This window comes from Lepidochelys kempii, chromosome 1 (genome assembly GCF_965140265.1).
Source record: "Lepidochelys kempii isolate rLepKem1 chromosome 1, rLepKem1.hap2, whole genome shotgun sequence".
Taxonomy (NCBI): Eukaryota; Metazoa; Chordata; order Testudines; family Cheloniidae; genus Lepidochelys; species Lepidochelys kempii.
In genome coordinates, this window is record NC_133256.1 from 32,075,303 (window position 1) to 32,219,481 (window position 144,179).

Consider the following 144,179-nt stretch of genomic DNA (forward strand, 5'->3'; position numbering starts at 1 on the left):
TGGGCTGTACCTGGGCTTTGAGGCGCCTTACAAGAGGCCCCGTGGTCCTACTACACCCTGCCCCAGGAAAAGAGCCACAAAGGTGGGTCCTCCAGGTCTGTCTAGAGAGGCCTCGTGAAAGCAGCCAATTAGAGCCCATCAGGCTCAGATAAAAGGAGCTGCAGGGTCTTAGCAGGTCAGTTCCTGGCAGGAACTGGAGGGGCAAGAAGGGGTGCTGCTCGCTGGCCACAGAAATTCAGGGGATAGCCGGAGTTTGATTCTGGCAACATTTGCTTAAGCTTGGTTTGCAGGAAAAGAGTCCCTAAGAACTTTAACCCTGAGGTGAAAGTGGCTGGTAGGAAGAAGCCTGGAGAAGAAGCAACAGTGAACTGAAATCAAGAAGTGCCTAGCTACTGTTTATAGGTCCATGGGTTGGAACCCATAGTAATGGGCAGGCCCAGGTTCCCCTACCATCCACCATGGCAAAAGCCCCACGAAGGGGACAATTCGTATGGAGAGCTTGAACAAAGGGCAAGATTTAAAGGGCCAGAGTTGGGGCTGAAGACCCTAGTGAGGGAAATGGGACTATTCTTTACTTCCCCAGAAGGGGTTCATTTGGACTTTGGGACTCGGACAGAGGGCTGACCCACAGAAGACTCACTGAGGTCGACTGGCAGGGTGCACCAGGGGTGAGAAAAGGACTGTGGTACTATACCCAGCCACTAAGAGGCTCTCAGAAGGTGAGTGGACCCCTAGTACAGTGCCCAAAAGGAAAGCTCCATGTTTTTAAGACATTTCTCATTTGTGTGGAATAATAAAGTTACAATGTATTATGTGCCAAGTATCAGAGGGGTAGCCATGTTAGTCTGTATCCACAAGACTGTGGCTGTAGGAGGGCTCCTTGTTGTTTTAGTATATTACATGTCTGCTCAAATTATATTCCCAGTCTTAATGAACATATTGGGGTTAACGGACATGTTGATTTTATTTCAGCTAATGAGTGATCCAATGCTCAGGGAGAAGAAGTTCCTTAAGTCTGTCTTACACATCTTGGAAGAAAGGTCACATGATAGAAACAGCATTGTCCATCAGCATTGTCCATTTGGGAAATTTAGTCTATGGGGTGCTTGAGGCGGTAAGAGAGAATACTGAATAGAATGCAGCATAACTAGAGAAACCAAGGAAAACAGTTGTTCAGAGTTTACAGAGGCTGCACACAATGCACTAGGCCAAAATCTGCTCTCTCACCCTAGTAACCTCTTTGCAGTCAATACAGAGCAAGCTGGATCCTTTGGTAAACTGGGCATAAGTCAACAATGTGCACTTTAATATGACCGTATGTAGATGTATACATCTAGGAACAAAGAGTGCAGGCCATACTTACAGGATGGGAGACTCTATCCCAGGAAGCAATGATGCTGAAAAAAACTTGAGTCATGGTAGATAATCAGTTGAACATAATCTCCCAGTATGAAGTTGTGGCCAAAAGGGCTGAGATGATCCTTGGAGGCATAAACAGAGGGATCTTGAATAAGAGTAAGGAAGTTATTTTCCCTCTGAATATGGCACTCATATGAGCACTGCTGGAATACTGTGACCAGATCAGGTGTCCACAATTCAAGAAGGATGCTGATAAATTAGAGAGGATTCAGAGAAGAGTCACAAGAATTATCAAAGGATTGGAAAATATGCCTTTAGTGATAGACTCAAGGAGCTCAATCTACTTAGCTTTACAAAGAGAAGGTTAAGGGGTGCTTGAGGACAGTCTATAACTACTCACATGGGGAATAAATTTTGATAATGGGCTCTTCACATTAACAAACAAAGATATAACAAGATTCAATGGGGAAAGATGAAGCTAGACTAATCCAGACTGGTAATAAAGCTTACATTTTTAATGGTAATTTTAATTAACCATTGGAACAGTTTACCAAGGGTTATGGTGAATTCTGTCACTAGCAATTTTAAAATCAAGTTTGGAAGTTTTTCTAAAAGATACACTCTAGCTCAAATAGAGACTATTTCGGGGAAGTTCTGTGTTATGCAGGAGGTCAGACTGGATCATCACACTGGTCCCTTTTGGCCTTGGAATCTAAGTAGCTAGGAATCTAATAGGATTACACAGGTGTAATATGGCACCGAGTTTGGCTCATTGTAGCTAGCACCCGGTCTGAAATATAGCTATAGGTCTCAGGGGTATAGATGAAATTCCCACAGCTTCATAATTGCTAAAGAAAACTTATTAGAAGTGTGATCAGTGATAAGTGGTTTTTAATGTCATATATTTGTACAGGTGAAAAAGCACAAGAAGTTTCTTCTGGACATACTGATCAGGACCTTAAATGACACTTTCAGTTCTGAAGTCATTGGTGAGAGCATGAAGGCACTGGCCAAAGTCCTGAAGGAGCTGACGGAGAAGGACATAGCTTCTTCCTTCAGAGACCTCACCCCACAGATTTGGACTTGCTTTGACAATGTATGTGAACAGAACTGGTAACTGGATTGGTAACTGGTTAAAAAGAACTGGATTGGTAACTGGTTAAAAGATAGGAAACAGAGGGTAGGAATAAATGGTCAGTTTTCAGAATGGAGAGAGGTAAATAGTCGTGTCCCCCAGGGGTCTGTACTGGGCCCAGTCCTATTTAACATATTCATAAATGATCTGGAAAAAGGGGTAAACAGTGAGGTGGCAAAATTTGCAGATGATACAAAACTACTCAAGATAGTTAAGTCCCAGGCAGACTACGAAGAGCTACAAAAGGATCTCACAAAACTAGGTGACTGGGCAACAAAATGGCAGATGAAATTTAATGTTGATAAATGCAAAGTAACACACATTGGAAAAAATAATCCTAACTATACATATACAATGATAGGGTCTAAATGAGCTGTTACCACTCAAGAAAGAGATGTTTGAGACATTGCGGATAGTTCTCTGAAATCATCCACTCAATGTGCAGCAGCAGTCAAAAAAGCGAACAGAATGTTGGGAATCATCAAGAAAGGGATAGATAATAAGACAGAAAATATCATATTGCCTCTATATAAATCCACGATACGCCCACACCTTGAATACTGCGTGCAGATGTGGTTGCCCCATCTCAAAAAAGATAATTGGAATTGGAAAAGGTTCAGAAAAGGGCAACAAAAATGATTAGGGGTATAGAACGGCTTCCATATGAGGAGTGATTAATAAGACTGGGACTTTTCAGCTTGGAAAAGAGGCAACTAGGGGGGATATGATAGAGGTCTATAAAATCATGAGTGGTATAGAGAAAGTAAATAAGGAAATGTTGTTATTTACTCCTTCTCATAATACAAGAACAAGGGGCCACCAAATGAAATTAATAGGTAGCAGGTTTAAAACAAACTCAAGAAAGTATTTTTTCACGCAACACACTGTCAACCTCTGGAACTCCTTGTGAGAGGGTGTTGTGAAGGCCAATACTATAACGGGGTTCAAAAGGGAGCTAGATAGATTCATGGAAGATAGGTCCATCAATGGCTATTAGCCAAGATGGGCAGGAATGGTGTCCCTAGCCTCTGTTTGCTGGGATTGGGTGACAGGACATGGATCACTTGATGATAACCTGTCTGTTCATTCTCTTTGGGGCACCTGCCATTGGCCACTGTCAGAGGACAGGATACTGGGCTTGATGGACCTTTGGTCTGACCCAGTATAGCCGTTCTTATGAACTCTCCAACCCCGTTCAACTGATCTTGATTAGACTCCATTTACAATGTGTGATGTGGACTCCCTGGGCATTGCTCATGTCAGAGTGAAGAGATTTTAGGCCTCAGGGGAGAGAAGTGTTTTACGGAGGAGGAGAGCATTAGGAGGATGGGGATGACATCCCTGCTCCCACAGTCTCACCCTTCTGTTCATCTTTATTTCCACAGAGAATGGCAAAGAAAGTCTGAATACTGGATTAGGTAGCTAGATAACCATGAAGAGGGGGTTACAGAGAACAATAGAGTGCTGGGCCTGCTCTATACCATTTTTACTTGAGAGGGTGGGAATGATAATTCCATTTTGCAGAGAATTTTGAGATTTCAAATTTTGGTTTTGTTCCTATTTGGGGGAACCTCCCTCCCCAAATTTCAAAACTCTTTGTGAAATGGAATTACTACTCCCAACCCAGCTCCTCTGGAAGCCTTGGCCCAGGGCAGTCTGCTGCCAGACTATCCCAGAGCTGGGGACCCGGGAAACTCTGGGAGCTGGAGGTGCCAGGGAGTTGCAAATTTGAGAGCCAGGACTCCCAGAGTTCCTGGCTCCCTGTCAGCCTGCCAGATAGGCTGTTCAGAAGCCGGGGGCCTAGAAGCCCATGATCTGCCAAGGAGCTGGGTGGGTGCACTGGCAGGACAACAAACAGGTTTCTAAGGATCCCTGCCTGGCTTCTGGAGAAATTTCATCAAAATTGAACTGTCTCTAAAATATTTTGACGAATCAGCAAATTTGGACGAAAAATTGGTTAATTCAAGTTCTTCCAACCAGCTGTAGTTGGAATCACTCTGCTTTAGCATAGAAGAGATGGCTGTGCTAGGTGCATGATGTGATTGTCCCTTAGTTACCAACTTGCGGGGCTTTCTTGGCTGTAGGAGGATGATGGCCTCTTCGTTCATTGGCTTTTGTCCTATTTGGCATCCTGGCCCACTTGACAAAGAGAAAATGGAAGGCCTATTTCACTGATCAGGTTAGACAGAGCTGGGTCACACTTCTGCTGCACCTGCAAGACCCAAACCCCGAGGTTTCAATGGTAAGACCGACAGTGACGTATTTACTAAGGAAAAGGAATCTTCCTCCCAATGCCAGGGAAGCTCTGCTATTCCTGCCTGCTGTGGAGGCCCAAATTCTCCCCTCAGTTTATTACCTGCCCACTGAGTCAATTCCAGCCAGACTGGTCTATGGCTGCCTCACCAGAGTCCAGGATAGGTCATGGGTCTGACCCCGACAGGTCTCTGTTCCTGTCTCTCTGCACCCTGCCTCTCTAGAACAGAGGAGAGACCACAGCTATGCCTGGTGAAGCAGCTTTCATAGATATATCTGTTCCAAAAAGACATTGATGCTACTTCCAGGTTTCAGTGGAAGCTCTCCCCCATATTAGACATTCCTGCATGTTTTCTGCCAATTACATCCAGGTGAATCCCTTTTTATCCTGGACTAGATGAGCAGTCAAGGAGATTAGTTCCATTTGAATGAACATAGCACTCGATAGGGAACAATTAAATGGTGCGACACTCTTTTTCAGGAATGCAGAGCTACGTTTCACCTCTGTGCCCCGTTTTTGGGACTGAAGAGGCTCCAAGCTGCAGTTAATGAGCACCTTGGTGGCACAGCCGAGCTGAAGCCTGAAGGGCTCCAGGTGGACATTTGCAGACACCTCGTGAGTGAGCTGTAGAACTGTATGCGATATTGACTGCAGTGGCTTGTTGTGGTGTAGAGGTGTGGGGGGATGTGTGATCAGTAATGTAAGTAACATAAGAGTAGGATATATGACTGAGGGTGATGGGAAATGTAAATCTGCCACAGATTCCCACTTTTCCCACTTCTACCCAGCCACCCGTTCTTTTTCTTATTTACCTGTGGTTCATAAAAGCATGTGTTGGCCGTCAAAGCACACTTCTAGCTGGAGAGAGCTCATGTGTCCCTGATTTCCTCTAAGCCAAAGAGAATGCAGAGCTGCTGGAGAACTTGTACAAAACCACCATCACGTACTTCTATAGCAGCTGGGAAGAGATCCGGGCAGTTGTAGCCAAGTTAGCTGGTGAGAGATGATGCCCAGTGTCCCTTTTGGTATTCCTATTGAAGGAGACAGAAAAAATCCCACTGTGCATCACTGAGCTGCCATTAATCTCTCTGTGCCTCAGCTTCCCACGCATAAATGGAGATATTAATATCCCTACCTCTCCAGCGTGGTGGTAGGAGGAATTCATTGGTTGCTATAAAGTGCTTCGGGATTGTTGCAGAGAAAGCATGGTGCAATCATTTAGTAGTAGAGGCTGAGAAACTGTCACATAGGGTATGTTTACACTTTGAGCTGCGGGTATAATTCCCAGCTTGATGAGACATACCCGCACTAGCCCTGAGTGCTAAAAATAGAGAGTAGCCACGATGGCGGGAGCAGCAGGAGGGGCTAACCGCCCCAAGTATGATCCCATCCAAACCCCAAAGTCTATTCTCAAGGTGGTTAGCTCCTCCCACTGCTCGTGCTGCCTTAGCTACATTCTATTTTTAGCATGCTAGCTCAGTCAGAGCTAGTGTGGGCGTGTCCCATTGAGCTGGGAATGATACCCCTACCTCAAAGTGCAGACCTACCGACAGCATTGTTCAGTGCTCCTTACTGCTACTTCATCATTCATGCAGCCCGCCTCCCCATAGTGCCTGCTGTTTCAGGTTCCTGGCCACACCACCTTGTCAAGGAAGCATTAGGTTCCTCCTCTTTGGCCCTGTGCCCTCTTCTCCGTAGCACACCCATGTGAGACAGGCAGGCATTGTGACCTAAGTCATCTATCAGTCACCTTGTGAGATCCCCGCTTAGAACTCACTTATTCCTGGCCCCAGTCCTTTGCTCAGACCACTAGACCAGGACACTGTCCTAGTATGTCTCCAATAACTGACAGCAGTGGCAAGAGGAACACAGACTGTTTAAATCAAATGGGTTTTATGTAAACATTCTTTTTAAAAAGTGTCTCTTTTATTCTCTTCAGTGTGGACTCTAAACTGCTCTAGCATCCTCTTGTCCGCAGCTCATCCTTAGGCCCACAGTAGGAGAAGCCAAAGACCTGTCTAGGAGCTGCTATTATCACCGTGCACTCAGCAAGGGAAGGTGTTGTTGTTGTTTGTTTTACATTGTGTATTTAGGCATCATCCTGGAACACACGGACACCCAGCATATGAAATGGCTGGACCTAGAACAACTGTTGATCTGTAAGTAATAAATACAGCTGAAGTCCTGTTCATTAGTGAGTTATAAAGGAATTTAGCTGACAAGCAGCAGTAACCGATACCACTGGTGCAAAGTGCATCAGCCACACATTAAAGGACAGATTCACTCTTGCCCAGGAGAAGTCAGCTTTAGTTTTCCCTGAAGGAGGAAGCTGCAGCAGGTGTGATATGAGTCAGTGGATCTCCTGGCTGTCCTGGCAATGCCCCCTCCCCAACCAATGCTATCCACTCTTTGGGCTTCATTGGCTCCCTGTGGACTCCCCAGGTGAGAAGAAGTTGTAGCCACTTTCTGCTACCCCAAATTTCCCACCAGCAAATTTTCTTCCAGTAGGTGCCCTGTATCACGCATAAACCAACTTGGACCTGGCCTCTGTTTAATTCCAGGTTTATTTGAGCTCAAGCAGTGGCTCCTGAATAGAGATGGAAAATAACTTAAAAGTGGAAGCTATTGAAACAATGGATCTTCTTCCATTTACAGCAAAGTGGATGAGTTTCTGGTAGAGTCAGGGTCTCCCCACAGTTTGGAGCATGGAAGAAGGGTCCCAGTGGAGGAACCTAAAGCTTTGTTTGTCTTGGAGAGGTTCTGTAGCGTGGTATTCAGAGGTAATAAGACTCCAGCTATTTCAGGCACAGGTGACTATGAAAAGTGAGCCATATTCATCTCTCATCTATTTTCCATCCCAATATGAGGACTGAGACCAGTTTCACATTTTTGCATGTGATCATTCTGCTCAGGTACTTCAAGGTTCTGTGATTACTCTTAGCTGTGATTTGACAGTCTATTCACTAACACGTTGTCCTCTGTAATTTCAGCTCTCCAGGTCCTACAGAAAGACCCGAGTCCCACTGTCCAGCTGGTGGCAACTCCGGTCCTAAGTGACATCTGTCCTGGAAGAATGCTTGGGGAATGAAGTGGAAAGGAAACAAAGAGAACAAGGCTTTCCCGCTACCCAAAATTGGAACAAGAGAGAGGGAGAGAGAGGCAACTATAATACTGGCCAGTATTTGCCATTGTCATACTGCTCAGATGCTGTAAGTGAGAGAAGAATCAGGCCCTGTAAAGTAAAAATTTGATTTTATTACTCAAATTATTAGACATCAGAACATCTAGTCATTCTGATGGACATGCAGCCTCTGGACAAGCTCAGTGATAAGCATGTAGTATTATATTGCTTGCTCAAGGGTTATTACTATAGTAACAGCCAAGTACTGGCCCAGATCCTCAAATACACCTGAGCTGTAGACTCTGGGGTGTTCTAAATTATGCTGTCTTGTTACAGACATTGCTGCACTGTAGCTTGCTGGAGCACACTGCACTCTCTCTGTGCCATCTTCTGTTTCCAGCTCACACCCCATATACTCGGGAGGGAAGCTAGGAGTTGGTGACATACAGCCAGCTTCACTGGCTGCACACTATGTATGCTAGCTCTCCATGTGTTAGGGATTTGCACATGCTGGGGGAATTCCTAGCTGCCCTCTTAGGACAGCTTCATGGCTACTTTGCCCTGCTCCACTGCAACATAGGGCAGCATGGCCCACTATATGCAAAAAGGTGACTTTACAACTAACCCCTCCCCTATTTATGCACCTACACGTGATTGTTAGGAGTCTAAGTTTAGGTATTCAGGTTTGGAAGTTTCAGTCACTTGGCATAAAGTTGTCTCATGTCAACCAAAGGACAAATATGCCTTTAAACATCATTCCCCTTGTTTTTAAACCCTGCACCTCATTTTTATTCAGTCGGGGCTGGTCATGGGGATAAATATGACTAACTCAAGCTCAGTTTTCAAACTTGAGTGCCTAAAGTTAGACACTGGAAGCCATAATTGGGAATTCAAATATCTATTTTAGGCACCTCAGTGCTGATAGAGATTTAAGTGCCTTAATCAACACTTCTGCAGGTGGCTATAATGGGTATTTAGGCATCTAACTGCAGATTTCGGTGCTTAACTTTAGTCACCCAGGGCCTTTGTACTTGTATTGCCCAATCCTACGAGTTGCTGAGTGTCCTCAAACTCCCACTGATGTTATAAGGATGCTCTGCCCTTCAGAGAAGGTGCTCAGCAGATATAACTCATCCTCCAAAGTTAGCTACTATGAACCTCCACCTCATATAAAAAGGTCACTGAATGGTCAGGTTTCTAGTCTCCATCACCACGTCATTCTCCAGTTTATTGTCCCCCTGAGTTCAGGGCCTGTGAGGATTCACCAGGCAGCAGTTAGCAGAGGAGGGCGAAAGGCAGAGGGCGTCTGGGATGTCATTGCTCATAATTCTCAATAGGGAGACAATGTTCCTGTAACAGTTGAATATTGGAAGGAGATCAATAGAGACCCCTGTTGAATTGACACATTCTGCTAATTCAAAAGCAACTATATTAAGTAATATGGGTTCTTGTAGGGTTTCCTGTTTTGGTGATTGCAGCTTATTCCCAGTCCATGTGATCATATTGTTGTTCCCTAGTATTCTCCATTCTGTTTATGTGTATTAAGGGGCACTGTACAATACTGATGACTCTTCACATTTCTTTTTCAGGTGCTGGCCGTGTATCTCACAAACAAGGTGCTATGCAGATAACCCAGCCCCAGCTTTTGTATTTACTGTGCACACATTTCCTACTAAACTGTTTGAAGTATCTGTTTCAATTGCTCAGAGGCCTGATTTCTTCTTCCATTGTGGGGCTTCCTGCATGTCCACTGTAACCATGATGTAGGTGCTTCCTCCCTTGCCCTTTCTCCATGGAGATGGACGAAGACTTCAGCCCAGTGCCTCTTTGGGGTCGCTAACCACTCTTCCGTGATCCACACAAAGCTAGATCTAATCCCTATAGTTAGTGATCTGGGGTCTGGTTCTTAATCATATCCTCTTCTTTGTCTTTCTGGGAATTCAGTATTGCTGATGAATTCTGGGTTGTAAGTGGAATAGACTGTGTTCTGGTGAGTTACCCTCCCCCCTGTCTAGCCTATTTCTGGGTCAGAAGGCTATCTGTGAACATTTGTCTGTTTACTTACAGACTTAGGATAGGTTTCAGAGTGGTAGCCATGTTAGTCTATATCAGCAAAAAGAACAAGGAGTACTTGTGGCACCTTAGAGACTAACAAATTTATTTGAGCATAAGCTTTTGTGGGCTAAAACCCACTTCATTGGATGCATGCAGTGGAAAATACAGTAGGAAGATGTGTATATACACAGAGAACATGAAAAAATGGGTGTTGCCATACCAACTGTAACAAGACTAATTAATTAAGGTGGGCTATTATCAGCAGGAGGAAAAAAAACTTTTGTAGTGATAATCAGGATGGCCCATTTCAAACAGTTCACAAGAAGGTGTGAGTAACAATAGGGGAAAAGATAGGTTTCAGAGTAACAGCCGTGTTAGTCTGTATTCGCAAAAAGAAAAGGAGTACTTGTGGCACCTTAGAGACTAACCAATTTATTTGAGCATAAGCTGTAGCTCACGAAAGCTTATGCTCAAATAAATTGGTTAGTCTCTAAGGTGCCACAAGTACTCCTTTTCTTTTTGCGAATAGGGGAAAAATTAGCATGGGGAAATAGTTTTACTTTGTGTAATGTCCCATCCACTCCCAGTCTTTATTCAAGCCTAATTTAATGGGATAGGTGCCTGTAATAGTGTGTGAGGGAAGGCATCTCTGCTTTTCTAAGCTAAGTCCCTGTTTGTGCACTGCAAGACTTTATCAGAGAGGAACCATTGGATTTCCTAGCTTCCCACACTGCACTACAAGAGAATGACTGTCATTGGATATCTCTGATAGGGTATGTCCTGCTGTGCTCACTGGTCTTGTGACTTCTCCGTATCAAGGACCAGCTCATTTTGTTCATAATTCACATTGGACTAGACCTGGGTGAAGGCTGGAGGGTCAATTCATTGTGAGGCTCACCAGTTAAACTCCACAGTTTAGAGAATCATAGAAATGTAGGGCTGGAAGGGACCTAGAACGATCATCTAGTCCAGCACTATATTGAGACCATCTATGGCAGCTGTTTGTCTAATGGGTTCTTAAAAAAAACCTCCAATGATGGGGATTCCACAACCTCCATTTGAAGCCTATTCCAGAGCTTAACAATCTTTATAGTTAGTTAGAAAGTTTTTCCTAATATCTAACCTAAATCTCCCTTCCTGCAGATTAAGCTGATTCCTACTTCTCCTACTTTCAGTGCACATGGAGAACAGTTGATCAGGGTCCTCTTTATAACAGTCCTTAACATATTTGAACATATTTGATGATTTGGCCATATGAGGGTTTGGCTAAGATAAAGAGGCACCTGGAGGAGGGAAAGGAGATTACAGAGGTATGTGTGTAGCTTTCTTGGGGTGCCAGGGCTCTGAGTCACCTTTTTACCCATCCAGCAAGAGGAAGATTTTCTCATGCTTGGCTAGATATCTGCTCCCTAACACCACCAGTCTGTTAGCCATCCTACCAGTTTCCTTAGGGCTCTGCTAGCCCTTGCTTTGCCTTGTATGGTAACAGTAGGTGCACCACAGCCCCCAAGTCCCGCTGAAAGTGTCCCCCTGTAGCAGCAGGTTCCTGTCACAGGACACTCACAGAAATTACCAGGTTAGCTGTCCCCAAGGGAACAGAATCCAAACAGCTTGATTGGTACAGCTTGGGATCAGATCTTTTATAACATCACAGCACTGAGAATCATAGAATCATAGAATATCAGGGTTGGAAGGGACCCCTGAAGGTCATTTAGTCCAACCCCCTGCTCGAAGCAGGACCAATTCCCAGTTAAATCATCCCAGCCAGGGCTTTGTCAAGCCTGACCTTAAAAACCTCTAAGGAAGGAGATTCTACCACCTCCCTAGGTAACGCATTCCAGTGTTTCACCACCCTCTTAGTGAAAAAGTTTTTCCTAATATCCAATCTAAACCTCCCCCACTGCAACTTGAGACCATTACTCCTCGTTCTGTCATCTGCTACCATTGAGAACAGTCTAGAGCCATCCTCTTTGGAACCCCCTTTCAGGTAGTTGAAAGCAGCTATCAAATCCCCCCTCATTCTTCTCTTCTGCAGGCTAAACAATCCCAGCTCCCTCAGCCTCTCCTCATAAGTCATGTGTTCTAGACCCCTAATCATTTTTGTTGCCCTTCGCTGGACTCTCTCCAATTTATCCAGATCCTTCTTGTAGTGTGGGGCCCAAAACTGGACACAGTACTCCAGATGAGGCCTCACCAATGTCGAATAGAGGGGAACGATCACGTCCCTCCATCTGCTCGCTATGCCCCTACTTATACATCCCAAAATGCCATTGGCCTTCTTGGCAACAAGGGCACACTGCTGACTCCTATCCAGCTTCTCGTCCACTGTCACCCCTAGGTCCTTTTCCGCAGAACTGCTGCCTAGCCATTCGGTCCCTAGTCTGTAGCGGTGCATTGGATTCTTCCATCCTAAGTGCAGGACCCTGCACTTATCCTTATTGAACCTCATCAGATTTCTTTTGGCCCAATCCTCCAATTTGTCTAGGTCCTTCTGTATCCTATCCCTCCCCTCCAGCGTATCTACCACTCCTCCCAGTTTAGTATCATCCGCAAATTTGCTGAGAGTGCAATCCACACCATCCTCCAGATCATTTATGAAGATATTGAACAAAACCGGCCCCAGGACCGACCCTTGGGGCACTCCACTTGATACCGGCTGCCAACTAGACATGGAGCCATTGATCACTACCTGTTGAGCCCGACAATCTAGCCAGCTTTCTACCCACCTTATAGTGCATTCATCCAGCCCATACTTCTTTAACTTGCTGACAAGAATACTGTGGGAGACCGTGTCAAAAGCTTTGCTAAAGTCAAGAAACAATACATCCACTGCTTTCCCTTCATCCACAGAACCAGTAATCTCATCATAAAAGGCGATTAGATTAGTCAGGCATGACCTTCTGTCAAGGTTCCTCCCCCACTCTGAACTCTAGGGTACAGATGTGGGGACCTGCATGAAAAAACCTCCTAAGCTTATCTTTACCAGCTTAGGTCAAAACTTCCCCAAGGTACAAAATATTCCACCCGTTGTCCTTGGACTGGCCACTACCACCACCAAACTAATACTGGTTACTGGGGAAGAGCTGTTTGGACGCGTCCTTCCCCCCAAAATACTTCCCAAAACCTTGCACCCCACTTCCTGGACAAGGTTTGGTAAAAAGCCTCACCAATTTGCCTAGGTGACTACAGACCCAGACCCTTGGATCTTAAGAACAATGAACAATCCTCCCAACACTTGTACCCCCCCTTTCCTGGGAAATGTTGGATAAAAAGCCTCACCAATTTGCATAGGTGACCACAGACCCAAAGTCTTGGATCTGAGAACAATGAAAAAGCATTCAGTTTCTTACAAGAAGACTTTTAATAAAAATAGAAGTAAATAGAAATGAAGAAATCCCCCCTGTAAAATCAGGATGGTAGATATCTTACAGGGTAATTAGATTCAAAAACATAGAGAACCCCTCTAGGCAAAACCTTAAGTTACAAAAAAGATACACAGACAGAAATAGTTATTCTATTCAGCACAATTCTTTTCTCAGCCATTTAAAGAAATCATAATCTAACACATACCTAGCTAGATTACTTACTAAAAGTTCTAAGACTCCATTCCTGGTCTATCCCCGGCAGAAACCAGCATATAGATAGACCCACAGACCCTTTGTTTCTCTCCCTCCTCCCAGCTTTTGAAAGTATCTTGTCTCCTCATTGGTCATTTTGGTCAGGTGCCAGCGAGGTTACCTTTAGCTTCTTAACCCTTTACAGGTGAGAGGAGCTTTCCCCTGGCCAGGAGGGATTTCAAAGGGGTTTACCCTTCCCTTTATATTTATGACACCTTCCCTTGGTGAATCCATGCTGGCTGTTCCTGATCACTTTCCTCTCATGCAAGTGCATCAGGATTGATTCTTTGAGGACCTGCTCCATGATTTTTCCAGGGACTGAGGTGAGGCTGACTGGCCTGTAGTTCCCAGGATCCTCCTTCTTCCCTTTTTTGAGATATATGTATAGTGAAATAATCCTAAATTTGTTATCAAAGGTTAAGATTTAAGAGATACTGAGTCAGGATAATGGAAACAGAACTGGTTACATATAAAATGAAAATCATAACATGCTTCTTAGAGTCTAAATTTAACAACAGGCTAAAATCCATGATTACAGCAGTTTCTCATCTAAAGCAATCTCCCAGCATCATTAACCAACATGCCTGGAATCCAACTTTCATGAGGAAGGAAAAAGGCTTTTTGCATGCAGGGGAGGATAAACAAGGTGATTTTTGCCTCCATTGATTTTGTCCTCAGAGTCAGGGTGACCCTTGTGGAGTCTTTCCTTGAGTGCTGGCTCCAAACTATCTTCACTTACTCCTGTTGTCTGTTTTGCATGTGGAGTCTTCCATTGTGTGGGCTTACAAAGCTTCTTTTACATGTGAACTTAAGCAGATAGGTGAATCCACATCCCTTTGTGTGGCAACACCTGTTTGACAACCCTGCCTGGGCCACAGTCTCTAAGACATATTTTCAGTACATATATGTAACGCCTTAAATTTCATCCGTACATACATCTCACAAGAATTAGGAGGATCGGTATGACGTAAGCTTTTACTAGACATGTCACATGTCCCTTGTGGGACATGAAAGCAGCATCTTAGTTGTAGTGAGCTTGTCAGGCCTGATAGGAGTTGACAACATACAGTAGTGAAACCGTTGCCAGCTGGCACCAATGGGCCTGTTAGAAGTCAGGACCTGCAGCTGTGCCTGCCCAGTCACCAGGCAGCCAATGAGCACAGCAGAACCACCTGATTGGCTAAAGCAGTCAGGTGGCTTGCTTTTAAGTCCAGCAGCTGCAGAGGATCAATGTACATGCCCACAAATTCTGTTCCTTCCTATGCTCACCTCACTCCAAGCCATGCTCCTGACTTGCTTTGGAACTGCTCCAACCTAGACCCTATCCTGCACCCAGCCTCACTCCAGGCTAGACCCTGCCCTGCGCCTTGTTCCTGTCTTGTCCCAATCTTGCTCCTGCCTTGATACCTGCCTTGGTACCCTGCTCCTGCCTTCCCTGACTCCATTGAATCTGGTTCTGATGCTCAGTCCTGGTTCTGGTTCTGACTCAACCCTTGGCAATGGCATTTGGACTCTACCTTCAGTTCTGACCTTTGGCTCTGATCCCTGGCTCTGACTCCGCCGTGGGCTCTGGCATTTGGACTCTTAACTAGGACTGACTCCTGCTCTGACCACTAGGCCTGACTGCCTATGACCCAGTCTCTGTGTCACAATGTGTGATTACTTTCCTTTTCCTGAAGGGTGACTCAGCTTTCAAACATTTGGGATTGCTGCCATAGGCTATTTCCTGAGGCCTTTACTCTTTTTTTATCTTGTCCTGACTTCCACAGGAGTCTGACTGAGTAAGGAGGAGATAAAAATGGAGTGGGTGGGGTACCATAATTTTGATCTCCATATTTAAATACTTGAGAAGCATTCAAGTTCTGCAGTGAGTGAGGCCATATCCCCTAAGTGCCTAAACAGAACTTGCCTCTCAGATCTCCATGGGATTTGGGGGTGGAGGGAGAGACCCTCTGTGTGGGGATCCAACCCTTCTGGTGCTGAAGCGGGGATTGATTGTGTACACTGCATCATCTTACATCCTTCTGCGGGACCCTTTGGAGGGTACTCTGAGTCTGGGTATGTACAGGGCAGGGAGCGGAAGAAGGGAGTGGGCTGGGAACAAGGAGCCTAAACTATGGAGTTAGATGCACTTCAAGCACCCAACTGAGAATTTTGTCCTGTGTATATGTATTGTACATACAGGAGTCACTGAACCCATCAGTGAAATGCAGCCCACCTGAGTTTAGGACAGAATGTAGGATGGCAGAATAGTGCTGAGAGAATTTTTATTTTCACAGAAACTACTGAATAAATTTAATGAGGTTTTCAAATCTCAGGAAATGTAACGGAGCAGAAATTGCCCTTCAAACATTTGCCATTTTAATTCACGGAAGAAATAAAACGAAACATTTCTGGTGTGAGTTCTTCATTCTTTTTAAACACACCAGGGTTCTTTAGAAGTTTTCACGTTTGCGGCCTGTGGAATAGAAATATGGAAACATTAAGGTATTTGTTTAAGAGACAAAATACAGAGAAATATGTACCACGATCGGTGTCCCTTTGTGAAGTATTCCATAAAAGGGAATGTCCACATACAGGTGCTGCAGGCAAGATTTGCTCATTGGTTTAGGGCACAGTTTTGCCACTGTAACACACAGTGAGTAGTACCTGACTCCATGAGCAGTGAAGTGAGGGCCAGATTCTGCCATACTTACATTGAGCAATCTTTCATTCAGCAAGTAGTCCTACTGACTTCAATGGCCTGTTTGGCAAAGCAAGGTACTACTCAGTAGTAGAAGGTTAGCAGAATGTCATCATTGATTTCTGCAAGGCACTGGTGTGTAGGGAACCTATAGTCTGCCAGGATCTCCAACTCCATTAGCTTTTGTTGCAATATGGAGACTCCATTGCTCTCAGACTCCAGAAAGGGTAGGTGGGAGGTATAAAGTGAATTATGTTGTCTTGGTCTAAATTTTGATACCCTTACATTGAATAGTACCTTACGCTGAGAGTAGGCCCTTCAAATCAGTGGGCTGTTTGCTGAGTAAGGTATTTCTCCTCAGTGTAAAGTGTGGCAAAATCTGTTCCTTTGTTGGTAATTTTTTATATCAAAATTAACATCTCACACTGAAATTACCATATAATTTCTGAATTCCTTGTCTGTCATCAGCTGGAAGGCTGAAGGTGTTTGGGTCCCAGTAGCGATAGATAGGATACATCAGAGCACCTTGAACATTTGAATGACCCAGTCCCAAAGAATGACCAAATTCATGTGCAGCAACAAGGAACAAATTTGTTCCTAAAATATAGAAAAAAGGAAAAAATAGTTAACATATAATGGAATAGAGCATCACAAGCAGGGCAATTCGCATCTTTCTTTCCACTGTGATGAAATCCAATAAGTTTAATTTATTTTTACCTGCTCTCCCATTTAATTACAATATGTATGTCCACATGTTTTAGGAAGAATATTGCAGAGCCCAGGAAAGGGAGTCAGGAAACCTGAAATCTGTTTCCGACTCACCTTTTGGCAATTGTTTTGGGCTCACCTTTTGATCATGAGCAAATCACTTAAACCTTCTGTGCCTCATCTACAAAAAGAGGATAATATTGCTTGCACACCTTTGTAAAGTGCTTTGAGCTCCTCAGGCCCTATATGCCTATTATGGTAGGTAAATATAAGTATGTTGCAAAGATCAGCGTTTTGTTTAGAAGGAGCTGAAATTGTTGTGATGGTACATGGAATACTTTACCTATATGATCTTGTGACCACTTCTCACTCTCATCAAAGTGAGCATCTCCTCCTAACCCTGAGCCAGGTGCAAATGCATGGGCCAGTATTCCCCCTCTTCCATCAAAGGGGAATGAGTCGCCATGTGCTGCGTGTGAAAAGAAATGAATATGTCGTCAATTGGCAGAATGATGCATTTTAAACATTGAATTCTACATCTTGAAGTTTAGAGTTTGCTTTTATTAATTGTAGATTACATTACATTATAAATTACTCTAAAACAATGTTAAGGTTGCAAAGTCAAGCACTCAAAAGGTAGGAAATGCCATACTTAAGATTGCCTGTGCAATGAATTCAGCTCCTGTGTGTACATTATGGTACCGTTTTTAATTACATGATTGTATACTAGTTTTGCCCCACAGGACCTCTGTGTTATTGAGGACATGTCCTCAGAAATGGCTGAATCAGCTTATCAAAACTTCACAAAAAAGTTCAGCCTGAGGCTGACACCCAGCAAGAAAATGTCTGAATGGTTTAAGTTTAGCAAAGTTATAAGCATCTGAAGGTCCTATAATGGACAGTTTCGGGCAATGATAATTATAGATAATGCCATCTGCACCACTTGTAATACATGAAGTGAATGATATCAGTAACCACAGCTTTGAAAAACTGAGCATCTCACTTGGTACACTGGTTTGGTGTATCTTTTGTTAGATTCTCCTGTAACAGTGTGTGGGATGTCCAGACCCTTATCCAGAGGTTGGCTGGAAAAGGTTGACTCTCCTCCTCTGCCTATAAGAAGGGCTACAATTTCTTGCTGGAGTGCAAGGATTTTCAGGATAGTTGTGAAAAATTCATCACCCGGAAGACACTGTAAGATTACTGTGTTATTGGATGTTTGGGGATGAATCTCTAAGGGGTTGGCTACACTTAGAATGCTGCAGCTGTGCCACTGTAGAGCTTCAGTGGAGACGCGACCGATGCCGATGGAAAAGGTTCTCCCATCAGCGTAGGTACTCTGCCTCCCCAAGAGGCAGTAGCAAGAGCTCTGCATGGTACAAATTTATATCTGCTGATGCGGCTATTTGCGGATACAAATCGGTATCCGCGGAAGGGCAGGGCTCTCCCAGGAATTGCAGTGGCGAAAGGAGCAGAACATGGGGCCTCTGGCATGGCTCTACTGCCCCTGCCTCGCCCACTGGGGTGGACACCAGCAGCTGGTTGCACTCTTGTGTTCAAGTGGCACCTTCCCCTCCTCCCCGAGACAGGAGACGCAGAGAGCGGCGTGGAAGGGACAGAGGCAGGGCTGGGGATGGTACAGCCACGCTGGAGGAGCTGCCGGTGTGGGGCGCTGGCTCCTGGGAACAGCAGCCCCACATTCTGCTCCTTTCACCGCTGCGGTTCCCGGGAGAGCCATGCGGTTCCGCAGATGCCCGATTTATATCCACAGATATAAATTTGTATCCACACAGGGCTCTAGCGGTAGCTAGGTCAATCGGAGAATTCTCCTGTTAACCTAACACTGGTCTACAATGGTCAGAATAGCTGTGTCTCACACCACTGAGGGACATAGCTATACCAAAGCAAGTACCTAGCGTAGACAAGGCCTAAGAGGAGAATTAGCACTGAGATGGGAACCAGGGTGCGTGTGTGTTTGTGTGGGTGTGCATTCGTTCTTCCTCTTTCAGACTTCTTGGAAGTGAGACACTCTTTAGACCTGTGCCTTGGGCGTGGCTAAAACACACCACACCCTGTGCCTTTGCTTTGGACTACAGTGGAAAGAAGCCTTGCTGTATTTGTGTTTGGCTCTAAAATGGCAAAAAATCTATGTTTCTGTTTTACAATGAGGCATGTGACCAAGATGTCTAAACCCCACACAGGCATGCAGAATCCTTGCTTGCTCACAAATAGGAGTAATGTTCATGGCAGAGGAGTATGTTTACAATCAAATAAGAAGATATTATTTTCCTCATTTTACAGTTCAAATTCCCAAGGGATTTTTGTGATGGTTGGTCAGTTAACATTGATACCAATATAATATAAAATAATATTGATAGCAAATATAATATAAATATTTATATTTGTTATCAATGTTATATATAAAATCAATGCCTCCCTTGAGAGGCTGCTATACTGACCATATATTTTATCTCACAGAACAAGATAAAAATTGGATAAACTGAGAATGAAAATGTTCACTCTTCAATCTTTGGCTACGAAAACGTGTAAGCTTTCAAAGCATAGCTTTAAATAAAATGTAATTCATGGATTCTTAAAAATCCAGCAGCAGCCTCACCACCATGTGCAAAACGAATCAGGATATCTGCTTCTCTCCCGGCAACTTTTTGAAACTTCAGTGGAGTCACATCACTCCACACCTTAAAAGCCTTTTGTATTGCTTTCTCCACCATAAAACGAGGCAGATCAGGTGTATAGTTAAGGATCCTTTTGGCAACACAAGAAAATAAAATATTGTCATTTTAAAGTATGGAATAATATGGCATCATTAAAAGAAAACAAAATACACAAAAAGTGAAATATAACCAGCCTGTAAGTCAACAAATTCTTCCTCCATCTTGGATTTCCTGGAAATGTGCTGTAATCTAATACATCGGGGATGCCACACCTTGGCTGATCCATCATTTCCTCCGTTTCTGAATTAAATTTTCCTGTTACAGTCAGGTGGAAAAATTTCTGCATCTCTTTAATTTTCTCTTCTAAGGTACGGCCACCTGCTTTATTAATGGATGGAAAGAACCTGTCAAGGTAATTCTGAAAATAAAAAGAAACATTAGACTCAGGGTGTATCTCCAGTTGTGTTTTTCTTATACCTTTAAGAATCAACTTGTCAACCAGTATAAGACCCAGATGATCCTTGGGTATACTTATACTACTGCACCCAGAGAAACCCACTGTGATCTGTCATAACAGGGAAACAATTTAGACGGATCTGAGGGCACTTTTCCAATATATGTGAACAAAATAAAAATGTAGATTGATGTTAAAATATTCACTACCTTTCTCCTTTGAGAATTGTGTGCTTACTTCATCTTACTTCACATCCGTATGCTTCAGGGCTCTATTCTGGTTTCTCTTATGAAATACACGAAGGGGTTCTGTGCGGCTATCGGTTATGGTATTACTTGTAAATGTCCAGGGGGTCTGATTCTCATTTACACTAAGGACCTTTCATAATACCAGACTGGCAGTGTAAAGGGACATTAAAATGAGTGTAAATTTATACCCATTTTCAGATCCCTTTACATTACAAAGTGGTGTAAAAAGGCATGGGTGTAAAAAGGTGTAAATGAGAAATGCATGCCTAGGTTCTTATGCCTGGAAAGGTTCATGCACAAGCAGTTACTCAAATGCAGGGCTTATGATTCCTTACAAATGAACATCATAAGATGTCACTTGCAACTAGGTTCTCAATGAACTTCTTAAAAAGGAACAATTAGATGATCAATCACTAATGTGCAAAGAGGGAGAGTTTTAATTAAAAAAAAAAGCACTATACACTTGACCTGGGATATATGGACTTCCCAGAAAATTATCGGGAACCAAGCAGTATTTTTGGCTTGAAAATAGATAAGAGTAACAGGAGGTGGATGGTAGGATCAAAGGATCATATTGTTTGTACTTAATAAAAAATAATAATAAATCATCATTCATTGTGACAATTTTTAATAAACATTACTGTGAAATCATCCTGTACCTTTTTATATGATGGGTCTTACCAGAAGGAGAGGGTTTGTGAGAACTGTGGACTCCTCAAGGATATTTTTTAGCATAAATTTTACTCCACAATAAATTGAAATCACCTATCCTAAAACTCCCCCAACATTTTATTTGTGGTGGTGGTGTTACTTTATACTCTAATCATGGATAATTATAACATCTTTTTTTCACACTTCAGTCTACCACTTTCAAGTGCTTTGAAACAGCCTTTCATCTCTCCATAATACAGATTAAATACACAGAGGAAGCCTTGCCCAATAATAGCAAGACACTGAAGCAAGTGGTCCTGTTTATTTTAATGGGAGTTCACTGGGCATTAGAATCTAGAGAATAATCCAACCAGTGTGGTGTATATAATTAGTCTTGCCTCTTCTCAAAGAAATGTGAGCACTGGATACAACTACGGTAAGATGCATCTAAAATAGTTTAGTCCATTATTATTAAAATATTTTTATCTTTCTGAAATATTATATATATGTATAATACACACCCACACGTACATCAAATTAATCCTTAATTTGGCCCATTGGTTTTAGAGACTTCATTTTCTTAGAATTTATATATATATAATTATTGTAAGCTCCTTTGAAAGTCCCACTAGATGACTGTCCGTATCTTTAGATACCTAAATATCTTTAATACTTGGCCCTAATTCACTTTTGCAATTTCACTTAGGGGCTTTCAAAATTTTTACTTTATGCCTTCTAGTTTTTGTGAACTGACTTGTAACAACTACATAACACCAAGGTAAAAATAAAATGATGTCACATGCTCTCTGGAAAGAAATATTATAATTAGGATTCAGAGTAGCAGCCGTGTTAGTCTGTATTCGCAAAAAGAAAAGGAGTACTTGTGGCACCTTAGAGACTAACAAATTTATTTGAGCATAAGTTTTCATGAGCTACAGCTCACTTCATCGGATGCATTCAGCTGTAGCTCACGAAAGTTTATGTTCAAATAAATTTGTTAGTCTCTAAGGTGCCACAAGTACTCCTTTTCTTTTTGCGAATAATTAGGATGTAAACTTAAAATGGAAATGCAGCATATTCACAGTTCACCCTTACAGCCCCACTCACGACATACCTGTAAATGCTTCAGGTCTTTGGAGCTCGGTGGCGCTGTCTTAAGCAGAACCGGGAGAGCAAGACTTCCAGGCAGGAACAGTGCAGCACAGAGTAGGATGTATCTCATAGTGTTATCAAATGATCTCTGCTAAAAAGAGAAAATCTTAGGTCTTCTGTGTCTAATGATCACAGCTATAATGCTTATATATAGGCCCTTACTGCCACGTGTGGTAATAGATTGCTTGAGTCATTTTTAGGCTTCCTCTGTGGTTTTGTTATTTTTGGTAACAATTCTAGGGTGTCTTTATTCCAAAATGTAAATGAAGAAACATTAACTAAATCTTTTTGTTGACAGCACAGCTGATGTCACACTGACAGAGCAGGCAGCCAACTTTCTTTATCTCCCCGTTCATGGGATTCAGGTGCTAAAACCACAGGGGCACAGGGAAGTTAGCTTTCTTAACGTCAGTCAATAAATATGCTTAGTGTATAATCTCAGCTTCCCAAAATTTCCTTCGTGCCATTAACACACATTGCAACACTCTTCTGGCTTGATACTCTGCATGTATTGATGGACTGTGGAGGACGTGACTAAATGAGTGTTAGTGCCATGTGAGTGAAATCACTTAAAACTACATACTTTGTGATACCCGCCACTGTAAAAGTTTCTGTTTAAGTTTTCTGGCCCAAATTCTGATGTCAGTTACCTTGAAGTTATTGAAAATCCAGAATAAATTTACTGAAGTTAGTGAGGTGTTTCCAGATTTGAGATCAGAATCTGGCCCCTTCTATACGTAGGAAGGTTATGGGGCATCTCAATGTTTTTTTTACTTCAAATCTGGTGGGCTCTGATGAGCCAATCTCTATAATGGATTATAAAATAAAGGGGCTAGAACTATCCTCTGGTATGCATGTGAAAAAACCAGATGCTTATATGAAAGAGTAAGGATCCATACTCAGTTACGCAGGTGCAGCCTTGTGGATTTCAGTGAGGTAGCAGTAATGTAAATGAGAGCAGAGCTGGGCAAAAGCCGTTTTATCTGGTCTACGGAGCCACATTCTAGCCTCATTTGCACTCCATGGAATTCTACAGAAAACAATGGATTTATTGCACAGGGTACTTCTGTGTTTCACAGTGGGACTACTCACATGCATAAAGTTAAGTATGTATAACTGTAGGAGGGAGACCTTAGGGCCCAGTTCTACTCTGACTGAAGTTAATAGAAAGACTCCTGGGCCTGAGCTGTGCTTTGGCACAATTGAGAAAGGGATGATAGGTAAAAGATGGAAGTCCACCGCTTTGTGTTCTGCCAATCTTGGACTATCAGGGGCATGATCTGGTTCCTCATATAAATCAGAGAAATTCCAAGGTCATTATCAGCTAACACTAGATAGAGCAGCCCCCAGGCTGCTCTAACCTGGGCAAGGGACAAAGCTGAACCAGAGAATCAGGGAACCATAACCAGCTCACTAACACCCCCTCACTCTGCTGCGCTCAACAGAAACTGGGCACAGCAGAAAGTCTGGCCCCAAATCAGGAAATTTCAACCTCAGAGGAGAAAGTTATTGAAATATTGAAAACTATAGGATGTTAGACTAAAAGTTCTTGTGTAATATTAATTATCGTGGCTTCTCCCTCTACACAATGAAGCAGCATAATACTATATAAAGAAAGTCTCACGATCTTACCATCTAAAGGTTCATACCTAGGACCTTTACTCAGGTAAGTAATCGTTCTGTGAAAAACAATGCTTAGTTAGCTCTTGTAGAATAATCCCATGGACTGAGAGGGGTATTTTTGTGCTGTGGGCAAAAGTGCCTCTCAGTAAAACTAGGAACTATGTATCATATCTGATATGACGACTTCTGTATTTTGCCTTTCAGTGTTTTTAACATTCAGTCGGGTGAAAAAGTGAAGTAGAACCAAGTGATTCATTGTTGAATGGTCACTGGTCATTGCTCTTGTAAGGGAAGATTGAGCTAGTTTCTGAATAAATTTATTTTAGGCAACACTTGAGCCTGTCCTTAAATGCAGAGTTCAAGATTCACTTAAGTGTGTTGGCTGATGCCCAGAAGAGAGAATTACCATATAAAGTCATGAAATCATGAGAAAAGTTTTCTTTGGCCCACTTATGAACTTTATTATACTGTACATCTGCTATTACAACAAGACTCTTTTAGTTTCTTTTGATAGATAAGACATTCAATCCCTTTTGCTGAGTATTTAGCCTGATTTAAATATTTTTTCATATCTGTGTTTATTAAGTTCACCAGGAAAAGCTACTGTTCAAATTTTTATTTATGAAAAGAATGGCAATTTATGAAGGATATATGCAGAATCTGCTCCTACATTCTGATGCTTCAGGAAGTTTTGCATCGTCCCCCCAAACAGCCTTGTGTGGCCCTGCCCACGCTCCACCCCCAGACTCCTTCCTGCTTCCCGGGCTGTGCTGCGGTGGGGGGGCTCTTCCCCGCCAGGGCTCCAGCCTGCTCTCTGGAGGTGGGGGAGGGAGGCCGCGCCACTCGCCCAGTGCGCTAGGGTAGGGCCATGCTGCCTTCCCTCTTGGTGCTCTGGGGATGGGGGGAGGCTGTGCCAGCCGCTCACCCATCCGGTGCTCTGAGGCTGATGGTGCTTGCTCACCTGCTTGGCGCTCCAGGTCTGGGGGTGCTCGGGAGGCCTGGGGTGTGTGCAGGGGGGATGGCTGCTGCACCGGGAGAGGGGGGACTCTGGGCTCTGGCAGGAGGGGTGGGCCCTCAGGCAGAAAGGGTGGTCTAAACCGGGCACTAGCCTCTCTGAGCCTGGGGTTCACCCGCCGCCCAAGTGCACCACCTCAGAGGAAGCTCTGACAACACTAATGTACTTCTCCCTGTTAAGAGGTGCAGCATCTTTGCCCTGCAGTGCTGGCTCTACTTGCTGGTTCATGCAGGGAGTAGGGAAGCATGGCTCCACTTTCTCCCTATCCCAGCTCTGCTGAGTTTCTCCCTGAGGTTTGTGGGGAAATTGTCTTTGCAATAGCCCTTGCACTTCCCTCAGCACAGGGGCTGCAATTCTGGGTAGCCCTTTCATTGGCCATTTGAGAGTAGACAAGTCTTACTTTCTCTTGTATGTTCACATAAGGGCAGGGCAAAAACTAGCCTTAAATTGGACCCTGTATGGTTTCCAGAACAGGTTCATTGTGAGAGGCAAGCCAGAATGTGAAGCCAGATCCCAGAAGGATTGCCAGTGGGTCCCTTTCTCCCCCAGCACCCACACAGAAAGTCCTAGGTAACATTTGAAGAACTTGCCCCTCAACCCAGAGGGGCAAAGTACATGTAGTCCTCCCACTGCCAGGAGAGTGCTTTCCCTGTGCTGTGCAGACTGAAGTGGAAGAGATCACATCTGCACCATCAAGAGGGGGCCATTTCTCTGGTGAGTACTCAGGCAGGAGCAAAGAGGAAGTTACATACAGGCCCCAGGAAGAGACTTCCTCTAACCCGTACACCAGCCCTGGTGAGGACAGAAGCTGCTGTTAGTTCCAAGACAATATTTTATTTCAGAAGCAGAAGAAAGCTACTAGGGGAGAGGCTGTTCTAGATTTGTTTTTGACACATAGGGAGGAACTGGTTGAGAATTTGAAAGTGGAAGGCAGCTTAGGCGAAAGTGATCATGAAATGATAAGAGTTCATGATTCTAAGGAATGGCAGGAGGGAGAACAGCAAAATAAAGACAATGGATTTCAAGAAGGCAGACTTTAGCAAACTCAGGGAGTTGATAGGTAAGATCCCCTGGGAAGCAAGTCTAAGGAGAAAAACAACTGAAGTCAGTTGGCAGTTTTTCAAAGAGACATTATTAAGGGCACAAGAGCAAACAATCCCACTGCATAGGAAAGATAGGAAGTATGGCAAGAGACCACCCTGGCTTAACCAGTTCTTAATGATCTAAAAATAAAAAAGAGTCCAACCAAAATTACAAAGGATGAATATAAACAAATAACACAAGTATGTAGGAGAAAATTAGAAAGGCCAAGACACAAAACAAGATCAAACTAGTTAGAGACCTCTTAAAGGGTAACAAGAAAACATTCTACAAATACATTAGAAGCAAGAGGCAGACCAAGGACAGGGTAGGCCCATTACTCAATGAGGGGGAAAAATAATAACAGAAAATGTGGAAATGGCAGAGGTGTTTAGTGATATCTTTGTTTTGGTTTTCACCAAGAAGGGTGGTAGTGGTTGGATGTCTAATATAGTGAATGTCAGTGAAAATGAGGTAGGCTCAGAGGCTAAAGTAGGAAAAGAACAAGTTAAACATTACTTAGACAAGTTAGATGTGGTCAAGTCACCAGGGCCTGATGAACTGCATCCTAGAATACACAAGGAGCTGACTGAGGAGATATCTGAGCCATTAGCAATTATCTTTGAAAAGTCATGGAAGATGGGAGAGATTCCGGAAGACTGGAAAAGGGCAAATATAGTGCCCATCTATAAAAAGGGAAATAAGGACAACCCAGGGAATTACAGACCAGTCAGCTTAACTTCTGTACCCAGAAAAATAATGGAGCAAATAATTAAGCAATCAATTTGCAAACATTTAGAAGATAGTAAGTTGATAAGTAACAGTCAGCATGGTTTTGTCAAGAACAAACTGTGTCAAACCAACCTGATAGCTTTCTTTGACAGGGTAACAAGCTTTGTGGATGTGGGGAAGTGGTAGACATGATATACCTTGACTTTAGTAAAGCTTTTGATACTGTCTCACATGACCTTCTCATAAATAAACTAGGAAAATGCAACCTAGATGGAGCATCCAAGGTGGGTTCAAAACTGGTTGGAAAAACGTTCCCAGAGAGTAGTTATCAGTGATTCACAGTCATGCTGGAAGGGCATAATGAGTGGGGTCCCACAGGGATCATTTCTGGGTCCAGTTCTGTTCAATATCTTCATCAGTGATTTAGATAATGGCATACAGAGTACACTTATAAATTCTGTGGTGATACCAAGCTGGGAGGTGTTGCAAGTGCTTTGGAAGTTAGGATTAAAATTCAAAATGCTCTGGACAAACTGGAGAAATGATCTGAAGCAAATACGATAAAATTCAGTAAGGACAAATGCAAAGTACTCCACTTAGGAAGGAACATTCAGTTGCACACATACAAAATGGGAAATAACTGTCTAGGAATGAGTACTGTGGAAAGGGATCTGGGGGCCATAGTGGACTATAAGCTAAATATGAGTCAACAGTGTAACATTGTTGCAAAAAAAGCGAAAATCATTCTGGGATGTATTAGCAGGAGTGTTGTAAGCAAGACACGAGAAGTAATTCTTCCGCTCTAATTCGTGCGGATTAGTCCTCAACTGGAATATTGTGTCCCATTCTGGGCGTCATATTTCAGGAAAGATGTAGACAAACTGGGGAAAATCCAGAGAAGAGCAACAAAATTGATTACAGGTCAAGAAAACATGACCTATGAGGGAAGATTGAAAAAAATGGGTTTGTTTAATTTGGAAAAGAGAAGACTGAGAGGTGACATGATAACAGTTTTCAAGTACATAAAAGGTTGTTACAAGGAAGAGGGAGAAAAATTGTTCTTGGACAATGGGAGCGGTGGGAAGCAGCGTGGGCTGAGGGACATGCTAGTCACCACTTCCTGCAGCTCCCATTGTCCAGGAATGGCGAACCACAGCCAGTGGGAGCTGCGGGACTCCGTGCCTGCAGACGCTCCAGATAAACAAACCAACCCGGCCCACCAGCATCTTTACCCTGACAGGCCGGGTGCCAAAGGTTGCCAACTCCTGGTCTAGATAATACTTGGTCCTGTCGTGACTGCAGGGGACTGGACTAGATGACCTCTCAAGGTCCCTTCCAGTCCTATGATTCTACTTGCTACCTTACTGCACCTTTTACACCTGTCAGTGTAGAGGTTAGTTAGAAAGACCCTGGTGTTGGAGCTTTATCTGAACACCTACAATAGGCTCAAGTGTCTGCTATTTATTTGACACAGAGGCAGAAGTACAGTTTAACTCAAGAGTCCTCTAAGACTGCTTAGTTAAAGTGCCGTATTTTCAGAACTTCCTCCACAGGTTGAAATGAAAAACTCATTCTGTTAATTTTTGACTTACTCTCTCTTTTGTGCTCTATAAATATGCTTAACCAAGTTTATTTCAGCAGATGCAACCCCCACATGATTTCCCATGCATTAACTTAACACTGTGTACCACTTATCCACCTCTCTGGCTGCTTACATAATCCTTATCACTGCAGTATCTGAGAGCCTTCCAAGTATTTAAAATGAAGTGTTACAATGTTTCTCTCTCTTCCTTTTCAGGTGAAAAGGTTTGGTTGGCTTATCAGTTGTTTGTGCCTATTGTGTCTCTGGGGAACAGCTCAGTCAAATAAATGAGTTTGCATTTCTTTCTGCAAGTGGAGAAGTCTGTGGTCAAACTTATGTCTTGCAAGAATGAATTCCATAATTTAGGTTTAGCGTCTATGGAAACTGCCTCCCTTAGTTGCAAACATCCCCACTACACTGAACTGCTACAGCAGCCCTGCCGCAGAGGCACCACTATAGTGTTTAAGTGTAGACAAGCTCTATGTAAAAATGCTCTAACTAAATAAGGCTCAAGACTGATTTTAATCCTTTACTTAAGACATAGTGCAATGCTGGTATCTCACAGCCATTATTTACTACATTAGATGCCTTATCTTCTAGAAAGGAGTTTGGTAGCCACCTTCCCTCCAGAAGCCTTGGAGACAGTGGCCATCCTCATCTAAGATATTTAGGTGCCAAACTCCCATTGACTTCAATGGGAATTAGGTGCCTAAATACTTTGAGGATCTGGGCCAGTGTGCTTCTCCCTCCCTCTCCAGTTTGGGGACTAGCCAGCAGACCACCTCCTCTGCTAAATCTTCCAGCCTGCACATTCTATAACAACGAGACCCTAAAGTCTCCTCTGGTTCCACTCCTGCTTCTATGACAATGGAGAAATACTTGAGCCCCCATTAATTAAGCAACAGGGCAGAATATGTCTCATCCTATGGGTTCATGACCTTCTTATCATATTTGCAGTCATTGGGTATTAATGGACATAGATCCGTGCAAGCGAGTATGTTTTTGCAATAATCAAATTAAGCAATAACCCACAACAGGATGTGCATTCCTGAAAACATTACCTACCTTATACCTAGATCTGACATCTTATACATTTTATTTTTCACTTCCTTGATAATCTACTTAGACATCTAGTCTCTTTATTTCGTGGTGACACACACACCTGGGTTATATGAGAATTTCTTTTTGATATGCAATTTTTGCTTTATTAAATTTGAATTGGACAGAAAGAATAACCACATGAAAAAGGAAGTTTAGGAGGAATGATCAGCCCCCCAACCTGAAGCAAATACTCATCAGCAACCACATACCACACAACAGAACCACTAACCCAGGAACCTATGCTTGCAACAAAGCCCATTGCCAACTGTGCCCACATATCTATTCAGGGGACACCATCACAGGGCCTAATAACATCAGCCACACTATCAGAGGCTTGTTCACCTGCACATCCACCAATGTGATATATGCCATCATGTGCCAGCAATGTCCCTCTGCCATGTACATTGGTCAAACTGGACAGTCTCTACGTAAAAGAGTAAATGGACACAAATCAGATGTCAAGAATTATAACATTCACAAACCAGTCGGAGAACACTTCAATCTCTCTGGTCACGCGATTACAGACATGAAAGTTGCTATTTTACAACAAAAAAACTTCAAATCCAGACTCCAACGAGAAACTGCTGAATTGGAATTCATTTGCAAATTGGATACAATTAACTTAGGCTTGAATAGAGACTGGGAGTGGCTTAGTCATTATGCAAGGTAGCCTATTTCCCCTTGTTTTTTCCTACCCCCCCCCCCCCAGACGTTCTTGTTAAACCCTGGATTTGTGCTGGAAATGGCCCACCTTGATTATCATACACAATGTAAGGAGAGTGGTCACTTTGGATAAGCTATTACCAGCAGGAGAGTGATTTTGTGTGTGTGTGGGGTGGGGGGTGGGGTTTGAGAAAACCTGGATTTGTGTTGGAAATGGCCCAACTTGATTATCATACACATTGTAAGGAGAGTCGTCACTTTAGATAAGCTATTACCAGCAGGAGAGTGAGTTTGTGTGTGTGTGTGTGGGGGGGGTGAGAAAATCTGGATTTGTGCTGGAAATGGCCCAACTTGATTATCATACACATTGTAAGGAGAGTGATCACTTTAGATAAGCTATTACCAGCAGGAGAGTGGGGTGGGAGGAGGTATTTTTTCATGCTTTGTGTGTATATAATAAGATCTTCTACACTTTCCACAGTATGCATCCGATGAAGTGAGCTGTAGCTCACGAAAGCTTATGCTCAAATAAATTGGTTAGTCTCTAAGGTGCCACAAGTGCTCCTTTTCTTTTTGCCATCAAGAATGTATAATTCTATGTTTATTTGTCTGTTAACCTATTCTTAGATTGTATATATCTACCGTGCAGTAGCCTGCCATGCACTAAGTGCCTATGTGGATGCTGCTGCCATGCACGAAAAGTTCTGTAATGTACATTGATCCACTGCTGTTTAGTGTGCAGCAGCAGGATCCATGTGGCCACTTCGCATGTACTAAGCTGGTGCACTGTCTATTCATGCCCTGCCTACTCACGCACTAAAGCCTTGTCTACACTACAGAGTTTCGTCAAAAAAAAAGTTATGCCGCTTTAATTAAAACCACTGTTGCATGTCCACACTATGCTCCTTGTGTTGGCAGAGCACGTTCACACTAGCAGTTCTTACGTCGACACAGAGAGCAGTGCACCATGGGTAGCTATCCCACTGTGCAACTGGCCACAGGGTGCTTTGGGGAGGGTTTGCAGTGCCTCATGGGGCAGGTACAGCATCACATGATGCAGATTTCTCAATCCAATTACTCCATGGGCATCCCACTAGATTGTCAGCTGCTTTTCAACTGAAGTGTATGTGTGGGGGAGGGAGACAAAGTGTGTGATAGGGAGTGTGTGTGTGGGAGAAAGACAGAAAGAAAGTGTGTGTTGGGAAGTGTGTGTGTTGAGGGAGATTGTGTCAGCATGCTGTCGCTTTAAGTGCAGACAGCAGCCTGAGCAACTAATCCTGGGGGAGGGGGACACCCCCCCTTTTCATCAGCCCCCAGATCTGCACAGCACAGCACAGCACAGCAGTCTGTCCCCCTTCTCCCTACCTGCGGCAGCCCATTCTGTCTGGCTGCTAGTTCCACATTAATGGTTGTGTGATTCCCTCCAAATTCTGCCCCAGCCTCAGCTACCAGGAGCGGCATCCTTAGCAGCTCTGCGAGCTCTCCACGCTGAGGAATGTCAAAGCTTCTCAGAGGAAAGGGGAGAGGAGCATGCCTGCAGGGCAGCTGAGTTCAAAACAGTGAGCAGAGCGGTCACGGTGGGCATTGTGGGATACTGGGGGAGGCCAGTTATGTCGACATAAGGAATGGCAGTGTCTACACTGATGCTTTGTCACTTTAACTTTGCCACAAAAAGTGTTATGCCTCTCATTGAGGTGATTTTGCGGCAGAGGTTTGCCACCAAAAGTAACTTTGTAGCCTGTACATATCCCCTGTTTTGTCAGCAAATGCAGCCTTTTGCTGACAAAACTGTGCGGTGTAGACAAGGCCTAAGTTTCTGTATAGACAAGTCCAGTCTTGATCTTCTTATCCTTTTTGATCAAACTGATGTATATGCTTAGGTGGTTGTATAAAGTTTTGGGAATATAGACACAGTAAACCAAATAGTTTAGAAGTTTTCATGATTTACAAAATTCTGTTTCTATCAAAAAGGACTCAGAGATAATAAGTTTGAGCCTGATCTGCATTATGGTAGTGTAAATCCAGAGGAACTCCACAAATACAATGGGGTTACACCATCATAAAACTGGTGTCAAATCAGATTTGGTGTTGAGGTTTCAAAATTTGTTCCATCCTAATGCAGAACGAAAGCAAGACCTTTGCTCTGGGACTGGTGGGGGGTTGGAGACACACACCTCACTCTCCCTCTGGAATAGACAATAGTCCAGTGGTTGGGGCACTCAGCTAAGATGTAGGAGATCCACACCCAAATCTTTGGTCTGCCTAATATGGACCAGGACTTGAAGCTGAGTCTCCGACCTCCTAGGCCTGTGTCCTAATGACTGGGTTATTGGCTGTTCTGGAGCCTCTCACTCTCTCTGGTTTTGACCAGAAATTTCATCCTGGTCTTGAGAAACCTTCCTGACAAAATTTTAATCAAAACAAATATATTTCTTCAAAAAGTTTTGTTTTTGCTGAATCAGCATTTTCTGATTTTGGGGGAGGGATGGGGGGCGGAGGTTTGTGGAAAAATCCAAGCCAGCTCTACCCAGAATCTTTACATTTCTAGTTTTTCTGTTGTTTTCCATTAATTAATTTACTGGACAGGGACATCCTTTTAATTCATTCTTTTCCTATTATCCTGATTGGCAACAATGTTTTGAAATTTATTCTGAAAAATTCTATCAGGCCTTTGCTTTCAGAAATTTTAAGAGCTAAAATGAGTTTGGCTTCATTAATTTTAATAGCATCCAATACTAGATTCCTAGATATTCCCATCTCACTTTTCCCAGTCCCTAGAGAGAGCAGAACAGCATGAAGGAGAAGAAGAAAACCCGCACGATGAACATGACTCAGAGGTTCTTTTCTCATAACAGAAGTTGTGGCTAGCACATGGTACTCTAGGAGTCTATGCTGGAGAATTCTACCATATTTTTAAAAAAGGTGTGTGTGTGTGTGTGTGTGTGTGTGTGTGTAAAACAGTGATTCACATGAATAGTCTGACTAACTTCAATGGGTTATCCATGTGAGTACCTGCTCACTAGCGTGGCCAAGGGCCACACAATCAGGCCCTAAAGAAATCATATGGTCACACACACACACAGACACTAAAAGGAAAAAAAGGAAGAGATGACATTTCAGAAAATCCAAGCAGAAGTGTCCTTTAACCACATGGTGACAAACAAAGTGGCTACCTGCCATGGCAATGAGAGAGAAAACTCTATCTTATACAACTCTCTTTTTAGAGTGTAAGGCCTTTGGGGCAAGCACCATCTTTGTGTGTTGTGTTTGTACAGCTCATAGCAGAGTGGGGTCCTGCCACATGACTAGGGCTCCTTGGCATTATAGTAACATGTATAATAAATTTCATATAGAACCTGTCCTGAATGCTGTTTTCATATTTCTAAAGAATCTACTTAGGCAGAGGTGGAAGTGAGCTGGGAATAAGCCTGAGAGTTTCACTGGATGCTATCAGAATTAATAAATATATACACAAGAATACAGGTCTTGTCTACACTTGCAGTTAAATGACTTCCAATACCACTTCAGCAATAAGTATGTTTCCTTGAGTGGATAACAGTGGCTATAATTCACAATTGTAAGGCTTACTTTCTGTGAACAGTTATAAGTTCAATGGAAAACAAGTCAGAGAGAGACAGGGATGTTTCAATAGCTGGTCTTTCTTTAGAATTGCTAACCCATTTGGGTCACATTGTAATGTCAATTATGTCAGTGAACTGTAAACCTGAAGTCATGCCACTGATTTCACAAAAGCTACTCTGGATTAACACTAGTATAACAGTGATCAAAATTTGGGTCTTTATATTGGCTGTAGGTGGTTTTGCTTTCCTCATATCTGTCCCAGGCAAATGAGCGATGGTATCTTGTGTCTCATATGGTAAGGTTCTTTATCTTCAACATGAATGGAATGTGGGTTCTTATTTGCTGGGATGAGGTGTACATTCTAATTTCCTTTGTGGCTTCTGTTTCCGCGAGCCTGACAAGCAAAATCACATACAGTAGAAGGCATCAGGCAAGATATGGCATGTTGCTATGATATGTTCTAATGCATTTCTGTCCCTGTACTGTCCCTATGAGGAAAATAAATGTTATATTAACTCTAGTGTTTTGATTCAACACCCAAAAGTTGAAGACTAAAAGAACAACTTTATGTGGTTTATTGGTTCTGAAGGTGATTCACCATTATTATCCCCTGAGCACAATCCAGGAACAATGTGTTTGTCTTTTATGCATTTTAGTCCTGCATAGATCTCTGCATTAATGTTTAATAAAGGAAATAGGACATTCTCCAACCATCCCAAGCCTCTCCTCAATCCTTGGTACGTGGCCCATTTTACTTCCCTAATGCGTCATAATTTGCATTCTTATATAACCTCACTGGAGAACAAACCTTGACTAAGTAGCAAGACCAATGAATGGCAAAATACCAGGGAACTTCCAACACTCATGTTTTCCTATACATTAATTTTCCTTTACATTTATAACAAATATATTGTCATGACTATGTGTATGAATGTGATCTACGACAGACTGTCATCCTGATGTCACTGTGCCATGTATTTTATGTAGTCATTTACACCTGTGCACAGTGTGAGTGTAATTCTGATTTGGTAGTGCTCTACATCTATTTTGCACTCACTTTGCACAGGTATAAATGACCACAAGGTTCAAAGGGCCGATGTATTTCAAATATTTTAATTCTATTGTAATTATGTTGTTAAAATATGGTTCTAATTTCACCCGGGTGCAACTCCATGAAATTCAGTGGTGTTATGCCATGCACAGCTTTGGGCCTGTGTGTATAATATTTGTGCAATAGAGGCCAGTGGACTGCAGAGTATGTTAAGTTGTGGGTCAAGAACACACTCTGACTACTTAGACTGAGAAAAAACAATCACCTTTCTAATCTAAAATGTTATCCTTCAGCAAGATTGGTGCTGCCCATAAATTAAACAAAAAACAAAAAAACTTCAAAAACAGACTCCAAGGAGAGACTGCTGAATTGGAATTAATTTGCAAACTGGATACAATTAAATTAGGCTTGAATAAAGACTGGGAGTGGATGTGTCATTACACAAAGTAAAACTATTTCCCCATGTTTATTCCCCCCCACTGTTCCTCAGACGTTCTTGTCAACTGCTGGAAATGGCCCACCTTGATTATCACTACAAAAGTTTCTCCCCCCTTGTCATAAATATAAAGGGAAGGGTAAACCCCTTTGAAATCCCTCCTGGCCAGGGGAAAGCTCCTCTCACCTGTAAAGGGTTAAGAAGCTAAAGGTAACCTCGCTGGCACCTGACCAAAATGACCAATGAGGAGACGAGATACTTTCAAAAGCTGGGAGGAGGGAGAGAAACAAAGGGTCTGTGTGTCTGTCTATATTCTGTCTTGGCCGGGGATAGACCAGGAATGGAGTCTTAGAACTTTTAGTAAGTAATCTAGCTAGGTACGTGTTAGATTATGATTTCTTTAAATGGCTGAGAAAAGAACTGTGCTGAATAGAATAACTATTTCTGTCTGTGTATCTTTTTTGTAACTTAAGGTTTTGCCTAGAGGGGTTCTCTATGTTTTTGAATCTAATTACCCTGTAAGGTATCTACCATCCTGATTTTACAGGGGGGATTTCTTTATTTCTATTTACTTCTATTTTTATTAAAAGTCTTCTTGTAAGAAAACTGAATGCTTTTTCATTGTTCTCAGATCCAAGGGTTTGGGTCTGTGGTCACCTATGCAAATTGGTGAGGCTTTTTATCCAACATTTCCCAGGAAAGGGGGGGTGCTAGTGTTGGGAGGATTGTTCATTGTTCTTAAGATCCAAGGGTCTGGTTCTGTAGTCACCTAGGCAAATTGGTGAGGCTTTTTACCAAACCTTGTCCAGGAAGTGGGGTGCAAGGTTTTGGGAAGTATTTTTGGGGGAAAGACGTGTCCAAACAGCTCTTCCGCAGTAACCAGTATTAGTTTGGTGGTGGTAGCGGCCAATCCAAGGACAAAGGGTGGAATATTTTGTACCTTGGGGAAGTTTTGACCTAAGCTGGTAAAGAGAAGCTTAGGAGGTTTTTCATGCAGGTCCCCACATCTGTACCCTAGAGTTCAGAGTGGGGGAGGAACCTTGACACCCCTCCTCCCCGCTCTCCTGCTGGTAATAGCTCACCTTACCTGATCACTCTTGTTACAGTGTGTATGGTAACACCCCTTGTTTCATGTTCTCTGTGTATATAAATCTTCCCACTGTATTTTCCACTGAATGCATCTGATGAAATGAGCTGTAGCTCACGAAAGCTTATGCTCAAATACATTTGTTAGTCTCTAAGGTGCCACAAGTCCTCCTTTTTTTTTTATCCTCAGTGTGGCTCCATTGATTTCACAAGGGATAATATGACCCTTGGATGTCAGTGACATTAGTTACATGAATAATGTGGCCACAATTCAGCCCCAAGGGAAAACATTTCCTAGAACTCTGACCAGGAGTTCTATCACACCTGTTTGGTGAAGTGGTGATCTACTGAGGATCTTTTTCTTGAACAAGAACATTTTTTCAGAATCAAGCTAAGCAGAAAACAGCTTCAGAGGAGCTCCATAGCTACATATTGAATTTGCTACTGGGGAGCTGATTGAGCTAGGTTTTTGCGTGTTATTGTATGAGAGTACAACCCAGAGTCAAATATTTAACTTTTGTAAAAGTCAAGTAGTCAGAATTGTCCTTGGAATACCAGCCTGCACAAGTTGGAAGCTTTACATATCAGGGAGCCATGATTTGTCCCAATGTATAATTTACACCACCATTGACATGACTGCAGAATTTGGACCCTAATGTTGTGAGAGATTTCCTACAATATTTCCGTCTCTAAGATCTTCCTATAGAGATAATAAAATAATCTTGTCTTTCATAGATTCATAGATATTTAGGTCAGAAGGGACCATTATGATCATCTAGTCTGACCTCCTGCACAATGCAGGCCACAGAATTTCACCCACCACTCCTAAAAAAAACCTCACACCTATATCTGTGCTATTGAAGTCCTCAAATTGTAGTTTGAAGACCTCAAGGAGCAGAGAATCCTCCAGCAAGTGACCCGTGCCCCATGCTACAGAGGAAGGCGAAAAACCTCCAGGGCCTTCCAATCTGCCCTGGAGGAAAATTCCTTCCCGACCCCAAATATGGCGATCAGCTAAACCCTGAGCATATGGGCAAGATTCATCAGCCAGATACTACAGAAAATTCTTTCCCGGGTAACTTGGATCTTACCCCATCTAAAAACCCATCACAGGCCATTGGGCCTATTTACCATGAATATTTAATTACCAAAACCATGTTATCCCATCATACCATCTCCTCCATAAACTTATCGAGTTTAATCTTAAAGCAAGATAGATCTTTTGCCCCCACTACTTCCCTCGGAAGGCTATTCCAAAACTTTATGCATTTCATCTTGATATTTTAATGTCTTCTACATAGACTTACACTGATTTAAATCAAGTATAATGTGGGAGAAACATATATTTTTGATTTTTTTGAAATAAAAATCTGCAGTACATGGGCAGCATATTATGCTACATTATAGGTTTTTCTACAGCTTACAGTACAATATTTATTTTAATTTCTGAAAAAATGGACATACAAGAAAAATATGTGGAAAGAAACATTTTTTCAAGCCAGTAACAATAGAGCACAGGTAGCTAAATGGACAGAGAAAAAGATTAGGAATATCAATAGTATGATTTAAATATACCACACAATGGGAATTTCAGGCCCCTTGTCCCTGAGATTTGCGAAGGAGAAAATCAATCCATTAGGTAGTAAAATAGAATAATACTTTTCAAGAATAGCAAAACACATGGTTGAAATGACATAAGGAGCAGATAGGGCTTCATAATAAGGTATGATGATAGCCGAAATATGTGAAGTGTCTGGCAACCAATGAATCTTAGTAGACCAAATTAATCTCCTGAGTAACTCTAGTGACTTGAGTGGTGTGACCCCAGGGATGGGCTTGGCCCAGTGTGTCATTTCTCTCAGTGTTTAATCACCTTTTTAATTGTTCTTGGCTGTCATGAGGCTTAACTCTCCTTGCAGAGATCAGCAAAATGTCCTAACTTGCTCAACAAGCTGGGAAGGGAATCAGACAAATTTTAAGGGGATCCTCATTCAAACACATTGTTGCTCTTCCAGCAATCAACCAGCCAATATTATTACACAAGTGAGGAAGGCCCAGCTTTTACAAGCAATGGGATTTTTTGCAAAAAACACAGAGCAACCATCTGAATGTGAATTGAAGTCTCTGAGGGAGTATAAGATCTAGATCTTTGGTTTGTACTCTATACACTACATATATTAGCTAAATTTGTATCTCAGCCCTCAGAACCTATTAATGCATAACCTGAGAAACAAAGTGCAGCTTTCATTTAATCACGACAGTTATTGTTATTATAACAAGTGGATTAAATTTCTATAATTTTAAAAAGCAAGACAGTTGCTATGCACAGTATATTTAAACTTAAATATGGGTCTCTTCAGAGACAACGCATGGGTCACTAATGTAGCTCCTAGCTGCCACATGGAGGCTAGGAGGAATGAACCAGTTTGGTGATATGATTTACCTTAAGGATTAGCTGGATGATAACAGAACACACATATTTATTTCTATAAAATATGACTAGAAGTGTTTTTCTGCATACCAATTCTAGGCTATATCTGACAACACTGATGGAAATTCTGTCTTGGGAAAAACAGCCAGAGCACATAAGCATGAGTGATTAAACCCAAAGTAACTCTACAGAACTGCAAATTGACTGTCCTCTGGCAAATTCTAGAATAATTGCGATAGGGTAAGACTGGTAGAGAAAGGGGAACGTTTTTCATGAAAATTCATAATTCTGACGAACAATGGAATTTCGAGCAGCACCATTCAGGAGACTATAGCTCCATGGCCAACAACTCATTGCTTTCAAAGGATGCTGAGCACTTTTGAAAGTCTGGCACCAAATATGGGTGATGAGCAAATCTGAAAATCTGGCTCTTCATTCTCTAATGGTGCAGTCTCTAAACCAGCTCAGGAGTGGCAGATGATGGTTATCAATGGAGTACAATCTGGGTATCAAATAAGCACCTCAGTAACCTCCTTTTATGAAAAAATGTGATAGTTTGTTGAACATCTCTACTGTTCAGAAGTCAGCTGCACAGGATAATGACCCATGGGGCTCCAGTATTAAAACGGCACCATTTTGCTTCAGTATACTGTGGTTCTCACTCCCAATATCCAGTATGTGGCATTCATGTAGATAATTGTAATTTACTTCAACCTGTTAATAAACAGTTCTCTTTTCATCATTGGAGAATCTCTGAACTGATGGTGGATGCTGGTTCCGCTGCATCAATTCTGCCTAGATCTACATACCTGTAATGTAATGTGTTCAGAGCACAGAGCTTACAGGACCTAAAATACATGGAATGACTTAGCGAATGTAGTCTCTGTTCTTGGTTGTATGACACCAGTGTGCCTTTAGGTTCTTTATTGTGGAAAACTGGCACAACAGTAAAATGGACTGTTTTACTCCCTAAAGCTTATGCACAGTTGACTGTGTTTCTTCTACCCTGCACAGAAAGACCCATTTTTAACTTTTTAAATTAATTTTTAACAGAAGTACAATATTTTAAGTAGGGCAGACAGAAAAGAGATGGCAGTTTATATAATAAATGGGTTCAGTGTTATCAGACTTTCCAGTATGGCGACACTTGGCATCAGTAAAGTTATAAAATAACTTAAGATATAAAATGGAAACGCTGTGATTATTAGTCAGAGATGACACCCACTTCCCTCATAGAACTGTTCACAAAAGGGAGGTACAATGTGTAACAGATGTGAGACCTGGGAGGTGTAGGGAGTTCAAATGACTATATTGAAATGTGCCAGACCGACATGGCCTTTTGGGACAAAGAGTGTGAAATGGGTTTCCTGGAGAATCCTTGGGGCATGCTTCATGCAAATTACACCACCCCAGTTATGCAGAATCCCAGCCTTTTGAAACTATGCCCTGAGCAGAGGGTAAGTGACTAGTGATTACCGGGTTCTGAAGAGTGGAGCTCAAAGGCCCAAGGTGTATAAAGAAACAGCTGAACGGTCCAGCTGTGGTCATGGTTCCTGATTTAAAAACTAATGTGAACTTGTAACCAAGGAGGCAAAATGAGTTGTGGGCTTTGAAAGACTGACCCCTAACAGAGTGCTGTGTTGAATTTGGGGGTGACTTCTGGTAAGCTTTTAGCATGTGTGTAGGTTCTTTTATTGTTCTTTATGTGTTTTGTCCGTAATGCTTTTGCCCTAAGAATAATTGCAGTTTCCTTTGTGAAGGCTGAATGGTAAGTGGTCCCTGGAGAAAGAGTTAACCACGGGTGCTGGAACCTTGAGAGACCTCCTGGAAAATCATAGCAAGGTGTAGAGGGATTGCAAGTCTAAACTCCCAGCCTGAAGGGAGAGAGATGTAGGTATCTGCCCCATGATAGGTGACAGCTGGGAAGCCTAAAACCTTGAGTAGGTGCCTTCAAGGAAGGAGGGGAGTCAAAGGTGCAGTTAATCCTGGTACTGTGACATAATGATGAGGGAGTGGCAGAGTACAGTAAGAAGCTGGAAAGAAACATGGTGTGGGGGAAGGAGCATTAAGTTAGGAGTCAAGAGTTCTAATCTGCCACTGTATGGACTTGGGTAAATCACTTCATCTTTCCCCCCATTTGTAAAATGAGGATTGCAATACCTCCCTACCTAACACAAAGGGGGAAATGTGATAATTAACTAGTCAGTATCTGTACAGTGCTTTGAGCACATACATGGTTATTAAAATGCAAAGTATTATTATCGTAACCGTAATGAATGTAACTTAGAGAAATAGAGGAAAAGTTCTTAATCAAGAAGCAGAGCAACCATCCTTTGCATCTGTTTTTCCCTGAGAAAGAAGAAGTTACTGAAAACATGTGAATAATAAGGAAGTCTGGTATCAGTGATCATGAGCAACTTGAGCTCAGCATAATGAGGGATGAGTCCACAAAACACAGCAGTGTTTATTAGAGTTAAAGAAATTGAGAAATCTAGTGAACATGGTGCAATGTGTAAGAGGAAAGAGTTGGTGGATCCCAAAATACATTGTAATGAAAGTAATTTTCGTTCACTTCCTCTGCTGTAAACACATCAGATCTTACAAACTAAACAAGGGTAAGTACCTGGCTGAAAGATGTCCATGAGATACCAAAGTACTGCAGGAATGGTGGTCCTAACTGAGTAGGTGACTCACTCATTTATGTTTGATACAGTCCTAAATGAAAGTCCACAATGCTATCAGGGATGGTGTGAGGCTTGGGATGAGATAGAAAACTGAGGGACATTTTGAAATCCCCTGGCTCTGTCACAAGAGAATATGAGGGGTGTTAATTAACAGCTGTTTGCAACACATTGGTTTTGGTTCACATGAGTTTCCAGCACATTGTTTTGGCTTTGTACAAATCCAAACTCAGACAAAATTTGCAAATTGCAATACTTTTGCTAAGAGTCTACAAGTTTTGCTGGTTATATAACTCAGTCCCAGAGAAAAAACTTACTGATTTCAGGCAGTGCTCACATTTAATGGCTAGGCCAGTAGTGGGCTGAGACCTCTGCTTGTTGTATGACAACCTGTTCACTTTACTGTTACTGTCCTCCCCATAACTCCCCTTTGTCTTATCTACCTGCTGTCTTTTCATGACCTAGATTGTGAGCTCTTTGGGCAGGGATTATCCTCTTTATGGTGTGTCTGTATAGTGCCCAGCATAAGGGAGCCCCAAACCTTGATTGATGCCCCTAGGTGCTACTGCAGGGCAAATACTAAATAATTAAATAAATAAAATCCATCCTTTACCTTGTGTCTGGCACCCAGGGATGGCTGCAGCAGTAGGCGAAAGCCACAGATATAGCACATATTAGCTACAATCCCTCTCTGGTTTTGTTGATGGGCTCGCTCAGAAGGGACCATTGTGGTCATCTGGTATGACATCCTGTATGACACAGGGCTGAGAATTTGCCCCCCCAATCCCAAAGATATCATTTATAAAAACATCTGAGCTTGATCTTTAAATTGCCAGCAATGGAGAATCCACCACAACATTGAGTAAGTTGTTTCAATGGTTAATTACTCTCACTGTTAAATATCTATGCCTGATTTCCAGTCTGAATTTGTCTTACTTCAACTTCCCGCCATTGGACTGTGTTATACCTTTTTCTGGTAGGCTGAAGATCCCACTGTCAAATATTTGTTCCCCACATAGATACTTATAGGCTATGATCAAGTCACCCATTAACATTCTCTTTGTTGAGCTAAATAGAATCATAGAATATTAAGGTTGGAAGAGACCTCAGGAGGTCATCTAGTCCAATCCCCTGCTCAAAGCAGGACCAACACCAACTAAATCATCCCAGCCAGGACTTTGTTAAGCCAGGCCTTAAAAACCTCTAAGGACGGAGATTCCACCACCTCCCTAGGTAACCCATTCCCGTGCTTCACCACCCTCCTAGTGAAATAGTGTTTCCTAATATCCAACCTAGACCTCCCCCACTGCAACTGGAAGCCATTGCTCCTTGTTCTGTCATCTGCCACCACTGAGAACAGCCTAGCTCCATCCTCTTTGGAACCCCACTTCAGGTAGTTGAAGGCTGCTATCAAATCGCCCTTCACTCTTTGCTTCTGCAGACTAAACAAGCCCAGTTCTCTCAGCCTCTCCTCATAAGTCATGTGCCCCAGCCCCCTAATAATTTTCATTGACCTCCGCTGGACTCTCTCCAATTTGTCCACATCCCTTCTGTAGTGGGGGAACCAAAACTGGACACAATACTCCAGGTGTGGCCTCAACAGTGCCGAATAGGGGGAATAATCACTTCCCTCGACCTGCTGGCAATGCTCCTACTAATACAGCCCAATATGCCTTTGGCCTTCTTGGCAACAAGGGCACACTGCTGATTTATATCCAGCTTCTCATCCATTGTAATCCCCAGGTCCTTTTCTGCGAACTGCTGTTTAGCCAGTCAGTCCCCAGCCTGTAGCGGTGCATGGGATTCTTCCGTCCTAAGTGCAGGACTCTGCACTTGTCCTTGTTGAACCTCATCAGATTTCTTTTGGCCCAATCCTCCAATTTGTGTAGGGCCCTCTGGACCCTATCCCTACCCTCCAGTGTGTCGACCTCTCCCCCCAGCTTACTGTCATTTGCAAACTTCCTGAGGGTGCAATTCATCCCATCATCCAGATCATTAATAAAAATGTTGAATAAAACCAGCCCTAGGAATGACCCCTGGTGCACTCCGCTTGATACTGGCTGCCAACTAGACATTGAGCCGTTGATCACTACCCACTGAGCATGACAATCTAGCCAGCTTTCTATCCACCTTATAGTCCATTCATCCAATCCATACTTCTTTAACTTGCTGGCAAAAATACTGTGGGTGACATGCATCTGACAAAGTGGGTATTGACCCACAAAAGCTTATGCTCCAGTACGTCTGTTAGTCTCTAAGGTGCCACAGGACCCTTTGCTGCTTTTGTGGGAGACCATATCAAAAGCTTTGCTAAAGTTAAGATATATCACATCCACCGCTTTCCCCATATCCACAGAGCCAGTTATCTCATCATGGAAGGCAGTCAGGTTGGTCAGGCATGACTTGCCCTTTGTGAATCCATGTTGACTGTTCCTGATCATCTTCCTCTCCTCCAAGTGCTTCAAAATGGATTCCTTGAGGATCTGCTTCATGATTTTGCCAGGGACTGAAGTGAGGCTGACTGGTCTGAAGTTCCCCAGGTTCTCTTTGTTCTCTTTTTAAAATCTGGGCACTGTATTTGCCTTTTTCCAATCATCTGGGACCTCCACCGATTGTCATAAATTTTCAAAGATAATGGCCAATGGCTCTGCAATCACATCTGCCAACTCCCTCTGCGCCCTTGGATGCATTAGATCTGGACCCATGGACTTATGCATGCCCAGCTTTTCTAAATAGTCCTTAACCTGTTCTTTCACAACTGTGGGCTGCTCACCTCCTCCTCATACTGTGTTGCCCAGTGCAGCAGTCTGGGAGCTGACCCTGTCTGTGAAGACTGAGGCAAAAAAAACATTGAGTACTTCAGCTTTTTCCACATCATCTGTCACTAGGTTGTCTCCCCCATTCAGTAAGGGTCCCACACTTACCCTGACCTTCTTCTTGTTGCTAACATACCTGTAGAAACCCTCCTTGTTACCCTTCACATCTCCTGCTATCTGCAACTCCAAGTGTGCCTTGGTCTTCCTGATTACACCCCTGCATGCTCGAGCAATATTTTTATACTCCTCCCTGGTCATCTGTCCAAATTTCCACTTCTTGTAAGCTTCCTTTTTGAATTTAAGCTCACTGAAAATTTCACTGTTAAGCCAAGCTGGTCGCCTGCCATATTTGCCATTCTTTCTACACATCGGGATGGTTTGTTCCTGCACCCTCAATAAGGCTTCTTTAAAATACAGCCAGCTCTCCTGGACTCCTTTCCCCCTCATATTAGCCTCCCAGGGGATCCTGCCCATAGATTGAGCTACTGGAGTCTGTCACTATAAGGCAGTTTTCTAATTATCTAATCATTCTCATGGCTCTTCTCTGAACACTTTTCAATTTATTAACATCCTTCTTGAATTGTGTGCACCAGAACTGGATGCAGTATTCCAGCAGTGGCCACACCAGTGTCAAATAGAGGTAAAATAACCTCTCTGCTCCTACTCCAGATTCCCCTGAATTTTTTTGTGAGGACAAAGCTGCTAAACCTTAATCTAATACTGGGCTTATTTCAAAGGAATATATTAGCCACAGATGGGAGAGCCATGGGGATAAATATTCTGCCTAAAAGCATGGGGCTGAGCTATGAGTTGGAATTGAGAACAGCTCTGTCACACTCGGGTCCCTAGAGAGTGCTCATGAAGGGTCACTCCAAGCATAAGGGGCAGCATGGAAGAACGCACAGAGACAGTTGTGGGAGAAGTGGATAAACAGGTCACCCAGGCTGGCGCCATGGTTAGGGTAATGGGGTGACACACTAAGAGAAAAGGGTGGATAAGTTGGGAATGGCAGAACTTGATGCAGTTAGGAAAGGAGGGATTCAAAGAGGGTTGAGAGTGACAGACGAGGGAGATGGACTTAGCAGCAGCATTCTGCATGGGCTGTGCGGGGAGACCTGGGTTTTGTGGGGCTCAGGGAGCAGGAGGTTGCAGCGATCAGGATGGGAGATGAGTTTTAGCTGTTTTTAAATGGCACACATTTTTCCCCAAGTCACTCGTTGGGTTTAATAAATAAAGACCCTTGTAAGAGCTTTGTGGTTTAAGATCCATAAGGCTGTGTAGTCTCAAACTCTAACAACCTGTGTGAACCCGCCCTATCAGTAGATGTTCATCCTGTGGGAAGATGGTAAGTGAGTGCTGCTGATTTACTGTTGCACATGATTTGTTAAATCCACCCTAGATATAAGGAAGGTGAAAATAGCTCTCTCTAGAAATATGAAGGGGTCCTGTGGCTGAGACTGACCACTCCTAAGGCTGGAGTTAGTGGTTGATTTTGCAATAACTTATTGTTAAGACAAACCCCAGGAAGGGGGTGAGTGAGTTTGGACCCTAAGCAACATGTAGGAACTACGTTTTGGAGTAGGCAAGGATGCTACCTGCACACACTGCAGCTTGATGGATTTGTATAAATAAGCAACATTCTATATCAGCAATGGAAAAGACATGTTAAGTCTTCCTATGTTGATCAGGAAATATACCTGGGTCAAATGCAAGGAAGGCAGTTTATGTGAACCATGGTGCCCTCACTGGGTACTTTAATATGAATCTGTGCTATTGTACATTAACAAAATGGGGCTGATCAATCTCCTTGCTATAAAGTTGGAATGATTTTCATTTTTGCTTTATTCAAAGTGATGAGTTTTGTTTCCCTGTTAGTGTAATTGAACTATTCTGTCTTATTCTTCTCTGTGGGTGTGAAAACCACAGGGTTTACATTTCAGCATCCTGCTTAGGCATGCCTGAACCCCAAAGAAGCATGAAAAACCGTGAGGTCAGTAGATGTTTTTCTGAGGTTCCACCTGGTAAATTACGACTTAACAGTGCCCTGGGGCTGTGTAAATGATTAACATTTGAGATAAGAATTCACTGACGTAAACATTCATAAAGATTTTCCAGAACTGGCGTTGAGAGATCAAACCAAGCAGGACCATTACTGGTTAGCCAAACATATAATGTCAAACACAAGTACTTGTGTGGGAGAGCTGTGAACCCTTCTGGAGTTTGCACACACACATTAAAGCAGCATATTATACACATTTAAGTTAGAAACCTATAATTTATCCTCTAAACCCAACAGATCACATTTTAAAAAGCAATTGCAATCATATGCTAGGTTTGTGGTTAAGTGTTTCACATTACCATGGGGAAGGCAGTTACAGTCATGAGCCAGGCTTTTCTTTAAGTGTCACCATACGGGAAAAGCCTCTTGTATAATTGTGTGGAACACTTAACCGAAAGCCTAGCTCATGGTTTTAACTGCTCTTTCTTATCTATTCTTCCCAAGTTTAAATGCCATACCGATAGTCATGGTGTCTCAGCAGTGTTTCTGAGTGACTTATCTATGCTGCAAGCAATCAGAGGTCAAGAGCAGGAATACTAAGTGCATGATTTTCACACGTGGCACATATGGATGTGAGAGATTTTATTTTGTGCACAAATCTCATTTCTCCAAATATGTTTTGCATGTATAAATTCCACCGTCTTTCAGCTAAACCCACAGGTGCTCGTGCACCAAGAAAGATGCACAAATACATGCATGCACAAAGTTGCATGCACACAAGTGGAGGCTGTTTCAAACACTTCAAACTGATAGCATCCTTTTGGTGCTTATGAGAGCACTGTCTTTGGGTATTAACATCCAAACCAAGCATTCATCTTGATGGAAAACACAATCTTTCTCTCTTCATAGCTAAATGCATGTACTTGAGAGCCACCAAAAATGTACGAGACCTATGAGAGAAAAAGAACATTAATGTAGTTTCACTTGCCCATAATTTTCTTAGAATGTTTGCAAGGCTAAGAAGTTTCTGACTGAGGCAAAGGGAATAACAGGTGTACTGGGTCATGGTCAGTGGAGCTGTGTATACTGTAGTAGAAAAAGCCTGAGACATAAGCCCTTGTCTGAGCAGGACTTGCTCACAGAATTTGGCAAGAACAAGGCTGATATTGCAAAAATACACATTCCTAAGGAGTGCTAGGTACACAGTACTCATGCAAATACATCCTGTTATCAAGTGGTACCCAAACATCCCAATATCAAGGACAGCACAAAAGCATTCCCCCAGGATAACAGGAACACACTGACCCCTCCTAAAAAATAAGGTCAGAATGTAATAAATATGTTTTAATCAAACCAACATGTACAAATTAATAGGTAATAACTAGCGGGGGAATAAACCTGGCTGGGTGCCTTCATCCTGTAACGGATCTTGTGGTCATTGGGTGGTTCGCTCAAGGTCTGCCACGCCAGCTGTCTGTGCAGGGCTGGGGCGGCACACACACACAAGTAGCCAAACATCTATCAACATTTAACCATACGTGGCAGATTTACTGGACCACAAACCTATTGAAAGGCAGCATAAGCAATGGGGTATGTCAGTTATTCCTACCTATGCTGTGTAGTAATGGTTATAGCTTATCTGTGTGGGTTCCCTGGGCCCTATATGCAGGTTAGGTGAAGGATTTTGACCCTCAACTGCTGTATCAGACCATAGAATCATAGAATATCAGGGTTGGAAGGGACCTCAGGAGGTCATCTAATCTAACCCCCTGCTCAAAGCAGGACCAATCCCTAATTAAATCATCCCAGCCAGGGCTTTGTCAAGCCTGACCTTAAAAACTTCTAAGGAAGGAGATTCCACCACCTCCCTAGGTAACGCATTCCAGTGTTTCACCACCCTCCTAGTGAAAAAGTTTTTCCTAATATCCAACCTAAATCTCCCGCACTGCAACTTGAGACCATTACTCCTCATTCTGTCATCTGCTACCACTGAGAACAGTCTAGATCCATCCTCTTTGGAACCCCCTTTCAGGTAGTTGAAAGCAGCTATCAGATCCCCCCTCACTCTTCTCTTCTGCAGACTAAACAATCCCAGTTCCCTCAGCCTCTCCTCATAAGTCATGTGTACCAGTCCCCTAATCCCTTTTTGTTGCCCTCCGCTGGACGTTTTCCAATTTTTCCACATCCTTCTTGTAGTGTGGGGCCCAAAACCATGATTTGTTCCAACAGTAATAATACTAATTTACAAAACCAACCCATGTATGAATACTTGCTATATGGAGTTATTTAAATTATCCTGCAAAGTAGAATTTTATATTTGAACAAATAGTACATTTAAACATTTTCTTCTGGCTCAGCATCATATTTGCCATTCTCCTTCCCATTCAAAGGCTGCATTTAGACTATTAATTGCTAAGAAACCATATTTTTAGGGTACCTGTGTTCCATCATGTTTAGAACTTCATCAAAACATCAAATCTATGAAAACTGAGAGACAGTACTTATTTCCAAGTGTTTTTTTAAGAACTAAGCCAACTCCTTTTGGAAACTGCAAATTCTAACGAGATATATGGTGGAGCAGTTTGCGGGACGGCGAGCAGAGCGGCTGGTGGAGCAGAGCAGTTTGTCGGATGCCTAGAGCAGCTCATGAGGCGGCTGGCAGAGCGGAGCCCCATGGAGAGGCGGGGCCATCAGCTTTGGACCATGTAAGGTGCCCCTTAAACCACCCCCCCCGAATCTCCACCCAGGTTGGGAGGTAAAACTCTGCAGATAAACTTTCGAACTCTGGGGCTGCCTTGACCAGGGACAAAGACTTTTGGGTCATTGGACTTTTGGGACTTGAGTGATTTTGGGTTGCTGGACTCAAGAACCAAAGGGAAAGGACACGCCCCAGTTTGCTTGGGGTGGGTTTTTGCTCATGGGTTGTGTTATGAATCCTGTTGGTGGTGTTTCCCCAACATAATGCCACATTGTTTCTCCCTGTTATTAAAAGGCTTTTTGCTACATTCAGACTATGTGCTTGCGAGAGGGGAAGTATTGCCTCTTGGAGGCACCCAGCGGGGGTGGTATATATTTGTCCCAGGTCACTGGGTGGGGGCTCTAGCCGGTTTTGCATTGTGTTATTGGAATGGAACCCCTAGATACTGAACCTGGCCCTTGTTGCTGCCAACTCTGACAGGCAGAAGGGTATCCATTACTACAATCGATTTGCAGATAAACAAAGGAATCTCAACTCCAGGGGCATGCATGTAAGTCAAACATAGATCTTGCTCTAAATACCCTTGAACTACAGAGAAGTATGGATTTTGTAGCTCAAACTCATCTCTAGTCCATGCAGAAAACCAGTGTCAGGAAACAGATTTATCTTCTTCCTCCTCATTTCCTTTGCTACATTTACCTCCAACAGTACTTGGAATTATTTATTGGTAACCTTTCAGCTTCTGAAGGCTGGGACAACAGCTACTATAAGATGAAAGATATGCTATTTAGTTAGTGTTCTTGATTCTTACATTGGAGGGAACAATCCTGCAGTAGTAAAGGATTGATTTTACTACTAGTCAAGCCCACTGCATGGAGAACTCCTTCTGGCTTCAGTGGGAGCTCTGTGTGCAGAGGGTTTGCAGAATCAGATCCAAAAGCTGTGGACAAAGTCTTTTGAAACAAGGTCTGAAACTAGGTTACAAACAAAACACAACCTACGTTTGACATAAGGTTCCCCTAGGTTCACATACCTGTGATGTGTTTTGAGAAAACTCTGGCAAAATTCTTGATTTTTTTGTTTATTCCAGACCCTGAATTCATTTTCAGACTTTCAGTCCCCTGGGGTTGACCTGGCTCCTATCACTGCCTTTACCAAAGTACCCCCTCCCAACACCATACACTATTTACCAAACATTCACAACCAATAGTCTGTAAAGGAAGGAATTTGGTAAAGAGGTGTGCAGCAAGAAGGTCAGGTGTGAGGAGCAGATTAAGGTTGTAGTTCCTGGTAATGGGAAGGTGTGTGGAGGAGAAAAGATATGTACTGTTAGGTAGCTTAGCCTTTCAATGCCTTGCTTTTTGTTTGTGCTAGGCACATTACATATGTTTAGCAACACTAATTGCTTCACAGCCAAGTGTTTTGAATATTATTAATATTAGCTTCGATCCTGCACTTGCTCCATGCATGGAGCTCCTGTTGTAATCGATGGGAGTAGAAAGTGCTGATTTGCTCAACTGTTTCAGTAAAACTATAATTTTACTATAAGAGAAAATACAGAAACCAGTGAGATTAACACCTCCAGTATTCATCGCCAACAAAGAACAAGGTCTTTGTGTTTCTCTTTATGAATACTGCAGCATCAACATGAAACACAGTGGGAAGAAATCCTAGCTCATATATAGAGTGTACTGTCAGTTCCATGGTCAAAGTATTTATTATCCAGTATTTAGTATCTGAAAACCAAGCCATTGGAGAGACCACTTTTGTAATCTAGGTATTACAAGGTGACTAGCATTTTTATGGTCTTTCCTCTTACCTATCAGATTTTCAAAAGTGCTCAATATTGGTCAAATTCTTCTCTCATCTATGTCAATGAGAATTTTATCATCAACTTTAATGGGAACAAAGTTAGGCCAATACTAAGTGCTTGTGAAAATCCTTTCAATATCACTTGACTTTGTGTAACTCAGCTTTGAAACCCTGACATGTCAGATGATTAAGAAATAACCCATAGAAAAATAAAGCAAACATGTTAGTTGGTTTTGAATGTTATTTTTGCATTTGTAATTCAAACTCATCTTTTTAATACTTTGTAATTAGAAGAAAAAAATCCTCCTGAATTTTGTGAAAATCTGATCTTGGGTTGTATGCACATCTGGAAAGCACTAGGGTGTGTGTATGTGTGAAATTTCTGGCTGCAATTCTAAATTCTTGAGAATGTAGTGAAAGAAACACTTAAGTATCAGTTGTGGCACACTATATATGCATCTCTAGTTATGGGTAGGTTGGGGTATGATATCTACCTGTCAAAAGATAAACTTTCCTTCTTCCTGGAATTTCATAAGCACATCAGTTTTTGTCTGAATCTTTGGGAAATAACTTGGAAGGAGTCCTTCCATATTATCAGTCACCCAATGCTTACTGGTTTCAGAGTGGTAGCCGTGTTACTCTGTATCAGCAAAAAGAACGAGGAGTAAATACATTTGTTAGTCTCTAAGGTGCCACAACTACTCCTCATTCCCAATGCTTACTGAGTCACATGTACCTAAAAAGAAAAGATGGTTTTAAAAAAAGACACCTTTTACATTTCTTATACTTTACCATGCTTGATAAAAGTTGGGCAGTGTATTCTGACATGCTGGTGGAAATGAGACATTTTTTATTCTTTCTGTCTTCCCTAGATAAAATCACAGTGTTTTTCCCTGGGGACCATCAGTCTTCACTGAGCATTGCAATGCATTTAAATATTATACCTGTTCTGTAGCTTTGAATCTTGGCTCATTGAGGTTCAGGGATTCATATTTCAAAGGAAAACATTCAGCATTTCCCCCCCAAATTTCAGAATAAACAAGGCTTGCACACCATTAGAAATTATTAGCAAACTAAAATATAAAACTTATTACTTGGTAGCTGCAGTTTTCAGGTAACCAGGAAGGAAATAAATGCATTTCCTATTGATTTCTGTGCAAACTGAGTTTTACTTCCCTTCCTAATTTCTCCTGCTTCCTGCCTGTTAACAGGAAGAAAGGTAGCTTTCAGGAGAAAAGCTCAGAGACCTCCACAACCATCTACAGAAATGTTGAGATTTCAAGAGGCATTTCTCAAATACTGTGTCTTCCAGTTTTATTTTATTATTATTATTTGTATATATCTCTACCTCTAGAACATTTAGCAGGAAAGCACTGGATTTTTCCTTTAATTTTTTTTCAAATGCAATTAGGTATATGAAGAACCAGTCTAATGTGATAGTTCTCAAGCCTGTACTCATTAAGTCTGTGATTCAGCAAAGCACTCACATGCTTAACTTTAAGCCCACGAGTAGCCCCACTGAAGTCATATGCTTAAAGTTATGCATCTAAGTGTTTTGCTGGATTGGGGCCCAAGATCCTGATTCAGCAAAGCACATAAGCATGTGCTTAAGTACTGTGGAAGCAAATGAGACTTAAATCTTTCGTTGAATAGGAATGGGACTATTCACATACTTAAATGCTTTGTGGAATTGGGGCCTCGTTTGGTCAAATAAGCTTTTTAAAAGTGCTGAATATTAAAGAGAATCTCATAAAAATAAATCCTTTAATAAAGGTGTAACCATACCTCCGTGGGTCACAATGGAGAATACCAAATTCAGGACAAACTGGTGAGAAATAGGGCAGAAAAACTGGTGGTTATTCTTTCATAAGATATACCAAACGAGCAACAAAAGTAAACTTCTGTTTCACTGCACTGGCTAACAAGAAGTTAGAAAAGCAGTTTCCTTAGGTATTCCAGTTCTTGTATCACCACCAAAAACACTAGACTTCAAGATGAGTGGATCTTTAAAACCAATTTCATCAAATAGAAAGTTCTTCTGATCCCAAAGGACCAGCCACATATTCAGGTCAATATACAACTCAGATCTTACCCAATAATCATGCTGTTGCCAATCCTTTAGTATCTAAAATCTAAAGGTTTATAGAAAGAAAGAAAGTTAAAATTGGTTAAAGAAATCAAATACATACAACAGTTGCAAAGTTCTTGGTTCAGGCTTGTAGCAGAGATGGAATAAATTTCTGTCATGTTAAATCTCTGGTTGCTTCTAAATCATTGGATGGTCCTCCATCCTTTGGTTAGAGTGCTCTCATTAGTATAAGTTCATAGTTCAGAGGTTTGAGCAGGAAAGAGGCAAAATGGATATGTTTCCAGGGCCTTTGATAGCTTCTGCCATGTGGAGTGAAATCCATTGTTTCAAACAGCCTTCAGCACAGCTACTGAAAAATTACAGGTAGCAAGATGGTGTTTGGAGTCACACGAGCAAGTCACATGTCCATGCATGACTTCCCTTAGTTACAGCAGGAAAGTCCATTAAGTGTCTGATAGGCATCTTCCATTGTGAGTGAAGTGTTCATTAATGGGCCACTTAACTTGGATAGTCCAGTCAAGATGCGCAGGCTAAATACCTCGTAGGTGTTACCACAAGAGCAAACATATTTGAAATACAGGTATAGAGCCAGGACTCATAACTTCAAATACAAAAATAATACATGCATATGTAATGCCGACAGACCCCAGTCGTTGGCAAGCAGGATCGAACCAGGGACCTCTGCAGCTTAGTGCATGAGCCTCTACCGCATGAGCTAAAAGTCATCTTGCTGTTAGCTAAGGCTGTAGAGCAGACTCATTAAGCTCTCTCTGTAAGTGGTCTCAGTGCCACTAGATGGGACAGAACACCACACCAAGGAGGTGTGTGGGTTACACATACAAATAGCATAATCACATTCAGCAAACCATGAACTTTCCATAGACACCTTACTTGACATACTTTGTACAAAATTTGTTGCAATTATATAACAGTAAAAAGAAAAGGAGTACTTGTGGCACCTTAGAGACTAACCAATTTATTTGAGCATGAGCTTTCGTGAGCTACAGCTCACTTCATCAGATGTTTACCGTGGAAACTGCAGCAGACTTTATATACACACAGAAATCATGAAACAATACCTCCTCCCACCCCACTGTCCTGCTGGTAATAGCTTATCTAAAGTGATCAACAGGTGGGCCATTTATATAAACCTGTCATTATATAACAGTAGTAGCAACAATGATCTACCTATATTTTATCAGATAATGTCACACAAGGTCAATCAGTTCACCACTTGACACTGGTAAAAGGAGATGGACCCTGTCAGGTTGGGAATTAACTAGATAAGAGAAAGAGTGATTTTCTAGAGTCTGTGATTCTTTTCTTTTTGCGAATACAGACTAACACGGCTGTTACTCTGAAACCTGTGATTCTATGAAATGGAACCGTCAGGAAGGAATGTGCTCTTCAAACATTTATGTAGAACTGTGACTACCTCTACTGTGATAAACTAGTCAATAAAGTACTGCATATAATGAGAGTGGATGTTTACCTATCCTAGCACGGCATTTCCAATACTAGTCATTGCATCGAAAGTTAGGAAATCACCACATTTCAGCATTTATGCAGTTTGAGATTAATTGAGATTAATGGGAGAAGTTGCAGCTGCAGCAGTCAATAACAAAACAATGTCACAAGTTCAAGTAGCATGTCCAACTGAAGCCTGCATTAAGTGTCATCATTATCAGTTTTGCCATAGCAGAGCTATAAAGAACTTTGGCAAGGTGATTGAAGCCCAACAAAATAAGAACTGTATTGGGCCTGTGGCTGTAGTAATGAAAGAGCAACTCCTAACTAGCTTCTAAAAGTAGTAACCCCTGCCTCTCCCCACACAGTATTTTGTGGTTAAAATATTACATTATGCAAAGCACTCTCTATTAGTCTGAATAAAATTCCTAGAGAACACATGTTTTGCAGCATTAAGCATACTTTATACTCTTCATGTAAATAAGGACAAATTAATTTAAAGGATACTAAAATAATCTAAGTACAAGTAATTCAGTTATACTTGTATTGCACCTTCCCTCAATCAAATAGATGTTTAGCAACAGATTCTCCACTAATGTTTCACCAGTTTGATGCCAGTGTGCATATGGTTACCTCAGTGTAAATCTGGTGTAATGGAGTGGAGTATCAGGCCCTTATTGTTCACACAGTAACCATTTCAGCACTGACCGTACAATCACTGGATTGCCCTCAGATTGTCATGTGAAAGTTGGAATCCTTTTGGTTAAAAAAAAAAGTATACTTTGGGTGCATAAATGCATTTGGGTCTTTGGAATGTGCCAGTCCCAGAGAATGGCCAAGCTCATGATCCACAACATGGAACAAATCATAGCCTGACAATAAAACACTGATTAGGTTTAACATCAGAATTGAAAATATTGATTTCAGGTTACAGGAGAAGTTCCTGGTTTACTGCTTTAACAATAGATCTGTTAGCCATGTCTCCTGTGATATGCCGTAATAAGCACCACATGTGGATGCATAAAATAATGAGGAGTCTTTGTGATTATGGATGCATGTGATTCATAGATTTTTAAGGCCAGAATTCTGACCTGCAGAACACAGGCCTTAGAGTTTCATCCAGTAATTGCTGCAGCAAATCTATAACTTCTGTGTAAACTCAAACATCTCTTTTAGAAATATTTCCAGTCTTGATTTAAAGATGTCAAGGGATGGAGAATCCACCACATCTCTAAGTAAATTGTTCCAATGATTAATTAACCTCAGTTAAAAATGTGCACCTTATTTCAAGTCTGAATTTGTCTAAGTTAATCTTCTACTCTTTGGATGCTGTTGTACCTTTGTATCTTACAGAGTTTCCTGGGCCACCTGCCAGCCTCCTGCAGGTATTTCCTGGGGAAAAGTCAAATTTGGTTGTAAATCAAGTATACTCTTGGAAAACAGGTTTTCAGGAGGGATGTGTGGCAGAGGTGACTACTGCAAAGAAAGTGCATATTCTTACTATGCAAATGAAGATGGACATGGAAAGAAATAATAAAAATGACTTCTCATTAAAAGGCTGTGGATTGACTATTCTTCAGAAGTCTGGCACGTGCCATAATACAAAACCCTGAAGATTCTTTTGACAAACAGAATACACTTTAGCTGGAGCTCACGAGTGAATAGAGAAAAAATGTGCACACAAAGGTGAAGATTATTTGCTACAATGCCTTCATGGTTTTGGTTTTCACCATTTATTATTTGTAGCATAATTATTTTGGGCTTGATCTCAAACCCACTGAAGTTCTGAAACGATTCCAATAGTTTTCACTAGTCTTTGGATCTTTCTGAGGTAATAAGCCTAAACTTATTTTTCTTGCAAAGTCTTTTCATCCTGTCATGCTCCAATAGTGATTACAGCGGAAAGATAATTGAAAGCAGCCTGTTTGCTGGAGCATGCTACTCTTTCTATATAGCAAAACTGCTTCACATTCCCAGTGGACTGTGCCCAATGTTGTTTTTAAAAATGAGTACTTATTGGGAATTTCTTAGCGCTCAGTGCTTTTACAAATCAAGCCATTTATTTGGGGCCCTAGACGTAAACTCAATAGCCTAACCTGAGGCAATCATTTTTTTTGTTTATCAAACTTGGCTTGTATTCATGTGTTACCTATTTCCATGGTGGCAGCAGCAAGAGGGACATATGCAATGAAATTCACTGTACATAAAGTTTCCAAAAGAGTCTGAAGCTAATGCCTCTTCGGGGGAGAGCTGATCAGTTAAACAAAACAGCTGCCTTTCCAGACATACTCCATTGTCCAAAATTCCTCTTCATCCAAATGAATGTCACCTCCTATTTCTTCTCCAGGTCCATATACATGACCCAGCACACCACAAGAGCCATCAAATGGGAAAAAGTCTCCGTGCTCTGGCAAAGTACACATAAAGGTTTTAGCTGCCAGTTGATGGAACCAAGTAATCAACTCAGCTAATTTGAGCAAAGATAAAAACATGGCCCTCAAACTTTCCATCTAATTAACTTGACTTTGCTGCTAGTGTTTCAAACCATACAGGCACGTGTTAGGTCAACAACTCATAGAGCTAGACCCCCAGATTTTCCAGAGCACTGCTTCATGTTCTGGGGAAATAGAGGATCACAGGTAGGTTCAAACCATCTTTCTACTGACCCAACCAATCTCTTAAGCTGCCAGGGGCCAAGTTCTAACTTTCTGTGACAGGTAGCTACTCCCAAGATGCTGCTGGCCAAGATTGCAAGAGCGCATCATGCTCCAGTCCCACCTCTCGTACCTTTCCCATGCCCCTTCCTGGTCCTTAGCCTGCCCCAGAATGCCTCCTAGTATTTACAGGGGAATCTTCAGCTGTTGCTTTAAAGCAATGTTTAGTTACCTTTTTGCCTCTGAGCCAATGCAGTGGCTCAAAGGGGACATACAAGGAAGTAAGGATCTGGGCCATCCAATTTAAACATTGTGAATATTTCTTTCACATCTGTCCTGCACACATGTATTTTTAAATATTAAAAACTGTTTCCATGTGAGTTCCCAGATTTTTCTTAACAAATTTAAATGATCTCTATTAAACTCATCAATTTTCTGAAGAGACTGATATCTTCCTTACACAGCAGATTTACACCATGGCCGCAATCCTGAAATCTTTTGAGTAGTAATTCATTTTAAAGCCTATATTCTGCCCTCAGTTACACCATGCTATTCCCATTGCATTCAATGGAAGTTTAACATATGTATCTGAGGGCAGAATCAGGCCTTAAACTCAGAGTCTCCAATCTGCTAAACTGCACTCTGTGCAGGACATGACAGGAAAGGAGAAAAGTATCTATACACCACCTTTATACTCTTCCCATCCCCTGGGCTGCCATAAAGTAGAGCAGCCTTAAGACAGCTCAGCTTACACTGGCTTGTAATAGTCATCAACTACGAAGGACGGTCTAGTGGCTGATGCACTAGACTGAGACTCAGTTGTGCTCCAATACTACAGTGATAGTCAGCTGTACAAAACCCTAGGATAGATGGGACCTGGGATCAATTCCTGGCTTAACTACAGACTTCCAGTGTGTGACCTTGAATAAATCATTTAATCAACCCTGTGCCTCAGTTCCCACGTTGTAAAATAGGAAAATGTTTTCTCTACCTCATGGGGCCCTGTGAGGACAAAGTCCATTTCTGACTGTAAGCTACTCAGATATTATGTGGATGAGGGCCAGATACTGTACATCAAGAGGAGGAGTTGCCTGACTGGAAATGAGAAGATAGGCAGCACTGAAATTCATGTTGTTTACTTTCCTCAAAAGGAAACCTTAGCACTTCAAAATGTCTTTTGGAAATACTCTTTAAGGAAGCACCACCAAAGAAATCAGGCTCCTTTAGAAGCAAATGTAATCATGATATTAACATTGCCATTGTCTACTGTCACAAAATATAGTGGTGTGACATCACTCCAGCCATTTACAGACATCTCTACTGCTTGGTACACTTCCTCATGCCTCAGTTTGTTGGTAAATTCACTATCCTACATGCAAGGCAAGTGCAGGACACATAAATGCTAATATGCAGTGTTGTCATAACCATGTTGGTCCCAGGATATTAGAAAGATAAGGTGCGTAAGGTAATATTTTTTATTGGACTAACTTTCAAGTTGCTTCCAACTTCCCACTTCCAAGCTGATCCACCCACCTTGTCTCTTTAATAAATGTTAATAGACAGTTATTCAGAGTTGTGACTTGTGAGCTCAGAGGGCTGTATTCTCTGGCCCACCGAGTTCATTTTGCACCATGTAATTAGCACTAAGTGAACTTAAACCAGCTGCAGCTTGATGTTAGAGAATTCCTCCTGTACAAGGGAATCACCGCGGGTATATGGCTGGTGATGGTAGGATAGCTACCTCCCATGCCAGTGTAGATCCTGGAGCACTGTTGTAATCTACATTGTTTTATATGTAAATTGCAGCTAAAGTCACACCTACGTTCAAACAAACTGTCTCTCTCTTTGGATTAATCGCTCTCTCTCATTATTTTAGTGCTGTGTTGTAAACCAGCGATTCTCAACTGCAGGTCCACGGCCCACTGGGGGGCTGTGAGACGTTTCAGGGGGTCTGCCAAGCAGGGCTGAGGCATGAGCCCCAGCACCCTGCGAGGCATGGTTCAGAAGCTTGGTGCCCCCCTGACCTCTAGTGCTGAAGCTCAAACCCCAGTGCCCCAAGCCCCAGCAGAAGCTGCCCTGCAGGACAGAAGCCTGGAGCCCCCCTGCCCAGCAGGCCTCAAGCCCTGAGCTGTCCCCTGCCCCAAGGGGCAGAACCCCCGAGCCCCCTGCTCTGTGGGGCGAGTCTTGAGCCTCCCCCTCCCCCCCGTGGAGCTTCCAAGCCTCCCACTCCCAGCCTCATAGGGCAGAATCCTGCCCATGGCTGAAGCCCAGAGCTGCTCCCCACCCCCCATCTGAATCCTGGAGGGCCCTCCCTTGCTGGGCTATGGAGTTTCTATAACATGTTGTGGGGTGGCTTCGAAAGAAAAAGATTGAGACCCCTCATTGTCAATCACACTCTAAGAAGTCCATTTGGGCACCACAAAATAGTTATTAGCACTTCTGTGACGTGCAGCAGCCAATCTGAAGCTGTAACATCAATCAACATCTTGCCCCAGTGAGGTTAGATTTGGGATTTAATTTAATAGCATCTCTGATGAAATCTGGCATTTCATAATCATGCCAGTAGACATTGTCAAGTGCATGCCACCCCCACCATAAGATAAGCTCTCAGAGATTTATTACTACTGTGACTTACTCTCCTTTTTCTTCACATAGCCACACACTGCAGATCTCTCGCTGTGCTCAGTCTGTATTCTGACACAACAAAATGCCAACTGGAGCCAGAGCAAGTTTTGAGGATACCAAGGGGTGCATGGAATTCAGGACAGGCCCTTCAATCCACATTCAGGTAAATTCCTTCTGACTTCTATTTTGCTTAACTAAGGACTGCAGATATTAGTCCATAGGACTGGGTCCCTCTGTCCATACTCACATTGAACAATAATTTACTGCATGAGTAGTCCCATTGACATGATTGGGACTAAAGTTCGGTGCTGCTCAGTGAGAGTAATGGTATCAGAATCTGGCCCATAGGGTGAGATTTTCAGAAGCACTCAGGATTGGCCTAACAAAAACTTACCCATAGTGTTTAGAGATCATGGTGCAATTCATTTGAGCACCTGATATACTGCAAAGGGATTTGTCCCTAGCTTTGCAAATGTGAAATCACGCTAAATTAATCCTTCAGGCTCATTTTGCAAGGGTAAACAAAAATAAAATTCACAGTTTGACAAAATGAAGAAAACTATTCAAGTGGACTTCAAGTCTTTTAACAGCACTTCCATCTAACAATGAAACTTTCCCGCTATTCCTCATGGACTTTATGGGGGTTGAATGACCCTGTTTGAAAGTGATTCATGTTTTTCAGTTATGCTGAAATCTATTAGTGAACCCCTGGGTGTTATGGGAATGACAGAGAGACAATAAATGGACCAAATACTTTAGATTTTAGAATGAATATTGTTGTGACTATGTTTTAAGATTAATGAAACTATCTGATGAAGAAAGCACTTACAAATGAAAGAGGACGATTAACATCAAACAATTATTCTTCTCTGATCCTTTTCTTCCTGTTGTTTTTACACCTTACTAATGAGCCCTGGTTTCCTGTGAGTACACATTATATAATGATAAATTTAGTGTAGTCATAGAGTAGAGTGTGTTTTGCTAATGCATTTTAAGATAAATATTTATAGTTGTAATCCAGAAGTGATAGTAATTTATGATGAATGAAAGGATACATTTAGGGCCTAATTCTGCAAGCACCTTAGCTCAGATCCTCAAAAGTATTGAGAATCTTAACGCCCAAAGAAAGCAATAGAAGTTAGGTAAATATCTTTGAGAATCTGGGCTCTAATGCTTACTCCCCTGAGTAATAGCTTAGGCATTAATGGAACTGCTCTTGCTAGTTAATATTTGCAGGATAGGACCCTTCAGTGTTGGGTTTTTTTCATGGAGTTCAGAGCGAATGCATACGCTCTTTAAGACGTTCCAGGCTGGCATATATAATGGTATTTCTGGGAGTGCTTAACAGTGCAGGGAGGATGGCAGATGCAGGACCAACAGTATACAAAGGTCAACTTTAAGTCACCTCTGGATACTGGCCCCTTACTGGCAGCCTTGCATTTTGACCAGACTCCAAAGATTTGGCCTGCTGTCTGTGGTGGAGCAATTTATGGAAACCTATTTGCATTTACATGCATTATATTGGCTGTGCTTTTGAATCCCATGAAATGTAGCATTCAGCCGCCTAAGTGCTTTTGTTCTAATGTCACCCCTAATAGAATCAGAACCATGTGACTCTGGAATGTCTCCAGAAAAAAATAATTCAAAGAAAATAGGACACACTAGTTTGGTGGTTTTTAATTGAAAAATTAGATTAGAGCAGAGCACACAATGGCAGCCCTCCACAGGCACAAACCATGGAAGAGACAAAAGATTGGACTGGAAATTCCATGCAAATGAATTCTTTTCAATGTAATTAAATTCCAGTCCTCAATTTTCAATGAGTGTACAACTGCGTTATACCAAATTGGCCAACAGCCATTTCCCCAATTAGAAACCAATTGTAAAAGGCACCTGAACTGCTCCTGGGAGCTGTTGTGGCCCTTAGACTGTGCCTTTCCCACAATAAATCTTAGCCGCATTCTCAAATTGAATTTTCCAGTCCAGATATGCCTAGGGTTACAAAAATACACACAGGCCAGGGAGTCTTAAGTGACCTTGTAATGGAAGTGTTCAGCTTACAGAGTCTCATACTTCACCAATAGACTTTGATTTCTTATAAATATCTTTGCATAGAGCTAATGTGAACACTTCAACCCACTTCAACCCATGTTCCCAAACTCATCACTTTGACTAGTCTTTATTTGTGTCGTGTGGTTGGCCGGTGTGGGCATGTGGTACTGTCTCCGCTCCTTCACTGGGTGACAGAAACTTTTAAATGGTAAAATTGTCAATTTGTGTTAAGAAGTGCATGTGTAAAGGGCTCCACTCACGGCAGGTATGCCTCCTTCTGCTTAGTTCCGGGAATTAGCTTTCACCCTGTATGGCACCCCCGGTCTTCTGTTGTTCGCACTGTGGTCCCACTCTCATTTTGCAAAGTGAAGTGCTCCAACATTTTGACTTGGCCCTCTTGCCAGGTCACTGTACAGTTCCCACTTCTGGAGCACCAAAGTCCTACCAGCCAAGCTGTCCAAATGTTGCCTCAGACTGTCTTCCTTTCCACCTCCAGGTCCTGTGTCATGTCCAAGTGGCTGGTAGGGGAACCCGGGCCCGCCTGCAATTCTGGCTTCCAGCCCAGGGATCCTATGTAATCCAGGTCTGCTCAGGTTCAGTCCCAGTTACTGGTTCCCTCGGCTCCTTCCTATCTCACCTCTCTAACTCTTAATCTATCTCTGGGTTTAATACCAGAGCTTCCTCTGCTCCCTGTAGCCATTTCACCCTTCTTGGCCTCTTGCTGGACTCCCAAGTCCAGGGCAGGATCCTAGGGCTTACTTTCCCCTGCGCCTTCCTCCTTGACCAACTCCCTTTCCATCTAGAGAGTGACTTGCAGGCCCCTTCCCTGAAACATCCTCTTTTCTTTCGTTTCTTTTTCATGGTGAAGCAGATTTGTTTGATACTCTATAGCTGCCACCAGCTATTATTCCTAAATATCTAGCAGTTTATATTATCTCATTCTGCCCTGTGGCTTTTAGGTAATGTAAGAATGTCTTTCTAATACTACCCCATTTCCCTTATACTTTTAATAAATAATGTAATGTGACTTTTGTTACCTTATACTGCTTAAAATCCTCAAAAAGCCTTTCCATTCTGTATCAAAGCCCTGACATACCCGTAAAAGGTGATCATGTGTTTCTTCTACCTTGTGCACCTAGTGTATCTTTGTGTCCATTTATTCAAAAAAGATTTTTGTTTTGACAACAATGGCCAATTAGTACTCTAAACAAAATCACTTCGTTTTTCCTATCTGGGCTCTGAAGTTTATCAATAACTTCAACTCTAGGGCATAGTTCAAAAAATTTTCTTCTTCCTTTTTCGTTGATCCAAATTTTTTGCCATTCCTCTTTTCAATTGTTTTGTACTAGACTTTTGAATTCCTGTTTACTCAAGGGTATTTCTTTGTCAACCTTTCCAGTTCTCATAGTATTTTTAGCTACTTTGTTCACCATTTCATTCCTTGTTATCCCAATAGGCACTGAGATCCAGGCTAATGCTACATGTATCCCTAGCTGTACTAACTGTTATTAGAAATATAATTTCATTGTTTAAATCACTTCTACATATGGACACACCCCTTTTTATTTTCATAAAGTCGGATATTGAGTCCTAAAAAAATGATTGCCAATGCTGGGCATATATCCCAGATCCAGTTTAAAGTTAACATTATTGCTACTAGTTTGGCTGTCATGACAGCTACAAAATCAGATGTTCTTTTAGATGTACCAATTCCTAATTTTGGTATATAATATGCTGTCCCTACTCCTGCTGTTTTTTTCATTTTTGAACCTATCTGCTTATATTTGACAAAAACAACTCCACTTGTCATCTATATGCTGGTACACTTCATTTTTTTGTACCTATTGTCTCCTTTTTACTCTTAAATTTATAAAACGCATCTAAATCAACATTTGGATGTGTGACTTTCCATCCATAACTAATTTCTCTCTGACTAAAAGTTTAGACTTTGTTTAGCTTTTCCTTGTCTTTATATTCTTGCATACACATTTTAAATTGAACAGCATGTGGAATTCTAACATTGTGAGCTATCGTTCACCTAGTGCATTCCCAACATGTCTCATATATTTGTTTAGTACTTTCATCATTGCAATTCCCAATTATCTTTGGTGCAGAAAGGCAGGTCCACTAGTTTTATTCATAGTGTAACTGGCAGCCTCCTCCTTCTCTCACTTCCTGGCTTTAGAATCCTATTCCAACACCTCCCCCAGCTGGGCTTCCTCTGCAATCAGGCCTTATCAATGCCTGGCTTCCCTCTCGATGCAGCATATAAAGTTAATTGGACCCTTCTGGCACACATTAACTGTCTCAGTGGCTTATGTTGGCTGAACATCCCATCACATGTTAAAGAGATGAACACAGGAAGCTGCTTGCAGTGTACAACAACTTTAACGATGCTCAAATAAATTGGTTAGTCTCTAAGGTGCCACAAGTACTCCTTTTCTTTTTGAGAATACAGACTAACACGGCTGCTACTCTGAAACCTTTAATGAACCTATTACCTTATAGAGAACGCTATATATTATTCTTATATGATAATAGATGTGCCCTTATAGAGCACTTTCATAACCCTTTGTGTATGACCAGTTCTGTTCCATAGATCAACAGCCTTGTTTACATGCAGATACAGGTATTCTTTTGTACAATGAACAGGAATTCTTCAGTCATGGGAAACAAATGATTTGCATATGAATAGCAACAACTATGGTTGAATCAAACAGCCATTCAGAACTTAAAAAACAAAAAAGAAGAAGTAAAATTCTGTGGTATTTGACCAGCTGTTTTCTATAATACTGACTGTTTCTTCCTCTCTCATTCCCCCTTGAAAGTGTAAGTATTTTAGTGCAATTACTGTAGAATTCTGTAATATATTTTTATAAAGGTAAATCTGCTCCTGCCAGTAGCATCATGTGATTCACACCCTAGATTACATTTATCAGCTAGTTTGGGCAGTGTATTGAAACCGTCCTAACTACAGTTCAGACTCACAGAAAATGTGATGAATGCTTCCATAATCTCCTCATCCTCTTCCCTGTTGTCCAGTGCAGTGTCACAATTCTGTGGACAAGACTCTTTCCCCTGTCTTCACAACATACACAGAAACAAACAGCTCTGAGAATAATCACACAGTTTGACCCTTTGCAACTGAAATGTGTACAATGCCATCACTAGTAGCTCTCTATGACAATTATAATCCCCTCTATTAGTGACTCCGATATACAGATTCTGGTTCTCTAGTCAGAAGACAGTTTGCAGTTCAGACTTTTCCTAGAACTGTAGATTATCCTAGTGATCCTAACACTTCTCTTGGCTATTACAGTATTATAGCTTCCATCATTTCTTCACTAAATAGCCCTTCCAGTAACTAGAGTGACATCTTATAGAAGACAGCAGCAATGTGCTCAGCGACATCTTTGCTTTCTTCTTATCCCCATTTTCTAATTGCTGCAGCCAGTAGTCACAGACCTACTACCATTCCACTATAGCATCAATATTGCTCAATGTATTAGCTGCATATAGCAGCTTCCATCAGGAGATGTCAAAACTCAAAATAAACATCAAATGATTGATCTTTTGAACACCCCTGGGTGAAGCAGGTGTTGTTACCACCATTTTACAGATGGGTAAACTGAGGTACAGAGTGGTTAAGTGACTTGCCCAAGGTCATAGACAGTGAAACTGACAACCAGAAATAAATCTCAGGATCTGTGACTCCTAGACCCCTGTTCTAGTTACTAATTGACACCGCTCATACACTAAACTGGGCATGGGGATCTGGAAGAGATTCAATAGGTCGAGGGGGATAGCTTCATATACCACATGCTGAGCAATAACATGAGAGGACTCCAGGTTTCTATAACTAAACCATCTCTTTATTAAGAGAACTATTTACAGAGGTGCTGCAACTGCAGGTGGCATTCTAGTTATGTGCACACACTGGTTCCTGATGCCTCCTCCAAACTCTTTCCTCCTGCAACTCATGATCCTCCCTCCAAATTCCATGCAGCTTGCTGTGTGTATGTGTGTGTGTCGGAGTCTGTATGGAGCTCTGGTTAAGGATGCAAGGCTGGATTAAAGCAATTCAGCATCCTAAGCACACAATGACAGGGGATCTTCTGTAGCCCCACCCCTTGCACTGTGGTCTCAACCCCACTTGGAGTGACAGTGGAAGCTGCACTGGCTGCCTTTTCCTCCCCAGGAGCATCGGTAGGTGCCCTCTCACCTCCTGAGGTGGGGGTGGCAGCAGAAAGGCCGCCCACTACTTACCAACTAGGTAACTAGGGCCTATTTACTGGTATGGGTGAACTAGCCTGCAACACTCTTCTTCTCCTACTGCAGACACAGTCCTTTCCTATGATAGAGTTGGCAGGGATCCCACAGAGCAGTGCGTCTTGGAGCTAAAACCCTATTGAGATGCATGGGGCAGTTCACTCATCTAAGACCTGTTGTTTCAGGCTGTCTGCAGACTCAGGTAGAGGTCTGCATTGGTTACACTCAGGTTATGTTTTCAAGTTTCTCTTTGGAAATATGAAGACTAGAAACTTCTTTGTTTGGATGAAGGCTGAGAGCATAATCACCTGACTCCAGGAGCCTGGGCCCTAGGCAAAGGCCGATAGTGCCTGTTTGACCCTATAAACTTCATCATTAGTTGAGGGAAATCCAAGGATGGTTTGGCAATAGAGCATGTGAATGTCTCCATTGTGTTTGAATGAGTGGGCCTCAAGAGAGAGCTACTTAATGTTCTGTTAAAAAAAAAGAATCTGGATAGAATAGAAATGTATTCTGGATACCTGTTTAAAAATCTTTGATCTAAGTTTTGAAAATAAATATTTTACTTATATGTAATCAGTAATATTCTTCTGTTTCTCACTTTTTGCTCTATCTGCAGTGATCAAGCCCCAATTCACCAAAGTGCCCACATCAGTCTGTCCCTATTGGAGAAACCACTGTCACACATGCTTAACATTTAAGTACTTGCTTAGTCGCACTGAAGAAAAAAAGTTTAAGTAAAGTTAAGCTGGGTGGGGGCTGGATTAATGAATCGGGGTTTACTGTTTTCTCACGTTTGTCAATCAGTTATGCAGCCATGGCAATAATAAAGAAATCATCAATGATCACTGTTTAAAGCAATGTAGGACAATACTTATAACGTCACTTTAGCAGTTGATTTTTTTCTACAACACTATCTGTTCTCTGATTTTTCTGGTGTGTGTGTGTGTGAGAGAGAGAGAGAGAGATATTTTTCCAGTATTGACTAGCAGCTTATAAATTTTACAGGAAAAATCCTGCATGACAAAAGCTGATGTTTAATAGTTCAACTAAATTATTGATTCCAAAAATCACACTCTTACCAGTCATTTCAAATGCTGCATCTAATTTGCCACTTGCTCCTGGGAAAGTAAGTATATGTAATATTCTTGGAATAGTCTCTATCCAAGACTGATCATAACTAATGTACAACTATATAAACTAACAAGGTTTCTTAGACAATACAGACAATGAAATAAATCCACAGGGTATCATTCAATTGATAAACAATTTCAGTAAATCAAGGATTGCACTGGCTAATGCCATGACTATTAGAGGTGACTTCACTGGAGTTAAAACTAGGGATGAATCTGGTCCCATATGTTTTAAGTGAATGTCTATTTCAACACTTATATATTTCAATAAATATTTCAGTTAATGATTCTTGAGCACAGTGAAGGGGCGTGAGCCCCACACTCTCCCTGGAGGGGTTAACATAGGCCAGATAGGCCAATTCACCTATTAGGCTGCAAGGGGGAGGGGTATTTAGGCTGAGAGGAAAACCCTAATTAAAGGAAGCTCATCTGTGCAGGAACAGGTGGGGCATTTATAAAACCAGGGAGCTGGCAGTAGAAACAATACTACAAGGAGGAGAGTTGCAGTCATGCTCCCTGGGATGAAGAAGAGAAAGGGGTTTGTCTAGCAGACCCAGGTTACAGGGGTTTAGCTAGAACAGTGGAGAATGCAAGCCTGGGACAGGCACGGTAGGAAGTAGTTCAGGGGAGTTTCAGGAAGCTTCTTGGAGATAGGGCCCTGGGGTTGGGACCCAGTTTAGGGTGTGGGCCTAGGTTCCCCTACCAGCCACTGAATGAGTGGCACAATTTGGAAAGTGAACCTGAAGACTGTCTGGGACCGTTCATTCTAGTCACTGGGGGAGCGGCTCAGACAAGGCAGTGGATTTAAGAAGGGCCAGAGATGGTGTGGAAGACTTTGATAGATACGAGAGCACTTCAGGAATGGGGGAGGGTGCTGCAGAGCAAGAGAATGAGATGATGGGCCCAGGAACAGTGACAAGAGGAAGTTGGGCTGGCAAAGCTAATCCGCAGAAGTGGCCTGAAGGAAGTGCTCCAATGGTGGGTAGAGGTCCCTGTGCTGCACTTTTGTGACATCTCTACTGGCAAGCTTCCATGACAGGAAAGAGCAGCCATGTACGTATGCCTTTCATGCCCTTGGGTGATGTATTACGACCTACCTACTGGTTGGTGACTGTGCAGAGTAGGAAACTGGTATCGATTGAAACTGGAACTGATCTTTCATGGGGAGGACAGGAGCTTCTAGTAACTGAAGGCCAGGGCCTGGCATCAGTAGTTCTAGATTCTATTTCTGCCCCTGCCACTGACTCACTGATGCCATAAATGAGGAACCAGTTCCAATGCGAGTGAATGGGTCAGTGAGTGGGCAGGCAAGGCAAAACTGTGTGATTTGCACCAGTTTGGCATTCAGTGGGTTTACAAAGTAAGTGTAACATGGTATGTATGGGAGCCAGATTCAGCTCTCACACAAGTTGGTAGCGCTATCTTTGAAGTCAGCAGGCCCAGTTTCGCTCTTGCAGCGGTATGCCGTGGGGCAGAGAGTGGGGTGGAAGCCCTAATGTCAGCAGTGGCGCAATAGCTGCATGGATTCCCCCAGGGCTTGCTGCCCCCAGTCAATCTCAGATAAGAGTTTAAAGTTGATCGTAAGTAAAATATTGCTGACCGTGCCAGCCTTAACTTCCCCATCTCCCAAAGGTCTGGGAATGGTCAATGAAATAGAGAGCCTGAGCCATCATGGCTTTACCCAGTTTTATAGAACTCCATGGAAGTCCACAGTAGCCATTCTCCCAGCCCGCTGCTCACCAGTGAGGGAGCACAATCTCTGCAGAAAAGGTGTTAAGAACAACAGGGTGACAGTGGATGCCATAGGACAGTGGTTCTCAACCCAGGGTAAGCGTACCCCTGGGGCTACGCAGAGGTCTTCCAGGGAACACATCAACTCAGCTAGATATTTGCCTAGTTTTCTAACAAGCTACATAAAAAGCACTAGCAAAGCCAGTGCAAACTAAAATTTCATACAGACAATGACTTGTTTATACTGATCTATTGTATGTAATTTACATTGAAATGTAAGTACAATATTTGTATTCAAATTGATTAATTTTATATTATACGATTAAAAATAAGAAAGTAAGCAATTTTTTTCAGTAACACGGTGCTGTGACACTATTGTATTTTTATGTCTGATTTTCTAAGCAAGTAGCTTTTAAGTGAGGTGTAGCTTGGGGGTAATGCAGGAAAAGCGGTAAAGTAGTCTGGAAAGGTTGAGAGCCACTGCCATAGAATTAACGTTTCCTCAAATGGATCATCCAGATCCGAATCCCCTCCGCTTGCAGAAACTTCAATCATAGAAATATAGGACTGGAAGAGACCTCAATGGGTCATCTAGACCAGTCCTCTGCACTGAGGCAGGACTAAATATTATCTATCCCGTCCCTGACATGTGCTTTGTCTAACCTGTTCTTAAAAACCTCCAGTGACGGAGATTACACAACCTCCCAAGGTAACTTGTTCCAGTGCTTATCTACCATAATAATTAGGACTTTTCCCAATGCCTAACCTAAATATCCGTTGCTGCAATTTAAGCCCATTCCTCCTTCTCATGTCCTCAGTAGATAAGGAGAACAATTACCACAGTTATCACAAACTTTTACTTACTTGAAGACTGTTATCTTGTGTCCCCTCACTCTTCTCTTCTCCTGACTAAACAAACCCAATTTTTCCAACCTTCTCTCAGAGGTCATGTTTTCTAGATCTTTAATAATTTTTGTTGCTCTCCTCTGGACTCTCTAATTTTTCCATATCTTTCCAGAAATATGGTGCCCAGAACTGGACACAATACTCCTTTTCTGCAGTACTTCTTCCTAGGCTGTTGTTTTTCCATTTTGTAGCTCTGCAATAGATTATTCCTTCCTAAGTAGAGTACTTTTCATTTGGTTTTCATTTCAATGGCCTGAATTTCATCCTATTTATTTCAGGCCATTTCTCCAGTTTGTCCACAGCATTTTGAATTCTAATCCAGTTCTCCAAAGAACTTGCAACCCCTCCCAGCTTGGTATCGTTTGCAAATTTTATAAGTGTACTTTATATGCCATTATCCAAATCATTTATGAAGCTATTGAATAGAACCATATCCAGGACAGATCCCTGTGGGACCCCATTTGATATGCCTCTCCAGCTTGACTGCATATTGTTAATAACTACTCTCTGAGCATGGTTTTCCAACCAGTTGTGCACCCACTATATAGTAGGTTCATCTAGCCTATATTTCCCTAGTTTGCTTATGACATGATTGTGTGAGACAGTATCAAAAGCCTTACTAAAGTTGAGATATATCACATCTGCTGCTTTTTCATCCCTATCCATAAGGTTTGTTACCCTGTCAAAGAAGGGCATTAGGTTGGCTTGATGTGACGTAAGGAGGAAATTACCTTGAGAAATGTACATAGTTCTCTGTGAAGATACCTCATAAGCAACATAGGTATTTGATTTAATTTGTGATAAGTTACTGATAAATCCTGTCTTAACATCCTGTCAACGATTGCCTAATCCACATACTTCCTGACAGTTTTTAAAAAATAGAAAGGTTAGTACTTAAATTAGATTTTCAGCTTTGCAATCATCCTTAAAAGTATGTTAGTAAAAGTAACATTTTTTCTAAACGCAAGTGGGACGTATCCTACGTATTTTCCACACGTCCTCTGCTTCTTTGGCCACCAATGAAGCAGAGACTATATTTGCATTATTTGGGTCCCACGATGCCCCCTTTAGCAGGCTTAAGATTTGGTTCAAAGGAAAAAAATATTCTGGGCATTAATGGCATTTCTGTCAGTCAGAATGCCCCACTTCTTGTGAAATTACAAAGAAACCACTGAAGGATGAAAATGTTGGAGTTTTACTGTTCCTGTTTTTGAAGAAAACGGTGATTTCTCCCAACCTAGGAACAGTGTCAAAGGTTAGATTAGTGTCATCTATTGGTGATTATCTTGGGAAACATAATGTAAGTCATGGTAAAGGTATGGATAGTACATCCCTTCAGAACTGGACTTTGATCCTAAATTAAAATATAACAAAGAAACAAACTTGAGGTTCGGTAAGCATGACCTGGCTCAGAGTCTCAGCAGGTGTAAATCAGTTTGGCTCCATTGAATTGAGTGGAGTTACACTGATTTCCATCAGCTGAGAATCCTGTCTGTTATTTCTAGTCAATATTAAAATGAGTGAAATTGTGACTCCTATTGAAATCAACACAAGTGTTGCCATTAAAATCAATGGCACTGGGATTTCACCCAAGATGCAGACTATTCTTTATCGCAGTTCCTTAAGCAAAAAGACCAGGTTTTCCTGTTTTCTATAGCAATATTTGGGTGCTCAGTCTGGGGAGAAGGAGTAAGAAGCTTTCCCCTGTGTTATAGTCAGGCTGATTCCCAGACCTTTTGTGCAGCTATACATTTTTCTAATTTCAGTTGCCTGTGAAGAGCTCTGCAGGCCAATGGAAGTATAAACAATTATAATGGTCAAATCTTGTATTTTCATCCTTTCCCGCTACTTCCTATCACATGGTGTCTGATTCTTCTATCACCTATACAAGTTTTACCCCAGTGTAACTCCATTGATTTCAATGGAATTACTCCAGATTTACATCGTTGTAAGTGAAAGAAGATGCCAGTCCTGTAAACTCTTCTGTACATGTGCGGAAGTAATCCCACTGAAATCAGTGGGACTGTCCCCAGGTTGAAGACTAACTATGTGTGCAAGTGTTTGCAGAATCAGGGCTCAAGTGAGGACACCCTCTTTAGTGGCAGAGATGCAGTGGCAGAGAGACCCATACAAAGAATAGTTTGCTTGATCTGCTATTCATTTTGTTGTCATTCTCCAATTTATCAAGATCCCTCTGAATTTTAGTTCTATCCTCCAAAGTGTTGGCAACCCCCCTAGCTTTGCGTCATCTGCAAATTTGATCAGTATGTTCTCTATTGCTATATCTAGGTCATTTAATAAAGATATTGAACAACGCTGGACTCCAATCCCTGTGGAACCCCACGAGAGACCTCCCTCCAATCTGACATCATTCCCATAATAGTTACTCTTTGAGGTTGTTTAATCAATTTTGTATCCACTTTAATGGTAGTTCTGCCAAGCCCGCGTTTCTCCAGCTTTTTATCAGAATGTAACGTGGGACTGTGTCAAAAGCCTTGCTGAAGTTCAGGTATATTATGTCCACTACATTCCTCCTACCCACCAAACCAGTTACCCTGTCAAAGAACCGAAATCAATCTAGTTTTCAAGATTTGTACTTGGTAAATCCATGCTGGCTGCTAGTGATTACTCCTTCATCCTCCAGTTATTTGCAAATTGAATGTTTTATATATTGCTTGAGTAGCTTCCCAGGTATCGAGGTCAGGCTGACTGGTCTATAGTTCCCCATCTCCTCATTTCCCCCCCCTTTTTAAAGCTTTGTGGTAATGGAGATTTTTTTTTAAAAGTTCAGTCTATTTAGTTTATTTTTCAGTATATTTCTGTGTAAAATACAAAAATGGCCAGTGCTGTTGGCTGTGATCCCTGTGGGATAACCCCCAACATTTCCTGTAATCTTGCCTTAATAAGTTATTAAAAAAATATATACAGCAACCAAGAATATAGTGCAGACCATAGGGGTTCTGAATCATTTGTACATCTTCACGGGATAGCGGAGACATCTAGGGCTGCGTTTTTGGTATGTGGGATACATCACAGATGCCGGGTTTTTTTGAATGAGAGCCCTAACAAGCGGCCAAACTCATGATCAGGAACAGTTTAAAATGGGTAAAAGGGGGAAACATACTTAAACTAAATGATAGTAGCTACAGTTGCAGGAGTAATGGCCCTGTAGGAAAACTAGGGATGTTCCTACAATTAGGAGAGCAACATGTAACGATGGCACTGAAGTTGTGTGGTTTTTTGTTTTGTTTTAAAAAGAATGTAACAAATTGAATCTTAAGCTCCCCATTTGGACAGAATGTATTCACCTCTTGTCCTAAACCAGGCTGTAATGTTGCTATGCGCTGCATTGAGGTCCACCCCTTCTGTCATATGTTTTCAAACTAGTCACCATTATGTTCTGCTGATCACTTTTCATTTGTCAGAATGAGTGTCCCATCCAATTCCTTCTCTAGGTCCAAGTGCACGAGCCAGAGTGCCTCCTTGACCATCAAATGGATGCGAGTCTCCACAAGTTAAAAAGATAATATACAGTGACACGTAGACTTTTCATGTAAATCAAGTGCAGATTATGGCCTTGATTCAGCAAAGGATGTAAACCCAGATCCTCAAAGGTATTTAGAAGCCTAATTTCCATTAGATCAATGGGAGTTAGGTGCCCAAATACCTCTGAAGATCTGGCTCTTACTTAACTATAGTATGTGTATACGTCCATTGATTTAAAGTTAAGTACATGCCTCACTGCCACAGTTGCCAATTTTCACGTGGTAAATAAGCACCCCAACTTTCACAAGAAGCCAAAAATCAAGCTAACCCCATTTCAAAACAAGCCAATTCTTAAGAACCCCAACACTCTGAGACTCTCCCCCCCCCCCCCCCCCCGGTGTGCAGTCTGGGACTATGGTGAGCCCACTGTGCATCCCTGACTCTCTCCCCCTTTGCCCCTGCTTGCCACTCCTTGCCCCTGCTTGCTGGAAGCTGATCAAAAAGAAGAAGCAACAAGCTACAAGCCCAACATGCTACAAGCCAAAAACTAGCCAACAAGCAACTCACAAGCCAATTAAGCCAAAAATCAGCCCAATTTCTGCATTTTTTCCACAGGTTCGGCCTGTCTGCTCACTACTTTGCAGATCTGAGGCCTAAGCCAGTTTAAAGAAAATGCAAATCCTGCCATTCCCTTGAACACTTTTTATGACCACTCTATCAACATTTTTAGCACTCGATGGGAAAAACATCAGCTGACTAACATCACTCCAAACTTTTAAAGCTGAAGAAATAAGGGATGATTGCAGTCATGAAGTATCTGATATGCTGTGAAAAGTAAGAACAGAAACTCTTCGTTTATCTTAGCAGTTTTGTTTTAGAAATTATGAGGGTCAAATCTGTGCTGGGTTTCTGTCTTAGGTTGATATTTTTCTTGAAAGTTTCAGCCAAAACTGTCACCATTTCTGAGGATGAGCTGGGGGGAAATGTATTGGTTTTGTTTTCCAATGAAAACTTGACGATAGTTTCACTGAGAAATCCAATGCCTCAGTGCTTTGCAATGGAGACTTGAAATTTGGGCTGGGGCCAGAAAGTTGCCTCTTGCTGTATCCATACCGGGCCAATTTCAGCATCTGAAAACCCCTGTTTGCAGGTGCTCAGTAGAAGGTCATTAGACCTAAGCAGAAAAATTCTGAAGCCCCACAGTTCTGTGTAAACATGCATGCTCCACCGTACAGGCCTCACTGAGCACACTCCAAAGTTTTCATGGCTGAGCAGGACTTTTCTGCAATTGCTCCCAGCAGCTGGGGACTGTAATGCTGAGCAGGGAGACTGTCTCCCCTGTGATTTCAATGCTCTTCAGCACAACATTATATATGAGCCAAATTCTGATGCAAATGCTGGGTAGACAGATTAGGCAGATGCACAAAGAGGTGGAGGAATCCTCCCTCAGCCTCCTCAACAGCTGTGCTGCTGGGAGGTGGAGGAGTGGATGATTATTTATTTACGACTTAACAGTGCACTCGATTCTGTTCCACACAAAATCCTGTCGCCCTGCCCCACCTCGGTCTGCATTTCCACTGCCCACCGTACTGCACAAGACACCCCCTGTAGGTCTGCACCATAAAGGAGGTACGCTTACTTCTACCAATTCCTGCCTCCTTCATTGTCATAAAGGCATAAGCAGGATTTGCTCCTCAATTATACCCCTCTTCCTCATACAGTAAAATAAGTTGAGATGTTTTTTCCATGAGTTCATTCTCTAATTGTGCACTGATTTCTATTTTCCATCACTTAAAGAGGAAAGTGCTTTGGCTGAAGCACTTAACATTATGCAGCTGAGTGCAGATGATTTTAAAACTAGATCTTTAACCACAGAATAATACATATGTGCCATGGGCTCTTCACATGTATGGTAATACTTTCTTGAGCCAGTGACCCTTCTGCCGTACAGGTCTGAAATGTTTTTTATATCAGGTACTCCAGACCGAGGAGGTTTTCATTACTGGCCCCCAAAGAAGGATGGGTTTTTTTTAAAAAAAATACAAACAGTTCATCAACAGTACCAGAGTCTGGCCCATAGGTTGGAGATATAATCCAACCAAGACTTTAGATTTGAACACTGTCACTTAGTGGACAAAGAGGAAGGTTCAGAATCCAAACCTGGACATGGATCTGAATATAGCAATTTTCTATCAATGTACAATAGAACCTCAGAGTTACGGACACCTCGGGAATGGAGGTTGTTCGTAACTCTGAAATGTTCCATAACTCTGAACAAAACATTATGGTTGTTCTTTCAAAAGTTTGCAACTGAACATTGACTTAATACAGCTTTGAAACTTTACTATGCAGAAGAAAAATACGGTTTTTAACCATCTCAATTTAAATGAAACAAACACAGAAACAGTTTCTTACCTTGCCAAATCTGTTTTTAAAGTTTCCCTTTATTTTTTTAGTATTTATGCTTAACACAGTACTGTACTGTATTTGTTTTTGTTTTGTCTCTGCTGCTGCCTGATTGCCCGAGGTGTGTGTTTGACTGGTCAGTTCATAACTCTGGGGTTCGTAACTCTGAGATTCCATTGTAATGGCAAACAACATCCACAACCCAAGCATCCCAAAATGCATCCAGGTACCAATTATCTGGTCAAGACCCCTCTTTAGTTTAGTATTTCCCCCTTTCAATTATTTCCCTATTGAAGGAAGAACAAATATGAAGAGAAAATAATGCGTAAGTGCCTAAACTGTGGGCTTTTCAAAGGAGCAAAAGGGAGTTAGGTGCCCAACATCCATTGGAATTCACCCAATTCCCAAAGTGAATTTCAATGCATAACTTAAACCAGGCTACTGTCCCAGCGCTAGAGGATGATGGCATTGACTCAGAGCTATTAGTCTCATTAATGACCAGGGTTGAGCCCGGTTACTGTGTATAGTCTGACAAGCTACCAGATGTGGCTGCAGAAAAAAGCACTGTGGTTTTTCTCAGAGAGCTCCTCATGATATATTTCATTTCTTTATTAAACAGCCTCATGTTCAATACCAACAACAACCTGTGACTATGAAGAACACCTTCGAAAAGCCAGGCTTTCATTCTATGATTGGTGTTATTTTAAAAGCATAGTGCTCTGTGTATTTATTTAGCACAAACCAGCCATGTGGGCCCTATAGAATTAAATAATAATGGTAGTAGTACTAATATAAACTATACAAACCCTTGCAAATGTCAGGTTATTCTCTTTGAACCCATCAGCCATTTCAACCTGATCTCATTGCCAGAGACAAAGGGGAAAGCGCAAAAAACCCCAGAGGGGATGCTGTAAAGCAACCATGATTCTGATATTAATGGCAGTGTTAAAAATATATCTCCCTGTTTAAAAAATGTAGAGCGCCAGTGTCTCTATAACCCTGAGTTTATGTCGCAGTTGAGGATGATTCACCTGTGGTACATTAATGCCTTTGTGTTTTTAAATACTCAAGTTCCAGATTCTGCAAATCCTTTTTATGCTGAGGTTGTACTTGTATGAGAAATCACGTTGTATCTGCTGCTCCTGTCACTTACAGTGTGGTCACTTAGGGCTAACTCCATTGAAGTTAACGTGATTCTCCACTTGTCCTCTTTGCAATCATTTATACCTGCGCAATAAAGAAGCGAAACACTACAGGCCAGAGTCTGATCTCAATTACACCAATAAATCTTCAGAGTAACTCCACTGACTGAGGTCAATGGATTTGGCAGCATTTTACCCCTGCTTTGCTGGCATTGTGCACAAATGACTATGCACAGTGCAAGGAGGTGGAGAACAGAGCCCAGTAATTTTAGAGCAGTGGGAGAGCCAAGCCCATAGAATTCTGCTGGGACCAGCTGGGCAATAAGGAATATGGCCCTCAGAGAGAAGGTAGACTGGCAAAGAAGAGATGACATCATGAATATTCCTCTATTTCATCTACAATTAGTGAGCAGTAAAATATTACTATGAATTGAAATACTAATTACCTCAAGAGTTGGGTCATCTGTCTGGTGCATAATTCTTTATACACTACAAGTCTTTAGAAATAGACTTTTCAAACCTGTTAAAAATCATTTTTGTCACAATTTGCTTCCTTGTGCCACTGGGCTTGATGGCCCCGTCCAGTGAAAATAACTACAGGAGGTGCTGTGGAAGGGGAAGAAAAAGAAATGATGTCAGATTGGAAGAAGGTCTCAAGTGGGGTTCCACAGGGGTCTGTTCTGGGCCCAGTGTTTAAAATCTTATTAATTAACTGGAGATAGGAATAAAGAATATACCGATCAAATTTGCAGATGACACAAAGCTAGGGGGGGTTGGCAACATTTTTTTAGAATAGAGCTAAAATTCAGAGGGATCTTGATAAATTGGAGAAGTGGGCTATTGATGACAAAATTAAACTCAGCAAAGACAAATGTAAGGTGCTACACTCAGGGAAGAAAAACCAAATAAACAAATACAGATTGGGAGATAATTGGCTTGTCAGCGGCACTGCTGAGAAGGATCTGGGAGTTGCGGTGGATCACAACCTCAACTTGAGTCAGCAGTGCGATGCTGTTGCAAAAAAAGCAAATACGATTTTAGGTTGCATTAACAGAGACATAGCATGCAAGTCACAGGAGATGATAGCACCACTCTATTTGGTGCTGGTTGGGCCTCAGCTGGAATTCTGTGTCCGATTTTGCTCACCAATGTACAGAAAGGGATGTAGAGAAACTGGAAGGGATACAGAGGCGAGCAACAAAGATGATCAAAGGGACAGAATGCAGGCTATCTGAGCAAAGGCTGAAGGAACTGGGTATGTTTAATTTTGAAAAGAGGAGATGAAGTGGGGAACGCGATAGCGGTGTTCAAATATTTGGAAAGGCTGCCATAAGAGAGAGGGAGAAAAGTTGTTCTCTCTTACGACAGAGGGGAGGACAAGAGGCAATGGGTTCAAACTACAGCACAGCAGATTAAGATTAAGGCTTTGTCTACACTACAGCCTATGCTGGCAAAATTTGTCGCTCAGGGTTGTAAATATTCCACCCCCTGAGAGACATAAGTTACACAGATCGAAGCGCTTGTGTGCACAGTGCTATGCGGGCAGGAGAGTGTCTTCCGCCTACAGAGGTTATGCTGCTCATGGAAGCGGGTGTTTTTATGCTGATGGGAGAGCTCTCTCCCATCGGCAAAGAGCATCTTCGCCAGACTCACTGCAGTGGTGCAGCTGTGTTGGTCTAGCTGCACTGGTGCAGTGCTGTACGTGTAGACATGGCCTTAATCTCGGGAAAAACGTCCTAGCTGTAAGAACGGTAGGACAATGGAACAGACAGCCTCAGGAGGTTGTGGAAGCTCTTGCACAGGAGGTTTTCACACAGAGGCTGGATTGCCACCTGTCTTGGGTGGTTTAGTCACAACAAATCCTGCATCTCTGCAGGGGGTTAGACTAGATGACCCTTGCGGTCCTTTCTAACTCTATGGTTCTATGAAAATTCCATGATCCTAGCTGCTCTGCAGGAGGCTTGATGACTGGTGCTCCCAAAGACCTCTATTCCCATTGTCCTGGCTTCGCAACAGCATGGATCCTCTGGAGCTGTGCTGCCAGGGCTTTGCTTAGCTGCTGCTGACTCTGCTCCCTAACCTCCCATCATCGTTCATAGGCTTCCCTAGCACAGAACAATTAACACAGCTTCAGTCACTTGCAGCTCTGATGCTGGCAGACCAGATACCAGCTTATACCAAGGTCCCTAGTCCTCCCTGAACACTTACAAATGCACAGCTGGAAAGCTGTCTGGCTCACCCATGTGTTAGCATTGTCAAAATAGATATTGGAGTTATAACAATCTGTTCAGACTTTATGGAATTCTTATGGGATGCTGCATGTATTAATCTACTTCAAAAAATCTGTATCCTTCCACAGCCTCAGAAACAACTCTGACATCATAATCAAAAAGGCTGACAAAGGAGGTGCTGTTGTCGTCATGAATAGGTCGGAATATGAACAAGAGGCTGCTCGGCAGCTCTCCAACACGAGTTTCTACAAGCCATTACCCTCTGATCCCACTGAGAGTTACCAAAAGCAACTACAGCATTTGCTCAAGAAACTTCCTGAAAAAGCACAAGATCAAATCCGCACAGACACACCCCTGGAACCCCGACCTGGGATATTCTATCTACTACCCAAGATCCATAAACCTGGAAATCCTGGGCGCCCCATCATCTCAGGCATTGGCACCCTGACAGCAGGATTGTCTGGCTATGTAGACTCCCTCCTCAGGCCCTATGCTACCAGCACTCCCAGCTACCTTCGAGACACCACTGACTTCCTGAGGAAACTACAATCCATCGGTGATCTTCCTGATAACACCATCCTGGCCACTATGGATGTAGAAGCCCTCTACACCAACATTCCACACAAAGATGGACTACAAGCCGTCAAGAACACTATCCCCAATAATGTCACGGCTAACCTGGTGGCTGAACTTTGTGACTTTGTCCTTACCCATAACTACTTCACATTTGGGGACAATGTATACCTTCAAATCAGCGGCACTGCTATGGGTACCTGCATGGCCCCACAGTATGCCAACATTTTTATGGCTGATTTAGAACAACGCTTCCTCAGCTCTCGTCCCCTAAAGCCCCTACTCTACTTGCGCTATATTGATGACATCTTCATCATCTGGACCCATGGAAAAGAAGCCCTTGAGGAATTCCACCATGATTTCAACAATTTCCATCCCACCACCAACCTCAGCCTGGTCCAGTCCACACAAGAGATCCACTTCCTGGACACTACAGTGCTAATAAACAATGGTCACATAAACACCACCCTATACCGGAAACCTACTGACCACTATTCCTACCTGCATGCCTCCAGCTTTCACCCTGACCACACCACACGATCCATTGTCTACAGCCAAGCTCTGCGATACAACCGCATTTGCTCCAACCCCTCAGACAGAGACAAACACCTACAAGATCTCTGTCAAGCTTTCTTACAACTACAATACCCACCTGCAGAAGTAAAGAAACAGATTGATAGAGCCAGAAGAGTTCCCAGAAGTTACCTACTACAGGACAGGCCTAACAAAGAAAATAACAGAACGCCACTAGCCGTCACCTTCAGCCCCCAACTAAAACCCCTCCAACGCATTATTAAGGATCTACAACCTATCCTAAAGGATGACCCAACACTCTCACAAATCTTGGGAGACAGGCCAGTCCTTGCCTACAGACAGCCCCGCAACCTGAAGCAAATACTCACCAACAACCACATACCACACAACAGAACCACTAACCCAGGAACTTATCCTTGCAACAAAGCCCGTTGCCAACTGTGCCCACATATCTATTCAGGGGACACCATCACAGGGCCTAATAACATCAGCCACACTGTCAGAGGCTCGTTCACCTGCACATCCACCAATGTGATCTATGCCATCATGTGCCAGCAATGCCCCTCTGCCATGTACATTGGTCAAACTGGACAGTCTCTACGTAAAAGAATAAATGGACACAAATCAGATGTCAAGAATTATAACATTCATAAACCAGTCGGAGAACACTTCAATCTCTCTGGTCACGCGATCACAGACATGAAGGTCGCTATCTTAAAACAAAAAAACTTCAAATCCAGACTCCAGCGAGAAACTGCTGAATTGGAATTCATTTGCAAATTGGATACTATTAATTTAGGCTTAAATAGAGACTTGGAGTGGCTAAGTCATTATGCAAGGTAGCCTGTTTCCTCTTGTTTTTTCCTACCCCCCCCCCGCAGATGTTCTGGTTTAACTTGGATTTTAACTTGAAGAGTGGTCAGTTTGGATGAGCTATTACCAGCAGGAGAGTGAGTTTGTGTGTGTATGGGGGTGGGGGGGATGTGAGAACCTGGATTTATGCAGGAAATAGCCCAGCTTGATTGTCATGCACATTGTGTAAAGAGTTGTCACTTTGGATGGGCTGTCACCAGCAGGAGAGTGAATTTGTGTGGCGGGGTGGAGGGTGAGAAAACCTGGATTTGTGCTGGAAATCACTTTAGATAAGCTATTACCAGCAGGACAGTGGGGTGGGAATAGGTATTGTTTCATATTCTCTGTGTATATATAAAGCCTGCTGCAGTTTCCACGATATGCATCTGAGGAAGTGAGCTGTAGCTCACGAAAGCTTATGCTCTAATAAATTGGTTAGTCTCTAAGGTGCCACAAGTCCTCCTTTTCTTTTTGTGTTTATACGGTAATGTTTAAATATTTGCTCTTAATCATAAAAATATTTGACTGTAAATTCCCCACAATCAGGGGAGAAGCATTATCAAGTGTGAAATATTGATTTACCCCAGGAAATGTTATCTCCTGCCCATCAGGAAGGACTATTGAATCCAAATGGGCCATTGGGGAACAAAAACGTTGTCAGTTGCTCCCCTCCACCCATGAAGAGGTTACATGCTGGAGCACTTGTCTCATCAGCTTGGATTCTGGGGAGAAGAGGATAAAAGTCCCTGGACACAGGATCTTTTATGCTGTCTGGACTCTGAGGGGCAACGATTCCTAAACATAAACAAAAGGTCTCCAAGCTGCTTGGCCTGGGCTAGCCCTAAAGGACATGTAAACTGCTTATTATAGAATCTTTATTGCCTTTTTAAATGCAAGACTGTAACTCATTTGTGTTTCCTGTTTTAACCCTGTAAATAATTCATTTCTTTTCTTAGTTAATAAATCTTTAGTTAGTTTGTTAGAGGATTAGCTACAAGTGTTGTCTTTGGGTTAAGATAGGAGAATAATTGACCTGGGGTAAGTGACTGGTCCTCTGGGACTAGGAGTAAACTGAATATTATTGTGATTTTTGGTGTAAAGTGACCATCTATTACATAGTCTAGCTTCCCTGGGATGTTAAGATAGACTGCAGTGCCCAAGGAGACTGTCTGTGACTCCATGGCAAGACTGTTATAGTGCTTTAGGAGTTCACACTTTTTACTGGGTTGGGGAAACATAATTATAGACCATACAGCCAGTGCGAGGTGTCTGCCCTGCTTCTTGCCAGCCTGCTCTGAGGATGGCACCCGTGGTCATGAGCCATTCCAGACAGTGTGACAGCTGCTTTTTTTTTCTTTTGACATTGTTTTACAGGGATGTAGGGGAATGACGCATGTGCTCCCTGTCCCAGCTGACCTTCCTGGGTTTTCTCTTCTCAACCCTATGGCGATCTCTTTGACTTTCTGCTGGACACACTCCATTCCCACACAGCCAAGTATAAATCTGTAATGTTAATCACTTGCTTTTAGTACCAAAACACCCATGAGTGTCATCCCCCAAACCATAGCTTATAGTAAGGATGGAATGCATTCATAACACTTCAGTCTTCTTCAAAGCCAGGGGATCCAGTGTATTTTAGCTTTTTGATTAGACTGATTTACTCAAACTAGAGCTGTTTGAAATTTTTCTTGCTAAACATTTTTTCATTGAAAAAATGGCATTATTGCAAAGATGATTTTTGTTGCAAAAAATGGATGACATTACCAATATTTTTCACAAATTATTTTGATTAAAACATTGCTAAAAATTGATTTAAGAAAATTTCACCAAACACAGGTCCATTTTGAACCCTCCAAAATGGAAATGTCTTGAAATTTTTTATGAAATCATTTCTGTTTTTTTTTATCTGCTCTAACCCAAAACTTGAATGAAGGATGCAGAATCCACAAATCTTATGGATACTAGGACTGTTGAAGAGAGCCAGTTGGGAGAGGGAAATGAATGCCCCATCATCACCACTTCTTTGTCATTGTGTAACTATAGCATAACCTTTTAATTCTTTCATTCTGTCCTGCTCAATCTGTCCAGCTCTTTCATTATTGTAGCTTTCATTTGGACTTTTTCCTGTTGGTTTGCATCTTCTTGGGATTGAGGAACCACAGCATGCCAGGTGCTATCCTCTCCTTCATTAGTAGTGCCTTTACTAATGAAGATGTTTGCCATTGCCCTTTGCAGTGCTTGACCAGTTTTGAATCCATATGATGGTGTTTATACAACAAAGCAATTTGAATTAATGTGTGAGTAAGGAGATGCTTTAGTGTCATTAGATGGATTACATTTACTGTGTCCCTATCATCCATTCTCCCCCAAAATAATCATTTGGGGTCACATAACTACATCCCTCCCCCATGTGTGGATCACCTTCCTGCTCTGAGAGGAAAGGGCCCCCAGCTACCTCCTTGTCACTGTTTTCCCACTCTGGGCCCCTTCCCAGTGTCTGTGGAAAGCCTCATCATGTGTTTTGGGGATGAGTTGAAGACTGGCTAGTCTAGGGGTGGGGGCATGTCTATTGAAATGTACCAGGAATAAAGTAATACAACTCCAGGCTGTACTGCCTTTTCTACAGAGCTCCCCGCCTGTTCCCAGGGACAGTCACTGTCCGCACAGCTCTGTTGGAGACACACAGCCTGAGAGCTAAGGGGCAAGAGACCATGTGGAGTTACAGAGCCTCCATGTGGAAGTCCTCAGGATGCAACCCTCCCCTGATGGGATGCTATGGGGGATCTCTGTGAGGGAATCTTTGGGAAGGTTTCCATGCAACTATGGGTTCCCCCTCCCATAGTTTTCCATGCAGGCGGGGCTCTTTACTTCTTGTTCATGTTGCATTACGCTCAGGATTATTAAATGGTAGTTGTTACAGAGCGCAATACATCTGTTTCAAATTATGAACTCTGTTGTATTATCCGTGGGAATGTTACAGTACATGTCAGGGTTTACCTTAGGGAAGGGGCATCTCAAGATATTTATTTTTAAAGATCTCTCAACTGCTTTCCCAGTAAACTCACTGGTTAAGAGGTCCCTTTGTTAAGCTTGTGTTCCTTGCTTTCCTGCCACCTTGTAGAAATTCAGGGTGTCCATTGCCTAGGTAGAGCTCTGGGCAGCAGGGGATGGGGATTTGAGAGGTCAAACACTGATTTTCAGAGTAGAGGGCAACTGGGTGGCAGTACCCCATGTCCCAAGGGAGGGCAGCAGACAAGACGTCTGAGCCTGGGAGCGTGTCCTAGAGCTAAAAATGGTGAGTAGACTCTACCCAGACCAAACTGACTTGGAAGCACATGGGATCCAGTGATTAGATTCCCTCTCAACAGGTGGGTGACCATACGGAGGGGTACTTGCCAAGGCTGTAATACAGGAGTTGGCAATCGACGGCATGCGATTTTTGATGGCACGCTGTTGCCTGCCAGGTCCCAGCCCGCTGCCGAACCCAGGCCGGGACCCCAGCAGGCAGCAGTATGTCATTAAAAATCCTGCTCACCCCGGCCCACTTTTCTCCGCCCCCCCGCGGGGGCAAGGTGAAGAAGCTTGGTCCTGCCGGCTGCTGCTGCAGGGCAGGCAAGTTTCCCCCTCCCCTGCCTCTTCCCCCAGCATGCTGGGTTCCTGCCCCTCCTCCTCTCCCTCCCTGCTGTCGATCAGCTGATGGCCCTTGCAGGGGAGGGGGAGAAGTGGAGCCGCAGTGCACTCGCTGCTCCAGGAAGGAGGCGGAGAAGAAGTGGGGACAGGGCCTTGTGGAAGGAAGGTGGAATCAGGGCATATCCCCTCCAGCCCCCTGCCGTGAGCTGCTCTGGGCAGGGGACTGGGAGCATCCCCACAACCCTAGCCCACACCCCAGCCCTCTGCCCTGACCCCTGCACCCCCCATCATAGAATCATAGAATATCAGGGTTGGAAGGGACCTCAGGAGGTCATCTAGTCCAACCCCCTGCTCAAAGCAGGACCAATCCCCAACTAAATCATCCCAGCCAGGGCTTTGTCAAGGGACCTCAGGAGATCATCTAGTCCAAACCCCTGCTCAAAGCAGGACCAATCCCCAACTAAATCATCCCAGCCAGGGCTTTGTCAAGGGACCTCAGGAGATCATCTAGTCCAAACCCCTGCTCAAAGCAGGACCAATCCCCAACTAAATCATCCCAGCCAGGGCTTTGTCAAGCCTGACCTTAAAAACTTCTATGGAAGGAGATTCCATCACCTCCCTAGGTAACGCATTCCAGTGTTTCACCACCCTCCTAGTGAAAAAGTTTTTCCTAATATCCAATCTAAACCTCCCCCACTGCAACTTGAGACCATTACTCCTCGTTCTGTCATCTGCTACCACTGAGAACAGTCTAGATCCATCCTCTTTGGATCCCCCTTTCAGGTAGTTGAAAGAGGCTATCAAATCCCCCTTCATTCTTCTCTTCCGCAGACTAAACAATCCCAGTTCCCTCAGCCTCTCCTCTTAAGTCATGTGTTCCAGTCCCCTAATCATTTTTGTTCCCCTTCGCTGTATGTTTTCCAATTTTTCCACATCCTTCTTGTAGTGTGGGGCCCAAAACTAGACACAGTACTCCAGATGAGGCCTCACCAATGTCAAATAGAGGGGAACGATCACGTCCCTTGATCTGCTGGCAATCCTCCTACTTATACATCCCAAAATGCCATTGGCTTTCTTGGCAACAAGGGCACACTGTTGACTCATATCCAGCTTCTCGTCCACTGTAACCCCTAGGTCCTTTTCTGCAGAATTCGGTCCCTAGTCTGTAGCGGTGCATGGGATTCTTCCGTCCTAAGTGCAGGACTCTGCACTTGTCCTTGTTGAACCTCATCAGATTTCTTTTGGCCCAATCCTCTAATTTGTCTAGGGCCCTCTGTATCCTATCCCTACCCTCCAGTGTATCTACCACTCCTCCCAGTTTAGTGTCATCTGCAAACTTGCTGAGGGTGCAGTCCACACCTCCTTCCACGGGGAGGATGGACGAGAACACCACTTGCACCTCAAACTCCTTTATCCTTCTTCCCAGAGCCACGTAGTTCGCAGTGATCCGCTCAAGGTCATTCTTGGCAGTATCATTGGTGCCCACGTGGAGAAGCAGGAAGGGGTAGCTATCTGAGGGCTTGATGAGTCTCAGCAGTCTCTCCATCACATCATGAACCCTAGCTCCTGGCAAGCAGCAGACTTCTCGGTTTTCCTGGTCGGGGCGGCAGATAGATGACTTAGTCCCCTGAGGAGAGAGTCCCAGACCACCACCACCCGCCTCCTTCTCTTGGGAGCGGTGGTCGTGGAACCCCCATCCCTAGCACAATGCATCTCATGCCTTCCAATCGGCGGAGTCTCCTTCTGTTCCCTTCCCTCAGATGTATCATCTCGTCCGCTCTCCGCATTAGTACCTGTGGAGAGAACATGAAAACGGTTGCTTACCTGTATCTGCATTGCTGGTACATGGATGCTCCCTTTTCTTCTTCTGGAGGTCACATGCTGCCAAATTTCTTCATCGTCCTTCTGTCCCCGCTGTGCAGTCTGCTCTGAATCTTCAGAATGTTGTGTTCGTAGAAGCATATCCTGACGTCTGTCCAGGAAATCTTCAGTTTCTCTTATGCAACGCAGGGTCATACCTGTTGCTCCAGACCTTGAACCTTCTTCCAATATGAAGACCAGCTTGCACTTTGTACAGACAAAGTCACTTCTGTCCTGTGGAAGAAAGACAAACATGCCACAACCAGTGCAGGTCACAACAGCTGAGCACTCCCCATCCATATTACCTTCCTTCTACGAGCTTCCTCAGGAGTTGTAGTAACTACTCAGAGAAGCCGGCAAGATGTAAGCCTCAGTGGGCTCTCCCCAGGTGAACTCACAGCTGACTGGATTTTTATAACAGTCAGGCCCACTCAAGGCTCTCCTGGAACAAAGCACTCCCTATTCACACTTTTCAAACCACCAATCAAGCACACGGTCAAACTGTCAAACTGTCCCTGCAACAGACACTGAGATACTCACCAACACAGCCCCCCTAATGCAGCACTTAGCATACCTCCTCTCAGACAGATACCAGGCAAACTCCCTCTGTTAGCTTCTCTGCTGTTCGCCGCTCAGCTGGTTCACAGCTGACTGGCTTTTTATAACAGTCACACACCCCAGCCCTCTGGCCTGACCCCTGCACTCCCCCATGACCCGAGCCCTCTGCCATGACTTCTGCATCGCTCACACCCCATCCTCCTGCCCTGACCCCTGCACCCCCTCACACACACCCAGCCCTCTGCCCTGACCCCTACACCCCCCACGACCCGAGCCCTGACTCCAGCAACCCCCACACACCCCAGCCCTCTGCCCTGACCCCTGCACCCCCCACACACCCCAGCCTCCTGCCCTGACCCCTGCACCCACCCATGAACCTAGCCCTGACTCCAGCACCCCAACACATGCCCCCAGCCCTCTTCCCTGACTCCTGCACCCTCCTCACACCCCCCACCCCCACCACACCCCATGCCCTGACTCTTGCACCCCCCATTCCCACCCCCACACTGAGCACCAAATGGGAGCTCCTGCACCCCCCCCCCCACCTGCACCCCTCACACCAAATGGGAGCTACCCAGGTAAGCATTCCACACCCAAATGTCCTGCCCCAATCCTGAGCCCCCTCCCTTATTCTAGCTCCTGGCCAGACCCTACACCTCAACCCCCAGCCTGCTCCTTCACCCCCAGCCCTGTGCTCAGTGCACTCCCACCCTCAGCTCAGTGCAGAGAGAGAGGAAGAGAATGGACTAGAACCAGGGAGAAGGTAGGTACCCACTCTGTGTGGGCAGCGCTGGGATCCCAGACAGGCAGTGGGCTGAGAGGGGCCAGCAGCCGGGACCCTGGCTGGCAGGAGCTGGCAGATGGAACCCCAAACTGGCAGTGGGCTGAGTGGCAGTGGGCTGAGCCACTCAGCCCACTGCTGGTCTGGGGTCCCAGCTGCTGGCTCCGCTCAGCCCGCTGCCAGTCTGGGGTTCTGGCTGCCAGCCCCTTGCCAGCCGGGGTCCCGGCCGCAGGCCCCGCTCAGCCTGTTGCCGGCCTAGGTGAACGGAACCCCAGGCTGGCAGCAGGCTGAGCGGGCCAGCGGTGTAAGATCAGCATTTTAATCATTTTAATCTAATTTTAAATGAAGCTTCTTAAACATTTTGAAAACCTTGTTTTCTTTACATACAACAATAGTTTAGTTATATAATATATAGACTTATAGAGAAAGACCCTCTAAAAATGTTAAAATGCATTACTGGCATGCGAAACCTTAAATTAAAGTGAATAAATGAAGACCCGGCACACCACTTCTGAAAGGTTGCTGACCCCTGCTGTAAGAAAATGAATATTTTTTCCCTATATAAATCCCTGAACATCTCAAGAATGTGACTTAAGTATGCTGGTTAAGGGAAACTGCTATTAATACAAACCTTAGAGAATTAGCATTTGTAAGATGTCAGTGTTTTATCTCAAATAAATTTGTTAATCTCTAAGGTCCAAAAGTACTCCTTTTCTTTTAGTGTTTTATCTGTTCATGTTCACTGTAAAATATATTGAATACACAAGTTATAGATACTTTTGTGGTACTCCAACTTTTCTTTGTTTAGCCTCACAATGAAATATCTACTTATGACGCATCGGGATACCGGATTACAAAGAGTTTCAGAAGATAATAGGCATGAACTGTATAATCTCAGCTCCTGTTATCTTAAACATCATGGGTGAAATCCAGGGTGCTGGAACAATTTGTATAGTGGGGGTGCTGAGAGACATTGAACCAAACTGTAAACCCTGTGTATGATAGACACCACTTCAAGCCAGGGGGTGCGGCAGCATCCCTAGTTCCAGCACCTATGGGTGAAATAGTGGCTCCACTGAAGTCAGCTGCAAAATTCCCAACTACCAGAATCCCTACATAAAAATAAAAGGAAATATCTCAGTGTAGTCCATGCATGACCCCTGCTTCAGTAAGAAACATCAATGAAAGAACTGTTGTAACAAAATACTGTACTTATTAGGACTAAATATTGTAGCAAAGCCAAGACATTCCTTTCCTAAAGGACACACTTATCTCATTACAGTGTTTTGTTACAGTATCTTTCAGTGTTTTTTGAGTATGACATGGAATATATATTTGTAAAACAGAGGGGGGCAATTCACTTCTGTTGTAAAAGGGTGTAGTTGCACTGAACTCTGTGAGGCAGAGTTTTAATACTTCTACCTCTTACCTCTAGAGTTATACAACGCTATCAGTTTCATTTACAAAATCTGAGAGTTTTAGGAGAATTGTAAATTTGCTCAAAATTTATTTATTTTTGCCATTTAACCACTGAATTCAGTGGTCAAAGTTGGACCTTGCCCTACCACCCTAGTAAGAATTTGGGGAATTCTAGGAAGAATTTAGACCATTATTTGTAACAAAAATAGAAACATTTCATTTCACCTTCACTTAGCATTCTTCATAAATTTGTCCCATGCAAAATGTCACCATTCCCACAACAAAAAAATATTTCTTTTGTTTTTTTGTGAAAAACAGTAACAGATTCAAGATAAAACTGGAGAGAAAAAAAAAGGGAAATTTTTTACACTAGTTTTGCCAGAACCACAGAAAGGTTTTCATGGATGATATATGTAAAACTCATTGCTGATTTCATTAAATCATAGGTCTTCATAGCTAAAAACTCTAGTTGCACAATCAAGTTGCAGGACAATGGCAGAAATTAGAGATGGGGGCCCAATTTGTGAAGTTTGAACCTGGATTAAAACTTTTGCTAAATTCAGGGGTGTTTGAATCCAGAGTTTTGGCTGGCATATGATATAGACTAGTGGGTCCAGTGGTGGAGTTCAGATCTGGGTGTAAGCTTCTTTAACATGTCATTCTGGGGGTTTGGGAGCAGTCCACCATTAATAAAAGTGAGCAGGAGAATTTCATTGAGGTGCTGCACATGAGAAGTTACACAGCAAAAAACAGATAGCTTTTATGTATTCTTAGTTCATTTTTAGTAACAGAAATAACAGGAAGCCCCAAGACTGCAAATATTAGAACATCAGTGCCAAAGTATGTTTCTACATTAAATCAACTGGATGGATTACCTGCAGCAGTAAATTCTTAACTTCCTAACATTTCTGGAGTATTTACAGCTCTATATGATGTGTTTAAATACAGGAATTATAGATGTGAACTAACCAGTTGAAAAAGAAACTTGCAATTTAGCAGATAGAAAGAGTACTCCACTGTGAAAGCAAGATGTAACATGAGAGCCATGTTTTGGTATTATATAATTAATAACTATATACTTATATCTATTTCAATATATTAGAATGCACTTATCTGACAACCTAAGATGTTTAAAAACTAAAACAATAAACTACTCAATTGATATATTTCCTTCACCAAATATTTCCATCTCCTTCACGTAATAACTCTCTTCCCATCCTTTCTACACCCCCACAAGCAAGAGTCTGATTAAACACAGTGAGTCCTGAAAATCAGCAGACTCAGACAATCCAGTGGAGGTATTGAGTTCAAGACCTCAAAGAGCCTGGCTCCAACCACCAGAGGTTTAAATCTAGGGTGTATATTAGTAAAAATCACTCATACTATCAACCACAGAGAATTGTGATTGACAATATTCACACGTTATAATGAAAGGCATGACACTCATCTTCTATGTTCTCTTTTATTTTTCAGAAAGAACTATTATCCCTTCCATTAGCCAATTCTGTATAGAATACTTTAAAGATAAATATGTACCGGATTGGCTTACGCTGCTGGAATGCATTGTTGAGCCACGCACTATGATTTCTCACACGTTTGGGGCTTTGGCCAAGCCTCTGAAAATCTTTCTTTGTTTGTACTGTTTATCAGGATTACTCAATTATGTCTGCTATATTTAACTCAGTTTAGCACAGGCAATGAATGATTGTTGCCTTTCATCAGCACCCTTGACTTGGGGCTTATTTTCAAACCAGGGTCCATTATTTATTGATAGAATGCACAGATTCAGCATTTGTATTTCAGATGAAAGATTGCATGCAGAAATTGGGTAATTAAATATCAAATTAGCAGATCTGTGTGCACAATTCTCATTTGCAATAGCTGTGCGTACGAAGTGAGAAGCCATCTGTGCCAGCACCTCACTTCACAACTTCTGGAAATTGTAAATATTATTATGGTTTTTTTTCTTGATGGTGTTTGTTCTGAATAAATGAGAACATGGAAGGTTCATTCACTAGGAAGTAGCCTGAGAAACCAGAGACCTCCATTTGATACCCTGCAGACAGCCAGGAAGACATTCTGTGCTGCATCTCTTGCACAGATCTTAGTCATGAGAGGAGAGGCAAAGGTGGATTAATCCCACTTTTGCACCTCCTGATTCTAGGTTGCTATTGGGCCAAATGGCTACTGGTGTAACTTAAATTAGTCTGGGCAGGGGAAGGAAAGCTCCTGGAAGTTAAGGATACCTGTCCCAGATTGCCTATGGGTGGCAATATTTTCCAGAATCCCTAGAGCACTATGGCCCACCTCACCAGACTCTCAGCACGCTTCCTGGTCAGAGCTTCTGAGAGGCTGAGTTGCCATAGGCAGTCCAACGCAATGCCTGGGGTGGAGGAATTCTCCCCTTGGTGGTTGTGGGGTTTTTACCTGTGATGTACACAGGGCTTCGTGGAGGAGGAGAAAAGTGAAAGTTTAATGTGACCCATGACACCACTTATCCTCGCGGCCTTTAAACACAATCTGCTTGGGCTTGATGATTGGTACTGAATTTAAAGGCCTGGATGACTGAAGTCCTCTATTTAGACATAGCACAGCAACTGTAGTGCAATCTTCCATATGCTGTCCTGCCGTGCCCTGACATTGAAGATTCACATCTAACAATGAAGGAGTAATTCTTTCTCCATGTGCTTTGTATCCAGAGACCTCTCTGCTGATATGCCCAGGAAAGGGTCCAGTTAGTTCCCATTGCAGTAAAGGCTTTATATTAGGGGGACCTGTCCACGGGACAACTTATTTAACATAGGCCACCAAGCAGCTGTCAGACAATTTCTCATTTTATTTTGTTAGAGTTAATTCTACCTGGGGCTAGACTCAAAATTCATGTGAACAGGAATTTTTAAGATGAGGCAGGGACTCTTTGAAATATTGTAGGGACATGGCTATTTTAACAACTTTGTGTTTTCCAAGCTGAGTGATAGCAATGACGCTGCAAAATGCAATTTGAAAGGGAAAACCACAGCAAGGGAACATCCTTGATTCTGGTCCTTGTGCTCCAGTTTTCAGTTCCTATCGGCTGCAGTTGATGATCTATTGCAGCTTTCAAGAACTGGATTTCACAACACTAACCACATCTTCTGTCTCTCTGTGGTATTTATAGGCTTTAGGGCCAGAAAAGAAGTAAATGAATCCTAAAATAAAAAGAGGAAAGACTGATTAGAGAGACTAACTTGTTGTAAAAGCTCTGTTACAACATTTTGTGTTTACATGTGCACATTCTCACAGGTCGTAGAGAATGTGTGAGTGGCTCAACACACGTAGATACTCTGGCTTGCTTTCTTATAGCAATTAGGAATTTTTGGAGCCACATACTAGCATAGACATAAGAGGTTACACAGAGACTTAGAAATCTTAGAAATATTGAACACAGTCCTGGGGATCCTCTTTGTTTACTGAAGGAGTCATGAAATGATAAGTCAGCTAGTGACTCCTTCTGGACCATGTAGTCTCTAAACTTAGGTTTCAGAGTAGCAGCCGTGTTAGTCTGTATCCGCAAAAAGAAAAGAAGTACTTGTGGTACCTTAGAGACTAAAAAATTTATTTGAGCATAAGCTTTCATGAGCTACAGTTCACTTCATGCATCCGATGAAAGCTTATGCTCAAATAAATTTGTTAGTCTCTAAGGTGCCACAAGTACTCCTTTTTTCTCTAAGCTTAGAGTGTCAAGTTCAAGCAACGTTATATTTGCCTTATAGTAGTGTCCAGAGTCTCCACTCAGGATTTGGTCCCCATTGCACTAAGTGCTATATAAATGCAAAGAGCAACACCACTAACACATTTTCTCATTGAGTCATTCAAAAGGCTTTCACAGTAATCAGTAGACATAATTCCCAGAGACATTTCCTTGATACTGCAGTAATTCGTTGTGGTCCAATGGACGCAGTGGTATGTGAGCCTGTTTGTTTGGTGTTGATTGGGACATATACAAAACTCCCAAAAATGTTACATGTAACTATCAAAACCTATTGGATGCACTATCATAGTTATTGCTACCTGTCCTAGCAGACGTTTGTCTTTGACTCTGTACTGTTGGTTTGATGCCTTTTACATGAGCAAACTTATATTTGGAAATTAGATTTTGAAGATATGACTTATTTTTAATCTTTAGTCACTTTATGGCTAGATTTCTTCTATTGACAAGGGGTTGCTTATATAATGGACCTTTATTAGGGTTATTGAACACATGTCCTTCTGCTCTAAAACATTGGCCTTCACCACTTGAGTTGATGGAGCAACTCCCTTAGCTAAGAGCAGTAGCAGGCTATTCTCAGTGTGAACCAGCCACTTACCTGCATTACATTTACTCTAACATTAAGCCAAACTTAAATGATATTTTGGATTTGAAGCTTGCCTACTCTATCTGTGATGTGTAGAAGGTCTTCAGTTCACTTATCGTTAGAAAAATAGTTTTTTTTCTCTTTGTGTTCAAAGAGGGTTAAGCAATGAAGAGAATTAAGACTTTTTCTTAACTGAAAACGCTCAGTTCTTGCATTTTGCAATTTTTCCAATAGAAAATTGGAGAGTTTCAGAATATTTAAAAATTAAAAGTGAACAAAGGCCAGTTAAAATGAATATCAAATCTTGGGGTTTGAAATTAGTACAGTAATACATTGGTCCTGATCCATAACTGATGTCTACTGGAGTATCTCTCTACGGAGCTAAATAAATTCAAACTAGCTGAAGGTTTGGTCCAATATTATTTTAAAAATACCCACTGGTTTACAGAGACTGACAATGGATCAGGCCTCTTATGTGTGTGTGTGTGTGTATGAAATACTCACCATTCACTAATACTGCTGCATCTATTTTGCACTAATCCCTGCAGACTCTTCATCAATGATCTTTGGAAAGTCTTTTCCCATCTTTCTTTATTTTCATCATAGCTTTAGGAGCAGAGAATATCATCCTGGGCACTTCATTAATAGACATCTGCCATGAATAGGCCAAGGCCAATAGGCCCAGGTCTCTTTTTGTAACATTAAAAATATCCCTGGAACAGTAATAATTCTTCAGTGTAACTGCTGATTGGTAGGTAGGTGGTGCCTTTTATACAAAAACAGGAGTATGGAGTGTTCAGGGTGGACTGGGACAGAGGAGCTTGCTACAGTTCTTTTTCAGGGTGCTGCTTACTCCCTCCCCACTATAGCTAGCCAGTGCCACTGGCCAGCTTAAGGGGAGGGTTGCGGCTATACCTTTGCCTATTCCTTGCCTTTCGCTAACTACAGTATTCATAGGGAGAACATCTGTAGTGCAGTCAATGTACTTACCTCAGCAGCTGGAACTAAGACCCAGGTAGCTCTAACATCTAGTGAGTATTTGGGAATCTTTACTTTTCCCCTCTGCAGTTGCATTTGGGCTAGGCACAGTCTCACCCTGAGTGGCAAACCAGAATGCTGCTAATGTACCGCAGTATGTGGATTGAAGTAAAATGTTCCGTATATTGCTGCGAGTTGGACTGTATAGGATAATTATACATATGAAAAATTTGAACAAATGCACACTAGAAAAAATAGTAAAGTAGGGCTAAGAAACTGCTTGACCAAAAGGGGCTGGGAAGGCCCTCAAAAGGGAACACCCTCTGGAGGAATTATTTGATACTGCAGTTTCATCACTGATCAGAGTCAAATTTACACCTTCCTTTAGTTCAAGCTTGCTAGTACGACTAAAATGAGAAGGACAGCAAGTACTCACTGGAACACAGCCTAACTGCTGAGCTACAGGAAGTGTTATAAAGGGAGTTATAGGGAGTTCCAACTGAAAATGTACTAGGATTGGTGGAAAAAATATGGCCGGGGCAACTAAGTATCCACTTCCCTCAGATCTGTACCCTAGTCTCATGGCAATGAGAGCTGGTCAGTCAGGTTAAGCGTTTTTGGTGTCACTTTCGACCATTCTCAGCAATGGAAACCGAAGTATCAGGTATATGCGATTGCTTTTCACTTGCATGATTTTCCCAGGATGACCGTAATTATTCCATTGTCCATGACCTTGTAAAATAAACACATGTCCTTCTGGCTGCAAAGTCTAATGCCTTTAATATCCTCTTCATGGGATTTATAGAAGGGCAGCTTTGCTACGTGCAGTTTGTTCAGAATGAAGCAATGTGTTTGCTCACTGTTTTGATCAACTGTGACAATATTGTACCCACTTTGCATACTTTACATTGTCTCCTTGTAGTGCGTGGACTGATTTTAAGTAGGTCTGGTTGAAATCTGTTAAACAATTTTGACAAAAAAGGCCCTTTTTTTTTAAGAAAATGAAATTTTCTGATTTATTTTTTAAAGGGGAAAAAAGAAAACTAAAATATTCTGAGTTTTCAGTTGTTGTCCCCTTTGTGATCCTTTTTTCTTCCCCCCTGCTTATTCGTGGCAAAAGAGAAAAGATGGATATAGAAAGGGGGAAAAACACTGAGAAACCAAAAATCTATTTTTTTTACCATCATTTTCTTTAATTGAGAAAAATGGAAAAGTTTCACCTTTTATTTTTTTGGCAAAACATACTGACCATTTTCTGACCAGCTCTAATTTTAAGGGTAACTAGTGGTTTTTAAAACCATTAGCAACATAGGCCTAGGTGTACTGGAGGCCTTCTCCTGATATGCATCTGTATTCTAGTACCAGCTACGTCTTAAAAATCCTCACCAGGCTTTAGTGTCTGAGCGTGGAATTCCCTTCACCCCAGACTCTGCGATCTACTTCACAACCTCCTTTTTTGTACTGGAGAATAAAATGTTGTTAGAACAAGATGTTTTCTAAAAAGAAAGGCAATAATGAATGCACCTATAATATTCCTTTCCCATACAGAAGAGTATCTCTAGACAGCTCATCAGTGTGCTGCACATTTCTCAAAAACCCAAAGTCAGTGACGGGCTGAGGAGGGCCCTGAATTTGAGACCCTCAAGTTGTCCATTAACGTGGACCTGAAAAACATGAAATATATTATACGAGGATTATCAGTTCCCCTAAAATACTCTTGGGGCCCAATTCTTCCATCCTAACTGCATGAAAAAATCCCACTGAGATCTCTCAGCATGAGTAAGGCTGAAGCTGGTGCAGAACGCAATGACTCACTTACTGAGTGGGGTGACTCACTGGGATCATATGACACCAGCTCTCCCGCAGCTGGACTGGTTGCCCATTGGTCTCCAGGTGGAGTATGAAGTCTGGGTTATGACCTAAAAAGTCCTGATGGCCTGGGACCAGCCCACCTGAGGAACTACTTTCTTCCGTGTGCAATATGCCACAGCTGCAGTGAGCATGGATGATCAAGTGGATCCCCCTATTATAAAAGGGAGGTGTTGGTTGGCAGGGCACTATCTGTGAGGGCTTCACGACTAGAACTTGCTCCCCTTTTGGTCCAAGACCGTCCAGACATGGTGACCATTCAGGCATGCTGCAATAGACACCTGTTTAATTGGGCTGAGGGTAATGATTCCTATAATGATGAAAGGGATGGAAAGACATTTCTGTATGTGATTTGCTGAGCGCCTGTTGAAATGGTCATTTTAATGATGGTGTTATTTTATTATACCATTACTGATGTATCAGGATGCCTAGAGCTGTCCATAATCATCTTTTATCATTATTATTTAAATCTAAATAAATAAGGGGGACAAAACTGTGCCCATCATTCATAATTTTTAGTCTGCTGTCAACATTTTTAGGTGAGGGTAATTAACTACTGAAACATTTCATCAATGAGCATGGAAAATTCTCCAGCATTTGAAGTCTTTAAATCAAGACTGGATATCTTTCCCTACATTATCTGAACTGGGACTGTTGCAGTAAAGGATTTTCTTGACTATAGATTTTTTCTTTTGGATCTTGTTGGGTGCCAAATACAGGGGTTGTACATCGTATGGTGCTCTGCAAATCCTAAACCCCTGTTCTGGGTGTATATGGGGGATGGCTAGAGCTTGTCAAAAGTTTGAATTTCCATTCGATAAGAAATTCCAAAGTTCTGGAAAAAAAATTGTTCAATTTTTGGAATGACAAGTAGGATTTTCAAAATTTCCTTTGGCAGGGAAAATCCTCCAGAAATTTGAGGGAAAAAAATTAATTTTTTTTGAAAATTTTGAAATAAAATTGAGCCCTGCCTCCCAAATATTGAGGTTCTTGGCTCAGCCTGGCCTTCTAGTGCTGTTGTAACCAGATCAGTCTCTAGCCCTGGCTTTTACAGTTCTGTTAATCTTCTAGAAATCCGCTCCTACTGCACAACTGATGGGGCACAAGTTTTTTTTAAACATTTTATTAAGGGAAGTCACAATACTACATTCTATATTGAATATTAACCTGATCCTGAATATGTAAAGAACCTGGCTAAAGATTCTGGCTTGCTGGCTGGGGAGCTTACCTCCTCTGAGTATGCTAAAACAGGTGAGCAAATTTCTAAGTACATGTTCTTTTAGACACTTCTCCTGTGTACCTACTTGATATGAAAGTTTTTCCATTACAAGGACAGCCCATATTTTACTATACTAAAATACCATAGACAGAGTCACATGTTTCCTGTAATGTGCAATACAAAGTCTTGATGCTAACAATAAAGAAATTAATTTGTTTTGTTTAAAATGTAGCTCTGTTACTGGAACATTAAGTAGGCAGGTCAGGGGATCTCCAGGAAGCTGGTATTTTGTCATAAGATGAATTTCTTTAATAATTTCCTCCCCAAACCATTTAATTCTTGGACACAACTACTGCCTGTACAAGTATGTTCCCTCTTTCCCTGCAAGCCCTCCAACAGAGCATCTCCCTAGCAGCAAATATATAATGAAGCTTAACTGGAGTGGAATGCCTTCAATACAGTAATTTTAAAAAAATTCTTTGAGTTATACAAATTGAAGACCTATGTCCTTTCCCCATATATATCAATTTCTTTGTCCAAATCCCCATCACATCTTTTCATCTGTGTTGTTTTCTTATCAACATCTGTTTCAGTCAAAATTGTATATATCTTAGAAATTAAATCTTTTGTTCCAACTTGCTCCTGGGTCAACTCCTCAAATGTGGTTAAAGGTCTAGAAAGAACCATCTTATATCCAGATGTCACAATAAAATGTTTGACTTGTAAATATTGAAAATATGGGCTCTTTCTGTTATTTACACAGAGTCATGTAAACATAGTGTGAGCTAGGATGGACAATGCCAGTGCCCTGTCTGTGCTACAGATTTTGCTCTTCGCATGTTCAGGCCAATACTTAGGGAGATCCTGCATGGTGCCTTGAAACATCACAGGCTGCATTTAGTTAGACCCTGATCCAGCAAAGATCTCAAGCTCAAGGTTAACTTTTAGGCATGCAAGTGCCCTTATTGGAACGTACTGGAGTGCTTTGATGGATCAGGGCCTTAGTCTGGCAAGTAGAATGCCAGAGTAAACTTCAGGCTCCATGTCTGACCAGTGGCTTCAACGGAGAATCCTCTTTGCATACTCTACAACCAACTCTCTGTCTTAGCCTCAACCACAAGCAACACTGTACATGGGGCAGGGAGGGGGCAGATGAATCTAATGAATAGGAATTATTCTTTGAAAGTTTTATCTTTAGTAAGAAATTGTGTGTGTGTGTCTGTAACTGCTTCCTGGATAAAGGTATATGGGGGAATCAGTCCTTTTTTCAGGGAGAGTTCTTATCCTGCATCTCTGATGCCCCAGACCTAAGTCTAAAGTGTTGTACATCTTTCTCAAATGGGCAGCTGCTACCTGTGACGTTATTGACATAAACTGTGACCATATAGATCATTGTTGCAACCACTGTTATATAGTTGCAGCAAATATTGTACAAAGGTTGTCCAGTAGGGTGTCTATGAAAGGTTATGATTATGCTGTCTGTATAGGCGTATCATTTTTGTAGTTAAAGTTATCAATATTGGCTATGTACTTGTATCTCAAGGTGTTTTGATTCTAAGAAGCCTCAGTGAAGCATTTGGTCAGCTTCTTAAGAAAGGACTATTCTTAGAAAGTGCCCAATCAAGAAACACTTGGCTGACAATGAACTTTGGGAAACGCCAATCCACATCTGAGCTTTCCTGGGAACTTTCAAACTAACATGTAAACAATGGCGTTGGCCTGTAAAGAACTGAGTCGTGCATGGACATGTGGCTTGCCCATGTGACTCCAGGCTCCATCTTGCTGCTGTGATCTTCCACAGGGCAGAGGATATGAAAGGCCCTGAAAACACCTCCATTTTGTCTTCAATCCTGCTTCTTACTTCTGGAGGAACCTTGCTACAAACTGAAGCTCTAAACAAAGGACTGAATGACCCATCCCAGCTGTGGATGTACTCCAGAGACTTGATTTGAACCTGCAGTTTATTCCATCACTGCTACAAGCCTGAACTAAGAACTTTGCCATTACTGTATGTAATTGATTCCATTTAACCAATTCTAGCTCTCATCTATATTTCTTTCCTTTTATGAATAAACCTTTAGATTTTAGATTCTAAAGAATTGGTAACAGAGTGATTTGTGGGTAAGATCTAACTCATATATTGACCTGGGTCTGGGGCTTGGTCCTTTGGGATTGGGAGAACCTTTTTTCTTTTACTGGGGTATTGGTTTTTATAACCATTCATCCCCTTAACGAGTGGCACTGGTGGTGGTACTGGGAAACTGGAATGTCGAAGGAAATTGCTTGTGAGACTTATGGTTAGCAGTGGGGTAAAACTGAAGTCTTCTCTGTTTGACTGGTTTGGTTTGCCTTGGTGTGCAAAGAAACCCTGGCCTTGGGCTGTAACTGCCCTGCTTTAAGCAATTTGTCCTGAATTGGTACTCTCAGTTGGGTCCCACCAAAGCTGACATTGTTACACCGCCATCAAGGGATTTGCTACATTTTAAGTTCCTCTTAGCTTCCTGGTAGCTTTGTGGCTTCTTGTGAGCCAGCTGCTACTCTGTCTCCTTGTGAGAGGAGTTGCAATAGCTGCAGTTCCTTTTCTGATTCTTCCTTAAAATCTTCTAAATCCTCCAAAGAAGGCAGACAATGAAATCAAAGAAAAGAATTAGACAGGAGAGAGTGAAAGTGTTCTGCTTGTACGCTCCAACTCGAAGCTACCATACCAAGGGTTGTGGATAGGATTGCAAAGGAGCCCAAGAGAGTTAGGCACCCAAATTCTGCCATTTGTGTGCTTAGCTCCCTTAGGCTCAATTGAAACTGTACTCTATATGGTTGACAGAAATGCTGCACAATCCAACAGGGCTTCAGCAGAACATTCAGGTACTACTGTAATGCCTTGGTCTGGTCTGAAGTCAAGTGAATATCTTGTTACTGCAGGAATGTCAAATAAATATGGCTCTCCCCCATAAGTACTCTTAAGCTTTCCCTCTGCATGATCATTCCCCTCTTTTTTTACTGCAAGCAACGGAACAGATGTTCTAAGCAGTGAGGAATTTTTCAAATCTCTCCCTGGCGCAGAAAAGGCTGTTGACTTACAGGCCATTTACAGTAACTTTCAAAATGGAAATGACTTTGTGGAAGGCTGCGCATTTTGCAGTTCTTCTAGGAAAAGGAGAAGTGAAAACCAAAGTGGTCTCGGCTAATAGCAACACTGAAAATAGAGCATGTAACTCAACATATGAGGAATGGAGGACTCAGTTCCCAGGCCTAACTACTCAGTACCTGAGTTTGCACAGGCAAGATGACCAAGTGGGAAAAAAGGCAGAGCTTCTGAGGGAAGTTAGGGTTCTACCAACCTGAATTTTACCAGCCCCATTGTAAATTTGGAATGGATCCAGATAACATTTTGCAGCCCAAAGCTCCCCTATCACCATCAGTGATCAACATAGGCTGAAACTCAGTCAGGGAAAACGTGCTTGTTTCCCCTTTCACAGGCTTTTGAGAAATTTACTGTGGAGTCAGCCAATCCCATCTTGGAACATCACAGGGGAATGGAGACCATATCTTATGAGACGAGACTAACACAGCTTGGCTTCTTTAGCCTATCAAAATGAAGGCGGAAAGGGTACATGATTATTCTTTATGAATACTTCAGGGGTAAACACCAGGGAGGGAGAAGAGCTACTTAAACTAAAGGACAATGTCAGCACAAGAAGAGTGGGTTTAAACTGGTTATGAAGAAATTTAGGGTGGAAATTAGATGAAGGATTCTAACCACCAGAGGAGTGATGTTGTAGAACAGCCTTCCAGTATAAATGTGTGTGTGTGTGGGGGGGGGGGGCAAACTGAGGGGGTGGCAAACTGCCTAACTAGTTGAAGATGTAGCTTGTTAAATTTATGAACAGGGTTATGTGATGGGGTTGCCTGCAACAGCAAGGAACTGGATTCAGTGACTCACGAGGCCCTTCCCAGCCCTATGTCCCTACAGTAGATCTCATAACCAGTGTCCAAATGAAAAAATTACTCAAAAGGAAGGAGAATCACTGTAAGCCAGTACCCTTCCTCAGGAAATGAAAACAAACCTCCCATCAGATGTCTACTAAAGGGCCATTCCAATGACAAAGTTCCTTTGTACAAGTATGTGTACGAACAAGGGCTAAAAGCCCTGGCTGGGATGATTTAACTGGGAATTGGTCCTGCTTCGAGCAGGGGGTTGGACTAGATGACCTTCTGGGGTCCCTTCCAACCCTGATATTCTATGATTCTAAAAGACATCTCTGGAAGGGGGATGAATTAGCTGCATCCAGATGGGGGAATGAATGCATCCAGACTAGGAAAAGATCTCAGACCCCCTTCAATGCAAGTACTATGCATAGATACAGGTTCATCTAGGCTATACAGTGTGAGATAAAACAGGGTCACAGAATAATGTTACGTTGTAGGTCTAGTGCAAATTAAAACATCTTTCCAAGCAAATAACTAGTGATTTTCACAGTTTTACCCACTTTATTTCAGGGTGTTAGAGGTATTATCCTCTAACAATACAGGGATGTGTTTGATCTTAATTGTGGTGGTTGTGGTTTGAATACTTACCTCCACTTTCAAATAATATCATCAAATCAGCTTCCCCTGTGTTTGTTCTGACAGATTTCAATGGGGCAGCATTACTCCATGTGTTTAACCCCATTGCTACAGCTTTATTGATGTCTGCGTGACTCAAACTGGACATGTACTTTACTACTTTGTAAGAATAATAAAATGTTAGTATGGCTGCATGGGGCTGTACAGTTCTCCTAGAAGAGAAAGTCAAGAATTTAGAAGTAACATTACTTTAAAAGAGGGGGAGTCCTGGCATGAGTTCATTTATTTGTCATTACTATAAGGTTTTGCACCAGATTAATTTTTCAGTTAACAGCAATATTAGTCTGGTGGTGTTTCTTAGTAATGAAAATCAAAATTTATGTAAACTAATGAATCCCACTCTCTTTGTGACATTGTAGCCAGACAGCCAGCCCCCCCCCCCATCAGACCAGCATTGCTGGAAACACAGGAGGAAGCAGGAACAGGGCACTTAACATATATTCCAGCACAGCCTTTGAAGCTGTGAAAGCACAGGTGTGCTGCTACAATGTGCCTCTGGGAACAGATACGACGATTAAGCTCACAGCAGGCAGAGGCCCTGTGACAGACATGGCTCTTAGCCCCAACTAAATAGCGTGATGCACACACTCCAACATCCTAGGTGGGAAAATATTTACCCTGATAAAAGAAATGTCCAGTAGTCAAAACTTATTGTTTCTCTCCCTTGCAAGTGTAAACTACTCTTGCAAAAGCTGGCGTCACCCCGACAGACCAGCCTCAATTTGGCATAAGAAAGGAGAAAGAGAATAAAGGAGTACAGAGGTATAAGTAGGGGACCTACAGCACCATGATTTTTGAGTGCTTTTTACTATCTATCTGCTGGTCAGATAAGTGACAGCCTCCCAAGGCTTCTGCAGCTAAGAGGGTCCCTACGCCTTGTCCCTTATTCGTCTTTCCGCGGAATTGAGTGACCGATCCTGGCTTGGCACCGCTGGAATCGAGAGATGCAAGGAGGGTAAGAAGCACCCACACCTGATCTCCTATCTTTAGTGTACACATATTTTGAAATAGAGCTCTATACTTTGTTTTCTTTCTTTGGGATTGTGGCTTCAGTTTTGTAACTTGTTTGTGTGTGTAACATCTCTACATTTAAATAAGTAGGCACTAGCAATTTTGTAACCACATGATTAGAATCTAGCTTAATAAATTTTTGGTAACCATTTATGCATAAGCCTGACTTGTTTTCTCTGGTTTACTGTAAAGCAGCCAACACAATTAAAGAACCTCAGCCGTTTTGGCTCTAAAGCCTGGCCATTAGGTGAGAGTACTAAGAGCCTAGCGTTGAGTTGTGCCGCCTCCACGGGGCAAACTCTTGGGGCACCTGTCAGTCAATCCTGGCTGCCCGCTGCGAAGGAGTTCTGAGCTCTAGCAGTTAAAGTCACGAGTGTGGAGAGGCTCTTAGTGCTGCCATTGGGGCACCTGTCAGTCAGTATTGACTGCCCGCTGCGAAGGAGCTCTGAGCTCTAGCAGTTAAAGTCACGGGTGGTTAGGACCTTGGGGCATCCGTCAGCCTAGCCCGGGCTGCCCGCCGCGAAGGGACAGTGCGTCCTAGTGGTTAAAGTCACGGATGGTATAAACGGGCATAGCTGGCACCTCACCAAACATCCTTGGCCGTCGGCTAACAGACATCACTGTGTTTTCCCCAGGCCCAGCCTGGCAGGCATACACACTGCTTCTGACAGATTCACAAAGAGATTCATATTTGCGTACACAGCAAAATCCTCCCAAAATTGTACATGTGGAAATAATAGTCAAATGACATGTCTTTTACATGAGAGAGACAAGGTGGGTAAGGTAATATCTTTTACTCTGTTGGGGGAAAAGCCAAACTTTCAAGCTTTGTAGTTCCTTTTAAATGACATTTACTCATATTTTATCTGCTTTTTCTAGGGTGGCATTCATCCGTTATTATTATTTTGTATTACCATAGAGCCTCGGAGCCCCAGTCATGGCCAGGACACTGTTATGCTACATGCTGTATAAACACAGAACAAAAAGGATGGTCCTTGACCCAAAGAGCTGACATGGGCTGATGGTCCATGTTGGTGGGATTTTTCAGAAAAGATCAATAATCACACTGTAAGTTCTTGGCTTTCATTAGTATGTAACTGTCTTTTAGGAGTCCACTTGACCTTCTGTGTCTTACTTAAATCTAGCTCATCTGCTAACTGCTTATGGTATATAATCAAATTTTCTTTGGAACCTATTTTAGTGTGTGGTTGCTGGCACCTACTGGCTGCAGTGTATAATAGCAACCTGGGTTGTAGGTTTGTCACGAAAACTTGCAAGTCATGGATGTGTGAGGTCAGAATTGTAAAACAAAATGGAATAATCTTAAAAAGCCGCCAGGACATGCAAAAATCATCTCACTTTGTGGATTTAGGCTGCACGTTTAGAACATGATTTTTATAGTTTACAAAATGTGTACACAAGGTGTGTGCTTGCTTCTCAGTCACCCTGTCATTAAAACACAGTCAAAAAATCTTGCAATTGGATCTGTACAGTGCATCTTTATTATATATTCTTCCTTGATACTAAATACTCCTCCCCTATGGCAAAATACTACAGACAGCAATGTGCGTTATGTATGCAGAATACACAATAGAGGTGAGAGCTGAAGTAAAGATGGAAGAGGAAAATTTTGATCAGAGATTTTAAAATACCTTTAGTTAATTTAAAAATTCCCAGGAAAGTCTTAATCTCATTACCTCTAGGTCAATGTATTTTTTTTCCCATTTGGGCTGTCCTGGAGACAGGTGGTAGTTTGCTATATCAAGGACACCACCGTGTGGCCTCTTTATTATACTCATATTGCTACAGTTAGGGCTTTACCAAATTTACGGTCCCTTTTGGTCAATTTCACAGTCATAGGATTTCAAAAATCATAGATTTCATGATTTCAGATATTTAAATCTGAAATTTGATGGTGTTGTAACTGTAGGGGTTTTGACCCCAAAATGGGTAGTGGGGGGGGTCACAAGGTCATTGTAGGGGTCATGGCATTGCCACCCTTACTTCTGCTCTGCTGCTGGCAGAACTGGGCGGCCAGAGAGCGGCAGCTGCTAGCCAGGAGTCCGGCTCTGAAGGCAGCGGCGCAGAAGTAAGGGTGGCCTGGTATGGTATTGCCACCCTTACTTCTGCACTGCGTTGGTGGTGCTGCCTTCAAAACTGGGTGCCCAGCCAGCAGCTGCCGCTCTCTGGCTGCCCAGCTCTGAAGGCAGAGCAGAAGTACGGGTGGCAATACCACAGCACTACCCCCCCCCCACACACAACCCCCTTTTGGATCAGGACTCCCAGTTTGAGAAATGGTGCTCTACCCTGGGAAATCTGTGTCAGATAGGGTAAAAGTACACAAAAGACCAGATTTCACGGGGGAGACGAGATTTCATGGTCCATGACGTGTTTCACGGCCATGAATTTGGTAGTGACGTGTTTCACGGCCATGAATTTGGTAGGGCCCCAGCTGTAGTCAAGTTTCCCAGTGACCTAGAGATCAAAGAATACTTGCATTTCTTTAATCCTCCTTGCCATGGGAACTGTCATCTGTTACCATTGCCCCAACCTGGTGTCCTCCTTTCTGTGTGTAATACTTGTCGAGGTATTCCTAAGAATGGAAAGAGACAGTCAAATGTTGCTCTCTGTCTGACATGTGCTCTGCTTTCATTGATGATATTGTCATACATGTATGCTTTATATCGGGCATTTAATTTTTGAAAATTGCTGTGCAAGCTTATAAAACAAAACATATATTCTGTACAGGGCTGAACGTGTGGATGGTAGAAAGTCCTAGCAATGGCACTTCAGGAATATCAACACAATGTGGCTATGAGTATCTCAGCGTAAGGCCATAGATAGTAGCTGTACATTCTCCTGTCAACTCAATTCCTCCCAAAACTTCTTGGATTGAATTCCTTAATATAAACACTTTTCTTGGCTACATAATGTAACTTTCCTTTTTCTATATCAGTGGTCCTCTCATAATCTGGAAATGATTTATTTTGGGACAGCTGTAGATGTGGCTGGTTAACTCTTCCTCCTCATGATATGCTCCAGAATCACAGGCTTCTTTTGAGCAGCAGGATATGTTGGCATTCTAACTATCTTAAGTATTTATATGGCTCCCACTATTGTTGTATCTGGGTGCCTTGTAATCTTTAATATATTCATCCTTACCACACATCTCTGATGTAAGGAAGTACCATTAGATCCATTTTACAGATGGAAAACTGAGGCACAGGAAGGCTTAAGTGACTGCCCATGGTCACACAGTAAGTCTGTGGCAGGACAGGGACTTGAACAGCAGTCCCTCAAGTCCCAGCTAACACCCTAGCCAGCCTTTTTTCTTGTTGTCACATTATACCACAAATATTTAAAATGTGATCTTCCAAACCAAATTCCCAATATTCAGGTTTTGTTTAGCAGACTCAAAACCAACTAGTTTGGGCAGACTTAAACATACACAAATACACTTACGTTACGTTTGTTCCATCCAGTGCATTGCACATATTAATTTCTAAGAATGCTGTCTGGTAGCTGCCAATTCGGTCCAGAATTCCACCACCCAGTGTGGCAGAGTAAACCAGCTGGAAAGCTGCATAATCAGCTACCTGGGGATTCTGTTGTCCTGGGGGACCCTGTGGTTGGCTGGGTTCCTTTGTCATCCTCCTCCTGGCCCCTGGGAAAGGAGGTGTGTTGAGGGCATCACTGGCAGGAAGGCAGTGTGACTACAAGGCAGTTGTGCTCACATGATCTCTGTGACCCTAGACACCCTTGTATTCACACCTTACACACTATTGAATAATATTTCCATAAAATATGCCTATGAGGTACTGTATGAAAGCTGATAATATGCTGATTATTAATATCATTGTGAAGTTATAAATTCTCTGAAGGATGTTACCAGAACATGTTAAAATCTAGACAGCCTAGTTTAGATAAAGATGATAAACAAGTCTGTCCTAGACAAAGGAATGTGGGTTTATCTCAGTTTACGTATTAGCAGTAACCAAAGCTATCCAGCTAAACCAGCAGGGGTTATCCTGATTTTATCCCCAAAAGACAGAAACTTAACATGACTACCGTCTCTTTGGGGTATAAGAGAGACTGAATCCCCAGAGGCCTCCTGGAGTTTTAAGGCAAAGACATCCCTTTGGGGTTATAAAGAACAGAGAGAGACTACATTTTTATCCATCAGGCTTAGGAGACAATGAAACCAAGTGATTTGATCACATCCCTTGGCCCACGTTGGTTACCGCAGCTCCCATTGGCCTGAAATGGCGAACCAAGGCCAGTGGGAGCTGCGATCGGCCGAACCTGCGGATGCTGCAGGTAAACAAACCGTCCCGGCCTGCTAGCGGATTTCCCTGATGCGCCAAAGGTTCCCGATCCCTAGTCTAAGTGATCACCATATTTGAGGTCAGGAAGAAATTTTCGCTCAGGTCTGATTAGCAGAGATTGGACGGGAGGAAGAGAGGGCTGAATTGCCTTCTTCTGTAGCATGGGGCACCAGGAATACTTGCTGGTTTGTGCTAATGTAAATGGCAGAGTCTCTGTAACTTGAAGCCTTTAGATCAAGATTTGAGGAGTCAGTAACTCAGCTGGAGGTTATAGGCTTATTACAGGAGTAGGTAGTTGAGGTTCTGTTGCCTGCAATATGCAGGAGGTCAGACTAGAGGATCATGATGGTCCCTTCTGGCCTTAAAGTCCTGAGTTCACTGAGACCTTGTTTTCCTTAGTTTGATAGTGTTCCCAAAGTAAAGGCCCCTACCTTCTTTCATAGATGACACTTGGACAGCTCTAAATAACCACACCCTGCTTTTAATTTGCTGCCAAGCCATGCATGTGTTGTAGGGTCAGGACGACCCACTCAACTTTTAAATGATCCCAAATATAGCTTGGCAAATACTTGATTTTTCCCTTCAGCCAGCAAATTAAAAAAAAAAAAATCAAAAATCAATCCGTTAGTTCAGCCCTGAAAATGTTCAGAATGTGTCACCAAATGGGAAAAGTCTGTTTCAGGTCCTACAAAATGTTTCATTTGGGCCACTTTTAAATGGCCAGCATCAGCGTGACATGTCTTTTAACCCAGTGGGTAGGGCAATTAACTGGGATGTGAGCGAGCCAGGATTTGAATTTAGGTCTCCTCTTCTCAGGGGAACATCCTAACCATGAGGCTATTTGGGGCTGAGTTACTCTGAAGCTCTTCTGCTGAAGTGCTTCCACTTTGAACAATACTGAAAAATTAATTGGGCTAAAGAGAGAGAAATGACCCTACAGCCTGGTGATTTAAGCATTGATCTATGAGATATGGATTTAAATCCCTTCTCTGAAACAGGCAAGAGAGGATTTGAATCCACATCTCTTACACCCTAAGTGACTTAATCACCAGGCTATAGAGTCATTTCTCTCTCTTTGGCCCAATGAATAGCTATGTATTTATACAAAGTGGGACCGTTTCAACAGAAGAGCTTGAGTGCAGACTAGCCTATAGCCTGTTGGTTTAGGCACTCAGCTAGCAGGGGCTAGACCTGACTTCAAGTACCTGCTCCAAAAAGTGCTTATACAAAGTAGAACAGTTTCAACTGAAGAAATTGAGAGCAACCCACCCCAGAATAACCAAGAGCCTGGTGGCTAGGATACTCACCCAGGAGGAGAGAGAACTGACTTAAAGTCCCAGCTCCAGAGGGGGTGAATTTCAATCCTAGGTTTCCTACAGCCCAGGATAGTGCCCTAAGCCTGGGACTAAACATTATAAAAGGACCCTCTCTCTGTCTTTTTTGAAGCTGGCCCCAAAGTCTTTTTCCAAGCTCAAACTAATCAGGGCAAATTCACAAATAGTTTCTACTGAAAGTGCATTTTTTTCAGATAAATAGTTTTTTCTCCCAGCTCCACTCCTAAACTTTGTTAAGAATGATCCAGTCTAAATTGTTAGCTAAAAGACAGGGAGATAAGAATCTTTGGGCTGCCGCCACCACCACCATCTTCTGCCACAGGAGAAGCAGAGCTCAGATGCTTGCATGGGTGGCTGCTACCATAATTGCCAGCATTTTAAGAGGTTTCCACCAAACAAGTCTCTAAATAAGCTGAAAAACTGGAGTATAAAGTTCCCACGGTCTGTCCCTGGTGTGTATCACAGTCTAAACACACATGCAGCATTTTGCACAAGTCTGCCACTTGGTGAAATTCACCTCTTATGTAGAAGGCAAGGACAAGGATAGATCACTTCAGTTCTACCTAGAGAGCTTACGTAGTGCATAAGCTCTTTATTGGCCCTCTGTATAGGGTGATTTTCATCCTTTGCCTTATTTTTATGCTTTTTCAATACTATAGTAAGATAAACAAGAATGTTTCCACGTTTCAGCAATGAGTTTCTCCATAAATAGAATATTAAGTTGTGTTGGTGTGTGATTGTATTATACAGAAGTAAGTATTAAGGCATCATTTCCTAAACTTTTAGTTTAGTGTTGTGCTTCCAATTACATTTATTCTAACACACAGAAAAAAACCAAAACAAAAAACAAAAAAACCCCAACCGGGGAGCCCTTTTGCAAATACCATTGGGCATTACAGGCATTAAGCTAACAAGTATACATCATGTTCAGATTCTCACCTATTCTTATTAGCTAATCCCCCCCCAACTGACTTCAGCAGTGATACGATTCAGATATACAAGAATCGGCTATTCATATATAAAAGCAGACAATAAATCTAAAACAAGTAAAGAAATAAAAACTGAGAACATAAAACACCACAAACATTGATAAATATTCTATAACTTTTCAGCAAAAATACTCCTTGCACCACTAACTAAATAGCTAACCTTTCCTTGTCTTTTGAATGAAAAAAAAAAAATTTTTATAACTCCCCAAGGTTTGACCTTTCACCCTTCAGGTCACCTGATTCAGTTATCTTCCTTTTTTCAGCCCTCTTTATCCTTTCTGTTTTTAAGTAATTATTCCTTCCATAGAGATTACAGCCTTTAAATAGTGTTCTCCCTATTCCATCAATGTTTTTTTTAAAAAAACAATTAACTGCTTCACCCCACCCTCCTTTCATTTCCTGTCATGCCGGCAGTTTTCTACCATAAAAGCCGTAACATGAGTGTCTGCTCCCTCTTATAGAAGCCTTTAAATTTCAGGATGTTTCAGCCTTACACTTTAGACCTTTTCTAGGGCAAGTTCTTGTTTTAAGCTTCTTAAAAACAAATCCTTCTAGTTCCTAAGGGTTTGCCTTTGCTTCTCAGCACAAACCCTTTTAAATTGTGCCAAAGCTCCTGCAGAATTAAGTACAACTACATAGTCATAAAAGGAAATGGATAGAGAGATCCAACAAAAAGGGGGAGTTTGGGCCAACTCTATTCTGACAAAATAAAATGAACAGTAGTGTTTCCATGACCAAAACCCATTTAGGTTTCTAAATGTATATGGTGCCTAGTTTCTATGAGATGAGAATAGATGAGATTATCTTGAGTGTAATACTTCCCCCTTTGCCTACCATACCCCATATGCATCCCAACACTGCCACAGTTTTAAACTGCAGACAACTCATTCATAAAAACTGCATGGTAAATGTGTAGCTAACAAACAAGCTTGGAGGGTTCTCTACCATTCAAAGGAACTTCTCAGTCGAGAGAGATGGGGTGCAGCAATACAAACTCGGACTAAAATCAACTTCTTACTCCTAAGAGCTACATTGGAAGGGAAGGGTGCTGGCCGTGCCGCCAATCCCTGAGCCATCTTGCTCAGTGCAGAATAGGTGGGCTAGGCTTGTAGAGAGGAGGAAGGACATGCTTGAAAGGGGAGTGCCTTAGTGCTGCTCTGAAAAGGAGCAGCATAAGCCCCTCTCTAGTATGTGAGTTAGCATGAAAGCTGTTATGTGCAGCACCTGCCTTTTTATTTTATGCTTGATCAGCGCCCAGCCCAGTGGTGCCTCACCCTGGCACCACTGTAATACACATAGTAATACATCACAACCTGAAAGGTGGGCTGGAGGGCATCTTCCAGAAGGGTAGGTGTCACCGTGCCTCAGTGGGTCACAGCTGAGGATGGCAGATTCAGGACAAACGGCTGAGAAATAGCACAGACTCACCCCAATCTGGTGGTTATTCTACCATTAGATTGCCCCAAGCCAGTAACAAAAGTAAGCTTCTGCCTCACCACACTGGTTAACAAGAAGCCAAAAAATGCAGTCTCCTTAGGCGTTCCAGGATGTATTTCACCACCCAGACACTAGACTTTATGATGAGTGGTTATTGAAAACCAATTTAATAAAAAAAAGGGTTCTTCTGATCTCAAGAGATCAGCCACACAGCCAGGTCAATATATAACTCAAATCTTACCCACTAATCACGCTGCTGCCAATCCTTTAGTAACAAAAATCTAAAGGTTTATTAATAAAGAAAAGAAGAAGAGAATTAAGAATGGCTAATAGTTCATATAGATATAATCATTGCAAAGTTCTTATCTCAGGTTTGTAGCAGTGATGCTGGCTTGTAAAGTCTCTGGTAACTTCCAAAAGATTGGAAGCTCCTCAGTCAATAGTCCAATATCCTCATTTTAGTTGTAAATCTACAGTCCAGAGAATCAGAGCAGGAAAGAGACAACATGGAGATGTTTCAGGAGTCTTTTATACTTTCCGCCATGTGCTTGGAATTTTACTGTCTCAAACAAAGCTCATAGCATAGTCTGTGGAAAATTAATGATACAAGATGGAGTCCAGGGTCACATAAGCATGTCACATGCTGTCAAGGTTCCTCCCCCACTCTGAACTCTAGGGTACAGATGTGGGGACCTGCATGAAAAACCTCCTAAGCTTATCTTTACCAGCTTAGGTCAAAACTTCCCCAAGGTACAAAATATTACACCCGTTATCCTTGGACTGGCCGCTACCACCACCAGACTAATACTGGTTACTGGGGAAGAGCTGTTTGGATGCGTCCTTCCCCCCAAAATACTTCCCAAAACCTTGCACCCCACTTCCTGGACAAGGTTTGGTAAAAAGCCTCACCAATTTGCCTAGGTGACTACAGACCCAGACCCTTGGATCTTAAGAACAATGAACAATTCTCCCAACACTTGCACCCCCCCTTTCCTGGGAAATGTTGGATAAAAAGCCTCACCAATTTGCATAGGTGACCACAGACCCAAACCCTTGGATCTGAGAACAATGAAAAAGCATTCAGTTTTTTACAAGAAGACTTTTAATAAAAAATAGAAGTAAATAGAAATAAAGACATGATGGTATCATGATCAGGATGGTAGATATCTTACAGGGTAATTAGATTCAAAAACATAGAGAACTCCTCTAGGCAAAACCTTAAATTACAAAAAAGATACACAGACAGAAATAGTTATTCTATTCAGCACAATTCTTTTCTCAGCCATTTAAAGAAATCATAATCTAACACATACCTAGCTAGATTACTTACTAAAAGTTCTAAGACTCCATTCCTGGTCTATCCCCGGCCAAGACGACTACAGACAGACACAGACCCTTTGTTTCTCTCCCTCCTCCCAGCTTTTGAAAGTATCTTGTCTCCTCATTGGTCATTTTGGTCAGGTGCCAGCGAGGTTACCTTTAGCTTCTTAACCCTTTACAGGTGAGAGGAGCTTTCCCCTGGCCAGGAGGGATTTCAAAGGGGTTTACCCTTCCCTTTATATTTATGACACGCCCCCCAAATCGCAGCTAGGGTGAAACACTGGCTGGGATTTCTTCCTGGAGCTCTAGGAAAACAGAGTTAATAAGACACATGCATCTCTAAATATACTACCAAGTACATAAAGACTAACAATATTTTCCACATCTCAAGGACGATTTTAACCAGTTGATTCTGGGAAACTTTCACGGGAGAGTGCATCAGCCACTTTGTTAGAAGCTCCTGAGATGTGTTGGATGTCGAAATCAAAATCTTGGAGAGCTAAACTCCACCGAAGAAGTTTTTTGTTAGTTTCTTTGACGGTGTGAAGCCACTTTAGTGCAGCATGGTCGGTTTGCAGGTGGAAACGCCGTCCCCAAACATATGGGCGTAGCTTTTCCAGAGCGTAGACAATGGCATAACATTCTTTTTCAGTGACTGACCAGTTGCTTTCCCTCTCAGACAGTTTTTTGCTGAGAAACACTACAGGGTGGAATTCTTGATCAGGTCCTTTCTGCATTAAAACTGCTCCCACACCTCGCTCGGATGCATCTGTGGTTACTAGGAACGGTTTGTCAAAGTCTGGGGCCCTTAGTACAGGGTCAGACATGAGTGTCGCTTTAAGCTTGTTAAAGGCCTTCTGACACTTTCCGGTCCACTGAACAGCATTTGGCTGTTTCTTTTTGGTTAGGTCTGTCAGTGGGGCAGCGATTTGGCTGTAGTGCGGTACAAATCGTCTGTAATAACCGGCCAAGCCTAAGAAGGATTGAACCTGTTTCTTTGACTTTGGGACAGGCCACTTTTGGATAGCATCCACTTTGGCCTGTAGGGGGCTGATAGTTCCTTGACCCACCTGGTGTCCAAGGTAAGTCACTCTGTTTAGGCCTATTTGACACTTCTTCGCCTTAACAGTTAGTCCTGCCTCCCTTATGCGCTCAAGGACTTTTAGTAGATGTTCCAGGTGGTCTGCCCAGGAATCCGAAAATATGGCCACATCGTCAAGGTAGGCGACTGCATATTCTCCTAATCCCGCTAGGAGACCATCTACAAGTCTTTGGAAAGTGGCGGGTGCATTTCGCAGCCCGAAAGGGAGTACATTAAATTCATACAGCCCGAGATGTGTGATGAAGGCTGACCTTTCCTTGGCAGATTCATCTAGCGGTACCTGCCAGTACCCCTTGGTTAAGTCCAAGGTAGAGATGAACTGGGCCCGTCCCAGTTTCTCTAATAGTTCATCTGTGAGTGGCATGGGATAGTTGTCTGGGCGAGTTACAGCATTTAGCTTACGGTAGTCCATGCAAAAACGTATTTCCCCATCTGGTTTGGGAACTAGAACCACTGGAGATGCCCATGCACTTTCAGAGGGGCGGATTACACCCATCTGTAACATATCCTGGATCTCCCGTTCTATAGCAGTTTTAGCTTGAGGAGACACCCGGTAAGGTTGGACCCTAATTGGGTGAGCATTACCTGTGTCAATGGAGTGGTATGCCCGTTCAGTCAGTCCTGGGGTGACTGAGAACGTTGGCGCGTAGCTAGTGCACAGCTCCTGGATCTGCTGTCGCTGCATATGCCCAAGGGTCATGGAGAGGTTCACCTCTTCCACACCACCAGCACATTTCCCTTCGTAGTAAACACCTTCAGGCCACTCAGCGTCGTCTCCTCCCTGGGCTGTAAACTGACAAACCTTTAATTCTCTGGAATAAAAGGGCTTTAGAGAATTAATATGGTACACCTTAGGCTTTTGGTTGGAGGTGGGGAATGCTATGAGATAATTAACAGCTCCCAGGCGCTCCTGGACCGTGAATGGTCCTTCCCACGATGCTTCCATTTTATGGGCCTGGAGCGCCTTTAAGACCATGACCTGGTCTCCTACTTTGAAGGAACGCTCTCTGGCATGTTTATCATACCAGGCTTTTTGCTCTTTTTGAGCATCCTGTAAGTTTTCTCTAGCAAGGGCTAAAGAGATTCGGAGGGTGTTTTGTAGGTTGGTTACAAAGTCCAGAATGTTAGTTCCTGGAGAAGGTGTAAATCCCTCCCATTGCTGCTTCACCAACTGCAATGGCCCCTTAACCTCACGGCCATATACAAGTTCAAATGGGGAAAACCCTAAACTGGGATGTGGTACAGCTCTGTAGGCAAAGAGCAACTGCTGCAATACTAGGTCCCAATCATTGGAGTGCTCATTTACGAATTTACGTATCATGGCCCCCAAAGTTCCATTAAACTTCTCCACCATGCCATTTGTTTGATGGTGGTAAGGAGTGGCAACCAAGTGATTTACCCCATGAGCTTCCCAAAGGTTTTCCATAGTTCCTGCCAGGAAATTAGTCCCTGCATCTGTGAGGATGTCGGAGGGCCAACCTACCCTAGCAAAAATGTCTGCTAGTGCCTGACACACACTTTTAGCCCTGGTGTTGCTTAGAGCTACTGCTTCTGGCCATCGGGTGGCAAAATCCATGAAAGTCAGTATGTACTGCTTTCCTCTGGGTGTCTTTTTCGGAAAAGGACCCAGAATATCCACAGCTACTCGCTGAAATGGAACTTCAATGATGGGGAGTGGCTGGAGAGGGGCTTTGACCTGGTCTTGGGGTTTTCCCACTCTTTGGCACACCTCACAAGACTGGACATAGGTAGAAACATCCTTGCCCATTCCCTCCCAGTGGAATGATCCCCCCCAAACGGTCTTTGGTCCTGTTCACCCCAGCATGGCCACTAGGGTGATCATGGGCTAAGCTCAAGAGCTTGGCCCGGGATTTAGTTGGAACTACCAACTGTCTCTGAGGATGCCAGTCTTCCTGGTGTCCACCAGAAAGAGTTTCCTTGTATAAAAGTCCTCTTTCTACAACAAACCTGGATCGATTAGAAGAGCTGAGAGGCGGTGGGTTGCTCCGTGCCGCCGTCCAAGCTCTCTGGAGGCTTTCATCTGCTTCCTGTTCGGTCTGGAACTGTTCCCTTGATGCTGGAGACATCAGTTCCTCATGGGATTGTGGACCTAGGCTTGGTCCCTCTGGAAGCGATATAGGGGATGGAGCTGTTTCTGTTGACTGTGAACCGCTCTCCGCTGGTGCACTATGTTGGGATTCAGGCTCCGGCTGAGCCTCTTGTGTAGGGTTATCGGCTGCTGCCAGTTCAGGTTCGGTGGGGCCCTCTGGTGTTGAGGTTGCAAGTACTGGATTCAGTGCTGACACGGGGTCTGGTGTTGGTTGTTCGGCTGGTTCCGGTTCTGGGACTGGTTCCGTCTGGGTCTCTGGGACTGGATCCACTACTGCTGTTGCAGACGTTGGCCTGGGGTCCAGGTCCATCACCTCTGACTGGGTCCTGATAGAAGTTTCCGGAACAGAGGTAGGCCTCACGGCTTGTTTAGCCTGGCTGCGGGTGACCATTCCCACCCTCTTGGCCTGCTTCACATGATTGGCCAAGTCTTCCCCCAACAGCATGGGGATGGGATAATCATCATAGACTGCAAAAGTCCACATTCCTGACCAGCCCTTGTACTGGACAGGCAACTTGGCTGTAGGCAAATTGAAAGAGTTGGACTTGAAGGGTTGAATCGTCACTTGGATCTCTGGGTTGATTAAATTGGGGTCCACTAAGGAAGCATGGATAGCTGACACTTGTGCTCCGGTGTCCCTCCACGCGGTGACCTTCTTCCCGCCCACACTCACAGTTTCCCTCCGCTCCAAGGGTATCTGGGAGGTATCTGGGCCTGTGGACCTCTGGTGTGATTCCGGTGCAATGAACTGTAATCTGTTGGGGTTCTTGGGGCAGTTGGCCTTTACATGCCCCAGCTCGTTACACTTAAAACATCGTCCAGCTGACGGGTCACTGGGGCGAGGAGGGTTGCTGGAGAACGGGGTGGTGGGACGATAAGGGGTCTGGAGGGTTCTTTGGGAGGTAGGTGGGGCTTTGGGCGGCCCCCGGTAATAGGGTGTGGTCTGGGGTGGTCCCTTCTGGTCTCCGCTCCAACTGCGACCAGTTTTCTTCTTCTCTGCCACCTCCACCCATCTGGCTCCAATCTCTCCTGCCTCAATTACAGTTTTGGGTTTCCCATCTAGGATGTATCTTTCTATTTCCTCAGGAACACCCTCTAAGAATTGTTCCATTTGCATTAGGAAGGGCAAATTTACTGGAGATTCAACACTTGCTCCTGATATCCAGGCATCCCAATGTTTTACAATGTGGTAGGCATGTCGGGTAAATGACATGTCTGGTTTCCACCTTAGGGCTCTGAACCTCCGACGAGACTGCTCGGGTGTTATCCCCATTCTGACTCTCGCCTTGGATTTAAACAGTTCATACTTGTTCATGTGTTCTTTAGGCATTTCAGCTGCCACCTCAGGTAAGGGTCCACTGAGCTGCGGCCTCAGCTCTACCATGTACTGGTCAGTAGAGATGTTGTACCCAAGGCAGGCCCTTTCGAAGTTTTCTAAGAAGGCCTCAGTATCATCACCTGCCTTGTAGGTGGGGAACTTTCTGGGATGGGAAGTGGTACCTGGAGAAGGATTGCTAGGGTTTGTTGGTATATTCTGCTGGGCCTTTATCCTCTCCATCTTCTCCACATGCTTCCTCTCTTTTTCCTTCTCCTCCTCCACATGCTTCCTCTCTTTTTCCCTCTCCTCCTCCACATGCTTCCTTGCCTCCATTTCCCTCTTGTGGGCAGCCTCTTGGTGATGTTCTGCCTCCCTTGCTTGTTCCTTCTTCAGCTGCATGAGTTCTATCTGTCTTTCATGTTCCCTTTGTTTTTCCTCAGCCTGAAATTTGGCTAATTCCAGCTGTAGTCGAGCTGAGGATTTGGCCATTCTAACCTCTCTGTTTTTAACTAACTTTACACCCGAGGTTTAGAAATAAACAAACAAAACTTGGCTGTAAAATTTTGCTGTGCTGGAATAGAATACCTATTCTCTGATAGTGATTGTCAGCCTACAGAAAAAGACAATTCCCTTGTCTCTGCTCTGGGCCCAAATTAAAGCAAAAAAAACCTCCAACTACTTGGAAACCTGCTTACCCAGCCCAAAGAAAAAAAAAATTTCTTTTTCAAACCTGTGCTCCTTGTAAAACAAAAAAAATCAAAATCCTAAAAAAAAACCCTGCCACTTTTGTCTCCAGGCAAATGGGTAGAACACACACCCCCTATTTACTTTTAGGAAGAAAAGAAAAAAAAACCTCTGGGTTGGAAGACTGTGAATTTCCCTGCAGGAGTTAAGTACCCTGCCTCCAGGCAAAGAAAACCTGCAATTCACAAGATAATCCCCTTTTGTCTCTGCTTGGCCACAAAGCAGAGAGAAATCAAGCTGCTTTCAGTTTCAAAGCTGCTTTCTGGACTTTCTTTCCAAAGAAAAAAAAATTTCCTTTTTAAAATCTGTATTTCTAGTTCAAAAAATCTCAACTGGATCTCAAATGATTTCAGGTTAATCCCACCACTGTGCCACCATGTCAAGGTTCCTCCCCCACTCTGAACTCTAGGGTACAGATGTGGGGACCTGCATGAAAAACCTCCTAAGCTTATCTTTACCAGCTTAGGTCAAAACTTCCCCAAGGTACAAAATATTACACCCGTTATCCTTGGACTGGCCGCTACCACCACCAGACTAATACTGGTTACTGGGGAAGAGCTGTTTGGACGCGTCCTTCCCCCCAAAATACTTCCCAAAACCTTGCACCCCACTTCCTGGACAAGGTTTGGTAAAAAGCCTCACCAATTTGCCTAGGTGACTACAGACCCAGACCCTTGGATCTTAAGAACAATGAACAATTCTCCCAACACTTGCACCCCCCCTTTCCTGGGAAATGTTGGATAAAAAGCCTCACCAATTTGCATAGGTGACCACAGACCCAAACCCTTGGATCTGAGAACAATGAAAAAGCATTCAGTTTTTTACAAGAAGACTTTTAATAAAAAATAGAAGTAAATAGAAATAAAGACATGATGGTATCATGATCAGGATGGTAGATATCTTACAGGGTAATTAGATTCAAAAACATAGAGAACTCCTCTAGGCAAAACCTTAAATTACAAAAAAGATACACAGACAGAAATAGTTATTCTATTCAGCACAATTCTTTTCTCAGCCATTTAAAGAAATCATAATCTAACACATACCTAGCTAGATTACTTACTAAAAGTTCTAAGACTCCATTCCTGGTCTATCCCCGGCCAAGACGACTACAGACAGACACAGACCCTTTGTTTCTCTCCCTCCTCCCAGCTTTTGAAAGTATCTTGTCTCCTCATTGGTCATTTTGGTCAGGTGCCAGCGAGGTTACCTTTAGCTTCTTAACCCTTTACAGGTGAGAGGAGCTTTCCCCTGGCCAGGAGGGATTTCAAATGGGTTTACCCTTCCCTTTATATTTATGACACATGCCCTTACATGGCTTGCTGACTCACAAGAGGCAGCCATTGGCCATATCTGTGCTAAGGTGTCCACAGGAAGACTTCTTTGCGCAGAATGAGTTTCTTCTATAGCTCATTGTGAGAATGAAGTATCCTTAATAAGCCATCAAGCTTGAAAAGTCCATTCACAATGTGTAAACTACTTTGTGGGTGTTACCCAGGAACAAACACAATGGCGATACAGGTATATAGCCAATATTCTTAACTTCAGATGCAAAAATGATACATGCATATAAATAGGATAATCATACTTAGCAAATCATAACTTTTCCATTGACACCTCACATGACATGCTTTGTACAAGATTTGTTGCAATTGTTTTAACAGTGGCAATATTAATGATATACACGGTCATATTTCAATCATACAGCTGATGTTCAGCAAACACAGTAGATGTTCAGACCTTCTTTTTGGTGTCACAGATTTCTGGCACCCATGTTGGACAATTTCCTAGCCCTGTGAGCAAAGCAGTGTTGGCTCGGAAAATTTTCCTGCTGCCACACTCTTTTAAAATGATAACTTTCAATTCCAACACAGTCCTCAATACACCACACAAATGATAGATACAGACAGACGGAGTACAAGGAAACAATAAGACAATATTGGTCAACATGACGGGCAGCAATCTCAACGTACCAGTGGCCTATACATTGTCAATTTTTTTGTAGGCAACTGTCAAGGTTCCTCCCCCACTCTGAACTCTAGGGTACAGATGTGGGGACCTGCATGAAAAACCTCCTAAGCTTGTCTTTACCAGCTTAGGTCAAAACTTCCCCAAGGTACAAAATATTCCACCCTTTGTCCTTGGATTGGCCGCTACCACCACCAGACTAATACTGGTTACTGGGGAAGAGCTGTTTGGACACGTCCTTCCCCCCAAAATACTTCCCAAAACCTTGCACCCCACTTCCTGGACAAGGTTTGGTAAAAAGCCTCACCAATTTGCCTAGGTGACTACAGACCCAGACCCTTGGATCTTAAGAACAATGAACAATCCTCCCAACACTTGCACTCCCCCTTTCCTGGGAAATGTTGGATAAAAAGCCTCACCAATTTGCATAGGTGACCACAGACCCAAACCCTTGGATCTGAGAACAATGAAAAAGCATTCAGTTTTCTTACAAGAAGACTTTTAATAAAAATAGAAGTATATAGAAATAAAGAAATCCCCCCTGTAAAATCAGGATGGTAGATACCTTACAGGGTAATTAGATTCAAAAACATAGAGAACCCCTCTAGGCAAAACCTTAAGTTACAAAAAAGATACACAGACAGAAATAGTTATTCTATTCAGCACAGTTCTTTTCTCAGCCATTTAAAGAAATCATAATCTAACACATACCTAGCTAGATTACTTACTAAAAGTTCTAAGATTCCATTCCTGGTCTATCCCCGGCCAAGACAGAATATAGACAGACACACAGACCCTTTGTTTCTCTCCCTCCTCCCAGCTTTTGAAAGTATCTTGTCTCCTCATTGGTCATTTTGGTCAGGTGCCAGCGAGGTTACCTTTAGCTTCTTAACCCTTTACAGGTGAGAGGAGCTTTCCCCTGGCCAGGAGGGATTTCAAAGGGGTTTACCCTTCCCTTTATATTTATGACAGCAACACAAGAAATTCTCCTATTCTTGAACTGTTTGTACAGCACCTGCAATGCAAATAATAAATACTAAAGTTTGGTATTTCTATTATAGGCTCAATCTCAATCTTTTAGTCTATAGTTCTGTAATTAAATTAAAATAGTAATTTTTACATTGGCATTCTGACTTGATACTGCATGATATTTTGATTAAAAAACTACAATGACCCAAAATTAACATGGAACATATTACATGGATTAAAAATTGGCTAACTGATAGGTCTCCAAATGTAATTGTAAATGGGGAATAATCAACTGGGCATGTTTCTAGTGGGGTCCTGCAGGGATTGGTTCTTGGCCCTATTTAACATTTTGACATTTTTATCAATGACCTGGCAGAACAGAAAATCATCATTGATAAAGTTTTCCAATGATATAAAAATTGGGGGAATGGTAAATAATGAAGAGGACATGTCACTGATTCAGAGTGATCTGGATCATTTGGTATGCTGGGCTCAAGCAAACTATATGTGTTCTAATATGGTTACATGTAAGTGTATACATTTAGAAACATAGAATGTAGGTAATGCTTACATGATGGGGAGTCTATCCTGAGAAACAGGGACTCTGAAAAAGGTTTTGGAGTGTTGGTGGATAATCAGCGGAACATGAGCTACCAGCTGACACTGTGACCAAAAGGGCTAATGAGATCCTTGGGCGCATAAACAAAGGAATCTCTAAAAGGAGTAGACAGGTTATTTTATCTCTGTATTTGGCATTGGTGTGACCACTGCTGCAATATTATGTCCAGTTCTGGTGTCCACCATTCAAAAAGCATTCTGATAAATTGGAGAGGGTTCAGAGAAGAATCACAAGATTGATTAAAGAATTAGAAAATATGACATAGTGATAGATTGAAGGAGCTCCGTCTACTGAGCTTGACAAAGAGCAAGTTTAGGGGTGACTTGCTGACAGTCTGTAAGTACCAGCATGGGGAACAAAAATTTGACAATGAGCTCTTCAGTCTAGCAGAGAAAAGTATTACATGATCCACGGTTGGAAGTTGAAGCTAGACAAATCCAGACTGAAAATAAGTTGTACATTTGTAACAGCGAGGGTAATTACCCATTGGAACAATTTACCCAGGGTTGAGGTGGATTCTCCATCATGACAATTTTTAAATCAAGATTGAATTAATTTTTTTAAAGATTTGCTCTAGTTCAAAAGGAATTATTTTGGGGAAATTCTACGGCCTGAGTTATGCAGTAGGTCAGACTGACCCTTCTAGCCTTGGAGTCTATGAATCTCAGACTTTATAGTGATTATAATGGCATTTCAGTGCTACTGCACATTGTTTTTATAGTGCATGGTATGTTGTTACACATTTCTGGAAACAGCTTTTCAGAGCAGAACATGTGTCTGAAGGCCGAATACCATGTTGACACTTTGACCTGGTAAAGTGCTGTCATGCACTCTTAGGAGATGACAGAACACAGTATGTCGGTCGTAATACTGTCTGACCTTCTGGAAAACCTGCAGGGCTCCAAGGATGGGTGGCACCCTCACAGCGTGACAGCTATGTGCACATTTGTTCTTCACTCCTTCTCCAGGCTGTGCCAGGAGTGAGTGAGCAAACTGTGCTGCAGACTGCCTCTTGGACATACTCCTGGTGCCCCACAATGTGCCCCAGTGCTGTGTGTGAGGGGCAGGAAAGCTCTTTCTTTTCTCTTACCGTACATACCCTTCCAGTCCTACCTTAGGCTGCATTTCCAAAGCCTCCCAGTTGCTGCTGTCTGCTCCCCTCTCCCTGGCACAGGGTACACCTCCAAGATGCCCCCTACAGGTTTCTGCTGGAGCTGCATCTCCCTTTGTTGCGGTCTCTTTCTATCCCCCATGCACCTCTGTAGTGGAGAGGAAGCAAAGGGTCTGTAGTGGGCTGGAACATACATTAATTCACTCTAGTGCCAAGGTATAAAACCTGGTATCTGTCAACCACTGACTATAATCAACACATCTGTGCTCTGTGTGCAGGCCTGCCTAGAGAAAATTGGGGCTCCAGGACATCATGTATGCTGATTGCTAACCACAATAACCTAAATAGGAATTATGTGTATAAACCCCAATTCACTTCTTCATAACTATGTGCTTAGAAATTACAAAATCAATACCAGATTTCCTGCAACAAGACTGGGAGCATCCCCACAACCCTAGCCCACACCCCCAGCCCTTTGCCCTGACCCCTGAACCCCCCATCATAGAATATCAGGGTTGGAAGGGACCTCAAGAAGTCATCTAGTCCAACCCCCTGCTCAAAGCAGGACCAATCCCCAACTAAATCATCCCAGCCAGGGCTTTATCAAGCCTGACCTTAAAAACTTCTAAGGAAGGAGATTCCACCACCTCTCTAGGTAACGCATTCCAGTGTTTCACCACCCTCCTAGTGAAAAAGTTATTCCTAATATACAACCTAAACCTCCCCCACTGCAACTTGAGACCATTACTCCTCGTTCTGTCATCTGCTACCACTGAGAACAGTCTAGAACCATCCTCTTTGGAACCCCCTTTCAGGTAGTTCAAAGCAGCTACCAAATCCCCCCTCATTCTTCTCTTCCGCAGACTAAACAATCCCAGTTCCCTCAGCCTCTCCTCATAACTCATGTGTTCCAGTCCCCTAATCATTTTTGTTGCCCTCCGCTGGACGTTTTCCAATTTTTCCACATCCTTCTTGTAGTGTGGGGCCCAAAACTGGACACAGTACTCCAGATGAGGCCTCACCAATGTCGAATAGAGGGGAATGATCACGTCCCTTGATCTGCTGGCAATGCCCCTATTTATACATCCCAAAATGCCATTGGCCTTCTTGGCAACAACAGCACACTGTTGACTCATATCCAGCTTCTCGTCCACTGTAACCCCTAGGTCCTTTTCTGTAGAACTGCTGCCTAGCCGTTCGGTCCCTAGTCTGTAGCGGTGCATGGGATTCTTCCTTCCTAAGTGCAGGACTCTGCACTTGTCCTTGTTGAACCTCATCAGATTTCTTTTGGCCCAGTCCTCTAATTTGTCTAGGGTCCTCTGTAACCTATCCCTACCCTCCAGGGTATCTACCACTCCTCCCAGTTTAGCGTCATCTGCAAACTTGCTGAGGGTGCAATCCACACCATCCTCCACGTCATTAATAAAGATATTGAACAAAACCGGCCCCAGGACCGACTCTTGGGGCACTCCACTTGATACTGGCTGCCAACTAGACGTGGAGCCATTGATCACTACCTGTTGAGCCTGACAATCTAGCCAGCTTTCTATCCACCTTATAGTCCATTCATCCAGCCCATACTTCTTTAACTTACTGGCAAGAATACTGTGGGAGACCATGTCAAAAGCTTTGCTAAAGTCAAGGAACAACACGTCCACTGCTTTCCCCTCATCCACAGAGCCAGTTATCTCGTCATAGAAGGCAATTAGATTAGTCAGGCATGACTTGCGCTTGGTGAATCCATGCTGACTGTTCCTGATCACTTTCCTCTCCTCTAAGTGCTTCAGAATTGATTTCTTGAGGACCTGCTCCATGATTTTTCCAGGGACTGAGGTGAGGCTGACTGGCCTGTAGTTCCCAGGATCCTCCTTCTTCCCTTTTTTAAAGATGGGCACTACATTAGCCTTTTTCCAGTTGTCCGGGACCTCCCTTGATCGCCATGAGTTTTCAAAGATAATGGCCAGTGGCTCTGCAATCACATCCGCCAACTCCTTTAGCTTCTGCCACTTCCCTTGAGACTTTTCCACAATTTAATAGATCTCACCCTTTAAGATATTTTTCCTAATATTCAGCTAAAATTTTCTTTTTTTCCCACATGGCTGTTTTAAACACTCTTTCTCTCTCTCTCATACACACCTGGCATATATATTTGAAATTTAAGAGTATACTAAATTAAATAAAATGTTTATTTCCAAATCTTCCTTTTCGTATTTCCATCCCATTAATCCTGTTTTCATTTGTACCACACAAAATAATACTCTTATCTGCGTCTACCCCTTTAGATTGCCTGCTTCCTGCAGAATAAGTTGCTAAGGCTCTAAATCAGCAAATTACTTAAGCACATACTGAATGTAATCATGTGAGTAATGTCATTGACTTCAGAAGGATTTATGTAGGGCCACAGACACTTGTAGCAAACCTTAAGCTTTTGAATATCAAATTGATAAAAGCATCTCAAAACAGTTAAGACCAGTAGGTGGCATTTATAGCTCTGCATATTATAACCCTGAAAGAACCAGAAATAATTATGGCTTGGGATGATGAAAGCTGAAGTGATTTAAGACTAGTATTTGTATCTTAAATCCTAAACACTAGTGCTGGAAGTGTTGCGAAAAAAGGCATATGTCATTCTGGTGTGTGATACAGAGGTAATTGTTCCACTCAACTCCGGACTCACCTGGAGTACTGTGTCCAGTTTTGGTCAGCATACCTGAGAAAAGATGTGAAGAAATTGGAGAGAGTCCAGAGTAGAAAAACAAAACTGAGATGAGGTTTAGAAAACATGGCCTTTGAGCAAAGGTTGAAAGAATTGGGTATCTTCAGTCTGGAGAAGGAAGTCTGAGCTGGAGAGAGGTGGGAGGGAGAGAGAAATAACAGTCTGCAAATATGTAAAAGCGTGAAAAGCATAAAGAGGATGGTGATCACTTGTTTTCCATGTCCAGCAAGGGTAGGACAAGAAATAATCAGCTGAGTTTGCAGCATGGGAGATTTAGATTGGATATTAGGCAAGTTAAGCACTGGAAGAGGTTACCTAGGGAGATGATGGAATCACAGTTGCTGGAGGTTTTTAAGAACAGGTTAGACAAACACCTGTCACAGAAAGTCTAGGTATATTGAGCCCGGCCTCACCACCATGGACTACATGACCTCCTGATGTCCTTTCCAGCCCCCATTGCTGATTCTGACACAATACTTCCCAATACTTTCTTCTTGTCTTGAATTGTTGCTCTCCATACTCTGTACCTGTTCTGTGCATAAACAGAGTGTCATGGACCCACAGGATCTGTGCTGCACCTCCACTTTTAAACAGTCCCTGGGAGGAACCACTTCAGTGTGCCAAACCTCCAAGGTGGTCCCAATTTTCCTTAAAGGTAGTCCTTGTGGCCTAAACTCATCCGAGACTGAGCCTCTGGACTTCAGCAGTCCTGTTTCACACCATGAGCTCTGCCCAGCAAGTCCAACTGACCCCTGGGCAGAGACTTTTACACTCTTCAGAGAAAGAAAAGGAGGACTTGTGGCACCTTAGAGACTAACCAATTTATTAGAGCATAAGCTTTCGTGAGCTACAGCTGTGAGCTGTAGCTCACGAAAGCTTATGCTCTAATAAATTGGTTAGTCTCTAAGGTGCCACAAGTCCTCCTTTTCTTTTTGCGAATACAGACTAACACGGCTGTTACTCTGAAACTCTTCAGAGACTAATGCACCCCAGGAAGTATTTGCAGTGACATCAGGCAGCCTTTTCAAAACAGAATAGGTTTTATTTAAGTGGATCACAGCATCAGGAAGTCTACAGGTCAGTACAGAGAAGCAAAGGCTAAGACATAATCTATCCTGGCCAAGACAGTGCTCCACCCAGTCAAGCTGCTGTGAAATCCATTTCTCTCTCTCTCTCTGACTCTTTGTCTGTACCAGGTGAGAGCTCTGTGACTCTCTGAAAGACAGCTCTTATCCCAGCTCCCTGACACCTCTCGCTCCATTGTTCTCCTGCAGACCCCTGCTGAGTTCACAAGTTCCTCCTGCTGGAGTTTCTTGTAGATAGGTCTCAGTACTTGGAGATCCCATTGTCTTTTCACATCCTCCACTGAGATGGGTCTGTTTCACCCAGTACTTTAACGAACCATTCATCCCACCACAGACAGTTACATGACCCTACCATTCATGTCTCCTGTTCTGCCCCAAGAGCAGATTTAACCTTTCTGCAACTGCTGGTTAGCAATACAAAGTACAGAGGGAAACTGAGGCACACATCAGAATCATACAAATATTACAGAAAATTCCCACTTTTTTGCACAAAGAATTTGTCATTCCAGCTGCATACAACAGCACTGAATTAATTATGCATATTTACAAATGACACAAATTAGCCTTCAATTCTTCCTTTGCTTCATATCTATACTTATGAGTAATATATCACAGTATGTACAATTAATGTATCACAATATGTTGCTTTTGGGAGAATTCTCCATGCCTCTCTCCTTAAAAACTATTTCCCCAGGGAGGATTGACCTTTATTGTCATTTTCCTACAGAAATACTGCCAGACCCATCTACTGCTCAGGAAAGACCTACAGAAAGAGATGGGTCTTGCATCATACCCTAGGAGAGGCAAGATTCGGGTTTGTCCTGGTTTCTGATGGCAGCTGAGTCCCGCCCTTTCCCCTGAGAACACATTATCTCCCAGCCCAAGAGGTTTGTATCTGGGGACTGCTAGGCACAGCTTTCCCATCAGTCACAGCTCTCCTGGTGAGGTGTAAAGGTAGAGGCATTCCCTAAGGTAATAGGCTCAGTGAGAGACTGAAAAATAGGGATCATAAACCAGGATTTCAAAATGAACCATGAATTGAACAAAGAGCAAGCAGAGAGTGTGGAGAATTGGTGTGATACGTTCCTGTACGTCTTTCTTGCTGAGGAACTAGGCACGGCTGAGGTTGTAGTTATAGTTTATGTCGGCATAACCCCCCTGAGTGACATAAGTGGTACTGCATAAGTGTCAGTGTGGGTAGCGCTATGTTGGCGAGAGAGCTGCTCCGGCATCATTTCTGCCGCTCGTGGGGGCTGCAGTAGTTAAGCCAATGGGAGAGCTCTTTCCCGTCGGCTTAGAGTGGCTACATTAGAGAGTTTCCAGCGGCGCAGCTGCATCAGTGCAGCGGTGCTGCTGTAAACTCTCTAGTGTAGCGGTGCCCTTAGTAACCTCTGTGTGGCCTTCACTGCCAGCATGCAGGAGCAGACCAGCCTGGAAGTGATCACTGTGGCTAGGTCTGTATCTAAGAGGAGAGGGTGCAGCCGCAACAGCTGTAAAAGAGGGATAAGATGTTTTTGTTTTTTGTGGATACCCAAGGGCAGTGAAGAGCCCATAAGGACTGAATACTAATCTGGCCAGTACCATGGCAACCAGTGGGGAAGTACACTCACAGGCAGAGGTTTTCTCAGTCACAGCTTCCTCAAAATGTTTTTTCCTTCTTACCAACATTATGCTTGTGTTGTTTGAGCTGAACCTGCGCCAACTCTTATATTACCTGCGTTCCAGTTTCATCCAGACGCTGGGGTTTCTGGGGAGAGACACAGGATTGTACATGCTCACTGAGAAGATGTAAAGCAAAGAATCATCAGTTATTGATGGTATAATAGTCCGTAACCTCTCTCCCTGGTCTAAGAGCCCTGTTGGACATGTTCCCTAGCCGTGAGAAGAGTGTTCAGCTATGTAATCTGACAGATGTGTGCCAGGTCTGAATCCTGACTGGAAATAATCTAAAATGCTGATGGAGAACAGGCACTGCTGGAGCATCTGAAGAAGAAGACTGGCAGTTGGAGATGTTTCCTCTGAGGAAATGTTCCTTGAGTGCTGATATAAATGTCACATTTTTGAAGGTGCCCAGTAAACAAAGAGAGACAACCTCAACCTCATTCACTCACCGTGTCTTTTCAGATCTTACCTTTCCCCCTTGCTTACTCCTTTTCATGTCTCCCTCCCTCTGTTATTTATTGCTTTAACTTTATGCAAAAGGTATGATGAAATTAGCTGTACTGTACTGAATTTTAGCTGTCTTCTTAGATGTGGTTCTGGCTATACTGAGGATTTGGGAATCAAGGAGTTAACACACTGAACTGGTTAAGGGCTTCTTTGTTCTGATTGCTTAAATGCAAAGCTTGCAGTTTCCTTTTCTATTGGGAAAATTAACCACAGTGCGCATGAAGTTATGGCCTGGGCGAGAAGTTATTGCATATGTACTGGAACAACAAATTGTGGTGGTGACATTTTCCTGTTTGTATAAAGTAGATATGTGGGGAAGGGACAAAAAAACAACTAAGCTTCAGTAGAAATTAAAATGAAGTGTGGAGTAATGTGATGGTAAATGTCCACTGTGCACACAAACACAACTTTATGGGGTTCATGTTACCATGGGAAAGTTGGTGTCAAAGAGGCAATTACTTGCACAGAAGCAGTAGCCAATCAGCTATTAATGCACTGTGGTCCCTTTGAACACACCATAGGAAATGAGACATTTCTTGTCACAAGTTTCTTTTAAATGAGGGCATCACCCCATAGTTCTTACTCAGTCAAAGCTCCCATTGAAATCAGTGAGTTTGAACAAATTGACTGCAAAATCAGGAAAACGTAAAGAAAATCCCAATTGTGCAAATGTTCAGTTTTGCTCTTAGAATCCAAAATTAAAGCCAGCCCCAGCATGTGTAAGCAAGCATGCAACTGCAGTATTTTGCCTTAAGTATATGGAATTACACTTTCAAAATGGTGCTTAGCATTGTCACAGATATTTCTGCTTTAATTTAGGGCCCAATCCTGTAGTTCACACACAGTGAAATCAAAGGAAATTGTGTCTATTAAGGACTTCAGGATGTAAGCAAACAAAAGTAACAAAAGGTGATATTTTGGTATGAAGCAGAGTACCCCAGGGGTCAGTACTGGGGCCAGTTTTGTTCCATATCCGTATTAATGATCTGGATGGTGGGATGGATTGCACTCTCAGCAAGTTCACACATGACACTAAACTGGGGGGAAGAGGTAGATATGCTGGAGGGTAGGAATAGGGTCCAGAGTGACTTAGACAAATTGGATAATTGGGCCAAAAGAAATCTGATGAGGTTCAACAAGGGCAAGTGTAGAGTCCTGCACTTAGGACGGAGGAATCCCATGCACCGCTACAGGCTGGGGACTGATTGGCTAGGCAGCAGTTTTACAGAAAAGGACCTAGGGATTACAGTGGATATGAGCTGTGACGAGCTGCCAAAACCTAAGCAATTGAGAATATCTGGGACTTTGAGTCAGATGATTTAGATTTTTTTAAACAATTATTTAGCTGTAGTGCCCAACAAAGAGTTGGGAGGAAAGGTCCTTGGTAAAGACTCACTCCCCTTCCTTTTAAGTAAAGGGCTGATGAAGCTCCCATTCCATTTTTCTAGTCCTCCAAGGAAACATCCAGCATCAAACAGGAAAGACACGATCTGATAATACTGATATCTCTAAGGTAAAAATCAAGCCCTTTTTGAATATTGGGAGGAAGTTGCAGGACTTCTTTATATATGATAAAGAAGAAGAAAAAAAGGACACCCAATTATCTTTTCCTTTCCTAATAAGCTGTGAACATATTCCATATGTTTGTCTTGAACAGAATGAAAATACCTGCATGTCAGGAAACGTAGGGAATAAGTATGTTACTATTGAACATAAATTCTCATTCAGACAAAGGATTTATTCAGGTAACCAAAAAATGTTTCAACTGGGAATGGACTGGGGTACAGATTTATTACAATTATTTGTGCTTTTACCTGAAGAGATGGGAACCTCACCTACATTCTGTGGGATGTGGAATAATTTCTTTTCTAGCTTAATGTTTAAACTTTTATTGCAGGTAAAAAAACATTGTTTTATTAAACAGCCAAGGCAGAATACAGTGTCAGACAATAGCCTTGCCTCTATTTGTAAGTTGGGGTGTTGACTGACTTGGCAGCTTCTGTAAACATGCCATGAAGCTGTGTCCTCTAGACACCCTTTACTGAAATTGTGATAGAGATGAGTCAAAACAGGGAGTCAGTTGAGTCATTTTATATATCCCACCAAGCTCCACTACAGTCTGTCAGCATCAACCTGGGTGTACAATAATAAAAAAGGGTACCTTCAGAGAGTTGCATCATTGGACAATGAGAATGAAAGGCTACAATGACCTCCTGCCAAGCAGTGCCCATTTCATAGTCTGGGAAGCTGGCAGCCCCAACAAGTTTTCTCTCCCACAAAATTGAGGGTGGCTAGCAAATATTTTCTTCTTCAAGCAACTTCTAGTTTAAACTGCATTAGGGGCCGGCACCTAACCAGCATAGTTCTAGCTGTGTTTCTTTTGTTCTTGAATTTACATGTTCACAGTCACAAAACTGAAATATCTGACCTGACATATTGCCCCAGGGTACTCTCGGGTGCACCAGACTCTAGGGTTTGTTGAATTTTTATCTCATTTTTAGATGCAATTGGCCAATCGTGTAATTCAGCGTCACTCCATTGGCTTCAGTGAGACTAGAACAAGAAGAGAAGTATTAAATTCTACGGAGCTACACAGAACAATGGAAAGAACTGTTGAAGCCCTGATTGGCCCCATATTGGTTCAGATTCCCTGATAGCAAACAGGTCAATGGGAATGGAGTAGTCACACTTTCATCTCAATATTATATTATTATTATACTTTTTATTATTATTATTTTATTATATTTACAGTAGGGCCATGAGGTCCCAGGTAGGGATCAGGGTCCCACTGCACTCAGCACTGTGCACACATGTAGTAAAAAGAAACTCCTTATTCCAAAGATGCAATATGCGACTGAAACAAAGATGACAAAGAGGGGGAAGGAGGACAAACCAATACAGTGCAAGCATGTTTTCACATAGATTAGTGCACAATATAACTTGCTGACGAGGTGTTCTATAGGCATTATTGCACAAGGGTGTCTGAAGGAAACATATGAAGGGAGGATAAGGTAGCGACTTTATGGATTTTTGTGGGGAGTTTGTTCCATGCACAAGGAGCAGCATGAGATAAAGCACACAGGTACTCAAGTTAGAAGTAGACTAATGGGTGGGAAAGGCTGTCATTGTTGGTGGCACAAAGATTTACCCATGGTAAGATAATGGATTGACTGAACAGAACAGGGTTAAATTATGAATGGACATAATGTTCCAAGAAGATTATATTTGATGCAAGAGAGAGGGGTGACATGGTTGAAGCAACAAGCAAGGAGAGTGATTCTGAATTGATTTGAGGGTGAAGGTTGAAGCAATCAAGGCCAAAGAGGAGATGATGAGAAAGTTAAGACACAAGACAATAAGGGCCTGAATGACAGATTTGGCAATGTGGACAGAATTATTATTCGTTAAAACGGAGCTACAAATGACTTGGAGATTGGAGGTGTTGTGAAGGAAAAAATGAAAAGATGGGGATATATAATTTAAAAATATATTCAGCATATTTGTGTCAAGTCCTTCAGACCTTTTCTGTTTTAGAAATGTGAAGTGTCATAAACAGATGAAGCAAACAGCAGTTAATACCAAGCATAAAACACTTTATTGCCAAAATAGTGGGAAGTCCATTCAGAGTATAAAACACACATGAATATGTTATACTTTGTTATGAAAAGAAATCGAAGACTGTAGCTCTACTTTGACCATTGGACATACAATGAATATGAACAATACTGAGAATTAAAAAATGTAGACATTCATGAAAAAACAGCCCTGTTGCCTTTCCAATATACTAGGTTCTTTGATATCACAGTGATGTGCGATTTTATAGAAAGCTAGCTAGCTAGTCTTTCTTTTCTTAGGTTGCATATAATAATGTTTCATATTAACAGTTAAACCAGATATTGCTCTTCATCACACGAATAACTCTCTTAGCATTAGGGTCAAACTCCCATTGCTTTGATCCACGGAAAAAGTAGAAGAATCCTAGAAATAAAAGTAAGTGGTATGATTAGATTGTACAAGTCATTTGTAGCTCTATTTTAACAAATAATGCTGGAGACAATAGCAAAATTCCATCTTCCATATGCACAGAAAACCTCTTGTTACTTTCTGCTCTTAGCAAGGTAATAATAATAATGGCATATAATGTGACTAATATAATAATGACTAATAATATTTTTAATCCTCCTGAAATTTACAACAGTGCAAATATTCTGCTTACTTTAAAGTTCATTCCACTTACCTTTATGCTGGAAAACAGCATCAACTTTCTTGCCAATTCCTGGAAAATCATCTGTTACCTGTCTTGGATAGCCCTTTTCCATGGATTGACTGCTTTCCTCATACCTGAATGATATAACAGGGTAGAATGGATTTGCAAGAATTTAAGCCCTAATCCTGCAAAGATTTAAGCACGTGATTAACTTTATTCACTGTGAGTAGACCAATTGACTTCATTAGGCTACCCACATTGCACAAAGTTAAGCACATGCAGCAACTCAAGACTACATGATCACAGTGGACTCTTCTAACCTTAAAACCTATGAGCCTATCTACTCTTTGCAGGAGTGTGGCCTCGTGTTTAATATGGGAGCAAACTCTTTGAGGGGCAGAGCTGGAAGTGTCTAGCTGGGAGCTGAAGAAAAGCGAATTCAAATTAAAAAAAACCAAGGCACAAGTTTTTAACAGTGAGGGTGATTAGCTATTGAAACAAACTGCCAACAGAAGTGGTGGATATTCCATCTCTTCAAGTCAAGACTGGATGACTTTCTAGAAGATGCATTTTAGTTAAACACAAGTTACTGATCTAAATGCAGGGGTAAATGCATGAAATGTAATGACTTGTGTTATACAGGAGGTGAGACAAGATGATCTAATGATCTGTTCTGGCCCTAAAAGCTGTGAATTTATGTATTACCATATGGAGGCACAAAGTTTGGCATTTAAGCTTTGTCCATAGCTTGTAACCTGGAAGCATACTCAGCTTTGAAATTTAGAGGAGAGAGGGGGAACTGGCTTATCACTCTTTGATGATCCATCTAGTCAAATTAAGGTCAGTTCTGATGGACCCAGTTCTCCTTGGTGTGAAGGACAGTTAATATAATACTGGGTTTACTTTAGCGGGTGAAAGGAGGAACTAAATGGTTCTTTGTTCAGAAAGAACTAGGAACACTCCCTGCTGAAACAAAAAGAAAATAATTTGTTTTGTCTTTGGATATAAGACATTTTTGGAGGAAGGCTGTGGTTCTGAAATAATTACTGTATTAATAGTACATTTTAAAACTCTGTATGGTAGCTTTTATGTGGGCAGCTAATGTTCCTTTGCCCTGTCACCAGGTCAGTAGAACAGCAGCATATGTTATTGCAAGGGTTTTTTCCAAAACCAGTAAATACAAATGATAGGAAACCACAGACAACTGTAAATTCAGCAAACATTGTGTGGCTGACTTGACTCATCAGACTAAGGAAATACACAATGATGATAAAGCTTCTTTGACTCATCCATGCTCCTTACTTATTGCAGGGACCTCTGAATAGTGACCAACTCTGCATAATGGGCCACTCACATGTCTAGTTTATTATCTGTCTTATCTGCCTGTTTCTTATTTCTCTGGTATTTCGTGCTAAAAGGCACTCCTGTGAATTAGGTGAGCACGGTTTGGCCATGGCTAAGCCATGCTTCTGCTGCACCTACCATACTACTGTGACTACACAGCTATTTATACTCATGCTCGTTCAACAAGCGCTAACCATGAATCTGCGTACGTGAGCAGGGGAATTGCACCTTCAGCTCATGGTATAGACATAAGCCGACACTGTGAGTCAATGTACTGTTATTTGTACAGAAGTTAGAGTAGGTAAAGTCCTGTTGGATCATCCAGTCCATCTCCCTGCCAACAGATAATTGCTTTGTACAGCACATTTTCTAGTTTTTTGTCCACTTTATTTGTAAAAGTCCCAAGTGTTGAGGCATCTACCATTTTCCTTGAATACTCTTATTGTCTTATACAGTGCACCAAAAGAAATCTACATGCAGAGTACTGTATTAACAGTCCTGTTAAACCGGTCTTTGAAAGAGAAGCAAAGGTATATTCTTTTCTCAGTTCAGGAGTCATTTAAACAAATACTTTCCTTGAAAATTAAAATATATTCCTTAATAAAGTGTCCTAGCTGTCTAAATATTTAAAGGGAAAATCTTATATTTAAATGCACACATGAAGGTTGCACGGAAGTCAACCAGAAAGAAAAAAATTTAGCCATTGATCTTACCTCCAATACTTGTCACCTACAAAAAAGTCTGTTGTTCCTGTGTTTTTATTAGAAACGGCTGCATCAATTTTCTTAACACTCCTTGGGAAACCCAATGTGTTGATGTTCTTAGGATAACCAGGGAGCACCTGGTACCCACTGATAACCCAGAAATTATTTCCTGTTAAAAACAACAACAAGATTTGTAATGTTTCACCTGTGGTTTTTGACAAGCCAAACAAACACAAGTGCATTTGCTTAGTGGAAGTAACACATGGGCCTGCACAGTAGCAGAATTCAGGAAATCACATATAAGGAAAACTAGGTGAAATTTCCTGTAATTGTTCATTTTATCCAGGCCAGGTCTATACAGGGAATTACACTGGTGTAAATATGTCTCTCGGGGTGTGAGACATCCACACCACTGAGAGATGTAGCTATACCAATCTTACCTCTCCCTGCTACTCCCTCGCTCCCCCCGTGAAGAAAGCCACTTGGTCAACAGAAGAATTCTTCCATCAACCTACCTATGGCCTCTTGGGAAGGTGGATTACCTACACCAGTGGGAAAATCCTCCCATTGGCATAGGTATTACTCACATTGAAGCACTACACACCCCGTGCTTTCCTCCAATTTCCTCCCAAAAATTACACGTAAGAAGAATTTAGAGAAAATCATACATATTTTACCTTTGAAAAATAGAATCTGATCTTTAATATTTTCATAAGCAGCTTGAATACCAGATGGGAGAAAAGGCCAGAATGTAGAAATTAATTCAAGTTCAACTTCTGAATTATCAGGATAAACTCTCCATATGTGCCTGATTTAAATATGATACAATTTTCACAGTAAATAATAAACCCATGTACATTTCTGTATATTCATAAGACTGTAAACAGTGATGGGACGTATAACCTCTTTCTTGTCAAGGGAATCTAGCAGGATACCATGTGCATTCTATTAATCAGTCAATGATTTCACCATGCTAGAAAGTAAAACATTGGCCATACTGGGAAAGAAAATTCTGTCACTTGCTGCAGTCAAATATCCAAATATATCAGCTACTTGTAGAAACCCCTTTTGGTGACTGACCAGTCCACCCTTGCTGTTGACTGACTAAGAATATAAATTAGGGCTAGATGAGGGATTAGGTAGTTTCTGTGCCACAGTCTAACACATGAAAGAATCAGCTAGAGGATCCAGGATACACAAAATAATGAGTCTGATTCTGATCTGCTAACTTATGAGTTCCCACTGATTGTGGGCTTGTACAGGTATAACTGAGAACTGAATTTGGCCCCAAGAGGTATTACAGAACATAACCATTCCTTTGCAAATGATGGTAGCATTTACTTATCTCACAACTCAATCTGACCATCTGCTTATTTTGGAATGAATCATAGACCTTTGCTGGACCTGAGATATTTTCTGGGAAAGACAAGGCAACTCTTGCCAGAGGACTCACTTGACATCTACTATAAATGTAGGCGAGTTTGTAAATAGCTTCACTGTTAACAATAAAACATCTCTTATTTCTGTGGGTAATTAATTTTGAAATCTTTCTTTCTTTCTTTCTTTCTTTCTTTCTTTCTTTCTTTCTTTCTTTCTTTCTTTCTTTCTTTCTTTCTTTCTTTCTTTCTTTCTTTCTATGGTGCTTATCACTGGAGTATGTTGTTGCATTCAGTCATTAAGAAATAACGTAAAAGAAATGTCCAAACAAAGGTTAATGTCAATTGAAGAGGGACTGGGTTTACCTGTCTTTAAAAAACATGACTTCTCTGCGCAGTGTAGTGATAGCATCGAAAGACACCATAGGGTCACAGGTTTTAGGTGATGCGGGTCTGGCTGGCTTATCCGGGGTGTTAGGTGAGGGTCCTAGGGAAAGCAGTTTAAAAAGAATGTACCAAAATGTGTGGGATAGTCATGTATTTCACACACAAGAGGACAATATTGAAATATAATTAGTTAAAAATTATTTCACTTTGTCTGAGATATTGTTTGTTTCTGATTTTTTGAGGAGATGGATTCTACTCACCGTAAATGGCCTGTATGCCACTAATGTCATCCGGGGACAGTGGGAATTCAGTGGGGTTGATGTAGGCATAATTTGGGAACATCAAGGCTCCACGGTCAGTGGAATGTGAGAGACCCAATGCGTGGCCAAACTCGTGGGCAGCGACAAGAAACAAGTTGAACCCTAAAAAAAGCATAGGTGCAAGACAGTTTAGATGTATTTTTGTCTACAGGACTGCAACTGAGAAGTCCAGCTGACTGCTCAACACACAAGTGCTACAGAGGATCTTAGTGGTTCTACAGCCATCACAGACTATACCTCAAACCACTGGTGGTGGGATATAGCATGAAACGTTATATAAACAAGGTAGTCAGGGCTTAAATTCAGCTAGAGCTGTCCAGAGTGGAGCTCCAGCAAATATTTTCAAACCTGTGGAGCGAGCCCTGGTGCAACCCAAGGGGCTGAAGCCCCAAGTCCCAGCGTGCCCCATAGGGCTATAGCCCTGAGACTCCCCGACCCCGCAGCTGAAACCTGGAGCCCTGAATGGGAGGAGTGTAGGGGGCTCCAGGAAATCGTATATGAGAATTTGAGCCCTGAAGGTGATGTTCTTCCAGAGTCAAGAAAGGCGTGCCTGTTTGGCTCTTTCCTGTTGTTGTTGAAACTAGGTGAGCTGAGTGAGTAGTTAGCTAGAGGCGAGCATGAGAGCAGTTTTGATGAATTGCCAGGAAAGGCTTTCCAGTTTACCTACCCCTGACTGTCTGGTGATTCAGACCTATCAAGAGCAGGAGGGCTAGAACAAGAAGAATACTCATATTTATGCCTGAGGCACTGAATTGTTGTTCTATGGGACTTTCTTCCTTGCACACATGGTATACACAGTTTGGGCAGGAAATATAAAAAAAAAATAGTGCTGACTGGACGTTTTCCCTTTTATAAATAGATTTTTTTCTAGGTCTATGGTTTATTTAAAATATCCCCTAATAAAACTCATCAGACAAAGGTAGCCCTGATTTAATGTCAGCTCAACAAACAGGAGAAATTAGATTAGCTCAGATAGTTATCTTGATACTTTATAGTTATCAGTGTAGTATCTGAGCGCCTCACAGACATTAATAGATTTAGCTTCACAAACCCCTTGTAAGGCAAGGAAGAATTATTATCTCTCCTTCAAAGACAAAAAACTGAGGTCCAGAGTTGTCAAGTGACTTGCCAATATCACAAGTCTGTGGCAGAGCAGTGAATTGAACCTAGATCTCCTGAGTATGGCTGGCTAGAAAACAATAATTCCATTTTGCAAACAAAATATGAGGTTTGGACATTTCTTTTTGTTCCATTGAGGAATGAAACCAAGACTTTCTGAAACTTTTCACTGGGGGGAAGGAATGGAAGAAGAGAGAGAGGGAAAAGAGAGTGGAGTGGGCCATCCTTGAATATTCAATAGCCCAGTGGTTTGGACACTTACCTTAGATTTGAGAGACCTGGATTCAAGTCCTTCCTCTGCCAGTGTGGAACATAAGAAAAGGACTAGGAAATTGTATTGGAACCGGAGGATTAATGTGAGTTCCTCCAGAGGATTCTGGGAGTTTGACCTCTTTCACAATTTCCTATGGTTCCCCAGGGAATTCCAAAAAGCTTTTTGAAATATCCCACAAACCACCACTTGAGGGAGCTGTGCTGGAAACTGTGTGAGAGGTACTGCAGAAGTGTACTACAGCTCTAGTGTGGACATGGGGCAAAACTGCAATAGCCCTATTGCTACAGCATTAACAAGGACACACTATACTGCTGGTGCTTCAGACAGTGCTGTGCCATTTGGTACATTTACCACTGGTTCCATCCTATAGTATAGACAAGGCCAAATTTGTATATCTTCAGTCAGTCACTGTGGATACCTGAATCTAAACAAACCAGGTTGCTCAGGAGAAGTATGTACTCTTCCTCTACAATCTTTTTTCAAGCAAGACTGTGAAAGACATTTGAAGATGATCTTTAATATCCTAATTATTTTTAACATTAACATTGTACTACAAAAGGGTCCTTTATCTCAGGGCATTCCTTCCTCTAAACAACATCAAGATATCATTAACACATAGTACAGGAGATCTGGACCTACCAGCAGAGCCTTCTGTCCAGTGTTCATCTTCATCAAAGTGGACATCCCCTCCAATACCATTGCCAGGTGGAAAAGCATGGCCAAGAACACCAAGGGGTCCATCAAAATAACGGGGACAGTGACCATGAGCTAAACAGGAATTTGTTGAAAAAAAATTAGAGTTCCATATCATTGCTGTAGATAACAATATAAATTCATCTTACAAGTTCCATACAATTATTACAGTACCTCCAGTCCCAAAAGCAATCATTATATCTGCTATCCCTTTATAAATCCGAGTGAAAGTCAGTGGGGACACAGTGCTCCACACTTTAAATGCCTTCTGGATTGCTTTATCCACATCAGTTTGTGTCATATCTGGAGTGTAGTTCACAATTCTGTAGGAATAAAGAAACAAATGCATATGCTGCAATAATAATACTTATGGTTTATCTAGAGAGTTTATCCAGCAATGATAGCATATTGTACTAGAAGATACAAAAGGAGGCCTGACCGATGATCCTTGAGCATTCAAAACTCACTTTGGTTTCTGTGTGCCAGGAATGCAATAACTCGTCTTTTCCATCTCTAATATTTATAATACCAATGTTCTATCATATATATCTGTCCTCTTAAATAATACCCTGACAAAATGGCTGCTGTTCAACAGATCTTCTCCTTGGGCACACTGAAAGTCATATCGACTGACTCTGGAGACACATTAAGTTGCCATTGATGACATCATTTGAAGACAACAGGGGTGTAACGAACATAAGTGAGACTCATGGTTGGCCTACAGAATCTTGACTAGAAATTATGTCAGAGAGGTAAAGTACCCAGCTAGACTCCCAGAGCCCAGGGTATATTTGCATGACTGGCAGGGAAAAACTGACAAATTTTTGTTTGTGTTAACCGAGCACACTTGCTAGGAGAGCTTTTTAAAAGAAAATAAATAAGGATGTCCACAAGATAACTTTTGAGCTCCTTTTCAGATGAGAACCACATTTTAAACACAAGAAAAAATTACATAGATATTACCTGTATGTCAATTTGGTTTTTTTCCATCCTGGGAGAATGAAACCATACTGTCCGACATCAGGAACTCCACACCTGGGCTTCTGCATCACTTCCAAAGTCTCAGGATCTGGCTTCCCGGTCACTTCCAATCCAAAAAATTCTTGCATTTTTTGGATCTTTTCAACCATGGGGCTAGTGCTCCTTCTCCATGCTAGATGCTCTGGATCTGGTTGAAGCTCATAAAATTTCTCTAGATACTCCTGACAAGAAATACATAAATAAATGAATGAATTCCACAACCTTTTTTTTAGATCTTAAAAAAATTACCTTAGGACCACTATTATTTGTACACTATGCTTTCATCCTCAATTTCCATGTGCTCCAGCAGCTATTTGTCTTAGGAATCTGGCTAAATAGAAACAGACCACACTTTCCATTTTTTTAATCACTTGACAATTCCTACTTATTTTTATCTGTTTTAGCAAAGTGTGCTTACGAGAGCTGTGCATGGTTGGGTAGGGAATTGTCATGGGATAACAATGTCTTGACCAATTCAAACATGCAGCTGCTTTAAAATCTAAAAGGAAATGGCTCAGCACATCTTAGATTCAGAAAATGAAGTTACCTGTACAAGCTGCATATTTTCTCCCTCATTGTTTTTTTCTGGAAGCACAGGAAAAGCATAAGAAAATGCCACATATAGAAACAGTGAAAATGGAAGGCTCTTCATTCTTATCCTCATTTCTGCCTTAGCGTAGCAAGAGTCAGGCACTACTTTTGGTATATGTGTCTTTCAGGCTTCTCAGTTTATATGGTTAATAGGGTGTTTCATAAAGTCTGCTGTAGAATGACTCACGGTTTAAAAGGCTTTAATTAGCAACAGATATCATATAACACAAGATGGAGTGACACAATACAAGTTAACTAATACCATCTGATTGTGCAACCATTTGAAGACAGTAAATACTGGAGGTGATTGTGAAATTTTTTATTCAAGGTTTTAATCTAAAATGAAGATTCATCAAAATGGAATCGTTTTGCTGTAACAGACCAGTTTTGATCCTACTTGCAAAGAGAGAACCCCCCCTCCCCCTTCCCTTGAATAGCTGGGTGGTTAAGCCATTTACTTTGCTTATAGGAAGTCCAGGTCCAAGTTTCCAATTTGTCTGATTCAAACCAAGAGCTTGAACCTAGGTGTCTCAGTTCCCAGCTGAGTGCTTTAACAACTGGGCTATTGGCAGGTGAGACTCAATTTGTCCTATTGAAGCTGTTCCACTTTGTATAAATATTTATTGGAACAGGGATTTGAACATCCACACAGTTAACATTCCCATCCAAGCTCTGGTCATCTATGCCTTGATTATTGCAACATCCTGCTCTTCTTAGGTCTTAACAAATGTGATCTTGCCCCACTCATATCCATTTAGAAAGCTGCTACAAAGAGAATTTTCCTAGCCCATTGGTTTGACCATGTTTCAAGGCTGATTCCCCACTCTGACACTTCGAGTGCAGAAGGTGGGGGCCCACAAGGATTCTAAAAATTAATAGGTTTCAGAGTAGCAGCCGTGTTAGTCTGTATTCTCAAAAAGAAAAGGAGTACTTGTGGCACCTTAGAGACTAACAAATTTATTTGAGCATAAGCTTTCGTGAGCTACAGCTCACTTCATCGGATGCATTCAGTGGAAAATACAGTGGGGAGATTTATATACATAGAGAACATGAAACAATGGGTGTTACCATACACACTGTAACCAGAGTGATCACTTAAGGTGAGCAATTACCAGCAGGAGAGCGGGGGGGGGAACCTTTTGTAGTGATAATCAAGGTGGGCCATTTCCAGCAGTTGACAAGAATGTCCGAGGAACAGTGGGGGGTGGGGGGAATAAACATGGGGAAATAGTTTTACTTTGTGTAATGACCCATCCAATCCCAGTCTCTATTCAAGCCTAAATTAATTGTATCCAGTTTGCAAATTAATTCCAATTCAGCAGTCTCTCGTTGGAGTCTGTTTTTGAAGTATTTTTTGTTGAAGAATTGCAACTTTCATGTCTGTAATCGCGTGACCAGAGAGATTGAAGTGTTCTCCGGCTGGTTTATGAATGTTATAATTCTTGATGTCTGATTTGTGTCCATTTATTCTTTTATGTAGAGACTGTCCAGTTTGACCAATGGCAGAGGGGCATTACATGGCAGAGGGGCATTGCTGGCACATGATGGCATATATCACATTGGTAGATGTGCAGGTGAACGAGCCTCTGATAGTGTGGCTGATGTGATTAGGCCCTATGATGGTGTCCCCGAATAGATATGTGGACACAGTTGACAACGGGCTTTGTTGCAACGATAGGTTCCTGGGTTAGTGTTTTTGTTGTGTGGTGTGTGGTTGCTGGGGAGTATTTGCTTCAGGTTGGGGGGCTGTCTTTAAGCAAGGACTGGCCTGTCTCCCAAGATCTGTGAGAGTGATGGGTCGTCCTTCAGGATAGGTTGTAGATCCTTGATGATGCGTTGGAGAGGTTTTAGTTGGGGGGCTGAAGGTGATGGCTAGTGGCGTTCTGTTATTTTCTTTGTTGGGCCTGTCCTGTAGTAGGTGACTTCTGGGTACTCTTCTGTCTCTGCCAGTCTGTTTCTTCACTTGCGCAGGTGGGTATTGTAGTTGTAAGAATGCTTGATAGAAATCTTGTAGGTGTTTGTCTCTGTCTGAGGGGTTGGAGCAAATGCGGTTGTATCGTAGAGCTTGGCTGTAGACAATGGATCGTGTGGTGTGGTCTTGATGAAAACTGGAGGCATGTAGGTCGGAATAGCGGTCAGTAGGTTTCCGGTATAGGGTGGTGTTTATGTGACCATCACTTATTAGCACCATAGTGTCCAGGAAGTGGATCTCTTGTGTGGACTGGACAAGGCTGAGGTTGATGGTGGGATGGAAATTGTTGAAATCATGGTGGAATTCCTCAAGGGCTTCTTTTCCATGGGTCCAGATAATGAAGATGTCATCAATGTAGCTCAAGTAGAGTAGGGGCATTAGGGAACGAGAGCTGAGGAAGCGTTGTTCTAAGTCAGCCATAAAAATGTTGGCATACTGTGGGGCCATGCGGGTACCCATAGCAGTGCCGCAGATAATGCCTTATAGTGTAAGGTTTGCTGACGCCAAGTTAAAGGTAATAGGAGAGAGAGCTACAAGGCCAGACAGAATGTGCTGGTTGTTTAAGTTGCTAGGAATGCTTGTTAGAGGTTGCAGGAAATAAACATTGTTGTAACCCATATAAGGAAGGCAGAGAATTTGTGCAAAGTGTTAATTGGCTGATGTGTAGTGCAGTAGCATTAAGGAATATAAAAGTGTGTGTAATGACCTGCTCTGGTGTGCAGGATTTGAGATTGTATTCTCCCTGTACCTTGTTTGCAGCTGCAAATAAACTTTTCTGCTTCTCCACTCCATTGTGATTATTGAGTGAAGCACACTGGGTAACGAACCCCTGCTGTTGTTTTGCCTTTCGGCACTGGGTGCCGGCAACACTTCAATCTCTCTGGTCACTTGATTACAGACCTAAAATTTGCAATTCTTCAACAAAAAATACTTCAAAAACAGACTCCAACGAGAGACTGCTGAATTGGAATTAATTTGCAAACTGGATACAATTAATTTAGGCTTGAATAGAGACTGGGATTGGATGGGTCATTACACAGAAGTAAAACTATTTCCCCATGTTTATTCCCCCCACCCCCCACTGTTCCTCGGACGTTCTTGTCAACTGCTGGAAATGGCCCACCTTGATTATCACTACAAAAGGTTCCCCCCCCCCGCTCTCCTGCTGGTAATTGCTCACCTTAAGTGATCACTCTGGTTACAGTGTGTATGGTAACACCCATTGTTTCATGTTCTCTATGTATATAAATCTCCCCACTGTATTTTCCACTGAATGCATCCGATGAAGTGAGCTGTAGCTCACGAAAGCTTATGCTCAAATAAATTTGTTAGTCTCTAAGGTGCCACAAGTACTCCTTTTCTTTTTTAAAAAATTAATACTGGCCACTCCAGGCTTGTATTAAACTCCCAAGGTTACAGCTTTCTCTGACCTTGGCTTGGTAAATGCTGCCACCACCCAAATGCAAAAACCCCTTGGGACCCAGGAAGGCACACTTGGGAATTCCTCCCTGTGGGGTACTCTCAAGCCCTTTCACCCCCTCTCTAGGGAAGAGCTGAGAAAGAAAACAAAGGAAATCAGCTGTTGCCACCGGCTAATTAAAAAACATATGCACAAACCTCTTAGGACACAAAAAATCCAATCCTGTTCTTAAAAAAGGTAAATTTTATTGAAAACAAAAACAAAGAAAATACATCTGAAACTTGGTTTTTTTGCTAGATCTTAAAAGAAACAATTACAAAAATTAAGCATCAAGATAGCTCTCTTGAGGTTCAGCTTAAAGGTTACAAGCAAAACAAAAGCATCTGGGGTTAGCACAGAGGAGTCCACAAGCCTTTCAGAAAATAAAAGAAATAAATCTAATTGCTTCTTTCTAGACATTTTCTACTCTACTTACATATTTGGATAGTTCTAGGTATAATATAA

General features: G+C 42.5%; 2 protein-coding genes across 5 annotated transcripts; both read right to left on the reverse strand.

Moving 5' to 3' along the window:
- Nucleotides 1-13,424: 13,424 nt before the first annotated feature.
- On the reverse strand, nt 13,425-86,173 carry MMP7 (matrix metallopeptidase 7). Of its 4 annotated transcripts, none has more exons than XM_073338249.1 (8): nt 50,995-51,049; nt 29,588-29,669; nt 22,075-22,203; nt 19,802-20,025; nt 19,550-19,698; nt 17,276-17,401; nt 16,660-16,821; nt 13,425-15,999 (listed from the first exon to the last, which is right to left on the reverse strand). In XM_073338249.1, exons 2-8 carry the CDS (start codon nt 29,648-29,650, stop codon nt 15,977-15,979), a joined length of 876 nt encoding a protein of 291 aa, XP_073194350.1. In that variant the 5' UTR covers nt 29,651-29,669; nt 50,995-51,049; the 3' UTR covers nt 13,425-15,976. The 4 variants fall into 4 exon arrangements, with proteins under 4 accessions (XP_073194350.1, XP_073194360.1, XP_073194339.1 ...); XM_073338259.1 differs by lacking the exon at nt 50,995-51,049 and adding an exon at nt 37,937-37,976 and having other exon boundaries at nt 22,075-22,200; XM_073338238.1 differs by lacking the exon at nt 50,995-51,049 and adding an exon at nt 37,937-37,976.
- A 45,659-nt stretch (nt 86,174-131,832) lies between these two features.
- Nucleotides 131,833-140,452, reverse strand: LOC140909294 (matrix metalloproteinase-27-like). The gene is made up of 10 exons (XM_073338282.1): nt 140,240-140,452; nt 139,636-139,874; nt 138,847-138,995; nt 138,619-138,747; nt 136,527-136,688; nt 136,246-136,366; nt 135,181-135,311; nt 134,513-134,672; nt 132,486-132,589; nt 131,833-132,226 (listed from the first exon to the last, which is right to left on the reverse strand). Exons 1-10 carry the CDS (start codon nt 140,354-140,356, stop codon nt 132,126-132,128), a joined length of 1,413 nt encoding a protein of 470 aa, XP_073194383.1. The 5' UTR covers nt 140,357-140,452; the 3' UTR covers nt 131,833-132,125.
- Between the last annotated feature and the right edge of the window lie 3,727 nt (nt 140,453-144,179).

Bases quoted from the DNA above. Each gene is read 5' to 3' on its own strand.
- MMP7 (XM_073338249.1), bottom strand. From the start codon at position 29,650: ATGTACATGGCAGAGGGACATTGCTGGCACATGATGGCATATATCACA. The intron at 17,402-19,549 runs GTGAGGCTGCTG...TTTCACACGCAG, and splicing joins GATTCGTTTTGCACATGGTG to CACATGGCGACTCATTCCCC. The intron at 16,000-16,659 runs GTAATTTCAGTG...TCTATTCCACAG, and splicing joins AGGAATTCAGAAATTATATG to GCCGCAAACGTGAAAACTTC.
- LOC140909294 (XM_073338282.1), bottom strand. From the start codon at position 140,356: ATGAGGATAAGAATGAAGAGCCTTCCATTTTCACTGTTTCTATATGTG. The intron at 138,748-138,846 runs GTACTGTAATAA...ATTCCTGTTTAG, and splicing joins GATTGCTTTTGGGACTGGAG to CTCATGGTCACTGTCCCCGT. The intron at 136,367-136,526 runs GTGAGTAGAATC...TGCTTTCCCTAG, and splicing joins TGGCATACAGGCCATTTACG to GACCCTCACCTAACACCCCG.